This window comes from Phocoena phocoena, chromosome 2 (genome assembly GCF_963924675.1).
Source record: "Phocoena phocoena chromosome 2, mPhoPho1.1, whole genome shotgun sequence".
NCBI lineage: Eukaryota > Metazoa > Chordata > Mammalia > Artiodactyla > Phocoenidae > Phocoena > Phocoena phocoena.
Genome location: NC_089220.1, coordinates 173,201,753 through 173,331,549, shown reverse-complemented (window position 1 = coordinate 173,331,549; position 129,797 = coordinate 173,201,753). Strand labels below are relative to the sequence as shown.

Sequence of the window (129,797 nt, the reverse complement as noted above, 5' to 3'; positions counted from 1 at the left end):
CTTAAGGAATGCAAAATGTTAACAGCATCTCACGGCAGATCTTGGCCCAGAGATGAGCTAATGACTGTGGGGTAGTGAGAAAAATACTTTCATGGTTTAAAAAGAAAAAAGAGAGAGAGAGTTTAAGATTCTTATGTTAGCATTTAAAAAATGACAGACGATGATACAAACATTTCTAAACCCTGTGCTTACCTTCAGACGAAAGACAAATGATTATTTATCTGGAGCTCTGTGGCCTTTTAAATCTCAGAGAGTATTTCATGGTTACAAAGTCCTCTGTTTTTAAAATTCCTTGACTGTGCCCTGGGAGCTAGAGAGGATTATTTCAGCCCAGAATAGTTTTCAGTTGCTATGGAGAGTAACAATGAAGGTGGATAAAAGTGAGAACTTTCTGTCTGGCCGATTTTCAGGAAAACCAAATTAGTGTCGCTAATGAACCTGACTTTTTATATCAATATTGACCAACTGTCTTAGAATTCTGAGAAAAACCTTAGAATTTCTTACAGCCCTTACTTGCCCTTTAAAGGACTGAGCTAGGTCAAAAAAGTTCCCCTTGTAGAATTGAAAGGCTTTTGTGTTAGGTCAAGACATTTTTCCCCCCAGAGGATTCTGTGATAATTGTTTTATCCACATCTCAAACCAACTATTTGTTGAAAAGATAGGCTCATTAGAATTTTATTTTATAAGGTGCAGAGGTTTAAACGATTTCAGGCATTCGTGAATTCATAAATAGATTTTTCAAAGAAAAAGTGTTTGCTGGAGGAATAAAGTTCTTACCTGGGACGTAAGTGGGAAACTTTAAGTAGCTATTTATATTCTGATCCCAGAGCCTGTGGTAGAGGTCATTGCATAAGGCCCTCGGGTCCTGTGAAAAGAGCTCTCACTAAGTTATTGGGGAATAAATGACTGAAAGAACAAATGAAGTGGTGAATTTTATAGGAGGTAAGAGATGTCAAGACCCAAGATTTCAAAGTGGACAGTGTACGTGGAAACAGCACACAGGCTATATAGACACACCAAGTGAACCTGAAGAGTGTAGGAAATGGGGGGAGGCTTGGGTCTGCTGCTAAGATGCTAGCTGAGTGAGGAGGGGAAAGAAATACAGAGAGAAAGAAGGCGACATCATGAGTGTCCTCAGCTGCTCATTGGATATGAAAATTGGGAACAACCGGGTGAGATAATCCTAGGCCCACACTGATAACCCTGTCAGAGATACGGAAGGCTGACACTCCCAAAAAATGGCCGGCTGCTCTGAATTACACAGCACGGAGCCCTCGGGTTTAGCTAAACTGTCAAGGGAAGGGCCTTGGCCTGTTTCTCAGGAGTTCTGTGGGGAGATTACCTGGAGTTAGAGTCCAGAACCAGCGGTCCAACAGAAGAGCGAGGAGGCGGTCAAGCCCTTCCAGCCGTGGATCCAGAGGACGCAGAGAAGCAAAGGGACTGAGGACCAGAGGGCGGCACTGCGAAGCTCGCTGCAGGCTCCCGCCCCTGGTCTGTTGCCCCGCCCCGCCCCCAGCGGGGACCACCTGAGCATCGTTCCTACGCTCCACCCTACCTAAGTCTCGGGCACTTGGTTAGGAGGCAACTAAGGGAAAGCAGCCCAAAACCCACTGAGCAAATTATCCAGTCCTGCCATCACCTGCTACTATTAAGAACCTCCACTTTGCCTTATTTCTGGAACTAAGCCCTTGCTTCCTGGCTCACCTCCAATTAGCAGGTCCCCAAATGGGCCCTCCCTGCCCAAGTCCCACAACATAACCTTCTCGGTTTCGGCAGAACTGGATCTTGATTGGCTGTGACCAGTGGTCCCAGGACAGTGTCCTCTGCTGGGACTTTGGTATCCTTTTCCTGATTCCCTGATGGATGTCCAGGCTGGAAGTCCCGTATTTCCTAGTCTGAGATGCCCTGTGCCTAGAGAGCCCCTCCTCATAGGGTCCCAGCGAGTTATCTCCTGCAGAAATTCTTAAACACCCATCACTAGTCTCAACTGATCCCAGCACCTCCACCAGCCCAGCCACAAGCCAGGAGGCTCCCAACTACGCGAACTTCTCCCCCAGGTCACAGCCTGTATCATTTGCCCCCCAAGGCTTGCTCTCCTCTCACAGTCATACCTAAGTCAGCTAACAACCAGATTCCTCGTCCTGTCCCAGGGTGAGACAGCCATTGAGGTGGGGGGGGGATGGGGTAAGGAGAAGCCTGGAAGGCAGGCTGGAAGGCAGGCAGAGCCCGAGGAAGAAGCAGGAAGCACTTGGCTGAACACGGGGTGTGGCTTCCTTAGCCTGGTGTGGGTGGTAGCCGTAACTCTACATCCCCAGCCTGCCTGCTTCCCCAGCAAGCCTGAAATCGACCTTCCTTAAACACCATTATACTTGCAATCCAAACCGACCTCTAGGGGTAATGAGTTTCAGGTGTGAGCTAACCCACTGTACAAAGGAGGAGCTCATTGACTTCCGATTGACATTTACAAGGATTTAACCCGCATTTGGAACCAGTCTCACCTGATGCAGTATCTCCTGATACACAGACCCTTCTTTTGTGCTAACGCAGAAAGATGTAGTGGATGGGAGGTGGGAGGGAAGCAGGAAGACTGATTAATCCATCCTTCCTTCAGCTCCGATTCTTTGCCTTTTGGGGTGGCCTGAGTTTCAAACTTCTACCTCATGTCAATATAATGTATTTACATGTGTACTCGGCCTTGACCTGGAAAGAATTTAAAGGGGCCCACCAGGTAAAAAGAAATACAAGATGGCAACTGCTTAAGAAGAAACTGAAGCAAGAGTAGAACCATCTTGTATTGTTCAGGGCTGCCATGTACAGTTTTGCAGGTTGCATACTGTACGACTCTAGGGCTCATCATTCACTTCCGTAATCACCACAGATTTATAGATTTATTAAAACACTTTTCCAGCAAATGTTCTGAGGAAAGGAGGCTTTGAGCTTGTGGTAGGACTGCATGCGTTCCTCTTCCTCAGCATCCAGCCTACCCCTGGTGGGGCCATCTCTGGCTGTAAGATGCGGTCCTACAATCTGAGCTACCTCTGGGCCTCACTTCTCCCCACGTCCTCCCTTTATGCTGTCTTCTTCCCTCTTTTCCAAGACTCTAACCTCTCTAAATCATAATTATAATAATGTCTATTAACATTCTGGAGTGTCTTTAATGCCTAGGCACTGGGCTAAGTAACCGTACATGTATTTTCTCATGTAATTTCAACTGAACCTAATGAATTTCTCACTGTACATTTCAGAAATCCCCGGGGTCACACAGCTAGTAGATGCCTCCAGAAATCCAGGCCTGTCCACATCAAACTTGGTGCTCATACCACCAGGCAACTGTCTGTTGCGATGTGATCCCATGTTTTTATTTGTAAGTCCAAGCTTCTTTTTACAATGAAACCTGGGATACACAAAAGAAGCAGGCAAGAGTACATCATAAAGAAAAGAATCCTTTTCCATATACGTCATTACATAGTATCGAGTAGAGTTTAAAAATTTTTTTAATTAAAAAAATTTTTGAATAAAAAATTCATGTGATAGAGATAGATTAGAAAATATAATAATAATCTGCTACATTGTGAGTTTTGCATGCTTACCAAACCCCCTTCAGCCCAAAAGTTCTCAGGAAAAGAATTTTTCAGAAAAAAAGTAGAACTTGAAAATAAATAGATCCTCAGGCTCTCCTTTTCTGTAATACTTAACAGGAATACCCACTAGGCATTTGAAACAATGCTACTCCTTAAACTGTTCTCTCAGAGGAAAAACAGAATATTCAATTAACAAGGCAGCATCTACAGAGTAAATACTAACTTATCTTCTGATTCTACATCACTGTATTTCCAACAATTAGAAAATGTCAACTGTTTTAAATGTAGACATTTAGATTATCTTTGATTTGGAAACTGATAGTAAACATGATTTTTTACAAAACACATTTCATGTGCAACTTTCAAACAACATCTCTTTCTCCTTATGAAAACCATGTATGATTACTAATAGAAAAAAAAAACTGTAGAAAATACCTAAGAGCATAAAAAAAGAGAGGGTGGCCTCTCCACCAGAGATAACAGATGGATTATGTTGTATGAATGGTTTTAAAGCTCACTGTTTGTACTCATTATACAGTGTCGGTCCTGCTGGAAATGGATTTTATTTTATTAGTCATTTCAAAATTTCACCTTTCAGTTTGGTTTTGATGATCCTCATAGCTGGCTTTCCGCATCATTAATTTCCACTCTTTTTATTTCCTGTCTTTCCATAGTTCTTTCTGTAGGAAAGGAGCTTTGAGTGCAGACGTTGCTCGAGGTCCACCCGATATCCATTCCTCCTGCCTTCATTTGCTGGGCGGCAAAGTGCCCAGCTAAAAACTCTCGCTTCTGCAGACTCTTTAGAAGAAGACACATGACACAGCTTGGAGATGACGTGAGTGGCAGGCTGCTGGGGGCATCAGAAAGGCCCTCCTGCCTGAGGTGCAGAAGTGACATCACATGTGGCCCAGGGTGAGGTAAAGAGCAAGAGAACAAGAGCCTCCCCCTTCAAGTTGAAGCAGGAAGACGTAAGAAGGGGAGCCTGGGCCCTAGAAGTATCATCCAGGTCACCCCAGGAGCCCTGGTTGCCTATCCTTGGAGCGTTGGTTGAGTGAAATCCATAAACCCCTATCTGTGAAATCCTTTTTGTCAAATTCTCTGTTGCAAACACTGGTACCCCTTGAGACAACAATGATATGTCTTGCCATCTTTTTCTGCCTCTTGAAATGACATTTGCAGACATGGAGAGAGCTCATGGAAATGGAGAGTTGGAATGAGGAGGCCTGGTGGCCAATGAATTTCCCAGCTACTTCCTGAGTCACTCTGGGTGAATCACTGTGTAAACAGGTATATGAGTCATCCATTTCTGTACCGCAGGTTACCACAAGCTTGGGCTATGAACAGGACACGTTTATTATCCCACAGTTTCTGTGGGTCAGGAGTCCAGGCCTGGCTCACGTGGGTCGTACACTCCCAGCCTGGTTTCATCAGGCTGCAATCCAGGTGGCAGCCAGGGCCGGGGTTTCTTTTGAAGACCGGACTGTAGAGGATCCCCTTTCAAGCTCACGTGGTCCTTGGCAATCTAATGAATTCTAATCACAGGGTGACACCCCCCATTGAACTGGTCAGAAGTAAATTACAGGTTCAGCCCACACTCCAGGGGAGGGGATACCCTAAGGGTGTAGAATACCAAGAGGTGGGGATGACTGGGGCCCATAAGGTATCAAAGGGAGCAGAGTAGAATCACTGTGCTGTACACCTGAAACTAACACAACATTGTAAATCAACTCTACCTCCATTTACAGAGCGAGAAGTGGGAAATGATGTGGGGGAATATGATAATTAACATTCCAGAGGCTGTGGTTTGCATCTGTAGTCTTTTCTGAGGGGGTAGGGAAGATGGAACTTCTGACATCTTTCTTCATCTCCTAATCACTCTCCAACTGGTTTCAAAGTCCTCCTGGAGTTAGCTACAGATATTACCAATCAAAGGCTGTATTTAACATTTCATATTTACTCAGAATCTTGAGTAACAGTCTAAAACACTGGGAATTGTGTTGGTTTTTTTTTTTTTTAATTTAACTTCACATTTGTTTGATCCTAAAATTGAGAACTTATCCTTTGTCATTTGAAAAGGATGTTTCATAAAGTATATAACCATCAAACATATTTTTTTACTCCACACACTAAAAACATTGCAGTTTCTAGAATATTTTTAGCAAAACAGCAGAATCCTTATTGAACACTTTATTCCGCTTTTAAGATTGAGACTTTGGCATTCATTGTCAAATATGTCAAATTATGTGACTTAGGCTGAAATTTCTATCTTTTGAATATCCTTTAACATGACTTTTTAAAAAAATTTCAACTCAAATATTGCCAAGAAAAAGTGATTCAACAACATTTATGTTGATTAAACTAATGCCGTTCAAGAGCATTGCGTACACAAAATTGTTCGGTGCTTATTACTCAATGGATTTTAGTCTCAGCATGAAAAATATCTCATATTTCTAATATTTGTGCAATCTTTAGGCACATGATATAATTTAAAAAGTTATTATTTAAGCATTTATGTACAATGTTATATAGATCATAACTATGTCAGATATATTCATGGCAAAAATATTGACTATAAAGTATTAATAGTAGTTCCCCACTGGTGGTAGGAATATAGGTGATTTTTCTTTCCATTTTCAATATTTTCCAAGGTTTCTATAATAAACATGTATAATTTTGCGCAACAGGGAAAAAAAAGCATCATTTTTAAAAGAGAGGATTTGACTAAATCCATGGTTTTCCTTTTTAAATTATTTGTTTAGGCAGCAAAACTCTTCTTTTAAAAGCAATTCTTAGAAGTAACCACATATGTAAATCTGAGAAGAGTGATGATTGTGTTTTGGAGGTGTTCTTTCTTGTTTCTGGAACTCCACAACATCCAAGGGTTCTTCAGAACACATTTTTAAAACCACTAGACCAGACAGTTTCTAGAATTCCTTAGAGCTGGCTGCAGTGGTAATAGGAGCCTAACAGACCTGGGGGAAAGGCCCCAAGTAGGACTTCTTATGGGATCTCTGAGCCGTCTTCTCTTCATTTTTAAGATGGATATATCATCTGCCCTCAGGGCATTGGGTACGATGGCACATTTATGAGCTCAGTAAATGGACTATTGTCACACTGCAATCATTATCTAAGCCCTATGGTGTAATTCCATGAAAAGTCACTCTCCGGTCCCTCTCTCTGGCTCTTTCTCCAGGCCACTGAATTTCCCCAGGTTCTAGGATTTATGATATTCTCTCAGGCTGAAATGGTCCTTTCTCCCCTCAGCTGATTAACCTAGAGTTAGTTTTAAGACCCAACTCAAATACCACTGCTTTTGAAAAGCCTTCCATGAGTCCCATGTGTGGTAGAATCCCCATCATATGCACCTTGTGGTACTCTTTTCCTACTTGTCCAATGGTGTGTTAATTCACGTTTATCTCTTGTTTATGCCTTAGCTCACCCGTTAATGGGGCACGGGTCTTCATCATTTTTATATTGCTAGCATTACACACTGTATCTGATAAGTAGGAAGGACCCATCAACAGAAAATAGTGGCCACAAGCAGTGAACAGTAATACAGCCTTTTTACTCCACTAGATATAAGATTGTTAGCAGTCGAAAACAGAGAGGAATCTACTGATCAATGTGGTATCAGAGTATGTCTATGACTGAATGGACTTCCTACTGTTATGGACACAGGGCAGGAACTGGCAGTGGAAGATGCCAGCATAGGCAAGATATGAAAGTACAGAAGTGCACTTGAGTCCTGAAGGTGGGCAAAAGTCCCACCCTTTGGAAATACACCTCAAATCTATCCAGCGAGCAATTTTCCCTACAAGGTGTTAAAACGTAAGTCATCGAGGAATGAGAACACACTGTCCAGTTAATCTGTTAAGCTTACCCATCCAATATTGAGGAAAACCATTACTTTTCCAAATGGTTTAAATTTTTCAGTCGCTAATTACTCACAAAGCTACTGAAAGTCTGAGTAGCATACATGTGTGTGAAAAATATGGCTTTTCTTTATCTTCTTCTGTCAACTTCAGTCCGACTCTGAGCCTCCACGTCGACTGGCTGCAGAGAAATTCTATCCTAAGCTGGGGCAGAAGTCCCAGGTCAAACACCCGGGAAACCCTCTAATCAGTGGTACACTCTGGTAATTGATAAGAATCTTCTCATCCCAATTCCTGTGGTCTGCTTTTGTTCACTGCCTCTCCTGTTTCCATTCTGCATCTGGGACTCAGAATCTTTGCTGAGACTGAAGCCTCTCTGTCTCAGTTTGAGGCACTCCTCTGATGTCTTGTCACCCCAAGAGAGCAAATTCTCCCTTCCTTTGCCTTTCTGTCAACAGATTGAACGATGATCCCTACCCGCATTAAGGAGGGCCACCTGCTTAACTCAGCCTACAGATTCAAATGCTGATCTCATCCAGAAACATCTTCACAGACACACCCAGAATGACGTTGAACCGATTATTTGGGTACCCTGCGGCCCCGTCCAGGCATAATATAATAGTAACTACCATTTCGACATCTGATAGTTTATTATTGAAACCCCTCTCCCTATTACGTTAGAACTTCTGGAAACTCAGCTTCTCTTGGGGGCCATGTAGCATTATGTGAACTTCTTTATACTTTAGCGTTTAAGAGAGTGTAAATCTCAATCTATTGAGGGCCTGAATGAAACAAAAAGGCAAAGGAAGGGAGAATTTGCTGTCTCTATGTGACAATCTCTGAGCTGGGCCATTGGTTCTTAGATATCCTGAGGCTTGGCATGGTGGAATACGCTTGGTTGAAGACAGTCCAAGAGAACACAGTGGCTTGGATTCTCTGAAGATCAGCTTCAGGAAAGGCTACCTGATACTGTCTGGCCCCCCCAGACTTGTACTCCTCGCTCCTCTCTGCTGTCTGGCCCCCCCAGACTTGTACTCCTCGCTCCTCTCTGCTGTCTGGCCCCCCCAGACTTGTACTCCTCGCTCCTCTCTGCTGTCTGGCCCCCCCAGACTTGTACTCCTCGCTCCTCTCTGCTGTCTGGCCCCCCCAGACTTGTACTCCTCGCTCCTCTCTGCTGTCTGGCCCCCCCAGACTTGTACTCCTCGCTCCTCTCTGCTGTCTGGCCCCCCCAGACTTGTACTCCTCACTCCTCTCTGCCTGGAAACCCCAGAGGATGGAGATTTTGCTGCTTGTCTAGGAAGAGACGTGGCTTTGTAACATGAGCCAGGAGGAAGAGAAACAAGCCCAGTGCCTCTACGCATCTTGCAGATGAGCTCCGAGGAAAACAGCAGCTTCCCAGGCTCCAGTTGGCCAAGGCCTCTCGGAGGCTGTCCCAGATTCACTGTCGCTTGGCCATGGAGTCCGCATCAGCTGCTCAGGCTGAGGTCCCAAACTGGGTCTGCTTCCTTCATGCTCTGCAAGTTTGGCTTGGGTGTCCTCATTGGGTGGGGAGTGGCCCTGGGGATAGTCAAAGCAGGAGTCCCAGTTCCTGCTTTGTGACACACCCACCGTAGATGCTTGAGACCAGCACAGGTGTATCTGGCCGGGCTGCAGTCCATATGGGGAGGTGGCTCACAGCACAGGTAGGGGGCTGGCGGGGTACGTAGGATATAGAAAAAGACTCCCAACAAAAGCAGTTCTGACGTAATCCATCTCTAGTTACAGCCTACAGACACATGGCAGCAAAGGCCCAGACAGAAGCCTGGACATGCCCAGAGAACATCGCAACTTTTTATTATAAGACCCAAGATCAATAACACAAACACAGAGAGACTGTAGAGGTTTAGCCCATCTTGCAAGCTGTCGTTTCCTGGACAGAGTCAAACCTTGCCAGGTAAAGGGAACGTCATATGCAGAGAAGTAGGTCCCTGGAGACTATCAATCCCACACCCTCCTTTCTTCTTCATTGGTTACATCAAATTCCCCTCCTGTGTCCCCAGTTCAAGAGCCAGGGCCTTTGAGTTTTGGAATTAAGCCCCAGGGTGGCACATGGCAGTGAGCAGAACACATTCCAGGACAAGCTGGAATTCATTTGATAACCTGTCTCTGTGCCTGGCATTTCATAGGTGCTTAATCAGTTTCCCTATTAGAGCCTTATTATTATTATTATTATTTCCTCTAGAGCCAAGTGTTACTCTGATTTCCAGAAAACTTGGGCAAAATAAGAGACAAAATCCTGTTTGAAAGATTTATGGAAATTTTTCTCAAAGAAGCAGACGAAGTTTCTTTCACTCTTTCACTTCTCAAGAGAACAAAGCTGGATTACAGAGTTAAGATGGTCACAAGCACGAGAAGGTTTCCATTTACTTCCTTTTATAAGCTGAGCAAACTCTGACCCAAGGAAACTGACATATCCATGAGGTGAGTCTTTATGGTGATAAACAATTCTCTGTTATCGCCAACAGTGTAGAGAAATGGTTCTTCCCACAAAGATCTAGGGTTCTGCCCAGGACAACATAATGTCTGGCTTTTCCCCTCCTTGAGTTTATGTTCTAAGACTGGATAAGAGGGACAAACTGTCAACTCACACATCTTCATTCATGGTGATTGTGAAGGGAATGTATAAACACTACAGCATTGGGAGAATGTCTTAATCCATTGGGGCTTCTATAACAAGATATATGGTGGTTTATAAACAACAGAAATTTATTTCTCACCATTCTGGAGGCTGGGAAATCCAAGATCAAGGCACCAGCAGATTCAGTGTCTGCTGACAACCTGCTTCCTGGTTCATAGGTGGCCATCTTCTCTCTGTGTCCTCACATAATGGAAGGGGCAGGAAGCTCTGTGGGGTCTCTTTTATTTTATTTTTTAATATTTAGTTATTTACTTATTTATTTATTTTGGCTGCTTTGGGTCTTCGTTGCTGCGCACAGGCTTTCTCTAGTTGAGGCGAGCGGGGGCTGCTCTTCCTTGCGGTGCGCAGGCTTCTCCTTGCGGTGGCTTCTCTTGTTGTGGAGCACGGGCTCTAGGTGCACAGGCTTCAGTAGTTGCAGCACACAGGCTCAGTAGTTGTGGCACACAGGCCCTAGAGCACACGGGCTTCAGTAGTTGTGGCTCGCAGGCTTAGTTGCTCCATGGCATGTGGGATCTTCCTGCACCAGGGATCAAACCTGTGTCCCCCGCATTGGCAGGCGGATTCTTAACCACTGCACTACCAGGGAAGTCCCTGTGGCGCCTCTTTTACAAGGGCACTAATCCCATTCATGGGGGTTCCACCCTCATGACCTAATCACCTCCCAAAGACCTCACCAATACCATCACCTTGGGGATTAGGTCTCACATATGGATTTGGGGGGACACAAACATTCAGACAATAGCAGAGGATATAAGGGAGTTCAGAAAAGAAGTGAAGAAGTGGATTTTAGCACCTACAGTTCCTGATTAAGTAACAGAAAGAATAGAAAAACTGCAGCTTTCGTTAACTCCCATGCTGTTTGGCTATAAGGCTCTGACCTCACGGATTATGGAAGATTTCTAATAGCTTTGGGGAAAATGAAACCTCAAGGTAAAGTGATTCCAGAATAGAGTGCTCATCAAAATCACAGTCTGAGGGCATCAGAATCCCTTGGGATGCTTGTTGAAATGCAGATTCCAGGATTGGACCCAGGTCTACTTAATCAGAATTGCAAGCATGGGCCCAGAGGAATTGGTATTTTGAATAAGCTCTCCATGTGACTCTTATCCCCATCAAAGTTTGAGAACCCCTGCCAAAACTCCAAATCAGGACCAAGCCCAGGCAGTCTGGAACTTCCTTGCCCTTAAAGAAAACAAATTAAGTCAACAGAAAAGAGAACATGGTAGCTTCGTAGGCTTCTTGAAAATGAGGGAACTGTATGTACATGAGCTGTAACCAGACCCATAAGGAGAAAGGTTTTCTCAACCCGCAGAGAGAGTTGAATGAGATCAGTAGTTTTTGCCAAAACCTAATCCTGCAGACCTGCCATGAAGAACTTTAATATTTTAAAGCCCTCACAGCATAGCCAGGATCCCCAACCAATTCAGAAAGCCTTTCCAATGTTAGTGTCACCTTTTGCTGAAAGAAGTTGCCTGTCAGGGGTCCCTTCTAAATGAAAAACATTATTTACAGAACGCTAAAGAAATTCTAATACCAAAATATGTGCTCCTGGTGTGTTGTTGAGAGGTTTGGGCAACGTTTCTAGTAGAAGAAGTCTTCTAAAACATTTTTATGATAACATTTAAAATTCAAAACAATGTTTTAAGGAAATTGTCTTATTTGATAGTTGGAGACAATAAGAAAAACCAGAAATGTGAAGAAACAAATTATAATGTTACTATTTGGGGTCATATCTTCTCTTCGGTAACAAATTAAAAAGTAATTAAAAAAATAAAATGATATTAAGGGTAGCTTTTCTACATCAGAAAATTCACCAACTGCTCTCCCATAACTGTGAGTCATACTACTGTATTCATGTTGTCAAGAATTTTGAACTAATAAGGAATCCTGAATAATTAACCTTCTCAACAGTACTATTTAACATCATTTCTTCATCACCAAATTCATGGGAAGTTCTTACCTGTTTGCTCTGTTCTGTTTTGCTAGTCAAGCCAATGCCTGAGTACCACACCTAGATTCTAGTTTCATGGATCTGGGGTGAAGTTCAGGTGATTACAATGTATAACCAGTGTTGAGACACCCATTTATAGCCAAGGCAATAGGTTTTCCTTAAGTCATTAGAAGATAACTTCTCAGCAATACAGGTGCTTTACATTCCCAATAATACAAAGGTTTCTAAATTCAGATAGGACTCTCCACCTATCTGATTGTTATGGAGACAAGCCAATAATTGTTCTATGCATCCCACAGTTATATGACCTAAGTCTCGGGGGGAGGTGGGTCTCTGAGCCTAATTCTTACCAAGTTTACTGGAGTAACTTAAAACTCCAAATTTGAGTGTCTCGGTAAAAAAGAGTGTTATTTCTGAGGGCCTCTCTAAATGAAGCCAAGTCACACATGCAGCTTTGATTTTGTGGGTTTTAAGGCGAAGAAGTAGTTAGACATGTCGTCAGGTCAAGTGGGCAGAGCCTGACATGACATCAGGATGCTGTGAAAGCAGGTCAAGCAGAGGGAGGACCAAAGAGAAGATGACTTCCTGTCAGTAGCTGAGCCAGTTCCTAAACTCCAGCCCCTGCCCACACGCATCTCACTTTCCTCCCCAATGACAATGAGCTGCTTCTCATCTCAGTGGCTTTGCTCAAGTTCTTCCTCTCTCTGGCATCCATTCCTACCTTCCCTCCTTACCCCTCGAGATACTTTCTATCATCCCGTCAGACTCTGCTCAGTTTCTACTCAGATGCCACCTCTCAGCAGCTGTTCCTGACGCTCAGAGTGGTTCCATAGGGAAGCGAATAAAACTTAAGCTTTGGGGTCCCTCACTCGCATGGGTCCCTTCCTAACCCCTGGGAGGGGCCCCAGAAGTGCTTTCACGTGGTCATGTTTCTTAAATAAAATCTGCAGAAGTAAGACGTTTTAACCATAATTGTTTCAGACTCTCCACTTCAACTACCCTTCTGTCAAACTTCCTCTTGTGTTAGGTCCTGTTAGAGTGACCATGAGAAATTTTGAGAATCAGGGTAACCCCAAATTCCTACTCCATGCCTCTCCCATCTGGGGTTAGCAGACGCAAACTATTATGTATAGAATGGATAAACAACAAGGTCCTACTGTAGAGCACAGGGAACTGTATTCAATATTCTGTGATAAACCGTAATGGAAAAGAATATAAAAAAAGAATGTAGATATATGTATAACTGAATCACTTTGCTGTACAGTAGAAATTAACACATTGTAAATCAACTATATTTCAATTAAAAAAATAATTTAAAAAAGAATCATGGTAAATGGACATTGAATTTGGAATACATGCAGTTTAGGTTTATTGGAATAGTATGTCTACTAATAATATAACTAGTGGTATCAGTATAAGAATGGCATGTCAGTCAGGATTCAGAGAAATAGAACCAGTAGAAAATAGTAACACAGTCAGATTGATGGTACGTAATTGATAGATAGATGATAGATAGATAGATAGAAAGATAGATAGATAGTTAGAGGCAGGAAGATGTATATAGAGAAACTACAAGAAATTGCTTTATGCAATTGTGCCAGACTGGCCCAGCAAGTTTAGAGGGCAGCCCATCAGAAAGGGAAGGTCAGGAGCAAGGTGAAACCTCATGGGCCAAAGCTGTTAGCTACAGCAGTAGTCTCTCCCGCCAAAAAAAAAAAAAAAAAAAGCTTAAGCCCAATTTTAAGACCATTTAACTGATTAAGTCTGGCCCACCCAGAATAATCTCCCTAATTTAAAGTCAGTTGATTAGGGATTTTAATTCCTTCTGCAAAATCCTTTCCCAGAGCTCCTCGATTCATGTTTAATTAACTGAATACCGTAGTTCAGCCTAGTAAAATTGACACACCAAAAAGTCACCTCATAAATAGCTTCTAGTAATATACCTAACCCACTGTACCAAATTATCCAGCCTTGACTGAAAGGTTGAGGACCAGGGTTTACACAGCAATACAAGTGTATTGTAATGTACATGGGACCAAAGTAAGTTGCAATTAGAGGAGAAACAATGAAATACATGAAACCAGAAGCTATAGAAATTCTTTCAATTTCCAGAGTGTAAAAATGTAAGTAGAAATTTCAGTTATCATCAATGCCTAGTCAAAATGGAAGATCTAAGTAACATAGTATATACAATGATAAAAGAACTACACTTATTTTCTTTTTTGATAGGACTGTGATATTGGAGCTTTACCAAATATACGACTTGGAATATGTAACTAGGAAAACATTTTTGGAACATTTCAATGAAACAGCAAATTCTTCCATAGATACTGGCAGACTGCAGATTTGGATGTATAGAAAATATACTTTATTTTGTCATTTTAAAATTTATTTATTAAATAATTAGGAGAAAATGCAAGTAAATTAAAGGTAATATGAAATAAAGCAAAAACCTAGCCACAAAACCGATAGAAATTATTCTGAGATCAGGATAGAAACAGGAACAAGAGAATTTTCAGATAACTCCAAAAGGAAAGAAGAGCTAAATTTCAAATTGAAGTAGGGAAGAGACTCATAGGTTTTATGGCAACTTAGTTAATGAAGGGAATGAAGAAAAGTGAATCATATGAACATATTAGAAAAAGATTTCAATTTTTACTGATTTGACGCAAAATACCAACCTCACCAAAACAATCAAAACATGCCATTAGAAAAACAATATCAACAAACTGATTAGTGAGTATCATCAAATTCAAAGGTATCTGAGATTACTCATCACACAAAAAAGAAAAAAAAACTCAAAATGAGTGCCCTGAAATTTAGCATATGAATATTTAGAAATATTAGAATATGAATATGTATATGAATGAAACTTAATAGAAATGTTCCTACCTTTGACCATAATCCTAAAAATTTATATCATGTTATCAATAGCAAGTTGTATGGTTAAGAGAACCTTTTCTAAACTATCAAAGATTTTGAAAAATTCTGATCTATTGTACTAAAGACTGCATCATCTTTCTTTTCCCTTTATAAAAAAAAATTACAAAACCATTGCCATATAAAGTGGTGTGATGGTTAATTTTATGTGTCACCTTGGCTGGGCCCTGGTGGATTTTTAGTAAAGAAGATTACCCTCCATAGTGTGGATAAGCCTCATCTAATCAGCTGAAGGCCTGAAGAGAACGGAGAGCCAGAAGAATTCTGCTACCAGACTGCCTTTGGATTCAAACTGTAACTCTTCCCTGGGTCTTCAGCCTGCTGACCTCTCCTGTATATTTGGGACTTACCAAGCTCCACAGTTGCATGAGCCAATTCTTTAAATAAATCTATAGAGTATATAGGTAAGTAGATTAAAATATGATAGATGATAGATAGATAGATAGATGGATGATAGATAGATGACAGATAGACACAGATAATTGATGGATAGATGTATAGAACCCTTTGGTTCCACTTCTCTGGAGAACCCTACAAATACAAGGGACAATCAAAAAAAGCATTATAGAAGTATGTCATGGGCTGAATTGTGGCCCCCCCCACAAATTCATATGTTGAAGCCCTAACACATAGAACCTCAGAATGTGACTGTATTCAGAGATAGTGTCTTTAAAGACTCCATTATGTTAAAAATGAGGTTTTGGAAGCTCATATAACTCAACATCAAAAAAACAAACCACCTGATTAAAAAAATGGGCAAAAGGCCTGAATAGACATTTTTCCAAAGAGGAAATACAGATGGCCAACAGGCATATGAAAAGATGTTCAGTGTTGCTTATCATCAGGGAAATGCAAATCAAAACCACAATGAGCTATCACCTCACACCTGTCAGAATGGCCACCATCAAAAAGAACACAAATAACAAACGTTGGAGAGGATGTGGAGAAAAGGGAATCCTTACACACTGTTGTTGGGAATGTAAACTGGTGCAGCCAGTGTGGAAAACAGTATGGAGGTTTCTCAAAAAACTGAAATAGAACTACCATATGACCCAGCAATTCCACTCATGGGTATATATCCCAAAAAAGAGAGAAAACACTAATTCTAAAAGATACCTGCACCCCAATGTTCAAACCAGCATTGTTTACAATTGCCAAGATACAGAAGCAACCTAAGTGTCTGTCAACAGATGAATTCATAAAGAAGATGTGGTATATATACACAATGGAATATTATTCAGCCATAAAAAAGAATGAAATTTTGCCATCTGCAACAACACAGATGGACTTGGAGGGCATTATTCTAAGTAATAAGTCAGACAGAGAAAGAAAAACACTGTATGGTATTACTTACCAGTGGAATCTAAAATATACAACAAACTAGTGAACATAACAAAAAAGAAGCAGACTCACAGATATCAAGAACAAACTAGTGGTTACAGGCTGCGGGGCAATATAAGGGTAGGGGATTAAGAGGTACAAACAGTTAGGTATAAAATAAGCTACAGGGATATACTGTACAACATTGGGAATATAGCCAACATTTTATAACTATAAATGGAGTATAATTTTTAAAAATTGTGAATCACTATATTGAACACCTGTAATTTATATAATAGTGTACATCAAGTATACACCAATAAAAATTTCCCCCCAAATGATCTTTTGTGTCTGGATGTCCACTAGACCGTGCAGTTCTTGTGGACAAGCAATACTTCTCACCCATGTTTGAATCTCCAGGACCTAGCTCAATGCCAGGCATATGTATTAGGTGCTCATGGAATACTTCCTGAACTAATGGGTAAATGTACAAACAGATGGCTGAGTGAACACTGAAAATGGATGAAGCAAGATATTACCAGTGTCTTGAGATATCATCTTTAATTTTAGAGTTCAAGTTACAGACTATTCACATTGTTTTGAGTTCACCTGGGAAAAAAATATCCTTAAGAATCTTCTGGCTGCGGAATTCTGATGAAAACAAGTGCAAAGCCACTGAGGAGAGCACTTAAACATTTAATCCCCAGAAAGAATTTCCAGTTAAAAAACAAAAACAGGGGCTTCCCTGGTGGCGCAGTGCTGAAGAATCCACCTGCCAATGCAGGGGACACACGTTCGAGCCCTGGTCCAGGAAGACCCCACATGCTGCAAAGCAACTAAGCCTGTGCGCCACAACTACTGAGCCTGCGCTCTAGAGCCCGTGAGCCACAACTACTGAGCCCACGTGCCACAACTACTGAAGCCTGCGCACCTAGAGCCCGTGCTCCACAACAAGAGAAGCCACTGCGAGGAGAAGCCCGTGCACCATAACGAAAGAGTAGCCCCCGCTCGCCGCAACTGGAGAAAGCCTAGTGCAGCAATGAAGACCCAACACAGCCAAAAATAAATAAATAAAATAAATAAATTTATTTAAACAGAAACAAAAACAAATCAACTACAACAACCAAAACCAAAAAGAAATGCAAAAAAGCAAACAAAACAAAAACTGCTCTTCTCTGCTTTATAAAACTTCCCCCCCTCCAAAAAAATGCTTATTAATATGTTACTACTTAATTTGGGTATATATATAGATACAGATGACTTATCTATTTGATTGTATGTCTGAGTGGATAATGTGAGGGTGTGAAGCATAAAACTCAGCACCCTGCCGAATACAGTTTCTTGAAAGGATAAGACATTTAAGTCTGAGATATATGTTGTTTGAAGTCCAAAATATTTTCTGCAAAAACGTAGCTCTGAGTTATGATGAAAATGACTTGTGTAAAGAATTTGTAAATCATGCCCACTCATACACTCCTCTTTCACAGTTCTAATTCTCTTCTGTATCTTTCTCTTGTATCTTAAAAGAAAAAAATATGTATATATGAAGACTTTTTTCAGTATAATTAATCACATGTTCCTTTGACACCATAGCCATTGTTTCCACTGGAACTTCCTCTAATGGAATATGTTGTGTTCGTACCAGGAAAATAAAAGCAATTGGTTTTCTATTGTCTGAAGCATGAGAGTTGTTTGTTCTCAGCAAGCTTTCCCACAATTGCCCACCTCTCTCATCCTGTTTCTTTCTATCTGTCACCTATCTAAGGTGGGGTATTGCAAACCTCACCTTACCTCCTACACAGTACACTACTTCTTAGTCCTTTTTGAATTACAGACTCTCTTGAAAATCTAGCTATTTTCTTCCCAGAAAAAAAAAAAAGGCATAAACACAAATAGAGACATTTTGCATACAATTTGGGGGGCCTTCATAGACCCCTTAATGCCATCTAAGGAGTCCTGTTTAGGGACCTCGGGTAAGGAATTTCTGCCCGTGAGCAACCCCTTGGAAAAGGCAAGAATGAGCTGGGAGCGTGGTACCCGTGCAAGATGTGACACCTCCAATGTATTTCACAATGTACGTAAAGCTTTATCTAAGGCAAAACTTTTTAAGCGAAAAGGAATTGTTAAAGTGAGAAAATGATATTAAAGACCTAATTCCCAATAACAGCACCTTTGATTGTTGAATTCTGAAATAAGTCAGTGTTACAGGGGAAAGATGCAGGGAAATTGGCCAAGTCGTTACAGTAAAAAATTCATTTTATGCGCAGTGTTTTAACAATCTTTTTTTTCCCAAACAGATGAAGAGTTTAAAGAATTCCTCTACTAATAATACCATTTATTTCCAGAGTACAGTGAAGTGTAAAGTAAATGGATAAATAAATCTCAGTTAAAAGAAAATTTACACTTACCAAGATCACCAAAATACAAATCCATTAAAAATAGACCTTGTTTTTTTTTTTTTTTTTTTTTTTTTTGCGGTACGCGGGCCTCTCACTGTGTGGCCTCTCCTGTTGCGGAGCACAGGCTCCGGACGCGCAGGCTCAGCGGCCATGGCTCACGGGCCCAGCCGCTCCGCGGCATGAGGGATCCTCCCAGAGCGGGACACGAACCCACGTCCCCTGCATCAGCAGGCGGACTCTCAACCACTGCACCACCAGGGAAGCCCTAGACCTTGTTTTTGATGTGTATTTCACATTATCTAAATACATCCAGTTATGCAAATTTATATTTTTATTTCACATCTTTGCATTCTTGATATACATAAAACAGGACAAAGAACACATTTGCAATATTCAGCCTGGAAAATCCTGCTTGGGGCAGACAAGATTCTCAGCTGCCTTATTCTTTCCGCACATGTAAAAATATACTTCTAAATCATTGGGGTAAAAATCAAGATGGGTATAAGAAAAAAAGTGACTAAATTTTTGTGTCACCCGAGGTTATTTGTACTTGGCTTTTAAAATGGTCATCTAATTACTGAATAACTATTTAATGGGTAACAGTTCTTTGGGAGCTCCTTAAACGATTTCAAGAAGCTTAGCTGGTTGTTTCTGGGGTTCTTGTAATCTGTATGCAGTTGACACTAGCTACACACCAATGCTGTATATTCACCTAAGATCTTTTTAAACATAGTAGTCAATGTTACTATCCCTTTTTTGTGAAAATATCTTGCCAGGCTAGAAAATAAACAGTTATTTTTTCCATGAGGCAAAGGAAAATGACAGACCAGTGTAATACAGCACTAATTTGAAAGGACATAATCACATTGAATGAAAGACTTTACCATTTTAGTTATAATCTTACGAAATTCAAATATACCTAAATCACACCATGATTCTAGATGACTGCGTGTTCATTCTGTTCAATGTTGCCCATGAGATCTTTTGTATCACTAGTTCCCGGACTCGATCCACTATTAAAATAGAGAGTGTTCTCAAAAGTGTCCTCTCGAGGGAAAGGCACACGTCTTTTCTTATAAAAGAAATACGCAGCGAAGCCAGCACCCGTTATAATCAGGAGGACCACTATGACTACCACTCCTGCCACGTTGGAAGATGGTTTGGAAGGGCCCATCTTCCTTGGGTCAGCTGTAAATAAATAAACATGTTAGGAAACGAGTTAAGGGGAGGCAGAGAGTAGAATGCTATGGAAACAATACAACTTTCTTCGTAGGAAAACTAAAATTCACAAATTTTCTTTCCAGTGACATTTGCCAAACAGAATGCAGGACATGAAAACAGAAGTCCACGTGGTACAGAAGATTATTTTACATGTTAAGATGACTACACAGTTGCAAGAATATTTCATGTTATCTACGTAGCCCTGAACTGGTGTAATATTTTATTTTATTTATTTTGTGTGTGTGTTCATGTGACCCTTATTTTATTTCATAATGGCCCCAAAGCCCAAGAGTAGTGATGGTGGCAACTCCAATATGCCTAAGAGAAGCCATAAAGTGCTTCCTTTAAGTGAAAAGGTAAAAGTTCTCAACGTAATAAGGAAAGAAAAGAAGTTTGCTGAGGTTGCTGAGATCTACAGTGGGAATGAATCTTCCATCTACGAAATTGTGAAACAGCAAGAAAGTTGTGCTAGTTTTACAGTTGCGCCTCAAACTGCAAAAGTTACAACCACGGTGCAATCTTTTAAATTTTTAAAATATTTACACCTGTTTCAAAATAATTCGGAGAAAAAAGAAAGTGAGTGGTGGAAATTCGAACACATGAGTATTAGTTCACAGACAGCACTTATGAAGTTAATAAGGGGGCTTTAGGCAAGCTATAAATCTCACTTTGAGTTGTTTTAGCAGCAAACAACATGAGTGAAAGAGGATCAGTTCTTTATTCAAGCTGTCCATAAAATTAAAATTTAAAACATTGCTTAAAAAAGAAAAGAAAAGGAAAAAAATCACAGGGATTTCTAAGAGAAATTTCCTCAGTGGGTTCTCACAGGGCAACCCTTGGTAACAGAGCAATCAATGTCCTCAGTAAGATCTATGATAAAAACACCCACCTGACGCCAAGGCCTGCTCTCCCAGGGCATCCTTTAAGGAAGGTCGATGTCATAATGACAAAGGCTAGTATAGCTCAAGAAATTCGACTGAGAGTGCGGGGCGGATAGGAAGGGATTATTGTGGTTTTTAAAACAAACAAATTTGATTGATATATTACTAATATGGAAATTAAAATTTCAAAATGGTCTTACCTTTTGTTGTAATTAATGTATGAGTAGGCTCAGCATCAACAACTGTTTGTAAAATAAGAAAATAATTAAATACTTATTAAAAACCCATAATAATTGCATGTAGATAGTGAGCATTATTTGGTTTACAAATACATCAAATCATCCATGTTGGATTGATGGTGATATATGATACAGATAGACAATAAATAGATGATAGATAGGTAGATAGATAGATAGATGGATGATTGACTGGTAGATAAAATCTGCATATTTATACAGATTGATCTATCTATCCATCCTATAACAGCATCCTATAGCTGCATGATGAGTTTGAATACATTGGAAGATCTGAAAATATGATCTCCCCGGTTGCATTTGAGCCACTGATACTCACCCTCAAAATATACCCAATCTACCCATAAATAATGTATCCTAGGCTAGCAGTTTTGAAAATGGCTCACTGAAGCATAAGGTACTACAAGGCATTTGAATGAAAAATAAAATAAGATTCCAACATTGCACCAAAGGGTGTGGTATCTTAGAACAGAGCTTTCAAAGAATGAAGAACTACGCGATTCTAAAATAAAATAAAAATCTACTGGGGATGGAGTGTTAATTTATCCAACTCATTTATTTAAATCTCTTATCTAATTTATAATTTTGTCTCTTGGGAAAGATATTACATGAAGTAGAATAGCATAAAACATTATGGAAGTCCAGAGAGTATCACAGCATGGGCATATAATATTATTAATTCCCCCAGCCCCTGCCCTGACATGGTCTGTCATTCAGTCTCCGAAGGAAACTTAATTGGTGTTACATGATTTATTCCTTAATAAATTCTCATTCCTCCTCACCGTCCACTTTGGTTTGGCCAGGGTAAGTATTTCACCCCTTCTTCTCGCACGCCATAGGCCTGGCTCTCCAAACTGTTCACAACTTCGCAAATCCATATGCATGGATATCCCATTATAAATGTATTGATATACCAAAATCATTACGTCAGTTAAGCAGAAAGAGAGCGTTTTGTGCTTACTCAGAACTGCAGACAGCAACTGATCACCACGGCAGATTGGAATTTCTCACTTATAAAGAGGGAGATGGACTTCCCTGGTGGCGCAGTGGTTGAGAGTCCACCTGCCAATGCAGGGGACACGGGTTCGTGCCCCGGTCCGGGAAGATCCCACATGCCGCAGAGCAGCTGGGCCCGTGAGCCACGGCCGCTGAGCCTGCGCGTCCGGAGCCTGTGCTCCGCAACGGGAGAGGCCACAACAGTGAGAGGCCCGCGTACCACAAAAAAAAAAAAAAAAAAAAACAACCAGGGAGAGGTTTCAAGGAACCTGTAATCACATTATATTGATAATCGCACACCTGATATCAATATTTGAAAGAGATGGGAGCCTGGAAACACACATACCATAGGACAGATTCTAACTTACATTTCGGCCTTTTACAAATGTATCCTTTGTAGGAAGAACAGTGAATATTACTCCAAAATCCAGAAGATGCATATAAAGCGACACAATCATTTCTTTCACCAGACGGATCTCCTGTCTTCCAGTTGACAAAGGAGAGTGGGTTGTTGTTTATCCATAGCCACATTCCTGATTATCAGAGAAAGCCAATAAAAATAGAAGTTAAAAATAACTTGCCTTAAAATAAATTCAACTTATTCGTGTAAAATTTCTAAGCATGTTATTTTATACTGCAATCAACAGCTGTTTACAACCAAACTTTTCACAGGCAAGATAATAGTAACTAGTTGTTACAGGGAAACTGAGAATGTGTTTCTCACGTAGTTTTAGTTGAAAATTTATTCCTAATTAGTAGAAATATGTAAACTTAACCTCCCCTAATTGTTTTTTTCCTGGCAAAAGATAGAAAATATTTTTTAAAACTTCTTTAACTTAGCTACAGTAGATATTCTTTAATTAGCAACTTTCAAGATAGCCTAATATGTGAGTCATTTAAATTTTCACTTCTTACCTCAAATGGAAATATGAGTTTGAATTTTCAAACTCTTCACAAATTAATCATTACTTAAGGCAAGACTTTCTAGGACTGAAAACTCGTTTTACCTACAGCATTCTGAAATGTTTGTGATTCAATGATCATGCTGTAAAAATTACCGTCAACATTTCTATACAATCCTATCCAAAAGTTGGCTTTGCTTTGAAGTGGCTCAACTCGATATGACAGGAAACTCGATTCAGCAGCACTTTCAATGGTAACCAGAGAGGAACCTGCAGAGTACAAAAGAATAAATATGATGGCAGTATATTTAAGTAGTTGAAAATATTTTTATAATGATAGTATTGATATTAAGAGCAATACAAAATCATCCCACTATCTCCACTTAAGGAGAAGAATTTCAAAGAGTGGCCATTTGGCTTCTAAGACTTTGTTTCCATTCTGAAAATATTATTTTTTTAAGCATCATTTGTGTACAAGCACTTAACGACTCACTGCAGGATATACAACGATGAGTAGGACATAGAATGTTTAAGAAGGTTATGGTTCAGTGGGTAGTAATGAGTTGAGAGTATAAAAAAATGTATTAGGAGAATATTTGTTTTAGGGGAAGCAACTAAAAGGGAGCATGGAGGAGACAGAATTTAAGATACTAGGGAGCATAATATTTCAAGTAGAAAGGATAGAAAATAATTCCGGGAAGAGGAAGAATAAGAGAAAAGATGAAGAGAAAGGGAAGCATAGAGCTTCTTCATGAACAGATATAGCTCACAGATGCATGGAATTCTCCATATTTGGTTTTTAATAACAGGATTTGAAACAGATAGGTAGGTAGGTAGGTAGGTAGACAGATAGATAGATAAGGCAATTATTGGGGTAAATGAATAGTGTTAATAGATAGTTCAGTTTGGCTGGATGAATCTGGTCAATGGGTGAAAAAAGACTTGGGCTAGGTCTCACTGCAGACGGTAGGAGACTGGTATTTAGGGTAATGTGGTGATTACAAAACACAGTTTTTTTCAGGCAGCAGAATGATGCAATGCACTCTAGGAGTATTAATCCAGCTGTTATGTATAGGACTGCACAAAAAGGAGAGAGGAAACAGGAAGACTGCTTAGATGACTATGGCATTGACAACCCAGTCAAAGATTGATTCAGAGCCAGCACTGTATTTTATAGTTAAATTACAGAATTTTAAATAATAACAACTTAAAATATAATTTAAGCAGTTTATGCCAGACATTTTGCTTTGCACTTTATAAGCATGATGTCACTAAAATTTTACAACAATCTTATTACATTAGTAGTACTTTTACTCCATTTTACAGATAAGGAACCTAAAGTCCAGAGGGTAAGTAATTTACCAAGATCCTAATGACAGAGGAGGGCAAAGTCATGGCATGATCCAGGCATCTGGACCTTGAGGACCTATACTTAACCATATGCTTGCACCCCATGTTACTGGGTCGTGGATTATTCTCTTGATGACTGTTTTCATTGCATAATTTCATAATCCATTATTAAACATATTTCATAGACAATAGCCATTTCAATATATTTGTGACATATTTTGATGAATGCAAATCATTCATTAACAGGAAAATATAGTTATCTAAAGTTGAAAATGAAGTTTCTACACATTCACTGCAAGATTTTTTTAAAAAAATACTCAGCAACATGAAAGAAAAACATTTTTTTAATTAAGATAAAGCAGGTTTCAAGTGACATCATAAGGACTGGCAGAGTAAGTACCCCTGAAACTCCTCTCCTCTACAAAAGCAATAAGAACACTAACAAATTTGTCAAAATCAACTTTTTCAGAACCCTGAAAGTTAACCAGCAGCTTGTAACAATCCAGGAAGCATTTATTCAAGAAAATGCTTGACTCTCAGTAAGAAAAGTAAGCTACATGGTGTTTTAACTTGTCCTAATCCCATAGCTTTATCCCTAGCTCTGCGACTGCGTTAAAAACCAACGGCCTCAAAATCACAGTGAAAACCAGAAGCCAGGAAGACACTGGGAAAGTCAGAATGGGACTGGGGTTCTTTCTAAGTCACCTTCTCAAAGAATTTCCATTATTTGATCTCTCTGACATTTCCCTGGAAAACCTCACTTGCCTTGATTTGACCTGACTCAGAGCTCATCCAATGTAAACAGCCTTTTCCTTGAGGGTATTTGTCAAAAACTAACAGTGGCAAGTACCTAATATCACAGCTGCCTGAAGCAGTGTGGGAAACAATTTTAGGTTAACAACAAGGTAACCAAAAAACTAAAAGGAAAAACTATGGAGTAAAATGTCCATAGGGAGCTTTAAGAAGCATTGACCTATTCCTGGGAGCCTAGAAGGCCACAGACACACACTGGGGTGTGTACACGCCCAGGACTATGTGCATGCCCATGAAAGATCTGAAAAGTCCCTACACTCTCACCTCTGGCTGACCCTGAGGGTCTGCACAAGCAGGAAGTGAAGGCTAAGGCAGAGTTTTTAACTGCCTATATGAGTGTTGAAAGCATGTCTTCAGACCAAGCCCTTCAGTAAAACCTGGGGAACTTTCTGGTTCTAGGCACTAAGGAAATACGTTCCCAATCATTAGCTGACCACTAAACTAAGTAGGCAAGAGACTTCAGTAACCGCACTTGAAAAAGAATACAAAACTTTACAGAATTCATGAGGGAAAGTTACTAAACAAGCAAATAACAACAAACAGCAACAAAAACAAACCTTGTGGAGTGGAAATAAATTTATTTCCAGAGTTAAATATTCATTTTTCAACAAAAAATTATAAGAAATGCAAAGAAACACGGAAGTATGACCCATACCAGCAAAAGAAGCAGTCAATACAAACTGTTCCTGAAACAGCCACACCTCTGACTTACTGGACAAAGACTTTTTAAATCAGCTGTTTTAAAGATGCTTAAAGAACTAGAGGAAAAACTGTCTAAAGAACTAAAAGAAAGTATGAGACAATTGCTCACCAAATAGAGACTATTAATAAAAAGGTAGAAGTTGTTTTTTAAGAAATAAAATTCTGGAGTTAAAAAGTATAATAATTGAAAGGAAAACTTCACTGGAGAGGCCTAACAGTGAGTTTGACTAAGCAAAAGCAATAATCAACAAACTTGAGATTATCCAGTCTGAATTAATGAGGGAAAAAAAGAAGAAAAATTTACAGAGTCTCAAAGATATTTGGAACATCACCAGTCAAATCAAGATACACATAATGGGAGTCCTAGGAGAGGAATGAGATAAAGAGGCAGAAAGAATACTTGAAGAAATAATGGCCAATAGCTTCCCAATGTTGATGAAAAACATTAATGTAAACATGCGGGAAGCTCAACAACATCCAAGTAAGATAATCTCAAGAAGCTCCACATCATAATCAAACTATCCAAAGATAGAGAATCTTAAAAGTAATAAGAGAGAAGTGATTCATCATGTCCAAGAGATTCTCAATATAATTAACACTTCTTTCTCATCAGAAACCCCAGAGACCAGAAGGCAGTAGGATGACATATTCAAAAGGCTGAAAGAAAATGACTGTTGACCAACAATTTTCTGTCCAGCAAAACTGTCCTTCAAAAATAAAGGAAAAGTTGACATTCTTTTTTATTTTTAACATCTTTATTGGGGTATAAATGCTTTACAATGTTGTGTTCGTTTCTGCTGTACAACAAAGTGAATCAGCCATATGTATACATATATCCCCATATCCCCTCTCTCTTGAGCCTCCCTCCCACCTTCCCTATCCCATTCCTCTAGGTCATCACAAAGCACTGAGCTGATCATCCTGTGCTATGCAGCAGCTTCCCACTAGCCTTCCATTTTACATTTGTTAGTGTATATATGTCAACGCTACTCTCTCACTTCATTCCTGCTTCCCCTCCCCCCCATTCCCTCAAGTCCATTCTCTACATCTGCATCTTAATTCCTGCCCTGCCACTAGGTTCATCAGCACTGCTTTTTAAAATTCCATATATATGTGTTAGCATACGGTATTTGTTTTTCTCCTTCTGACTTACTTCACTCTGTAGGACAGATTCTAGGTCCATCCAACTCACTACAAATAACTCAATTTCGTTCCTTTTTATGGCTGAGTAATATTCCATTGTATATATGTGCCACATCTTCTTTAAAGACATTCTTAGATAAACAAAAATGGAGAGAATTTGTCACTAGCAGATCTACTCTACAAGAAATACTAAAGAAAATCCTTCAGGCCAAAATAAAAAGATAGTTGACAACAACTTAAATCCACATGAAGAAATAAAGACCACCAGTAAAGGAAACTACATAGGTAAAAACAAAAGACAGTACGAATTTATTTCTTGTTTGTACTTTTGTTTAATCTTATATGATTTAAGGACAACTGCATAAAACAATAATTATAAATCTGTGCTGATGGGCATACAATGTATAAAGATGTATTTCTATGATAATAATAACACAAAGGACTGTAGAGGGAAAGGGGCTATATAAGAGCAAAATTTTGTACTCTATTGAAATTAAATTTATATTGATTTGAACTAGATTGTTGCATATTAAGATGTTATTTATCATCCCCAGGGCAACCACTAAGAAAATAACTAAACAACACATAGTAAAAAATATAACAAGGAAATTAAAATGGTACACTAGAGATTATCTATTTAATGTTAAAGAGGGTAGAAATGGATAAACAGAGGAACCAAAATACATAAGACAAATATAAAATAAATTAAAGGGCAGATATAAATCCTACCTTATCAGTAATTACATTAAATGTAAATGGATTAAGTACTCCAATCAAAAGACAGAGATTGGCAAAATGAATAAAAAATAAAAATAAATTTTAAAATAATACAACTATATTTTATCTACAAAACACACATTTGAGATTCAAAAACATAAACATGTTAAAAGTAAAAGCATGGAAAAAGATATTCCATGCAAATAGTAAATAAAGAAGAGCTGGAGTGGCTATACTGATACTAGACAAAAGACTTTTAGACAAAAATTGTTACTAGAGACAAATAAGGATGTTTTATAATGATCAAAGTTTTAATTCATCAAGAAGATATGACAAATATAGACACATATGCACCGGACAATAAAGTCTCGAAATACATGAAGCAAAAACTGACAAAGTAGACTTCTCCTGACTCAGAATTTAAAGTAAAAACTCATAGGGAGTTTTTAAACTCCCTGTGGCAACATATAAGTCTCCTGAAATTCCCTTCTCCCACATACACACCAGTGAACACCTACACATAGAGCAATTCTATCAGTAAAATCCAGAAACTCAGTGACTCCTACATATAGGGCAACTGAGAAAACACAAACATCTAAATGAGTAGGAAAGGCTGAGACACACTCTCTTCATAAACCCCACCCATGGCACAGTGCCGTATAATCAGGAGGGAGCCCCTAATTGCCAGCTTCTCCCTGAATAGAGAAGGGTTTCAACCATACATCTAGCACCCCAAATTTTTAGGCTCCTGTTCCTCTATTTGAAGGAATAGGCCCCCCAAATGCCTAACTCTGGAAGCTAACGGGGTTTGCAGCCACGAGACCCATAGGACCACAGAAAATAAAGCAGTAGTTGTTAATGGGCATCAAACACTTGCCATGGCTATTCTCCTAGGGCTCAGCTAAGAGGGAACAGATAAAAATGCCCATCCCTCAGTCTTTCCCTAGAAGGAGACTGACTGTATACTTTACAACCTGCTGCCTGGGGGGTCCAGCTGCTAATTTGCATTCAGCAAGGGGCTAGCTGTGATCCTCCTGGGGGAGCTGGTGGGCCCTTCTGCCACCTTCTTTCTCCAACTTGCTACAATGATAAAGTCAGGTCACCAACAGGTCTCTGGAAGGAGCTTAGACACACACCTGGCTTATATACTTTCCCGGGTGCCTGAGGGTCCAGATTCTAATCAGTCTGCTTTTATGTGCTAACTGTGATCCTCTCCTTTGGGATATCATCAGGTATTGGCACACCCTCAACCACTGGGAGCCACTAAAAACAAAGACAACAGCTTGTATAACCATAGAGTTTTGAGTGACAAACAGGAACTTGGGCTGGATTGACTGATGAGGTTCATCTCCCACACAAGACCACTCTCAAGACTGGGAGAGGTGTCTCTTTTATCTAATGTGCAGAAACCAACACAGAGAGTCAAGGAAAATAAAGCAAAAGCAAAATATCTTCCAAGCAAAAGAACAAAATACATCTCCAAACTGATATTAATAAAACAGAGACAAGTAATTTACCCAATAGAGAGTTCAGAATAACAGCTATAAAGATACTCAGTGAGGTCAGGAAAGTAATGCATGAGCAAAGTAAGAATTTCAACAAAGAGAGAGAAAATATTAAAACGTACCAAAGAGAAATCACAAAGCTGAAGAACACAATAACTTAAATGAAAAGTTCAGTAGAGGTGTTCAACAGCAGACTAGAAAACTGGAAGAAAGAAACAGTAAACTCAAAGAAAGGGCAGTCAAATATATCCTGAAGCAAAAAGAAAAAAAGAATCAAGAAGAGTCAAGCTAGCTTAAAGGACTTATGAGACAACAGCAAGAGGATCAATCTACACATTACAGGAATTCAAGGAGAAGAGAGAGATGGGGGCAGAAAGCTTATTCAAAGAACTAATGGCTGATAATTTCCCTAACCTTGGGGAAAGAAACAGACATCTAGATCCAGGAAGCATACATAAGGAGTACCAAATATAATGAATATAAAGAGACAAACACTGAGACACATTATATTAAATTGTCAAAAATTAAAGACAAAGAGAGATTCTTAAAAACAGCAAAAGAAAAGCAACTTGTTACATAAAAGGGAACCCTTGTAAGACAAAACAAATTTTTCAGGAGAAACTTTGCAGGCTGGAAGGGAGTGAGAAGATATATTTAAAGTGCTTAGAGATAAAAGCTTCCAGCCAAGAATACTCTACCTAGCAAAGCTGTCATTCAGAATTAAATGAGAGATAAAGAGTTTTCAAGACAAACAAAAGCTGAAAGAGTTCATCACCAATAGACCAGACTTATAAGAAATGTCAAGGGGAATTCTTCAAGCTAAAATGAAAGGACACTAATTAGTAATATGAAAATGTTTGAAAATATAAAACTCAACAGTAAAGGTAAATGTATAGGAAAATCCAGAATATTCTGATACTATAATGGTGGTAAGTAAATCACCTATAACTGTTGTATAAAGGTTAAAAGACAAAAGTATTAAAAATAACTATAGGGCTTCCCTGGTGGCACAGTGGTTGAGAATCTGCCTGCTAATGCAGGGGACACAGGTTCTGAGAGGATCCCACATGCCGCGGAGCAACTAGGCCCGTGAACCACAACTACTGAGCCTGCGTGTCTGGAGCCTGTGCTCTGCAACAAGAGAGGCTGCAATAGTGAGAGGCCCATGCACAGCAATAAAGAGCGGCCCCCGCTCGCCACAACTAGAGAAAGCCCTCGCACAGAAACAAAGACCCAACACAGCAAAAATTAATTAATTAATTAATAAACTTCTACCCCCAACATCTTAAAAAAAAATAACTATAAATACAATAATTTGTTAATGTATACACAATATAAAAAGATGTAAATTGTGACATCAAAAATATAAAAGGTCGGGGGAATGTAAAAATACAGACTGTTTGCATACATTCAAAGTTAAGTTGTTATCAGCTTTAAATACACTGTTATAACTCTAAGATGTTTCATGTAATCTTCACAATAACCACACAATAAAACCTATAGTAGATACACAAAATAAAAGGAAAAGAATCTAAGTAATACTACTGAGAAATCATCAAATCACAAAGCAAGTGAGCAGAGAGGAAGAAAGGAACAAAAGAAGGTCAGGACAGACAGAAAACAATTAACAAAATGGCAATATTAAGTGCATACCTACAAATAATTACTATAAATATAAATGGACTAAATTCTCCTATCGAAAAACATAGAGTGGCTTAATAGATTAAAAAAAAAACCCAAAAAAACACAAGACAACTATATGCTACAAGAAACTCATTCTACCTTTAGGACATACATATGCTTAAAATGAAGGGATTAAAAAAAATTATTCCATGCAAATGGTGTTGAGAAAACTGGACACCCACATTCAATAGAATACAACTGGTCCACTCTCTAACACTATACAGAAAAATCAACTCAAAATGATTAAAGACTTGAATGTAAAACCTGAAATCATAAAAATCCTAAAAGAAAACACAGGCAATAAACTCCTCGACATTAATCTTTTTGTATTTGACACTAACAGCAAAGGGAAAAAAAGCAAAAATAAACAAAGGGGACTACATCAACCTAAAAAGGTTCTGCATAGCAAAGGAAACCATTAGCAAAATGAAAATGCAACCTCCTGAATGGGAGAAATTTTCTGCAAACCACATGTCTTAATAGAGGTTTAATATCTAAAATATACAAGGAACTTATACAACTCAATAGCAAAAAAATAACCCAATTCAAAAATTGAGCAAAGGACCTGAACAGATTTTTTTTTTCCAAAGGAGACTTACAAACGGCTAAGAAGTACAGGAAAAGGTGCTCAACATCACTAATCATCAGGGAAATGCAAATCAAAACCGCAATGAGATATCACCTCACACTTGTTTAGGCTAGCTATTATTAAAAAGATAAGAGATAACAAATGATGCAGAGGATGAAGAGAAAAGGGAACCCTGCTAGTGTGAATGTAAATTGGTACAGTCCTTTTGGAAAACAGTGTGGAGGTTCCTCAAAAAATTAAAAATAGGACTACCATATGATCCAGCAATCCCACTTCTTGGTATATATCCAAAGGAAATGAAACCACTATCTCGAAAAGATAGCTGCACCCCATGTTCATTGCAGCATTATTTATTATAGCCAAGACATGGAAACAACCTAAGTGTCCATCAACAGATGAATGATTAAGAAAATGTAGTATGTATATACAATGGAATATTATTCAGCCTTTAAAAAGAGGGAAATTCTGCCGTTTGCAACAGCATTGATTAACCTAGAGGGCATTATTCTAAGGAAATGAGCCAGACAGAGACAGACAAGTACTACATGATATTACTTACAGGTGGAATTTAAAAGTCAAACTCACAGAAACAGAGGGCAGAATAGTGGTTGTCAGGGGGTTGGGGGGTGGGAGACATAAAGAGATGCTGGTAAAAGGGTACAAACTTTCAGTTATATGATAAATAAGGTCTTAGGAACTAATGTATAATATAGTGACTACAGTTGATAATACTGTATGGTATCACTGAAATTTGCTAAGAGATTAGAACTTAAGTGTTCCCACCACACACACACACAAAAAGGTAAATATGTGACGTGATGGTCATGTTAACTTGACGGTTAGGAATCCTTTCCCAACAAATATGTGTATCAAATCATCATCTCTTACACTTTAAATGTATTACAATTTTATGTCAGCTACACCTCAATACAACTGAAGAAAAAAACTAAACATAAAAGTAAGAAGAAGTGAAAACTCCAGACTGACTTTTGAATGAACCTGAAGGAAATGAGCATGTAACCCCTGCTCGTCACTGTCGAATGAAGAGCCCTGACTTAGGGCATAATCAGAATTTAGCCACAAAGTAATTCAGTAAAGTATTCAGTGGGATTTAATTAAGTAGATTTTTTAATGCACCCTGAAAAGTTCGCTTTATTTGACATTTTTATTTCAGGAGGGAAATTGTTCATCTATGTCATGTCACTTGAGTTTTGTTTCGTATTTATTCACAAAGATAATCGGATCTAAATGCTTTTCTATTCATGGGAAAGCAAAATGGTTCCTGGGCACTTGTGAAGCCTGAGCTGATCAGTGATAAAAGATGAACGCAACACTGAATAATAATCCTAACAATTTAGAATATTAGGGCAGAAAGACTTGTTCAGCGAGTCACTGCTTTCTGCCAAATTCTTTCACCTTTTGAGGCTACAACGTTAGAAATTATATTTGGAGGGCATAATGTTGACCTTTCTGTTACAATATAAATTATTAAGACAAAGAAACAGGTAATTTTACTTTCCCTAGGTTTTTAATATACAGTGTTACTAGTATCCTGGTACTCTAAATAGATGATTGTGGGATTTTCTGACGGTAAATGTGGCACTTACCCATTCGAAGACATTCCAGAGAAGCTTGGCCCCAGTTCCTTGTATATGAAGACTCGATATAGTAGCAGTGACCATGGAAAGGAATCCACGCTGTGTGCTCTGACTCGGGGCATCTACCAGGCAGCTGTGGAGGTTCAGTGGCAGGGATTTCTGTTAATAAAAAGACATTTCAAATAAAGTAAGACCTGAAGTTTCTTTAGTACATAGAATAATATATCAGCCATTAAGGAAATTTTCATCGCCTATCATTATTTTTTTTTAAGCTCTAATGGTAATCATTTGGATATGCCATTTCTATTATTGAGTATTCTTTTTACTTTATCATTTTTTTTCATATAAAATGTATTTCCACAGAAGGTCCTATGGTATAACGGTGGTCAATCACATTCATAATTAAGCATGAGGACCTATAGATACCTACAAAGACGTTAATAAGTTCCCCTAAAAGGTCAACCATAAATAATTTGCAAAGGTAGTCTTCCTTCTAGACATTTTCCCTTTTCTAGGATCCTAGCCCTTATAAAACCTTCTTAGCTATGACTGACATTGATGGTATAGGTAGAATTCTAGGACTTTACCACTGTCCGACTCTATAACTGTATTCTAGGGCTGTGTCACTGCAACATCACTGACTCTGATGAACCTACACATATTCTGATAAAATTATTTTGATATAGCTGTGCTGTCAACATCAAAAGTAAACATCATTTCCTGAGGACTCTGACATCACAGCTTCAGAGGCCTATCCCAATAATAAAAATTCAGAAATGTATAAAGAGGAAATAAACTCTAGCAATGAAGACAAATTTCTCTCTCTGTTATTTTGATCTCTATATATTTGTTTATTGCCAGGTCAGTCTTTGGTTACGTGAAGGAATATGTTTTATCTTATCCTTAAGCCACCCCCAAACATGTGACTGTTTAAGAATATCGTCGGTGGTTTGTATTAGCTTATTGAGAAAATTTCAAACCCCTTGATTGTTTTCGTGGATTCAATTACCGTCTGATCTTTTGCAGAGAAAATAAAAACTTTCATTGCAACGTGCTGTCTTCCAATAGCCGTCAAGATCCATATAAACACACGCTGACTTCAGTCTGGGCTCATCGCTGGCCCAATTAGTGTATCTCACCCTCCATTTATCGGTCCAAACATATTCATTATTGGTCTGCAAGAACAAAAACAACTATTAACATGGAGCCTGGCTTCATTTAGAAAATACCAAAAGAACCCAGCAAGGAGTAAAGAGTATATTTAAGACTGTGATTTGACAAAGAATCTTCAACATTTGGGAATTAAAAGGACATTATAAATTTTTTCTACCAAATCAAATTCAGGAAATGCAGACTTTTTAAAGAAAAAACTACTTCTTAAAGCTCCCCATGAAGGCATCGTTGGAAGCTATTCTGAAAAACACAGACTTAAAAACCTATGTCTTATTCTAGAAAACTCTCTTTATTTGCAGGCCCTCAGTGCAAAAGAGGGGTTTTACCTTTGGAACAAATAAAACACGTATTATATTATCGTTGAAATGATAATAAAAACTAAGTCATTTTCCTTGCACTCATGGACCCGAGAGAAACACTTTTCTAATCTTCTTACTGTTTGGCTGTTGAAACAGGGCCAACGACAAAGGACTTATGCAAGGTGGCACGGCTGGATAAGAGAGGAGCCTAGGCCTCTTACCTTCCAGTTAGGTGGTCTTTCAACCAAAATGAATCTGATGGCATCTTTTAAAGATAATTGCTTTATTCAATTTGCATACTTCTTATTAAATTTATTTGGGCAAATTTATGGTCACATACAAATTAATTGACAAAAAGACTACTTATCCATAATGTTCTTTTGACAGTCTAAAAGAAATTTTACAGGTAAAACCTCACAACAGATGCTGTATAACTTTAATCGGAGATAAGTGAATTTTTCAACCATTCAAACAGCTGTCCCCTTTTTAACTGCATTATTTAATTCACCAAAGCAATTACCAAAGATTTAAGGACAAAATCAAAAGCATGCATAATCTCGAGTTAGAATTTTGTAGTATTCTACCATATTTAATCAAATAACGCTGGCATAATCATTAACTCCATAGATGTAATAAATACAACAGTATTGTTTTAGCTATAAATGTTGAGATAATGGAAAGCTATTTAATCTTTCTAACAATAAATAAAAGCCTATTTTAAACTCGTAAGAGAATTGGGACCATATTTGTGAGAAGAAAATATATGAATTATCAAGAGAATTAGTTACTAAAAATAGATTCAACATAGAAGTAAAAATGCCGTGCTTAAGATTAAACACAGAAATCATTGTGTAACTACTTACTTTTAAATGTTTACTAACCTACTTGGGAAATACTCATTGCAAGAAGTGTAAATGTTGGCCTCTGCATCATATGGTGGAAGAAGCTCTACAAAGTCTGGCACCAGTCTCCTTTCCAGCTATACCCCCTTGTCTCCTTTTACTTCTTCTTGGTACTCCTTCCTTATGAGCCACCATCCTAGACCACATCTGTAAAGTTTGACTTTCTCAGAGAAGCCCTGTTGGTCCTCTCCCCTTGCACAAATGATCGCTTTTCTCTCCTCTCCCAGCACTTTGTATATACCTCTCTTTGACACTGTATTATATCTCTTGATTACTTGTTGACATCTCTATTTACTGTACTAGGAAGTTTGCTGATTGACTAGTTAGATGGATGTATGGATGGATGGAGGATAGATGGATCCCCTGGCATCAGAGAAGACTCATTTTAGGAAAGTTTTGGCAACTCCCACACCACTCTTAGTTCTGTGTCTCAGCCCTCACTCTACACCATCTTTTGCCAACCTTCCTTCTCTGTTATGGAATACAGGGAATTGACTGCAATGAAATCTGTCACACACGGATGGAAGCTGCACAGCTTCAGGACAGATAGCAACTCCAGAATGGCTTTCCACAAAAAATAAGGAATATCCTCATCGCCCAGGAACTACGCCCCTGACGCTTTCTTAATTCCTATGGCATAGTTGTAATCATGACACTAGAAAGAAATAAGTTAATAAATAAAACTGTTTAGGTGCAGAACTTAATTTTCATACTCAAAATATACAGTAACACTGTATATTAAAAACCTAAGGAAAGTAAAAATAATACTTATCAGTTAGGTAAGTCTTAGTTCGATTTCTGACATAACATCACTAACTTGCTAGATCCTTGCACTGGGTCCTAGAGAGATTGGGTCTTGCACATGTCAGTATCATTTCCAAAGCCCAGCAGGTTTTTACACACAACAAGTATTCAACAGAATGAACAGAAGAGAATCATATTCAATCACAATTTATCAATCATGTCAAGTCGCACATGTTTCCAGCATCTTACCAAGTTACTGTTCAGGGCGATCCACACAGGTTCATTCAGTGTTTGCATCTGCATCCATGCAAATGCGTTACTATAGGGATCTAGAATGCTAGCAATCAGGGAAGTGTGAAGCTTGCAATAATCATCTGCTTCATGCCACTGCAGCTTTAATTTCATGAGTGAATAGCTACTTTCGCCATATTTAATAAAGCCATCTGTTGGAATTGTTGTTGGAGAACTAGGCAAGGAAGGGTCTGGAATAAAAAATTATTTCCATTAATATTAAACATTACCTGAGCGCCATCAGTACATGACTTCTATACCTCACACATCCTAAAAAGAATCTGAACAGCACAATTCAAACTGTCAGGTGTTAAACATATTTTCATGAGCCGTTTCACACCAGAACACAAAGTTCTATTTTTTAATCAGTATGCCTGATTGAATTAAGTCATTTCCAAATGCTATTTAGAATATTAAGGTAAATGCACGATCAAGTTTCTAAACTATAAAACCAAAAAGACTTGCAAATACTATGAGATCTAGTATCTGGATGAAAGACACGCCACAGTTTAATCTCATAAATTAAAGAACATCTATCATCCTGTCGACACGAATCTTTTTTTTTTTCCATCTTGGTCAAATTTTAAGGTCAAGAACAGTCTTCCTCTCCTTCCCTCCCCCCACCCGACTCTGTTCCATTCCACCCATGAATTTGCATCTATTTGTATCTGTTTGACTTCATCTGTGAATCATGTACCTTCAAGAAATTGGTTTATGGTCTGGAATGAAGCCATATAACAGTTTCCACTTCATTTAACCTTGATCTCAGGATCAAGCTTTAATCTTATGATGATTTCCCATGTGAGCCCCATATCTTATCCAAACTGAAGCCTTTGCAAGCTGGTGTCACTCTGGCTTTCTGATCTTTCCTCCTCAATCTCTCAGCATGCGTTTCTAATAACTGCTCTAGACCCACCCATACTTTGGGCCACTTACTGTCAAGACCCCAAAAAATCTTGTTTCTGGGCGCCTTAGCTGATGCCTTAGGGCAGAACAGAGGTCAGCGGATGACACCCAGAGGTTGAAATCTGGCCTGTTGTCTGTTTTTGTAGCCCATGAGTTTTTAAACGGTTGGGGAAAAAAAAACAATGAAAAAGATTTTGTGACATGTAAACAATACATGAAATTCAAATTTGTGTCCGTAAAGTTTCCCTGGAACTCGGCCACGCTCATTTGTTTACATACTGTCTATGATTGTGTGCGATCACAGCAGAGTTGAGTCATTGCAACAAAAACTTCATGGTCTACAAAGCCTGCAATGTTTATAATCTGTCTCTTACAGAAAAAGGCTGCCAACCCCTAGTCTAGGGTTCTAGATGTCCCTGCCTACTGATGTTGTCTTGGCCAATTCTCCAACCTGTTCCACTGCATACCAACCCAACCCACCATGTGCCTTGTTCTGTCACTCCAAGAATGCCAAACTTTCTTTTGAAGAATCTGGTAAGGCAACAATTTTAATTCAGCAAGGAGGGCAGCCTCCCCTTTCTTCTGCTGTTGCTGCCACCGTGTGTTGATAGAATAGCATTAAACCAAGAGACCCAGCCCCGGATCCTTACTTGTTACAGCCAGTAGGAAGTAAACAGTCTCATCGTTTCCCAGCTTGGAGAGAGCTGGGTTTGTCTTAACAACATGGGAAAAGTTTTGGACTGCTAAAAGTGCCCAATGAAGCTTGAGATAAAGCTTTAAGAAGCTTCACCAAAGGCTATACGCAGCCAGGAAATTAGCTCATTTATCCAATTAGCTTGTTTATTAAAACACTCATGGAAAAAATGATAAGGAAAAAACTAAATCACTGAGAGGTTACTTTCAGGTGGTTAGATTATGGGTAATTTTTTCTCTTTATGCTTTTCTAAAATTTCATCAAGGGATTGTTCTTAAGTGTTTTATATTCATATGTATTCATTCACGTTTTTATTTAGGTATCTTTATATATTTACATGAATTCATATATATTCATTCATACGTACTCATATATATGAATAAAAGCAACACTGTTTTACTTTTTATTTATTTAATTTTATTCTTTTGGCCACGCTGCACAGATGGCGGGATCTTAATTCCCCAACCAGGGATCAAACCCAGGCCCCAGCAGTGAAAGCCCTGAGTCCTAAACACTGGACCACCAGGGACTTCCTGAAAACAACACTGCTTTAAAAAAATACTGAACACACATTCTTTGTTGAAATTTTAGAAAATATAGAAAAGCATAAAAATGAGAAAAAATTACTTAGAATCTAACCACATCAATATTTTAGTGTTTCCTCGTAATTGTTATATATATAGAGAGATATAGATGTATAGACATATTATATATAATATAAATGCAAATATACATACATAGAGAGAGAGCATTAGAAAGAGAGTTTTTGATAAATGAAGAAAAATACAATAGTACAGTGAAGGAACTAAAGGTCTTAATCCCACGATGCAAACATATCCACTATTCCTATTTTGATGCATTTCCATCGCCTTCTTGTTCTTTTTTTTTAAGGGGGTTCAAAGTGTTTTTTGCATCATCAGTAGTCTACAAAATTTCATATTCTGCCTTTTTCACTTAACACTGTCGACCTTTCCTGAAACCTACGTCATTAAAAATTGTCAAAATATCTTTTGTTGGCAGCAAATATTCTATCCCTTGTGTTTACAGGAAGAAGAAAAAGAAGATTTTATACAAGTTTAGGAATCATCGTTCCCTCCTGGAAGGGGACTCCCCTCTTTCCCCAAAGTGTGGAAGCACAGATGCATTACCAGTGGCCTAAGATTCTGGTGCTCGAAGGGTGTAGCAGAGAGAGAAAAGCGGCATGGCCTGGACCTTCTTTTGGATCAACAGGAGGTTAGAATTCCTGCAGGACTTTGCAATCATCTGAAAATATCTTCAGTGATTTTCAGTCATTGTCAGAAATTGATATCAGTTCCCTGATTCCCCAGAAAGTATAGAAAAATTTGTTAGATCCGGGAGATCAAGTAGCTTCTAATTCAAGCTCCTCTGAGAGCTCTGCTCAGGGTGACAGCAACCCACCTCAACTTCAACCCTCATCTCTCATCTTTTATTTTCTGAACCTCTTCTTATCTAGCCAGATGTTTCTATTCTAATTTCACTCGAAACTAAAATGCACAAGACCATAATCTTGATTCTCGGTCGATATCCACATATCTGTTTTATTTTCCTTGCACCATAGTTAGGCTTCCTAAGATGAAAAAAGGACCACAAATAAGACATCTACATTTTTAGGGACACAGAATATATAACAAGTAATGAGGCATATAGGGTGTTTTGGGGCAATGGTTCTCAAATTACACAAATTGAAGTGAGGTATCCCTACTCTGACATTTTTTTCTTTTAAGGTAGAGGTAAGCAAGCATCCCAAATTTCTAACAAAATTAGAAAAAGTTTCAACCTCTAGTTTAACCTGTGCAAACTTTCTGGTAATGGATGAGGGGGCACATTCATGAATAAATTACGGAAAATATCCTTTTTGTCTGTCACAGCCATCCATGGATGAAAGTGAGAATCAAATAAACATGTTGATGGGGACTTCCCTGGCGGTCCAGTGATTAAGACTCCGTGTTTCCACTGCAGGGGGGGCAGGTTCGATCCTTCGTCGGGGAACTAATATTCCACATGCCACACGGCACGGCCAAAAAAAAATTTTTTTAATTATTTAATTAAAAAAGTTTTTTAAAAACAACGTGTTGATGTGCAAGGGAAGGGTCACTTTTTAAAAACAAAACTTAATTTTTTTAGAGCAGTTTAAGGCACACAGCAAAATTGAGAAGAATGTCACTTTTTAAAAAGTATGGAAAAACCCCACCTCTTCCAGCCCAGCGTGGTCCGGTAGGACTTACCGGGAGGTGTACGGCATATATAACCTCGCTTACTGTCACAGGTGTCATCCATCCATTTTCCTGCGTCCCTTGACTTCCCTCCGATAATAAGAACACAGTCAGCCTGTATATTCATGGAGAAGAAAAAAAAAAGCCAAATGTGGATGGATAATTATTTAAACCAATTCATTAATAAGTAAAAGAAAAAAATCCTTTATCCCGAACCTCCAAATTTAAGGAGAGCCCTAATTCATCTACAGCATGTTTAATTCATCCCTACTTTCCATGGTACTGGCCAACTTCCATGCAGATCCCTCACTGAACCCTTGCTATTTTAACTGAAAATTAAGCAGAGTTGGATAAACTTTGGAGCTGGTTCTGAGAAACGCTGCTGTCAGAAATCTCATTAATTCCCTGAAAGCTACCACAGCTTTCACCAGGGCCAGAGACATCTTCTCAGCCTCCAGCCTCATTATCCCATGAGCCTCAACTATCAGGAACCCCTAACGTACATTTCAAAGATTCTCTGCTCATTCCCATACCCCTTCTTAGCTATTCTTATCTTTCATTATCCTGGCTCAGCATCTCTGCTCTAAACCAGGAAACCTACACAGAACAAGCATGTTTCCACTACACAACTCACGTGAACATTTCTCTCCCACTCCCTTTATCAAACTACATTTAATCCTCTTGATTTTATAAGTCCTGAAATTGTAACAACACAATATATGTGTTTTGATTCCAGTTTTGTGGAATACAAACTTTATATTTTTACACACGCTAAGAAAAAAATCTAGGAATAAAACCAACAAAACAGTGTTGTTGTTTTTTTCCTGGAAGGTGAGTTTACAGATTTTGTTTGTTTCTGTTGTTTCTCCTTTTCATTATGTTCTAAAAACAAAAAACTTGTGCAACATTGAATTTTTTTTAATGAAATTTACCACTCATCCAGGAAATCTTTCTAAGCAAACCCTATCTCACTCCAGTCTACTTTTCAGCCCTCATTTATGTAATAAGGATTGAAAGAATTTCTCCCCCGAAAGTCACTTACCCACAACCAGAATATATCTACCCTACACATAGCTACCACATTAATTATCATCAAGATGCCATCTTGATGAGATCGTTTTTCTGCTCAAACCTTTTTTTTTTTTTTTTTTGCTGCCTATCTGACAAAGTCCAAACTCTTTCTTAGGGCATCTAAATTTCTCTGAATTCTGCTTTCCATGTTCTAAAGTTGATGCCTATTTCTTTTCTGCATGACACTCCTACTATATTTAAAGCTCTTTACTTCCACCCAAACCCATCTTGTGCCTTTTTCTTAAAGACTTTATTCACCTTTCCCACTTAACACAACCTTCCCCAGCCTCTTGCCATGACTCCCTAATCATGATGTTTTAAACTTCTTGGGAAGAAGACCCACATTCTTCTTCACATGCCTTCTTTCCATCAAATGAAGAGCCCCACAGATACGTGCTGCCTGATTCGATCACTACATCCCATGGTGAGTTTCTTTCCTCCTAACTATCACGCTTTATAGCTGATCTTCTCATTACACACTTTCATTTTGTTCCTCTCGTCTTTCTTGTAGAAGACTTGGGGTCTAGCTTAGGTGGAAGCTTCTTCAAGGTAGAATAAAATCTTATGTGCCTTCATGGATCCCACAATGCCTAGTGTGGTGTTTAACACTGCTTAGTCGGCTTCAATGATATAAGATAAAAAACAGTGAAATAAAGAAGCAATTGTCATGTACCACAATATTCATTGAAGCTCTATTTACAACAGCCAGGACGTGGAAGCAACTGAAGTGTCCATCGACAGATGAATGGATAAAGAAGATGAGGCACATATATACAATGGAATATTACTCAGCCATAAAAAGAAACGAAATTGAGTTATTTGTAGTGAGGTGGATGGACCTAGAGTCTGTCATACAGAGTGAAGTTAAGTCAGAAAGAGAAAAACAAATACCCTATGCTAACACATATATATGGAATCTAAAAAAAAAAAATGGTCATGAAGAACCTAGGGGCAGGACAGGAATAAAGACAGACATAGAGAATGGACTTGAGGATATTGGGAGGGGGAAGGGTAAGCTGGGACGAAGTGAGAGAATGGCACTGACATATATACACTACCAAATGTAAAACAGATAGCTAGTGGGAAACAGCCGCACAGCACAGGGAGATCAGCTCGGTGCTTTGTGACCACCTAGAGGGGTGGGATAGGGAGGGTGGGAGGGAGACGCAAGAGGGAGGAGATATGGGGATATACGTATGCGTATAGCTGATTCACTTTGTTATACAGTGGCAACTAACACAACAATGTAAAGCAATTATACTCCAATAAGGATGTTAAAATATAAATTTAAAAAATTAAAAATTTTTTTAGAAAAAGAAGCAATTGTCTGTCTCTTAGGTTAATGCACTTGGCACTTAGCAGCGTGTTTGACACTTAATTAGCACTCTGCAAACAGTAGCTCCATCACGACGATGACGACGAGGATAACTTTAGAAGCAGTAGGAGCTTGCAGAACTACACCCCAAATACTACGACAGTTTCAAGAGTTTAGGGGTAGCTGATGCAAAGAACATTGCTAACTCTGGGTTCAAGCGTACGTGCTGACGACAGCCTGGGCCCATACTGGAGCTGGCTTTCCCTATTCCTCGCTACCATCACCGTCTATGTCCTCCCACCCCCAACCCAAAGATGAAGAGTTCTTAACTGAATGTATAACCCTCCCTTCAAGGCTGGCTCAGTCCGAAACAGTTAAAATGTGCAAGCATGAATCGGATCCAGGAGTACTCTGGCAGAATTTTTCACAGAAGATTAACCACTAATACGTCGACCTGAAGCAAACCGACAGTGTATGGAGAGGTGACGGAAAGCGATATTTACATCTTCAAAAGAAAGACTACTCCTTCTCCCACCAGGGTAACCTTTCCCCCAGTTTGTGTAATGCACTCCTCGGCCATCCGTCCAAAGGAACGTGTGCTCTGAATTGACATCGTTCAGCCCAGTCCAGGCGTGAAAAGTGGAGTTTTTCATATGATACGTAAGGAATGCTGAAAGAAAGTTTCACAAGATCATTGTGAACTTTGAGGGGAAAGACTCCAATATCAAAAATACTCAGAATACATGAATTTATAAATACCGAGCATGTGATTAATGTCTTTATTATCATTTAAAAGCACTTACCATGAAAACAAACACATTCTGACCTGAGCAGCATGTTATCACGTCAACTTTGGACTTTGTTTCTCATAAGAAAAGTCTAGGTATTATCTGGGTCACTGCAGATAGCTGTATAGGTTGTGCCCTACCCAAGGACCCTGGGGTGCTGGGGCCGGGGAGGCTGAAATCCACCCTACGCCCCACCCTCCATTTTGTACACCCAGATCTGGGTTATGGCTGCCTACCATCCTGCACTAAGAGGTACATTTTTCTAATTCACGCACGGTCATCCTGTACTAGTTAGCACGTGTCCTGTTTCTATAAATAAGATAACCTGATTATACTGGGTTGGCCAAAAAGTTCGCTCAGGTTCTTCTAAAATGGATTAAAGACCTAAATGTAAGGCCAGACACTATCAAACTCTTAGAGGAAAACATAGGCAGAACACTCTATGACATACATCATAGCAAGATCCTTTTTGACCCACCTCCTAGAGAAATGGAAATAAAACCAAAAATAAACAAATGGGACCTAATGAAACTTCAAAGCTTTTGCACAGCAAAGGAAACCATAAACAAGACCAAAAGACAACCCTCAGAATGGGAGAAAATATTTGCAAATGAAGCAACTGACAAAGGATTAATCTCCAAAATTTACAAGCCACTCATGCAGCTCAATAACAAAAAAACAAACAACCCAATCCAAAAATGGGCAGAAGACCTAAATAGACATTTCTCCAAAGAAGATATACAGACTGCCAACAAACACATGAAAGGATGCTCAACATCACTAATCATTAGAGAAATGCAAATCAAAACTACCATGAGATATAATCTCACACCGGTCAGAATGGCCATCATCAAAAAATCTAGAAACAATAAATGCTGGAGAGGGTGTGGAGAAAAGGGAACCCTCTTGCACTGTTGGTGGGAATGTAAATTGATACAGTCACTATGGAGAACAGTATGGAGGTCCCTTAAAAAACTACAAATAGAACTACCATATGACCCAGCAATCCCACTACTGGGCATATACCCTGAGAAAACCATAATTCAAAAAGAGTCATGTACCAAAATGTTCATTGCAGCTCTATTTACAATAGCCAGGATATGGAAGCAACCTAAGTGCCCATCATCGGATGAATGGATAAAGAAGATGTGGCACATATATACAATGGAATATTACTTAGCCATAAAAAGAAATGAAATTGAGATATTTGTAGTGAGGTGGATGGACCTAGAGTCTGTCATACAGAGTGAAGTAAGTCAGAAAGAGAAAAACAAATACCATATGCTAACACATATATATGGAATCTAAAAAAAAAAAAAAAAGGTCATGAAGAACCCAGGGGCAAGACAGGAATAAAGACGCAGACCTACCAGAGAATGGACTTGAGGATATGGGGAGGGGGAAGGGTGAGGTGGGACGAAGTGAGAGAGTGGCTTGGACATATATACACTACCAAACGTAAAGTAGATGGCTAGTGGGAAACAGCCGCATAGCACAGGGAGATCAGCTCGGTGCTTTGTGACCACCTAGAGGGTGGGAGAGGGAGGGTGGGAGGGAGGGAGATGCAAGAGGGAAGAGATATGGGAACATATGTATAACTGATTTACTTTGTTATAAAGCAGAAACTAACACACCATTGTAAAGCAATTATACTGCAATAAAGATGTTTTTTTAAAAAAAAAGGCATGGAGATTAGAAAAAAAAAGGATGTTATGGAAAAACCCGAACGAACTTTTTGGCCAACATAATAATAACTAGGGGCCAAAGAGAACTCTTAACCTTAAAAAGTTCTGAAAATAAAAACTATTTGTCAAAACGAAAAAGCATTAGGCTGTCAAATGATCACCACCTTGGACTGACAAACCAAAAGAGCTACCCAAATGGAACTCCTCCAGGACAGCCAGTCCCTAAGCGGTCAGCAGCCATCCACATCCACTGCGCATGCTTGGACCCAGGGGGCATCCTGGTGCTAAGTGCTCACATCACTGGGAGAGAAATTCAGAGAAAGCAGGACAAATATGGCCTCTTGCTTCTTTATCAATTCTGTGGCAGACAGGATTGTGGCAAATATCCAGAAACTCTAAAAGGCTTAAATGTACATGTTCCCCATTCCTTCTCCAGCAGCCCATCCCCATGCCTGCCACACCATGGCAGCCGCCTTCTGAGGCCAGCAACCTCACCTGCCAGGAGCTGTGGACACCAAGGACACTAGATGGGACCGAGTGAATGAGCACGGACTCTACGGGACAATTTCCAAACTCTGCTTAAACACGACTCCTGAATGCAAATAGGAAACCAAATGACTAAGCACTTGGGTTACTAATAGAAAATGTAAAATAGAAAGAAGGCCACAGATATTATCTGTTTATTCATGAACAAACAGTTCCACGGAAGGGTCATTGCTACATGCTTACTCTTCGGCAGAGTAATAGACACCACTACACTGCTCAGAGATTTGCTTATTTCTCAATTAACTCAAAGTAAAAAAAAAAGAAAGAAAAGAAATTTCTTATAATATTTTTCAGAAAGAAAAGAGCATGGGTAGATATTTACTTTGGTTTTTTTTTATTTCCTAAATAAGATCATAACTCTTGCCTTATCCCCAACTTGAAATGAAATGTGGAAAAGCTCTACCTGCCAATATTTCAACACTGACTTGTTTTCTGCCAAGAACCACAAAAAGAATTCAACAGCGTGTGCCTGTGTTGCCAGGAATAATGTTAGTTTATCTGAAAATTGTTCCCTTCTGCACATCTCTATGACCCAGGTTCTAATTTTGTTATGGCAAGAATCAGCTCTTTGTGGTTAAGAGAGGGAATCAGTTATTGTGCTTCTCTGCTGGGCAGCTAAGCCCAGAATGTGGTAGACCAGTTAGAGAAATGTGAGTATTATATCCCTGAATTTTTTTTATTGTGTGCTATGGTTTGACACTTTTCTTTCAGTGTCTGGCAAGCTGCTGAACTTGTCAAAGGTTCTCAGTGAAAGCCTGGTTGATTTACTGAAGAATGTGTTCCAAGAAAGCACATGGTAGCATTTATGGAGTGAAATTAACACTTAGGAGAGCGCCACACAGCGTTCCAAGGTCTCTCTTCTTTCTTATCTTTTTTGAGGTATATCATTTTTTCCCAATAAATGATTTTGGAAGTCAAAGAACCTCAGAACCAAAAGGGAACTTAGAAATCATCCAGTCTACATTTTTCCCCAACGACATCGCCTAAATTCCTACACACAACAAATATGTATTGGGCATCTTCCATGCTACATACCAGTCAACATATGTAACTCTGCAGCACCCATTTCAGTACCTTCCAACAAAAGCATTTTCACAGCCCTTTAAAAGAACTCACGAAGCATCCCATCCAATTAGTTCTAACTGTTAGAATAACCTAATTTTGAGCCTACATTTGTTTCCCTGTAACTGCCACTCATGGGTTCTAAGTCTTCCTTCTTTAGTGGGACGATCCTTCAAAGTTCACATCCTCTTTTCCAGGCTGTTGAAACCTAGTGTCTTTCAAACCGTCCTCACTGGCTGCTGGCTGTGGTTTCCAAACCTTCATCAGTTTAGCTGCTGTCATCTGAAAGGCCCGCAGTTGGTCAACATCATTTTTAAAGTAACTAATTTAACCTAATGTCTACTTCCAGTACGGTGGCCCCAAAAAGACCATGTGAAAGGGGTCAAGTACCTTTCTCTTGACCACAATATAATGAATTTTACAATCTGCTGTATGTAAGTGGTGTGTTTCTTCATCCTGTCCTTCAAAGCTCTGGCTTATCCTTATGTTTTATCAAATTTATTTTCTCAATTTGTTCAAAGTTCATATTGAAAAATTAGTTTTATTGCATTATAAATTCTATATCAAGTGACTAGAAGAGCAGTAAATGGAAAATGAGCAATTTCTAATTTTATTCCTGGAACTACTCTTCTTCTTTGACTCTTTGGTGAAAAAACTGGTTTGGCAGAAACAGATGGAATTGAAGCTGGAAGACCCAGTTTGATTCCCAGTCCTACCCCTTGCCCTGTAAGCTCCCTGATCTAAGGCTCCCTGAGCACATTTCCTCATTCACAAGGGACTAATGATTCCTGCTTCATAGACCTGTTAGGAAAATGGAAAGGCAACTTACATGTAAAACACTCAGCATAAGGCCTACAGCTAATAAAATAGCTCCCAACATGTGCTTGTTTTCCCTTCCTAGTCTTTACTCTGGAACACCAAAAATTCATTTACTATAAGCAACATTCTACCGTTTTAGGGGGAAAAGTTACATATTTATGTGCATCACTGACTGTAAAATGGCCCACACACCTTGCTCTTTTTCATTGTGTATGGACACCAGATTTCCTCCAAATCCTATGCAAGCTTTTCGTGCCTCTTGCCAATTTTTTCTTTCTTCTTCAACAAATCCAAAGATTTTGAAACACTCGGATGGAAGGAGAAAAAAATCATAGGGATTAGATAAAGATAACAATATTTGCTCTACAGAAATCAAAATGATCCATGAAGATTAGAGCTAAATATACATTTGCTCACAACCAAATAGAAATGCAAAAAAATTGTTAGTTTTAGGGCTTCCGTGGTGGCGCAGTGGTTGGGAGTCCGCCTGCCGATGCAGGGGAGATGGGTTGGTGCCCTGGTCCGGGAGGATCCCACATGCCGTGGAGCGGCTGGGCCCGTGAGCCATGGCCGCTGAGCCTGAGTGTCCGGAGCCTGTGCTCCACAACGGGAGAGGCCACAACAGTGAGAGGCCTGCGTACCGCAAAAAAAAAAAATAAAATAAAATAAAGGAAAAAAAATTGTTAGTTTTAGGGGCTTCCCTGGTGGCGCAGTGGTTGAGAGTCCGCCTGCCGATGCAGGGGACGTGGGTTCGTGCCCCGGTCCGGGAAGATCCCACATGCTACGGAGCGGCTGGGCCCGTAAGCCATGGCCGCTGGGCCTGCGCATCCGGAGCCTGTGCTCCGCAGTGGGAGAGGCCACAGAAGTGAGAGGCCCGCATAATGCAAAAAAAAAAAAAAAATTGTTAGTTTTATTACCCATCAGCTTTCTTTGCAAAGTTTTTTCTCGGGACAAAGGGCATGACTATTTGGGTAATACCGTCAAGTCTACTATCAATTCCCACAGAGAATTTAACATGGAATTTCCACATATTCTTGCCTAAAATTTTTAAAGTGATGAGGCAAGCAAACATTAACTTGCAGCTGAAAGATTTGCATTGCTACTCTCCACACTAGTCAGTGACGTGACTACAACTAAGTTTTCTTAGTACCTTGTAATTATAAAAATTCCAACCTTCCTTACAACCTCCTGGGACCGAGGGTGTGGCAGGGAGAGCCGTGGCATTGATACTACTATTATGGCGTTGACAAATGAAGGCATTTGGAAAACCACAGTTAATATCATTCCAGAACCCTGACAAAGAACAGAACAGTTAAGTTAGATTTACATGCTTAAAAACACTGTTTTTTAAAAAAACTTTTTTAAAAACACTTTTTTACAAAAACCACCTTTGTATTGAAGTACAGTTGATTTACAATGTTGTGTTAGTTTTGGGTGTAAAGCACAGTGACTCAGTTATATATATCAAATTCTTTTCCATTATAGGTTATTACAAGATATTGAATACAGTTTTCTGTGCCATACAGTACGTCCTTGTGGTTTATCTATTTTATATATAGGAGTTAAAAACACTTTTTAAAATGTGTTTCATTTATAATAGCCAAGACATGGAAGCAACCTAAATGTCCATCAAAAGAGGAATGGATAAAGGAGTTGTGGTACATGTATACAATGGAATATTGCTCAGCCATGAAAAAGAATAAAATAATGCCATTTGCAGCAACCTGGATGGACCTAGAGACTGTCATACTGAGTAAAATAAGTCCGGAAGAGAAAGAGAAATATCATATGATACTGCTTATATGCAGAATCTAAAAAAAAAAATGATACAAACGAACTTATTTACAAAACAGAAACGGACTCACACACTTAGAAAATGAACTTATGGTTACCGGGGGGGATAGTTAGGGAGTTTGGTATTGACATGTATACCCTACTATATTTAAAATAAATAACCAACAAGGAAAAAAAAGATAATAAAAAGCTTACCCCCCAAAAAATAAATAAATTTTTAAAATGTGTTTATATTTTATAAGGATTCTTAAAAATGGTTTATACTACAAACATCATTTTTACACAAGAGATAAGAAAGATCTATGTGATACCCTTTTGCGCTTTCACTTAAACCAATAATAGTTCAACTTTATAGAGAGTTTACTATGAGCAAAGCACATACTAGATGTTGCAGGTTATTATCTAAATAGCCAGTAATTGCTAATAATAATAATCTAATAAACTTTATATACGAAGCATTTGCTTAGTGTTTTAGATGTATTATCTCACTCTTCTCGACAACTGATACATTCTGTTATTATTCCCATTTTACAGATAAAGACATAGAGATAAAGGAGATAGATAAACATTCTGGATACTTTCCTCATTCAGAACATGAAGACATGTTTCATAAAATGAGAAGTGAGAAGATTGTGTCATTTAATTAGAGTAAACGTTATGCATCCATTCTCTTTACAAATTGAACAGTTATGTTGCTAAAATTAGAATTCTCCTTGATTCTCTCTCCTTTTCTTGTCTGATTTAAGCACACAACTTGCTACTTTTAGCCTAAAGATGTAGCAAATGACACGTCATACCACAAGGCAGATTCAAGAAGATTGTGATCTTGTCTACCTGAATTTGAATACATGGTGACACAGTTTTCATCATCATTTGCAAAATTGGGTTCCCCTGTGGCCCAAGCCACATAATCCACTTTGCTTCCATCCATCCAACTGGAAAAGAAAATTCAGCCGGTTAGCAAAAATCCAATCAGAAGAGTTGGCTACAGCCTAGCGGTGGGAACAGGCAAGTCAATCAAGATGAAGACAGCACAGCATCTGAAGCAAAGAGAAGAGTTTTCTAGAGAGAGCAGCAGGAAACCCCTACAGGTCATGGGTGCTGCCCCGGGGAACTGAGGTCTCCTGTAGTAACTGGATGCCTGGCTCGTCTGCTTTCTTTTCCCTCCCTGGAAGAAGTACTTTTATTCTTGATGTGAGAGAAGAAACGGAGATCCCAGTTACCCTGGAAGTGCACCAGAAGTAAACATCCTCCCATAGGACTTCTTAGGCACGAGTCCCACAAAACAAAACCACCCACAGACAGATGGAGAATACAGAGTTTCTCACTGGGCCTCTTCTCTGATTTTCATGTTTACTCTGGTTTCCCCTAAGGTAGGTGAGCCAATACTCGTTTTCATAAATTACGGAAATTCGGGGGCCGTTTGTTAGCTGGAAGGAGACTAGGAGATCACCGAATTCGACCCTCTCATTTGGAGGATGGTTAAAATGGATGCTTGTCCAAAGGAGCACCACACATTTCTGATCTTTAAAAATAATGAGAGTGAGTTTGGGTCTTTCTTGCCAAAAATGGCAACAGCAGTCACGTGGAACATATGTGGTTAATACCCCTATGCAGGAGCCAGGAAGACAAACTTGCTCTTCAAACTTAGAAGAACGTGGGTACAGATGAACAAGGAAAGAAACCCCCCAAAATGTACTAATTTCCTCCCTCCTGCAGCTTCTGCTGGTCCCTGAACCTAATGAAAAACAGTATAGTCATTCCTTTGAAGGGAAAGCATTTCAGTCAGTTGAAAGAATACTTCAAAGCAGTGCTCCGAAAGCAGGAAGAGAGGCAACACGAAAGGCCCCTTTGGTTTTAGGCACCAAGGACAGTCCAAATGGGAATAAATTTTCAAATAATTTCAATATTCATATCTGTATATCTTCCTAGCAGACGATTAACTAACAGTTGATGACCTCCTGAAACAAAGAGAGGTGACATTTTGCAAGATTCAAGCAGAGTCTGAGTTGTTTGAGATTTATAATGCTGAAATATTTAACAGGATTTTTAAAAATTGGTTTTTGTTTTTAAGGTGCTTTGTAGGTTGAGAGCCCAGCAGGATTTTTTTTTACATTTATTCAGCAGAACCAAAATCTGAAAATCACTTTGTGTTGCTCATCAGATCACTGTCCTAAGTAAAGTTGTTTTATTTTGATTTACTTACGTAAACTTTTTATCCAAGCTGATCAATAGACCAATAAAATATGCTGGCTGTGCATCATTCCTGTTGACCTAGAACATGGAAGTTTACATACAGTTTAATCTGTACTTAGATGATAAGCAAATTCTTAAATAAAACCTACAGATTAACGAGGCAGGCTGTTTGGGGACTTTTCCAAGGAGGCATTCAGACAGAAACTTTGTTGTATATTCAATGGTTTTCATAGAAGTGGAAAAGTATGCACATTATATAACAACCTGCATTTATATAGCAAATACCTTAAGACATTCTCTGTAACATCAGATGTCATTAGTAATTAGACACTATTAAAGACGTTCTTTAAAACAAAGTAGCCATTTGGGATTATGTGTCTAAGGAAAGACTTCTCCACCCACATATATACTGGTGCAATATTAGGAAATATCCTGAGAATTTCAAACCATGGTATATCTACGAAGATGGAGATAAGTCATGCTACACTCCAATACCTTTGTGATCAAATGAATTTTTATTGTTGAACTTATTTTTTTCCTTCTCTCCCTCTTACCTCCTTTCTGGAAAACAATAAAGATGCCATGAAGATTTTTAAAGAGAAAGATCAAGCCAAGGACGCTTGGAAAAAAACCAATTATACCTTCACTGTTAGCTGACAATTTCGGCACAACCAATAAAGACTTTTATATGAATAATCAAGCTGTACTATCTATTAACCAAGAATCTGGTTAAGACATAAATTATAATCAACTTGCACTAAACACAAAGGGTCCAGGATTGATATATAACAACTAGTTAAGAATGATAATCTTTGAAAATCAAATTAGTGAACTCAAAGCCATCAAGTCTGGATTCTCCCAAAGCCCAGGCTAAACACTGTTTCTGGGTTCTCTGATTCTCCACTGAATACTCCAGCAATCAGGTCATTCACTTCTGCGATGGCTAACACCCAGCATCCCTGCCCTGACACTCACATCTTTACCCCTGACCTTAGGAGGTTCAAATTCAGCACTTAATTGGAAATTGCACCACGGGGTAGCAATCGTAGACATTGTCCTTGCTTAGCACATGTCACTGTTCCATTCTGAAATTAATCATATGCTTACATATTTCCATAGAAACTTCTTTTCGCTTTCACTTCGGATAGAAACAAGATCACCAAAATTCCTCTTGCAAAATTCTCGTGCCTTGTCCATGGTTTCCTTCTCTTTGCTAAAGTAATACTGGTAGTCTTTGTAAATAGCCCACCCATCGTCAGTGATTGGTGGATCTGAAAAATCAGTGAAGAAAAGGTGATGAATTTTATTTAGACAAATTCAAGAATCTGGTATGTATGCCACACAAAAGTGAAAAGAGCAGAGTAGCGCTATCAGAGGTATCTGCAGCTCTGAGAGCTCAGAAGGAGAAGGAAGTTGATGCCAATACAGACTGAATCACCTAAATCCAAATATCTACTTTCCACTAACTCTGTAAAAACTAGTTACTTTTCTTCTCAGCTAAGTTCCATGGATCATTATTGGGTAAAAGAACTCCCAATGTTACATTCATCAATAGGAGATGGAAAGATTGACGTACACGCACCCATGATGTTTTAGGTTCAAAGAGTGGAAAGTGTGAGAAAGCAACTTTCATCTTGATCTAACAAAGAACTTGTAAAAGATGGACTTGGGTGCTTCGATGTGTAATTGAAGAACCAAGGAATTCAGGTACCAGGAGGGTTCCGAAGGCTTTTTCCCAACTATGGAATTCTATGGTTCTGTGCTATAGTAGGCTGAGTAAAAGCCCCAAAGATGCCCAGGTCTTAATCTCTGGAATCTGTGACTGTTATACAGGAAAACGTACTTTGTAGACATGATTAAGTTAAGAACCTTCAGATGGAGAGATTACCCTAAATTATCTGGTTGGGCCCTAAATGTAAATCATCAGTATCCTTACAGAGGGAGATGTGAGTACAGAAGAAGGTGGTGATGTGACAAACGAAGGAAGATGCTACACTGCTGGTTTTGAAGATAAAGGGAGGGGCCGTGAACCAACAAATGCAAGGAATGCCGCTCTAGCAGCTTGTGACAAGGAAGTAGATTCACCCTTAGAGGCTCTGGAGGGAGCATGGTCCTGCCTATCCCTTGATTTCAGCCCAGGGAAACTGAGTTCACATCTCTGACCTCCAGAACTGTAAGGGAATAAATGTGTGTAGCTTTAAGCCACCAAGCTTGTGGTAGTTTGTTACAGCAGCCATAGGAAACTAATACATGAGGGCCTTGGATTTGATTCATGAAAGCTGAGAAGTGATATTAACATGCCTTACGTTTGTGCATGGAAGTATCAGTCTGGAGGAGTAGAGCCAAACTTTCATGAGATTCGCAAAGATATTAAGAACCCCTTCTCTCCACCTTCCTAGGGTAAGGTTTTTGGTTTGTTTGTCTGTTTTGGTTTTGGTTTGTTTTTTTTTTTCCATTGAGAAAGGAAAGAGGAAAAAAATGAATCTATTTTCTATTTCTATCAATATAGAAATCAGGAAAAAAGGAAACACCTACTGTCTTGAGGAGCTGGGGTTGGCTCAGGCTTTGGCGTTTGTCCTGGAAAACAAAAGAAAATTAGATATAAACAGTGCTTGAACTTGTGCTATTACATATCCTTCTTGTTTCACTATTTTCACGGGTCAATATAGCTAAAAACTTAACTGCTCTCTCTTTCTCTTCCTCCCTCCCAATCTTCAATTCTCCTATCAGTTGTGGGGGAGAAGAATAAAGAGAAACAGAATTAGGAGTTAAGAGTTATTCAGACCAGGTCCAACAATACCACCAGAAATTGGAAGACAGTTTTTTAGGCCCCAAAAGTAACATCATAAAAAAGAAAGAAAAGAACGTGAGTTTTGGAATCAGAAAGTCTAAGTTCAAATCCCAGTTTGGGGGTTAAATGTCTTACCCTTAACTTTCTCAACTGCAAAAAGGAGTTAGTCACACACGTAAAGAGATGGGGTAAAATGTGAGTTACTTGTGTTTAGAAAGTGCTCAACAGATGTTCGTTTTGCAGTGGTGCATCTTATAACGAGCTGTGAAAGTACTTAAATTTTCATTATTTGAAACCATTAAATACGAACTATTTATTTACAAAATATAGTTTCTTCAAAAAACTTATTCTTGGGGCTCCCCTGGTAGCACAGTGATTAAGAATCCACCTGCCAATGCAGGGGACACGGGTTCGATCCCACATGCCGCGGAGCAACTAAGCCTGTGTGCCACAACTACTGAGCCTGTGAGCCACAACTACTGAGGCCACACAACACAGCTACTGAAGCCTGTGCACCTAGAGCCCGTGCTCCGCAGCAAGAGAAGCCCTTGCTCGCTGCAGCTAGAGAAAGCTCGCCTGCAGCAACGAAGACCCAACGCAGCCAAAAATAAATTAAAAAGAAAAGAAAACTTATTCTTACTAAATGTTTGTTTTATGAAACATTACATGAAATATTTTTCTTTCCAAGTAGTTGCTAATACTTGGACTTTGCTGGAATCCAATAAAAGGACTCAAGTTACTTAGCTTTTGGTTTAATGAATTTAACATCTGTAAGAACAGAGCTACTAATAATACAAAAGGAAATTAGTCTTTGGTAGCTAAGAGACTTTTAAAGAAAAACTGGCCACTATTTATTCTTCCATTCTGAAAACATTGGGAACACTCCTATAAGCCAGAGTAAAGAAAATAAGCAGACAGACAGTAGGAGAGCGACACGGTATCTTTAGCGATGGAGCTGGAACAGTAGCCAAGGATCCCCGACAGCAGGAGGCGACGTGGTTCCATTTATCTGTCCACAGAAGAGGAAGTGATACATATTTTGGTTCAAGGGTGGACCTGTTTATCTGGAAAGAATCTGACTCGGACATGTGGAACTTTCTGAGTCACAAATCATGACGGATAAGTAGGCATTGGTCATTTGCGGCCATCAATAACATGGTGGGTCTTACAGCATCAGGGGCCTCAAAATGGCGCCAGTTCTTTGATTGAACATTTCCTTGAGAAATCCATAAGCAGCATATTCAGACTGAGGGAAACTTTCACCTATTGGATGACTAACGTGGGTCAGAGGGTGGAAACGCCCAAACAGAAACCGCACCCTCATTACTCTGCTTACAGAGTAGAACACCTACCCACTCCCATGCCTATAGGACCTGAGCAAGAACCGCAGCTCGTGGGAATTATTTTGGAGGACGTGACTCTGGTCCAGGACTCCCGGGTGGCCTTTTGATCTTCTGTTCCTTTGGAACATTTATCTGTGCTCAGCGACTTCATTCTTATCCTGTGAAATGATGGCCCCTGCCAATTCCCTTATTTTGTTTGTTTGGTTCCACAGATAAAGGGAAGATACTGGGATCACTGGAGGTTAGTTCTCCAATCTGAGATAAAGGAGAGGACAGATCATCATACCTTTTCGTATCTGGCAAATCCAGTTGTTAAGATGTTCACAGTTAATATCGTTCCAGGACATACCAGGGTCACCTTTCAACTCACCACAGTACTCAACATTTTGATAATTATTAGGTTCTCCATAAGCCCAATTTTCATAGGAAACCTATATTAGAAACATTACATTACAACCATTAGCCATTTTTATCAGCCAATGCCAATCAACCATCCAAACACAAAAGGAAAGATGTTTACATTTCTTAATCGCTTCAGTTTTTTTTCACAATAGGTTTGTTTTGCAAACAAGTTTTATGAACACAGCTGGGAAAGAAATAGCTCTCATTACATGGAAACTTCTGAAGTCAAATAGAGTATGCTATTAAGTATTATAAAATTTCTTTCCCCCTAATTAAATAGAATGGATCCAGGGCCATGAAAGTGGGATTTGTATACAGGAAAAACCTGGCAAAAAGTTCCACTTCTCAGTATTGGGAGTTCCTCAATTTATAACTCATTCTTAAGGGATAATATTTCATTGTGATACTGGAAACTTTCTTTTTACTAGAGGGGTAGGAGAGAGAAATATAAGTAGTTCTCCTTACAAAAGAAAAGACTTATGAAATGTTACTAAGGAAGCTACCAAACGTTGCCAAAGTGAACAGTGGGAATAAATGGAGGGCTGGGATTAGGTCCTCTGCGGAGTTCTCAGAGTGGAATCATAGCCCACAAGGTTTTAGAATAAGCATCATGATCTATTTTCCAGACATCTAAATATAAAATTCATGTTAACAATGGAGCCATCAAGTAATCCACCCTACCGAGCACCTTGAAAAGTTGCTGATGGGTTGGGACAGGAAGTAGAACTGAAAGTATACAAATTCACTTCCTGTGATGATGGCCAGCACGTGCCACAGCCTCTCACTTCCCCGACAAAGCCTAATGGTTTCTAATGGAATATCAAAAGTTGTTTCCACACCTCCTAGTCTACAAGAGGTCATAAAACACTCAATTTTTAAGAAGTCTAGCTACTTGCATACCAACTTGGCACGAGAGAATGAAGACATTATTTTATATCAATTAGGGGAATGAGTTTCCTAATTTTTTTCATCCAGTCCACCATGTTCCACCTTGGGTGAACAGGAGAACTGTCCTGGGACAGGGGCAGAATAATGGTCCTAAAGTAGCATTAATTTTGCATAGAAAAAGGTCTCTAGCTCTCATAATAACCCATCTTACCAAAAATTTGGAGTAAGCCAAAAGGTTAATACCAAAATAAATACATGATAAAGTAAGAAAATGATATGTTAAGTCAAATTACTCACAGGAGATCCATCACTCCAAGTAAAGCCCTCAGAAGGACTTCCATATGTCAGTCCCAACCAAAACAGTTCGTGGTAGCTTCCACTAGCTCTGCAACATACAAGATATAAAGGTAGCTTATGAACCAAGTTTGGTTACCTATGAGTCCTAATCCAATTTGAAAATGACCCCCAAAACATAACTTAGTTAGTACACAGGTAAAGGGATTCAATGACTAAATGTAAGCTTTATGGAACAGTTGTGTATTTTGGTACAACCTGTAAATATCCTGAAAACAAGCTGCTGTTTGAAAGAACTGTAAAGCATTGGAAGGTACTCATTCATTTAACAATATGTACTGAGTGTCTTATACGTTTATAGAGCAATTCATCACAGGATTTATATCTATAAAATTAAAGCATTTAGAAGTGAAACTAAATCAAAAAGTGCCCACGGATTCAGGATATGATATATGTATCCACAGCAGCATAAGGAGCCAACAATTCTGGAAATATGAGAATTTTCTCAACATCATTAACACCCAACGGGTCAAAGAAAGGAGTATTGTATAGAAAAGCTACTTACGTTATTAATCGCCATATTGTTTGCTGTTCCTCCTTATTATTGATACTAGCTAGATCTCCACCCAGAGCTCTACAAAAATCTCGAGATTCAAACCATGTTTTCTTCTCATGTTTTCCTTTTGTAAACAGCTAAAGGTGATACAGATTCAGAATTTATTTTACACTTCATAGCTTATCAAACCAAGAGAAATAATCGACTTTTGATGAGATTTCATTTATAGAAAAGCAAGACATTACAATGGCCCCAATTTGGGGGATGATTTTGTTGAGAAAACCTTAGAAAATGAACTTATTTTATAGCACCTGGAGAAGTCAGATTAAAAGCTTTAGGCGTATGGGTTTGGCATACAGCTTTCTGTAGAAGATAGGATTAATTTGGTTAAGTGTAAGAAGTAGCATTGAGATGGAAGAGAATGAAAAGAAACTTGATATAGAGAAAGTAAACATGAATTTTAAAAATTTAAGGGTAATAACCTCCCTAAGATTGCGCCACAGTTTGTTATCCTGTTTAGCTTAAACAATGAATAACGCAGCAGCCTTCCAACACTTTGTTGTTATGTTCTTAAAACTGCCTTTTCCTTTTTCCTTATGGATGTATATTTTAACAACGATTGCGATTGGAGAACGTGTCACGACTGACACTTATCGGGGAGAGCATCTAAAAAGATGGGATATAAGCTAAACTAAAGCTAAGATTTATAGAATGTAGATAATGTGTCATATTATCCACAGTGATGGTATGGGAAATACCCATCAGGATGCAAACAGTAAAGGAGTTCATTGTATCCACCAACTTTTATAATTTTCATTCATTATTTCTCATGAGACGTGGTGCCCACCATTGCGGGCTCGTAGAAGAAGGGATTTGCTTCCAGTGGACTATGGTTGCCCAGTTGTCATAGAGCAACCCAAGGCAATCTTCATCTTGACCTTACTTGAGTTATCTGGATACAGGTAACTCGAGCAACTTTCCACTGCAGTAATTCTCAAGACTCCTGTGAATATCTCAAGTTGTTAGATGGTGATATAAGATTGTATTTTCTTAAATCAATTTACTAACAGCTGAATTTTATTACTAACTCTCACATCTTAATATGTACAAAGACGGTCTATATGTTTTCAAACAAACCCTACCCCAAGCACCTCTAAAACCATCATTTCTAGGGAAGCGCATATCTGGATTCGTTGAACATCCACCTGGATAACATCTGCTGGAACCCCTGGTTCACTTCCCAGCTCTGGAGAATTCTACTCCTTCTCTCAAAAATTCTGCAGCTCATCTCCATAGCCTGCCACCCTCAGGCGAGTGGCTGTGCATAGGTCGAACCTGGCCTTTGTGCAATAACTCAAAAGTTTCCAGAGGCAGCAAATACCTGATTGGCTTTGCATTAGTCCTCAATCCGTTTGTAAAATCCTCTCCTGTCTTGGCTCAATACGTTCCCTTCTATGTAAATTATGCTTTTAGCTTTGACTGGCTAATCTGGATTGAACGGCTAATGAGTCTCTGTTGCTGCTAAGTAGAAGTTACAAGCTCAACTAGCCCTCGACTCAGAGGAGACTAAACAACCTCATTCTGACACATTAGTAACTCAGGTTCTTCGTCAGCTTTGCCTAACTGTCTTACAAAACATGCCAGGGCCATGTGCCTCAAAGGACTGAACAAAAGAAGTCCAGAGGACTGGCCTTTAGAGAATAATGTCATTAAGTGGTAGATAAGTGCATTGCTGTATTTGGCTAAACCCAACCTTCTCTAGAAAGAATATGATTTACGAGAGAGAAAAAAAACTCAAATGCTTAATTCATTGGGGTATGGGGTATGTTTTTTGTTTGGGTGAACTTGATTGCATAAGGAGAAAATGGATGGTCCAGTCTAGGAATGTATTGGTTGAAGGCAGGATATCAAACTGTCATTTATAGGTCACTGAATGTCCATGTGCCCCTACGGGAAGTCTTTCATCTCTCATCAGGCATGATAAGCCAGGGTTAAATCAGAACAAGGGAGTATTCTCTCTAGAATCCCAGTGTGACATGATCGCAGATTCGTTTATCAGTTCACTTAGCCTAAAGCTTGGGCTCCAAGAACAGAGCCAAAATGGGATGCAACAGGCTAACATGAGGGGGAGCAGAAAATTTCACTAAGATAAAAAGAAGTGCGAGCTCATACTAGGGCAAGCAAGCATGGGAGAGAGGAAAGATGCCAAGAGTGGGAGGTGAGGAAGGCAAAGCAGGTGAAGAAAGGCTGTTGCGAGTTGCGTTTGTGGTATGGGTTATGTTTGCTGGTCTAAAAGCAACTGGTCCTTAGCAAGGAGAGCTCGTTAAAAACAGTGGATGCCCCAGCCCCCTGCCAGATAAATAAAATCAGAATTTCTACAGGTGGAGCCTGGGCATTGGTTTTGTTTCAATTCCTTACGTGATTCTTTAGGCTGAAGCATATCCCAAATTCTTTAAGAGCTTAGCAATTGAGACTTACCTTGAAACACAAGCTTGTTTTACTGGAGGTGCCCCAATCCTCTGGACATTTGGGTTCCGGGGTGGTTGTAGGCTCTGGTGGGCGAGTTACTCCTTCTGCCCAGTGTTTGCACACAAATTTTGCCTTTTCTTCACATCTCAAGACATCCCACAAGCCCCCTGCGACCCCAGTTCTCATGGCAACACACCCGGCTTTCCGTCCTGCAGGTAACAAAGCAGAATTCACTCAACAAGTGATTGTGAAAGCCAGCTATGTTCACGGAAGACCGTTCAAACCTGAGCCTCAAGCTGTGGGATCGAATCTACATGTGACGAGAAAATGTAGAGGAGAGATCCTGCAGCATTTGGCAACTGATTTGTGCTATTTTTGAACCATTATTTACCTTTTATTTGTGTGGCCTGTATCCCCAACTGAATTATAATCTCAAATTTCAGGGTTTTGGTAACATTTTGTATTTCTAATATCTGGCAGGGTGCCCCCCTCAACACAGACATTTAACAGTACAATAGTTTTCGTATGATAAAATTTACCATAATGACAAAAATAATGTTTTGGGTTTCTTTTCCCAAGGAAGTTGGTTTTTTTGAATTTATTTTTTATTTTATATCGCTGTCTAGTTGATTTACAATGTTGTGTTAGTTTCAGGTGTACAGCAAAGTGATTCAGTTATACACGTACATATACCCAAAAATAATGGGGTTTTGATGTTTCTTTCTTTTTTAAAAAAAATTATTTAAGATCTGTTATTTTTCCCCCTGGGGTCCATGTAGATATCTGAAAACAGAAGTTCTTTGGACTTCAAAATGAGACACACCTGAGCTAGAGATTTTAGATCAATTACTCAACTACTATGAACCCATTTCCTCATCTTAAAATGCAAATACTGCTACCTACCTTACAGAGTTGTGATGCACGCCAGCTTTAATGGATAAAAAAGTACATAAAAGACAGTGGGGACTACACTAAGCTTCATGGTTTGAAGCTTTCTGTTTTACCATCATCATTATTTCGAAATAGTAATTAAGATAGAGCTTTGGAAACATTAGGATTCCTTGCTGCTAAGATGAGATAGTCTTTGATTGCTGTCCTTTTAAAGGCAGTAAATGTTTAGAAGTAACTCTCAAAGTTCTGGGGAGGTATATTTTTCCCAAAGTATTTTCTGTAAGATTGCTAATTCCCTATGACTCGGGTTTGATCCATTTTTATTCCCTAAGGATGTTACAGGATTAATCTCTCAGAATGCTACTACTAAATGATCAACACCAGTGAAATGAAGGAGTTTTGCCTGGAGAGTAAGAATTATCACCCTTCAAAAAAACAAAAACATGCACACAGCTCTTAATATACTGCCCTGTTCTTTCAAAATAAACTGAAGTCTTACTATTTTTCAGAATGTTCAATAATTAAACAAAAATCACACTATCCAAATTACTGATCTCTTTTCCTTATTGACAGCTGAGGATACAAATTTTTAAAACTTCTGAAGATTAGGACTTATTAGGCCAAGGAGTTAATTTGTGCCCTTAAGCTATATTATTCCTTCTTTAGCTTTTTATCCAGGCACAATGAAACACTTGCTATAAGGACGCTGAATTTCCTAAGTGCAGTCATACTGAATTATGTCATAGGCTAGACACCAGTGCATAAAGAAAGCAAAGAACCTTTCAGAGTCTACTTCAGAAACTTCTTATTAAAGAAGGCAAATCGGGCTTCCCTGGTGGCGCAGTGGTTGAGAGTCCGCCTGCCGATGCAGGGGACACGGGTTCGTGGCCCGGTCCGGGAAAATCCCACATGCCGCGGAGCGGCTGGGCCCGTGAGCCATGGCCACTGAGCCTGCGCGTCCAGAGCCTGTGCTCCGCAACGGGAGAGGCCACAACAGTGAGAGGCCCGCGTACCGCAAAAAAAAAAACGAAAAGAAGGCAAATCAAAATTTATAGGGGGGGGGGTGATCTTAGTGCAAACAGCCTGGATTTGGAAATTACAAAGATTAGTCTAAATCCGTGCTTATAAATTTTTCAAGTTCCAGTTTCCACCTCTTTACAATGAGGATACTTAAACTTACCTTGCAGGTTTCCTATAAGGATAAAATTAAATCCAAGGCATATCAAGGGCTAAACGGGGTAGCCCATTCAAGATATTGAAATAATGAGTCCCACATAAGCACTACATCTTGTTCCAGATTTAGCGCAGTCATAATTCCATTCATAGTTACATTGAAAAGCTTTATACCCTTTGAGGACAGTTTTAAGTTCTCAGAAGTAAGTTAACCATTTGGAATCTTTACGACCATTTAGGATTTCATCACTGTTTCATAAATACTTCAAATAGAGCGGTACCAGATAACCTAGCAGTTTTCTCTTAGACCACTGCAAACTAATGGGAACATTTTTAAAAGGAAAAGCAAAAAGAGAATGAAATATGAGATAATAAAATCTAAAAAGCACAATTAATTTACATAAGTCTGTTTGGAAAGGTGCTGTGAAGGAATTACAGGCTTGGCCCGATGGACGTGTAGGGTAAATGGAAACTCAATTCCAAAGTGCTGGGACTTCCCTGGTGGTCCAGTGGTTAAGAATCCACGCTTCCACTGCAGAGGGCAGGGGTTCCATCCCTGCTCTGGGAACTAAGATCCCTCAGGCCACATGGTGTGGCCAAAAAAGAACACAGATTCTTGGTCCGCTCTCCAGACCACCTGAAACAAGACCAAAGCTCTGAACATACCTGGCATATCTGAATTCCAGTGGGTGAACTGAACCCCTTCCGCGATGGTCCACTGAAAAGTTCCTTTGTTTTGTACATCTGAAAGTCCTATCCAAAAATATCTTTCAGGCCTCAATCCAACCAAACTAGTCAGAAAGGCTTGTTCATATCTTAAAAAAAAAAAAAAAAGAACTAAATTTTAGAAAAATGTGAATTTTTCTAATTATCCACATGAAAAGTATCTCAATTGTATGCCTGAGCTATACTTCAGTTGGCAAATCAAACCTATTGTGTTCTATTTACATGTCATTTAAATAATGCAAATTTTCACTAAGGAAATGTGATCTTATGAAGGAAAAATATCATACAGCTGATTGAATAAAATCATTCAAATGTACCCAAACTATTTTTCTCTGTTGCTCACCAGTCCCTCTGCTCCTCCTCAAAGTGAAAGAGAATTCAAAATGCAAAGGAGAAAACTATTGCCTTTTAAAATACATTGTTTGAAAATCAGTCCACTTTTCAAATATTTCAAATGCTCTACACAATTCTTGGTGAAGTAAGTGGAGAGATTGTAACATTATCGAGGACAATACAATTAGAAAACCTGTGTGGATTTTCCACTCAATTTCATTCTCATTTTTCAGCTCTGAAACAAAAGAGAAAATTATCAAGAAATACAGAGAACTAGGGATTCAATCTCTAGAAAGAACTGGGAGCAGAATCACAAATTCCAGCGTTCGCTCTCCTCTGGATCCCATCCTTATATTTGGCGTAATCTGGTAATAATACAATGTAGTTGGTAAGGCAAACAAAATTTGTCTTAATTGATAAAGAGACAATGACGCAGCAACATATGCAAAAAAATATCTCTTTGGAGCAAAAGAAAAGTGATGTCCAGAGTTTCCAGGAACAAAGGGAGCTGTAGATGGCTCCAGCGAGAATAGAGAGGGAAATGGAGAGAAAGCCCCAATAACAAAACATTTGTTTGACCCTAGTCTGAATAATTTCATTCCCTAAACTGAACAAACCAAAAAAATTAAAAAGTAACAACTCAATTTTTCTTAAAGCCCCAAAACCAAATTGAACCACAAAGTTAGTGAGTTCCTGAACACAAGTATCACAGAAAACACATAAGGAGAAGCAAACTTAAAATAGAAAATCTAGGGAAATCTCTATTCCAGTAGACCAAAGACCAACAGTACAGATCAGAACATGCTCCCACAGTACTTAAAAATGTATAGCTCACTTCCAGGTCGTAAGATAAAAATTATCTATGATCTTATTTTCAGAGGTTAGCATTGTATCAGGGTATTACGATGTATCAGACATTTAATTATACATGAAAAAAGAATGTTGAAAAACAAGTTCTTTTATAAAGACTATATAAATTCTATGACATCTTTCACTTTATCAAAGAATTTTTAATATCAATAGCATCCTCTACATTTTATTGGGTCTGCGTTGAAAGGTCAATAAATATAACTTACTGTATTAAATCTCAATGATTTTTACCTATTTACTTCCAATCAAATGGACATTTTTAAAAATTTCTTTTAAGTTTCTTCTGTGCCTGATCCAGTACTTTGCAAAAAGCAGGAGAAAAAGAAAACCTAAAGAAACATGGGACTCTAGATGTTAAAAGTTACATAAAGGGCTTCCCTGGTGGCGCAGTGGTTGAGAGTCCGCCTGCCGATGCAGGGGACACGGGTTCGTGCCCCGGTCCGGGAGGATCCTGCGTGCCGCGGAGCGGCTGGGCCCGTAAGCCATGGCCGCTGAGCCTGCGCGTCCGGAGCCTGTGCTCCGCAACGGGAGAGGCCCGCGTACCGCCAAAAAAAAAAAAAAAAAAAAGTTACATAAAATTCTCTGTGTCCACATCATTTTCTGGACCTAATAATCTAGTAAACCTAGCAAAGCAAAGCAAAACAGAGAATGGAAGACTGGAAAGAATGAATAAAATATTCAGTAAATCTCTCTGCCTTCTTTTTTGTTGGAGGTGGTAGTAAAGATAGAAAGTATGATTTTTGACATGACAAATTTTACTTACTTTTTTTGCTTTAAAAAATTTGAGATCTGCTACATTTTTAAAAAGTTAGATCTCTCATGGAGCTCAATATCAAAAAAACAAACAACCCAATTAAAAAATGGAAAGAAGACCTAAATAGACATTGCACCAAAGAAGACATACAGATGGCCAAGAAGCACATGAAAGGATGCTCAACATCACTAATTATTAGAGAAATGCATATGAAAACTACAATGAGGTATCACCTCACACCAGTCAGAATGGCCATCATCAAAAAATCTACAAACAGTAAATGCTGGAGAGGGTGTGGAGAAAAGGGAACCCTCTTGCACTGTTGGTGGGAATTTAAATTGCTACAGCCACTATGGAGCACAGTATGGAGGTTCCTTAAAAAACTAAACATAGAGCTATCAAATGACCCAGCAATCCCACTACTGGGCATATACCCTGAGAAAACGATAATTCGAAAAGAGACATGTACCACAATGTTCATTGCAGGACTGTTTACAATAGCCAGGACGTGGAAGCACCCTAAACGTCCATGGACAGATGAATGGATAAAGAAGATGTGGCACATATATACAATGGAATATTACTCAGCCATAAAAAGGAACAAAATTTGGTCATTTGTAGAGACGTGGATGGTCCTAGAGTCTGTCATACAGAGTGAAGTAAGCCAGAAAGAGAAAAACAAATATCGTATATTAACGCATATATGTGGAATCTAGAAAAATGGTACAGATGAACCTATCTGTAGGGAAGGAATAGAGATGTAGAGGTAGAGAATGGACATGTGGACACAGCGGGGGGAAGGGGAGGGTGGGACAAATTGGGAGATTAGGTTTGACATAAATACACTACCATGTGTAAAATAGCTAGCTAGTGGGAACCTGCTATATAGCATGGGAGCTCAGCTTGGTGCTCTGTGACGACCTAGATGGGTGGGATGGGGGGTGGGTGGGAGAGAGGTCCAAGAGGGAGGGGATATAGGTATACATATAGCTGATTCACTTCCTTGTACAGCAGAAACTAACACAACATTGTAAAGCAATTATACTCTAAATATAGATCTAAAATAAAATATAGATCTAAAATAAATAAAATAAATATAGATCTAAATATAGATCTAAAATAAAATATAGATCTAAAATAAAGTTAGATCTATAAACAACATTTACCAGAGCATTAGCAAACTGTTCTGAACATTGTTTTATGCTACTAAAAGTAGCAAAATATTTTATTGTGTTTTCAATGAAGAATCCAAATAAAAACGTGAGTTTTAATGCTCCTATATTTACAAACCACACTTCAAGATTCAATGTAATTTACTCAGAAATTTAGAGCACATTGATATGCTGTTTTGGAAATGGTTCATTATTTGATACATTTTTTTAAAAAACATGAAAATAATTGCATACCTGTCTTCTATAGTTGTTAGGTAAGCCTTCTCATTCACACAGGTTTGGTTTGCTTCTGTAAATGTTGAAAGTGTGTGTCCAATCAAATAGCAGTAGAAGCCATGTCTTTTCCAGCCCTGTTGATGTTATGAAGCAGATTATCATGCATATTTATTATATAATATTATTTTAATAATTCCTCTATGATGAAACATAAATTGATAAACAATAGACGTGTATAAAGAACACAAATAAGAATAATTTGACATGCAATGAAAACAATTTATGTGAATAAGGAAAACAGGAGTGCATTGTTCCTCAAATGGCAATTATGATACAAAATGGGGTGAGGGAAGTCATTCTCTCCACTTCTGATGCAACTTCCAACAAAAATGATTTGTGACATGTTTACCCAAGAAACTGAACAAAATGGCTAAGATCTCAGTTTTAGAATAGGTAACCACAGGAAATAATTTGCAGAGTAACAAGCCTAGTCACCTATTGAAGCCAGTAGTAGATGGTGAGTATAAAGCTGTACCATCTGGTCACAGGATAGCACTTATCAAACTTTTGGCAACATGATTTGATGTGCTTCCTCTCCCACACTTCAAACACACAGAAATAAAAGCATGCTAAATAAAAACATAACAATAAACAGAAAATCCATACTAGAGTTTGGGAGAAAGAAGGGGAAATCTCCAGGTATCAAAAATAAATACTAGAAAACTAAAGAGCTGGAATGGAAAATGCACAAGCTGAGACTGTAGTTGCCTGGTTATGTATCAGACCAAGATTAAGGTCCTAGAGTCTAGGGGCTGGGGTATTAATGTCCATACAGATTAGGATATTTGGCCATCAGCCCACCTGAGGCAGGGAGATAGAACTGAAGTCCTTGTGTAAAGATGATACCCACTAAGGGTAACCCCTCTTTGAAAGGAGAGTGAGAAAACTCCACCCACAGAAGGAGGAAATGACAGAGATTCTTGTCACCTGCCTGGGGTTCTGGGTGAAGGAAGAAAAAAAAATTCTTCTGTTTGAAAATAAATACCAAGTCTGTGCCATAGATGGGTGCCAGTCCCAGCTTTACACTCTCCACATTGTATGAGAATCGACAGCCCAAAAAATAAAATGTAAAATGTAGTCTACAGAAGGAGGATCTTGCAGGCACTTTGAGAAGTAAAGTGTAAAACCACATGACAGAAATACTCCCACAATCCAGGTCATGTAAGACTATGACATTTGAGGGTCAGGGTGGGGATAGGATGGGGACAAACTCACAATCAAAAATTATAAACCATGTGAGAAAAATGCCTCATTTTAAGGGAGAGTCAACAGGTTAACATAATAAAACAATCTGGAAAAAAATATAAAAAGAAGCATGTTGAGATGATTTAAGTGACAAAAGAAGAAACAGAATCAATGATGAAAGATCAAAATACTATGAACAAAGAATGAGAGGATTCAAACACACACAAAAAAGAATTTCTAGAAAAGAAAAATATGAAGTTAAAAACTCAATGGCCAGATTAATATAGAAAATATGGTTTCAGAAAGATTAGCAAATTGACTGAATGTAGGAGAGATGAGAATATGAAAAGATGTTTCAAAAATCATATTGATAGAAAATATAAATGATACAATGAGAAGAAGGTTGAAAATCAACCTGAGAGAAGTTTCAGAAGCACTGAATAAAATTAATGACTGGTAATTTTCAAGAATGGAAGGATACAAATCCTCAAAATGAAGAGGCACACTCAATACCAGATGCAACCAATAAAATAAATCCAAAACTGAACACACTGTACTTACAGACAGAGAAAATGAGATCTTAAAATCAATCAGAGAGAAAATACAGAGTATCCACTTTTTAAAAAAAGATTTAGTCTAGTAGGAATTCCAACGGCAAAAATAAAGGCCAGGAGAAAATGAAATAATATGTAAAGTGCTGTCAGAAAACAGCTATCAATCTAGAATTCTAAAATGACCTACATAAGTTACTATGCAGGGTGAAGATGAATTCAAGAGATTTCCAAACAAAGACAGAGAGTTTTCCACTCCCAAATCCCAGGCAAAGAACTTCTAAAAGATTTACTTTGGCAAGAAAGGAAAGACAAGAGGAGCAAGTGGGCTAAAAGTCTACACTGAGCAAAGAAGTCAATAAATGTTAGTAAATCCAGGTCTAACTGCCTGGACAAATAGCAAAGATACCTAATTGGTGGTGGGAAGTTAAAGAATGGAATAGTAATAAGATCTGTAGTTTAGTCAATAATATTGTATCCATGCCAACTACCTGTAGTGATCATGTACTCTGGTTAGAGAAAATGCTGTCATTGGCTGAAGTGGAGTGGAGGATACAGGGGAATTCTCGGTACTCTTTTTTTCAACTTCTTGTGAGTCTAACATTACTTCAAAATTTGAAAAACTTTGAATGTTTGAGTGGAATAATTAACATTCATTTTGTTCACGAGGCAGAGAGAGATATTGGTTAACCTCAAGTCAGGAATGCATGTTAAAAATATAAGGGGGGGCTTCCCTGGTGGTGCAGTGGTTGAGAGTCCGCCTGCTGATGCAGGGGACATGGGTTTGTGCCCCGGGCCGGGAGAGCGGCTGGGCCCGTGAGCCACGGCTGCTGAGCCGGCGCGTCCGGAGCCTGTGCTCTGCAATGGGAGAGGCCACAGCAGTGAGAGGCCCGCGTACCGCAAAAAAAAAAAAAAAAAAAAAAAGCAAGCAGCTGGAGAAAGAGGTTCCAGGGAAATACCATGCAAAAGATAGTTTCTGTGGCAATATTAATATTATTTAAAATTGACTTTATGATAAAAAAGCATTACTATGAATGAAGAAAATAATTACATAGTTGAAGGACTGATTCACCAAGAAGATATAATACAGATCAAAGTACATAAATCAAAACTTGATACAATTACAAGGAGAATATTTTGTCAAGCAGACGAAATATTAGAAATATAGAATATCTGGATAATATAATTGCTAAGTTTTATCTGGTCACCATATATAGACCCCTGAACCCCCAGATCAAAGATCATTCTGTTCAAGCACAGATGGAATATTTATAAAAACTGACTATGAACTAGATAATGAAGAAAATCTCAACAAATAACAACAAAAACTTTATATGAGCACAATGCAGTGAAATTTAAATCAACAGTAGCTCCCAATTATTTAGGAACTAAAACACAAACAAATCCCCATCACTACCAGCAAATTCTACCACTATGAAAACACACACACACACATTTCTAAATAATTCATGGGTCAAAAAAATCTTAATGGAAATAAAAAATATTTATAATTTAATCATATGAAAACACCACATAACAAAACTTGGTGGCTGGTCCATCGTTTCAATTCCACCTTTTATTTCTGTAAGCATTTTAATACACATTCACTTTAATGTCATCTCCATTAATTCCACCATCTAAGCTCCTGGTGGTATGTTTTATAATTTTGGATTTCACACTCATCTGTGGGATTCCCAATCAGTCTGGGAAGGAGGACTTCTGCATAAAGAGGATTTACATTTGCGTCCGTCAGACATCCAGGAATATCAGCAACTTGAGAGCACTTCATGTTAATTTCTTACATCAAGGTTTCCCATACAGGTAGCAATGAATTGAAAACTGAATCCCAGATCTTTATGACAGAAGGCCTGTAGTTTTGAATTCTCAGAAATATGCCTACACCACCAAGTACCCAGGCCCAGACAAAAAAACTATTATCTTCCTTTGTTGACAAGTGGCTTTGTTTTCTAGACTTTCCAGTGATTTGAGGAAATCAGTGCCTAGAGCATGTGTTTTTAAACCGGCTAAATTAATATCTCTGAGTTCTTGTATCTTCTCCTGTTTAGTTAGAAACATAATGTTTATCTTTTAAGATCACTGAAAGCATAATAACCACACTCAACAAACAGCTGGCCAATATTTTCTTCTTCTTATTATTTAACCTAATGATTAAATTGGATTTTATCATTATAGACATGACAGTTCACAGAAAAAATATACACAAAATTTTGATTGTGTAGAAGTAATAAAATTTGAGGATTGGTTTATTACTTATAGAAAATTCCAATAATAGACAATCTCCTGTACCTGCATATGATCAGGTAAAGAATATGTAAGTGTACTGGTAGTGAAACCAGCAGTGAAAGTGTACTTGGCAGGAAACTTGGGTTCTAGCCTTACCTCTGTGTGACTCATACAAAGTTATCACTTCTCTGGGCTGAAATTTCCAGAACACAAAAATTAAAAGGGGGTTTTCAAGCATCACTAAGATCCTTCCGATCTCTCACTGTATGATTTTCTGTGTTTGCTCTATTTTTCTTTATGGTTTAATTGGTCAGTACTCAAGTATGTTTCATGAATGCTGGTGTTTGTTATGATTTGATCACAACTTGACACTCTTGGACAGAAAATCAGCTTCTACTTTATTTTTATCCAAGAGAAGTGAGAAAGGAAAAAAAGAGGAAGATGGGCAACTCAGCGATCAAACAGGAAAATGACAACCATATGCCCTGTATTTTGCTTTTAAAAACAGCTCCACAGAAATCACTTACTTTAACCTCAAAGGAAGATAAGACCTGCGGGGAGGTATTACTAACTGTGGTGCAGGTGAGAATAAAGCACGATAGGACTGCATGGTTTGACTTGGTTTAACTGAGTTACTACCCGGTACTACCAACTAGAGTCTAGACCTCCTGCCTCCCAGATCCTCAGGGATCTACTGAGAAGACTCCCCACCAGAAACAGGCTCACCAGAAATATTATAAATGGAAAAAATGACTAAGGATTGTTTGCTATCTGCAAATTAAGGTTATCCACTGGAAATGTCCTTGATGACGCATAGCGTCATAGACTACCACTACCTGTAAGGTGAAGCAATTGGCCCCTATTAGTAAGTACCTTCACAGACAAAAATAAAGCTATCACATCATATCTGCTGATCTGAAACCACTGCATGCTTTCTGTACTCACTCTCTGGCAGCCTGTTTCCACTTCCACTATTCCTGGAGTTTGGGTTTGTGATTTCATCTTACAGATGTAGCCAAGAGACTGTTCACAGGCCCGATCCGCCCAGTACCCATCCTGCAGAAAGCAAAGGAAAAAAAAAAAAAAAAACTCAATGATCATCAGTTGTTTGGTGCTATTTCCTCATAACTGCACCTCTGAAAAGGGAAATAAAGATTCGAGGTTATTAAGAGAAAAAGGCATCCATGAAAAGGAAAGGTAAATGGACATTTTACCAGGAAACTGCAAATTTGACTTTGGCTACAAAGATATAAAGAGATTGTAGCCCCAGTATGTTTTTTATATCTTTGCTGTCAAGCCACTCTGGAGGGGGATCTAGAGAGAAACGAAAAATGCTCATAAGCCCTTAAGAGATGGTCCCAACAGAAGGTTTACCTCCTCTTCCATCCCTATGGGCAGTTGTTTTCAAGTTAACTGAGTACGTTTAAAGCCACCCAGAAAGAAGGCCCACCCTGAAAACACACCTGAAACCAGTTTTCTGCCCTCCATTCTTCCCATTTCTATTGATGAGGGTCCCCCCGGAGCTAAGGTACCATATTTCACTCTACTTCAAATTCCACCCTTTCTGCCTTCCTTAGAGATTTCACGTTAAAAGACTTCTCTTCTCCTTCCCTTAACTGCTAAGCACCTTGAAAAATGTTTTCCGTACCCACTACAACCTGGCACTCAACTCTTCAGCCGGTGTAATATTTGCAAATTGCAGATTAGGTCTGGCTACTCCCAGGCTAATGCACGTTTTCTCGTGGCCAGTATTTTCCCTACACACCCCTCTACCTCTCACTCCACGCTTTCAGCCATACTGTCTTTTGAGTTCCCTACAAGTAGGATGCTCTCTGGTTTCCCCTTCCCAGGACACACTTCTGCCTATTCTTTCAATAATTAACACATACTCTTTTCTTAAGCTTTCAATTTATCACCATGGTAACAACCACAATGATAAAAACAGTAGCTAATACTTACTGAGCAGGAAGTTTGGGCCAGGCACTGTGCACGTTATACACCTTAACCCATTTAATCCTTACACCCACCATATGAGCTGGGTATGATTATTATTATTATTTTACAAATGACGAAATAAGCCATGCATCAAAACCAAGCCTCTTAACCACCAGCTTCATTCTCTATTAACAAAAGATCACTTGATGATATACTTCAGTCGCTAGAGTGATATTTAAGACATGGAAGCCATTTTTTCATATTTGGCACCTCTTTGTAACCTAAAAAAAAATCTGTAGCTCTCCAAGCACAGACTCTAGGCTGTTGGACCCAGAGTAGATCTAGCTAGGTCTCCATCCACTCAGAGCAACCAGCTAAAAGTAGGACCAGAGCTCTGAATTGATTAATCAAGCCATATAAAAACCTGTGGAGAAAAGGGAACCCTCCTACACCATCGGTGGGAACGTACATTGGTGCAGCCACTATGGAGAACAGTATGGAGGTTCCTCCAAAAAACAAAAATAAAACTACCATATGACCCAGCAATCCCACTCCTAGGCATATACCCAGAGAAAACTATAATTTGATATATGCACCCCAATGTTCATTGCAGCACTATTTACAATGGCCAGGACATGGAACCAACCTAAATGTCCATCGACAGAGGAATGGATAAAAAAGATGTGGCACATATATACAACAGCATATTAGCCATGAAAAAGAACAAAATAATGCCAATTGCAGCAACACGGATGGACCTAGAGATTGTCATACTGAGTGAAGTAAGTCAGACACAGAAAGACAAATATATATCACTTATACGTGGAATCTAACAAACGTGTACAAATAAACTTATCCACAAAACAGAAGCAGAGTCACAGATGTAGAAAACATGGTTATTGGGGGAAAAGGGGGAAGAGATAAATTGGGAGATTGGGATTGACATATACACACTACTATATATAAAATAGATAACTAATAAGGACCTGCTGTATAGCACAGGGAACTCTACTCAATACTCTGCAATGACCTATATGGGAATAGAAGCTAAAAAAGAGCGGATATGTGTGTATGCATAACTGATTCACTTTGCTGTACAGTAGACACTAACACAACACTGAAAATCAACTATACTGCAATAAAAATTTTCAAAAAACAAACTTAGAACCAAGCATAGGAATGATAGGAGCGTTCGTTATTAGTTAATTTCATCTTTGAAATGAAAGTTTCTGTCTGTTGCTTTTCTAGTCCTCTTGAGAACTTGGGTGTGCCAGACAATTGAGAGAGACTCAAAAAACTAAATCTGAATTCTCGTTCAACCTTGATCTATGTCAATTCAGTAGAATAGAAACAATGGAAACAATCGTACTTAATAAGTGGGACAGCAGGAAAATTTCCCTGTGGCTTTTGCTAGATATCAGTAACTAAAGTTGCCTTACTTTGCCTTTCATCACCGCACAGTCTTCCTGCCTATTGTTTTCATGACTTGGTTCTCCACGAAGCCATTTGGTAAATGTTACAGGGGCTCCATCACTCCATTCAAAGTACATTTGAATCTTGATGTCATTTAAGCCAATCCATAACTCATCACTTGGCTCTAAACAGGAAGAAAAACACAGAAGTCATTTACCCAAAGTTTTCTTTCTAAACATCAGAAGGTTATCAGGAAAAGAAGACCCGTTCTTTATCAACAACTCCCTTGATATTATCACTAGCATGAAAGACCATCCTCTTGAGCTTTAAACGGATCTACCTCTGTAGACTGAGATGTCAACTACATTTTATGTTGTCGAATTTTTTTTTTTTTTTTCTGGTGGTACGCAGGCCTCTCACTGTTGTGGCCTCTCCCGTTGTGGAGCACAGACTCCGGACGCGCAGGCTCAGCGGCCATGGCGCATGGGCCCAGCCGCTCCGCGGCATGTGGGATCTTCCCAGACCGGGGCACGAACCCGTGTCCGCTGCATCGCAGGCGGACTCCCAACCACTGCGCCACCAGGGAAGCCCCTACGTTGTCAATTTTAGTTTAAAATGTGTAATGTATTCTTCACATTGTGGATATGACTGTATTCTTTTGTTGTGCTACTGCAAATTCTATCTCCTGGGAGTTGTTAAACAGAAACTGAAGTGGGTCTATCATGATCCTCTATCTTGTGAAGCTGCTTTTTTGTTATAAATAATTTACCATATACCAACCACACTCACGGTGCTGGAAATATGGCAGCTTCTTTATACATAAATCTATTTGACTACTATTAAATCTTATTGAGTGTTTTAAAATAATAAAAATTAAAAACCACTCCTATTTTACTGATGATGTTATCAAGAACATTCTAGGTGTCTCTGTTAAAGTTTAATCACTGTAATAGGAGTGAAAATGATCCATACAGTGAGAAGATATATAAACTGAAGGCTTGGGCTGTCTTCTGGCATTTAGCACTTATTTATTAGTCTATGTATATGAATGAATCTGCCACCATTTTCACTATGAAACACCAGAAAAACCCAGATAGCAAACAAAAGTTAAAATAAAAACAACCAGGTATAGATATAAAAGAGGATCATTCTGTTTTGAAAATTCTATGAAGAGCATTATTGATTTTATCAGTAGTTTTAATTCTAAGAATTCTAAATATTGTTAAGTAAAAACGGGACCAAATAGAAGGCCTGAGGCCTCGTGACTAAAATCATACACGTTTTTCCATATTTTAAAAATTGAAGGAATACACAATTCAATATCTATTTAAGTTTCATGTGTTCTTTAAACAGTTAAATAAAATTACTTGCCAAAAGTTTGTAAAGATGATGCTGTAGTAGAAAATGAGAAATATGCCGCATTGTGTAGGAATTTCCCTAAATGGTTTAGTCTCTTCCTCTTGAAATTGTCACTCAAGTTTGCTTTTGGAGAAGTCCCTGACTGGCCTGGTGCCAGTCCCAGCAGATGTTTCCAGCACCATGAAACATGACTGGCATTGCCAGGATGATCCCTTTTCCTTTCACTTAATCTGGCTGATCATGTTCTTTGGGCAGAAAATACAGGCTCCAAAATGACCTCATGTACCCCTCAAGGTTTTTAGGTTCAAGACCAATGAAAACCTAAACTCCCAAGTCCCACGATTATAATAAAGTATCAAGAGTTTCTGATAAACATTTTTCTCACTAAACTGTTCTCCCCCTGTAGCTTCTGTACGCACAAGCTTGATCCTACAAAAATATATAAGATGTGAGCATAAAGTAGTTAGACGGACTTATCAATCTGTTAGAGAAGCTGTCTTTGTTGATGGAGTCATAACTTATATGTGTAGGTCCCAACTTATCCACTGTATTTCCATGATTAACATGAAAGATATCAACTCAACTAGCTACAAAAAGGTTTTCTAGGCTTCTGACTTAGAAACAAGCATTCTAATTTTATAACTTTCCTTTACCTTTATCAATATGATTTGTATTGTTTTAAATAAATAAATCTTTATCAATAATAAAAAAGAGAAGGTTTCCATAGTGAAAGTTTACTAATTCTCCAGCTGAGTCTAAAAGCAACCTTCGTCATCCAAACTCCTAAAATAACTCTAGCAATAAATATATAAGGTTCTCCTATTCCTAGACCCATATTATCTAAAGTAGAGCAAAATTTGCACGTTAGCCCTACAGCCTCTTAACTAATGTGTTTTCCACCGATTCACTCGCAAACCTTATTCCCTACTCTAAGTATCATGCCATCTCTGTCACGATATTATTCAGATACACTGGTTTTGATTACATTAGTATCGTGTAGTCCAGATGCTCCAGGACAGGTAAATGTAGAATAATCAAGAAATTATTTATGGGCTGTAGCAGAATATCATCATCACCCTGCCGAACTCAGTGAGGCGAGCAAAGGAGAAAGGACTCCGTTCAGCACTGGCGCTGACAGCAGCAGTGCTGGGGATGTTCTACATCTTTTTCTGAGACTACTTTATTCTTCTCATCTATTCGTTCATTGTTTTTCTCTTCTCCCCTACCCCTGCTCCTATCCATTTTCAGGCAGTAAGTGTCAGGAAGCAGTCCCCACCATCGCCACCATCCATTTCCTCTTGTTTTGCTCTCTGGAAACGAAAAGGTCCAGCTATTCTGCTGTAGCATAAGTGGAAGCAGAAAACGATAATCGTTGAATCAGCAAGTACGGCTGAGTGCCCGTCACCCTTACTTCCTTCCTCAGCCTCCTTCTCTTCAGGATAAGCATATTCCCAACTCGCTTTACTCACTTTTTAAATGTTTTTGATAGGGCCAATCTTTTAAAACTTTACAATATTGAGTTACTACATTTTCTCTTCGTCTCTTAGAGTCCTAAAATGGAGACGCAAATTTCTTTAAAAGGTTTAGGCCACCATCTAACCACTCCAATCAAATAAATTCTTTCTTTCCCTGCTCATCATTCTAGCAGCCTTAGCTAGATTAATAAAGAAAATAAAATTCAGAGGATGAGATGGTTCATTTAGAGACCTTTTCTGTGAGCCAAAACACGGGCCTTAAAAGAGAAAATACATCCGTACACACAACTAATTCCAACTAGTGAAATATTGTTCACAGATTTAAGGTAGACTGCTCTGAATCCAGATTATATATAGAAACACAGTATTTTTTTTTGAAACACAGTATTTTTAAAACTATGCATAGGTTGATTCCATATTAAAAAAACTCAAATGTTCTCTTAGTGGTAAAAATTCTTTAAATTACTATATAATTTTAATATTTTAGGCACGACTGATATTTGTTACTAAATTGTTCATTGAATTGTTTACTTGAATTTATTAGATTTAACATGTATGATTAAATTTTCCAAAGATGGGTGGTAAGTCAGGAAGATGAGAATCAAGTGTATTACAGATGAAGCTCTTACCATAGCCCAGCTGCGAGATAATGAAGTCAAATTCCTCGATGCTGTGTATACTTGCTAGGTCACCACCTTCCTTCCTACATGCAATCAAGGCATCTCTTTGGATTTTCTTCTCTTCTCTGTAAATCTTGTAACAGTGACCTGCATACGGCCACCACTGACTTGGACAGTAGGTAGGCACATCACTTTCTAGAAAAAAAAAAAAAAAAGAGTTTGGAAAACATTTAAAAGGAGTTTTTTTTTTATTGTTTAAACATTTTTTTAATTTAACAATATTTTCTATCATTCTCTACAGGAAACAGTTCATAGTCATAGGCAAATATAGGTAATATTTATTTTTCCATTTTTTGGCACAGGTATTCACAAAAGATAGACGAGATTGTGTTTGCTTTTAGACTAAAGATGATACGGAAGTCATCTTTCATTTTAAAATAAAGCCAAATGAGAAATCTGTTCTTATTTTCAACTGTACCTACAACAAGGCCACAGTAAGATACAACAGATTGTCTCATTTCGCCTGCATTTTATCATCGGCAGACCTGTCCTAAGCATGTTCTATAAATACTGGAAGCACAAGAGTTTTGTCATATAACGTATTCATTCCTCAAAAGATTTCAAGTTACCTCTATTCTACGGACATTAGGAAGCCATCCATTCCTCAGAGGATGGGCACAACTCACAAGGCAGGCAGGAGAAAGACGTGCTGACACAGGCCTAGAATGGGTGGGGGCGGGGGGGGGGCACCAAGGAGCTTCTGAAACCATGGCAGTGTGAGCCGGCCACCTGTGCCTTTGAACTAACCCACTGCCGTGCACTTGCTCCCAAAAGATGACACATAACTGCAGAAATCACAGGGACTTCGATTCCAAAGTCTTTCAGGCAAAATCTGAATCTGCCACAAGCTGTGTGATGTTGGGTCTGTCACATCACATGAACCTAACTATCCATGTATGTAAAATATTGTAAATAATATGAATACTAGTACTAATATTAAACTACCCATCCTCACTGTGTTCTGCACTTGAGATAATACGACTATAAATTACAAATACAACAACAATGTTTAATCAAACCAGTAACGGTGACCAAGGTCCTAATTATTGCTACTAGTAGTCAGGGTCAAATTTCATGACCTTGATTCTACATTACAAACATGACAGTAATGAGCTAGGGAAAGTGACAGTAACAACGTTCGAAGGCAAGAGACTTGCTTCATTCATCCTCATATAGGCCCTGAAATGGCACAGGGCCTGGCACAGAATAAGTGTCATGAATTGTTGGTCAAGAAAAAGAACTGAAGCTAGATTTACTATACAACAGCTTATTATGCCCACTTTATGGATACTATTTCAAACAGCAATTGAGCAATATATCTTGCGTAAAGAGGGACTATATTGCCAAATGAATGTCAATTTCTATATTTAAGTTTGATACTAAATGTTCTCAAATGTGCTGCCTTAGTACAGGGCACCTTTGTTATCCGTTTCATGTATCAGTTCCATAGTCTCTCAAAGTCTGGGAATGTCTGCATCACCTTTGTATAAGCTCGAGATTCTGTGTACAGTCATTCAAGTAAATAGGCAGTCCTGAGATCCAAACACTGTATTATTATAACAGAAAAGTGCATATTTTTAGAAAATCTATTCCTTCTATACAGTTCCAGTGGTGACCAAAAAAAAAGAAAAGTTAGTATCACTCTGGAGCCCTCTTGTGGGATATTTTAATTTTGCTGCTCAAGAAGTTGAAAATGATGCCAGCACATGCTGAGGGCTTCAAAAACTAAACAGATGCACTTTAAAAATATTTCAAAACATGGAAACAACCAATGTAGAGGCGTCCCCTGGGGCAGCCACAAAAAATGGCTTATTCCTGTACAGCAACACTGTCTGACTGAAATATAACATAATCCACAAATGGGAGCCACGTATGGAATTATACATTTGCCAGTTGCCATGTTAAATACAAGTCTCAAGAGAGACAGGTAACCTTCATTATAATAATACATCATATTTAACCCAATATATCCAAAATATTATCATATCAAGATGTAATCAATTAAAAAATAATGAGATCGTTCACTTTTGTTTTTCATGCTATGTCTTGTGAGTCCAGCGTGTATTTTACACTCACAGCAAATCTCTGTTGGAACCAGCCGCATTTCATGTGCTCAGGGGTCACGTGGTTAGTGGCTACTGAACTGGACAGTGCAGCTCTAGCAACCTAGGGATCATGGACGAACAGGGTGGCATTGCAAAGACAAACAGGGGACGAGGTGGAACCCTTGCCCAAGAAAGTCACCAATAATGTACGCTTCATAATCCTAACTCTGATATGCTTTTCCAAGCTCTGGTTTATTTGAGTTTATAGATAAGGTAGAATGATTAATCCAGGAAGTATAGAGAAATTCAAAAACCAATGGGAAGTGAAAGTTAGCAAGTGAAGCAAGTAAGGCATGTAACCGAGCAGGACCCTAGGGGGCCTTCCTGGGACAGATCCCCTCCCCCATATCCTCTGCTGTAGCTCCTCTCTGAAGTACCCAGATAATAGTATCTGATGGACATTTCCTGAGTTGTTTTACAGATGCTAAAACCACCACCAAATGGAAGAAATTAACTACTTGATGATCAGGAGGGTGTTGGCACCTAAGGATCGATAACATCAACCCCTGGGACACTGCCATGTTCCCTCACCATCAACCAATCACAGAATTTTGCACAAGCTGATCACATACCCTGCAACCCACCTCCCTCGCCTGGACTTTACAAATGTTTTCCTGAAACCCACAGGGGAGTTCAGTGTTTTGAGTACTAGCTGCCCTGGGCTCCTTGCTTGGCACCTGCAATAAACCCTTCAATTTCCTTCACCACAACCCGGTGTCAGTAGATCTGGCTTTACTGAACGCAGACCAGCAGACCCAAGTTTGGTTCCAGTAACAGGCATAGCAGAGAAATAAGAATAATGGACTGAGTGCTTGACGATATGAACAAACATTCACAGGAAGAACAAGTGTTAGTATTTCCACTTCATAGATAGGAAACTAAAACCGGGGGGTTAAGGAACAAGGCCAAGTTACAGAATTCTACCTCCTCACCTCAGACAGGATAAAACCACCATTCTCCTCACCCCCTAAGTGGTAATTCCAAACCTTCTGAAGGAGAATTATATGAGCTCTTCCAAGAGGGAAGGATTATATCAGTACCACTTGTCGTATGGGAGGAATAGAGGAGATGAAATACAAAAATGACTGAGGTCTCCCTGAGGCGTGCCCACAGCCATAAGGGTGACCCTGTAAAGTATAATCAAACCCAATAATGGGACCCTCATCTATATCCATTGGAGAACTCCGCCATATTTGTATCCATTAAAATGGCAAACACACCCACTCTTTGACCTGGCAATTCCACTTCTAGGAATAATCACACACATCAAATGACAGATGTATAAAGTTACTCACTGTGGGATTGTTTGTAATAATAAAAACTTGGAAGTAAACTAAAGTTCCATTAACAGGGGACTGGTTAAAAAAAAAATATGGTCTCTCCCTGCAATGGCTAACGTACAGCCATAAAAATGAACACAGAAGCTACCTATGTACTGTATGGAATGATGCCCCAAATTGCTATTAAGTGAAAAAAGTAGAGCAAAATGTATCATATGCTGTCATTTGTATAAAACAGACAAAAAGAATTACAAACATATTTGTTCATATATTCATAGAATAACTAGGTAAGGCTATACACCCAGACACGGTTATTCAGAGAGGAACTGCAAATCTGAAGTAAGAACTGGAAGAAATTATTATTATTTATCATGTTGTACCATAGACTTTCTAGCCATGTCAATCATATTTTAAAATAAATGAAATTGCTTTTAAAAGTCAAGGAGCAAAAGAAGTGAAGAATGCCACGCTGTCAGATTTCCCAAGAAGAACATATATATATACACACACATAAATGACCATGAAGTATTAAGTGTCTCTCCAAAAACAGGTGATGGTGAAAAAAATGTATCAATAGTTAGTTTGCTTTTTGTCAATTTGAAGAAAAAAATGCATTCTGGGCTTAGTAGCTTAATTCTTCTATAAAATTATAATAGAGCGCATAATTGCATTTTTTCCCGCTGGTCTAGCCTATATATAAAATTCAGTGACTACTTCTGGGATGTTTTATTCCATTTTGGTGAAGACTTCAGTGTATATGTTAAACTAAGTAACACTGGCGCCCAGATACGCCATTAAATAGTGAGGACATAATAAAAACATTCCTTTCAGATACTGATTTCCTAGCTTGGATTCCAGTTTTGTCACATGTGCGAGTTTTTTTATATCCTCTGAATATCTTTTTCCTCATCTAAAATGTGTGAATAATAATACCTACCTCACAGGGCAGCTGTGAAGATAAAATTTTTATTAATGCTGTGTCAAAGGCTTTGCTCATGCCCAAACACTCCAGCACACTCAGGAAAGGTTAGCAACCGCCAAAAAGACATTCTGTAGGAATATCATTAAGTTGATACCATAAACGATCAACAAAACCTGTCAGTGCCTACAGTTAGGACTAGACTGTAATCTGATCTTTAAATTATAATATTTTATACACTTCAGATCAGATAGATCACTTACCTGAGGGGATAACGAAAGAATTCAAAGTTGTGTTGCCCTTTTTACAAATATAGCCTAGCTTCTGAACACATTGCAGATTTTCCCATTTAGCACTTTTCCCGGGATTTAGTGACACACAGCTTTTTCCTGGTTCCGCTGATGGACTTCCTTTGGGGAAAAGAAAAAATAAAAGTGGGACTATTATAGGAATTACAAGTAAATAGACCCCCCAGAGCCTCGTGCGTTTATCCTTGGCATTTAATGGATCCCCACCCTTTCTGTTACACATTCACAAATAAATATTTAGTGCCTGCAGAGCAAAAGACATGTTGGGTGTCTATTTGTTTTCTCATTGTTGGATCATTCCAATACCTGAAATGTTGATTATATAAGTCTACTTCTTTGAAATAAAATTTTCCCCACAATATCAAACAATAAAGCTAAACCTTAAACCCTGAACAATCTTCACACTGGGTTATTTTACGTATGATAGGGGGGTAAATAACAAAAGAATACACCATGTTCCAAATCAGCCATATTCAACATTGTCGATACCTCCCCAGAAGCCTAAGTCAGGCTAACTGTGGACCAGCCAGAGAATTTCTGGACATGGGAAAACCTTCTCCAGTTAGAAAGAAGAGGCAGGAAAGAAGGCAATGCGAGGAGAAAGAGAAGGAAAGAGATGCTAGAAGCAGCAATGTGCCATAGTAAACGCTGATAAAGTACTCCCAGAGCTCAGACTCTCTCTCAAGATTTTCAACTCAGCCTATTGAAGAATACTTTTAGCAGCTAACCTCTCATCTCACTGCTTACTGGAAATGGATTAAAGAACCAGGTCAGGTCAACATTCTTAATGCAACTGATACATGCATAGATGCCCACATTTCTCATGCTTTTCCACCACTTTAATAAATGATTTGGAAACCAGTGCTCTAAAATCTTGCTCCATCTCACAAGAGAAGACAGGGTAATGAGTCACATTTTGTCAATGATTCTTCTTTGTGACCTCTGACATGTTGAAACCTGGACCTGGACCACACTTTCCCTTCCCGAAAGATGGGAATCACATCACCTGCTCCATAAAGGCTTTGTCAAAAATTTTTGTTAGTTGCTTGAACACAAAGAAAAAATTGTTAGTGATAAGGATAAAGATGTTTTTTAAATGTGTTGATAGTATGACCAAAATTCCAGTATAACTGAACTAACATAAGGTACCAGTACTAGAAAGAAACTTTCGGAAACAATAATGTATTTTACAGCTAACGGTTATTATTTAATATATGAGCTGGTAAATCATAGTAATACAGTTATTTATCAATAGAACACAAGACCTACTTTAATAAATCAACTCTTTGTCTTTAAATGGTTACTATAGTTATATATTTGAATTCACACTTCTATACCTTTTGTGTAAACTATCCTCACTTCAAATGTAGATGTATTTTAATAGGTGCTTTACTTGTTAAGTACTCAGTTGAAGGCTGATTGAACAACTTATACAATAACAACTTCTAATGTTCCACAAGGTTTCTAATTTTCATTTGAAGAAACTCTCATATTATTTCAGAAGGTGGTTTAATTTTGCGCCTACTTCTCAGGAATTGGTTTAATCAGGAAGGACATTTCTTTTCCTTTCTCATTAATATTCCAATTTTATTCCTCACTTTCACAGAATCTAGACCCCTCAATTTTCTCACTGAACTCTCAGAACGCAAGTGGTTAAATATTACAATAATCATCACTTAAAACTGCGTAATAAATAAAATGATCTGCCTACAATAATTAAGCAGCAAAGAATAAACTCTAATCCCCCAACAAGTGATTATTATTGTCTAATGATCTGACTAAGCCAACTGGCATTCTCCAATTTAGTGTGACTGAGTCAGTAAGCAGACATATCCAATTCTCACTCATAAATAGCACCTCTTATATTCCCTTGCAGCAGTGTTTACTTACCATATTCCAGAGGAAAGCAGAGCTGACAGCCCTGTAAACATCATGCATTGAAGGAGTCCATTGAAAGTCAAATTTCATAGTAAAATCTAATCAGTTTAAACTGACGTATGTGCTCTAAAAATTCCCTCTCATGTTTTAGCATATTCCGAATATTATCTACCTATTTCAAAGTTTTCAATACCATAAGTCGGTAACATGGAAAATGTGGAGAGTTTAATTTTCTAAGCCAAATGCAAAAAGCGTTCGATGGCTTTAAAAAAAGAAGTCTGACCATATGAAGAAAAACCACACCAGTATTTTCCATAGCAGAACTGGTAAATGAAAATGTGACCCGTCCTTTCCCACACCTACGGGAGACATCACTAATCCTTACTTGCACACTTTCCTAATAGATCAAGATTAGTACAGGATGGGGTCTGGGTTGGGAGTGGAGAATCACACTCAGTAGAGCGCCTTAGGCAGCCACTAACAATGGTTGGTGCTGGTGAATGAGATGAAGACGTTTTGTCATCATCGGTCTTTTTGTTTTCTCCGAATAATTTCTGTATATGTGAAACATCTTTATCATCTAGTCTCCTTTTATGTTCTGTTACCTCTACGTTACAACAATATAGAAATAATTAGCTCAGAGTATTTTCTGTCCTCCAAAAAATGGGAAAGCCGTTGAAGGCTTGATCATCCCCTGTGTTTTTCTACAACTAAACTACAAACTGTCAACAAAACTGCTCATGAATGATTATGCTAGTATGGAATATTACAATCTGTGGCTGGTACTATTTTTAATCCAACTCTAGTCGATTAAAAATAGGAGAAAATGGCTTCAACGTAGACCTTCAGATCATTATAACGATGACAGAAATACTGCAAATATCTCATGGCTCAAGATAATGAGAAATTCTCCAGCCTGAAACAACTGAAATTTCTTAAATTCATAGCGTGTGTGAAGATTTAAATAAATATGTACAAAATCTTTGAATATACTATGTAGCATTATATATTATATATATATCATAAATATAAAATCAAATTTTTGAATATAATACCTAGCAAATCAAGGATGCTCTGCGAATATATACTTTAACAGAGTCCTCTATTGACCTGTGTGATTATCCTTCCAGACAAGACAAGTCCTTATCCCAGAAAGCTGGAATAACCTTATGGTGTTAGAGTATTCAAATCTAGTTGGCAGGTTTCAGAGCAAGGTGAGAAATAAACTGTACTTGATGAAATCTCCCAGTTCCTCTCTTTGAGATCTACATGTGAGCTGATGAAGGTCTCCATGGTACCTAGCTAAATTAAATGCAATTGAATGCAACCAGCTTAACGCCACCAAGTTAATCAGATGAGCTTAACCCTACCTGGTAACCAGTTCAAGTATCGGAACGGACTGCCCCCACTCCACTGCCATCCACTGTTGAAACTCAGACTGTTCAGTCCAATCCAGAGTCCGGAAGTCAAGGAACTGGTTAACCCTTTATGACAAAAGCAAAACAAAAACAAAACTGACATTCGGAAAAGATGGTGAAATCAAACTCAGAATTAGGTACTTGAACCAAAATGTACTAGAGAGAAGTAACGAAGATCATGCCAAGCATGTCTCCTTTGATCCTCTCATCAGCGGGAAGCAAGTACAACCATTACCTCCACGGGCATGTAAAGAAACAGAGGTGAGAACACAGATAAGCCAGCAACGGTCTCGCTGAGGGTCTAACCCAGGTGTGACCAGGCTTCAGCCCCCAGCATCTTGATGACTTCTATAGGATCATGTGAATGTGCTTCTAATTTGGAGAAGACTCTCTTTGACTATCGTCAAACAAAAACATGTTTACTTCATTTTAGAGTAAAACTAAGATTTCTTTTGTACCGAAGTCACCGTTGTCTATCGTGAAAAAGTTTACCACACACTTCAATCTATTTCACTCTCCTAAGTTACTACCCGACCTCATATTTTAGAACTTACGCTCAGAATTTTACTCGATGACATTTTAAAACATCCATTTTTTTCCTCATTAAGACGATGATTAAAAACTAAGTGCTTGTGCTACTATGAATAACACTTAGGCAGCTAATACATCATAATTACAATGTTTCAAAGTCTGTGCTAGGCCTGAGATACAATAAAAAAACAAAACAGAAGCAACATGGACCTCAGTCCGCCCAGGTTAAACAACTCTAATGTGTTATTACCTGTAACTTTTTTTTTTTTTTTTTTTTTTTTTTGCGGTTTGCGGGCCTCTCACTGTTGCGGCCTCTCCCGTTGCGGAGCACAGGCTCCGGACACGCAGGCTCAGCGGCCATGGCTCACGGGCCCAGCCGCTCCGCGGCAATGTGGGATCTTCCCGGACCGGGGCACGAACCCGCGTCCCCTGCATCGGCAGGCGGACTCTCCACCACTGCACCACCAGGGAAGCCCTACCTGTAACTTTTAAAAAACCATGGATTTGCTGTTCTCTCTATATTCTTTTTAGTTGATTTAAAAGAATTAATGGAAAGGAAAACTATCCTTTGTCTTAAATAAAATACCAACCTGAAGTGTCTATAAACATAAAGGGTAATCATAAATGGACCACTTTATATTTACTGTTCTCTAGAGGATATATTCCCCAGTCAAATTTTTCAATGGTGAGAAGAACCACTTACTGTATTCGGGGCACTGTTTTCGCTTGTTTTCAATCCTCACAAACTCTTATTAGGTACTGCCATCTCCATTGTACAGATTAGGAATTTGACACCCAAAGAGTTTAGATGTCATGTGCAGAGTTGAAATTTAAACCTAGGTTCTTTTTGGGATTTAATTCCCTGACCAGGGACCACATCCACGCCCCTGCATTGGAAGCACGGACTCTTAACCACTGGACCGCCAGGGAAGTCCCTAAACCTGGGTTCTTATGACATAAAATCCCAGACCCTTTAGTTCTGATGCAACCAACTAAGCTATCCAAATTCACCGACATTTTCCCCAATTTTTCATTAGCTGATATATACACACATTCATGTCACAAAATCAAATGAAAGGGGATTACAGTGACTTGATGCCCCAGAATCATACCTCACATTTTTTGCTCCCCAATCCCATAAAAGCACAGATCACATTCTTGGAGAAACGTGACCGGAATGCTGTCAGCTTATTCAGCATCTGGCAGAAAGGCACTGACAAAGGGAGAAGCCGCTTGAGGATACTGACTAGGTTGATATTGATTAGGTAGGTTGATGCTTAATGAACTGAACTGAATCCAATACTGGAGTTATTTACTGAAAAGTAAACCCTATTGCATAATTTCTTTAAAGTAATAAAAATGGGATGAAAGTAACTACTAGCATGTAAAAAGTCAGTGAAAATTAATTCAGATTCACTTATCTTTATCAAGTGTTGTAGAAAAAAAAAAGTCTGAGTTAGTACAGCTCTTGCCCTTAGGTACTTTATACACTTTGAGAGGTATCTCGTCCAGGGCCTTCATTTTACAGATGAAGAAACTGAGGACAGAGAGGTTAAGAAACTTGTGGAGAGTGAAACAGAGGATGAGTAAATTAGGACTTGCACCCAGGGTTCACTTTGGTGTTTCCAGTGAATTCAACCCTTGCTTAAATTAAATTTGCCTGTGAGTTACTATTACTGATATAATACATTTTCCAGATAAGTTTAGATGTTAGAGCACCTTTAAATAAAGAACCATGAACTAAAAAGATATTTCTGATAAATGTCATCCCTCCCCAAACAATAGTTCATGGCAGAACTCACTCTGGTTTACCTGTGAAGACTCAGCATTTGGTTCTCCAAAGTTGGAATTTAACCAAAAAATAAAATACTTATTACAAGCTATGTCAAGGAAATGACATTATCAAAAGGGAAAATCTTAATATTTCTCTAGTCTTAAATCTCTGCAATGAGCACCATCGACTATGACTGCATTCATTACAAAGAAAATACTGATAATGAAGTGATAGAAATTCATTCATAGTAAATCAATTTTATAGTTATTCATCTCATTGATGGTTTCCCTTTAGTTCGTTAATTATTTTACATAGTTATTAAAACTCTTTTGAGTACTAAACTATTACTTATGTCTCTTTAGGGTAAATTAAAGAAACCAACAAAAACGGCCATCTCACCTCATTCATGTAAATAGATAACTTATAAGGTGTCAGGAGGAGATGCCTGTCTACTAGTCTGTACCTTAGAAATGTCATTCTAGGATCAGTGTCATGTTGATACTATATTTTATGTTAATAATTATTTTATTAAATACCACTGAACATTGATTTTTTCATAAATTATTTTTCTTATTGACATATAGTTGACATACAATATTACATTAGTTTCAGGTATACAACATAGCGATCTGACATTGCATACATTATGAAATGGTCACCGCAATAAGTCTAGTAACCATCTGTGCCCATACAAAGTTATTACAATATAATTGACCATATTCCTTATGCTGTGTATTACATCCCCATGACGTTGTTATATAACTGGAAGGTTGTACCTCTTAATCCTCTAACTATTTCACCTACTCCCCACCTGCCCTCCCTTATGGCAGCCACCCATTTGTTCTCTGTATCTATGCATCTGTTTTCATTTTGTTTTGTTTTCTAGATTCCATACATAAGTGAGATCAAGAGGTATTCATCTGTCTCTGACTTACTTCACTTAGCATAATACCTTCTAGACTCACCCATGTTGTCACAAATGGCAAAATTTCATTTTTTATGGTTGGATAATATTCCACTGTATGTATGTATACATACCACATCTTCCTTATCCATTTGTCTATCAATGGACACTTAACGTTGTATCCATATCTTGGCTATTGTAAATAACGCTGCAGTGAACACTGGAATGCATATGTCTTTTTGAATTCGTGTTTTTGGTTTTTTTCCAGGTAAATAATCAGAAGTAAAATCGCTGGACGCCATGGTAGTTCTATTTTTAGTTTTTTGAGGCCCGTCCATACGGTTCCCCACAGTGCCTGCACCAGTTCACATCCCCACTGACAGCACATGAGGGTTCCCTTTTCTCCACATCTTTGCCAACACTTGCCTTTTGTTGTCTTTTTGATAATAGCCAATCTAACTGGTGTGAAGTGGTATCTCACAGTGGCTGTGATTTGCATTTCCCTGATGATTAATGATGTTGAGCATCTTTTCACGTGTATGTTTTCTTTGAGAAAATGTCTCTTCAAGTTGTTTTGGTTTTTCTCGGGCTTTGGGGGTCTATTTTTGATGTTGGGTTGTATGAGTTCCTCGTATATGTTGGATATAGCTATTCCCCAAAATATTCTGGTATGTTTTAAAACTTATAATAAAATACGCATATCTAAATTTTCAAAGCTATAACTTTTTGAACAGAACTGTAGGAATAAATAAATTAGATTTTGCCTGAGACTGCTTAATTAAATTACTATGTTTGGCATGATGAGAAAAGATGATCACTCTTTAAGGAAATTATCCTTGAGACTCTCCTTATCTACTCTAGGTACTCCTAGGCTTGTTTTGAAGAATTAAATTAAGTAATTACTTCTTAAACCAGGGCCTAATACACAGTATATGCTCAATAAATGTAAGCTATCGCTATTATTAATATTATTATTATCATTATTACTCCATGTTGAATTCGGGTTGGCAAAAAGTGTGATTTACAAACAAATTTCAAGCTTTGTGTTAAATATATCACTTAAAGCTGATGAGTGTCATCCACAATTTTTTCTCTAAAGTGTTTTTAATTTTCTAAAGAAGATGACCAAATTTACATTTCTTTTTTTTTTTCTTGCGGTACGCGGGCCTCTCACTGTTGCAGCCTCTCCCATTGTGGAGCACAGGCTCCGGACGCGCAGGCTCAACGGCCATGGCTCACGGGCCCAGCCGCTCCGTGGCATGTGGGATCCTCCCAGACCGGGGCACGAACCCGGGTCCCCGGCATCGGCAGATGGACTCTCAACCACTGCACCACCAGGGAAGCCCCCCAATTTTTTTTAGTATTATTACACAAAGCATCAATTCCACATGCTAAACTTTTTAATGTTTAATTTTCCTGCATGTATCGTCTGAAACAGTTTATACCTACTTTTGAACTTAGTTGTAATAGAAGACGTATTACTGTCCAATAGTACACTGTACTGTTCTTTTCTATACTGTGGTCCAACTTGTTCTCCACCCAGCACCATACGGAAACTGGCAAAAACAATCAAAGTAACCAGCCAATTTCACTTCCTATATCTTATTTCAGTTCTATAAATCCTAGTCCTATGCAGACATAGTTATAAATCTGATTCAGGAACTGAGGATTCAATAGGGTGTCCCAACATTTTTGAGGGTAGAAGAGATGATGAAATGACTCTGGGTGATATAAGAATTGGCCGCTGGGCAGAAGCCGTTAACCCAGCAGATAATGTGAAATCAGATTGCCAGTTTAGAATAAACTTACTGGAGCAAGGAGCTGCTGACATCTAAATTAAAGGTTCCCTTTAGTGCTTTGGGGGCCACCAGATCCTTGCTTATTTTTAAGTGAGACCCTGTCAGAGCGTAATGGAAAGACAGCGTTGAATTCCAATTCAGTTATTTTCTGAACGGGCGGCATTACGCAAAATTCCTACCTTCTCCCTCCTAATCTGTTATCTATAAAGTGGGGACAATATTACTCATTTACAAGGTTGGTGTCGGCTTTAGAAATAAAGCTCAGTGTCTGACACACAACAGCTGTTTAATAAATAACAGCTAATTTGATCTCAGAGTCATAAGAGGCTTATACCTTTTAGAAAAATGAAATTTACTACTCAAAATTCTCACATAAAAGAAATCATATTTTAAAAGCGTAACTATGTGTGGTTTTTAAAAAATGTTAGCGCCCTATTTTCCAGAATGGAGTAGATGTCAATCCCTCACTCACCCCAGGATTTTCTAGTCTTCCCCAATATACGCTGATAAATCCCAAATGTCATGAATATCTTCCCTCTAGAAAACAAAAGTCTGGTTTATTTTTTAAATTCCCCATCAGACTTTTTTTGTCCCCTAATGCATGGCATTTTTGACTTAAAGAAAAGCAGGAAATACTACAAATCTCATTCGAGAAGTCATTCCTACCCGGATTTCAGTTAAAATTTGCTGACTGAAATTCCGGAGGCTTGGATAAGATTCAAATAAGTATCTGAGGTGAACTCAGCCTCCCAATCTCTTAGGGCTTGTTTGCGCTCCTGGGGACACAGTAATAGTCCTTGCTGATTAGAGAAGCATTTCCTGCAGCCAGAAGGCTGACAGCGGGGCCAGGAATGAGGAAGTGAGTGGCCCAGAGATGCTGTCCTGCTCATAGAGCCTCTTTCCCCTAGCAACTGGGGAAGAGTTCAAAAGTAACCTGTGCTCTGTCCCTTGGCTTCCAAAAAGCCAGAAAACAAGCAAAACTCAGAAGAGTCAAGATAACACAACCCGCAAACGGATTCCTTAAAAAAAAAAAGCCAAGTGAAACCATTTCAACTCTGAGGTTTCTCTAACCCGTGCAAGCCAGCACAAATCACACCGGGAATTCTCTCTCTTCCTTAATCACCTACATAAATTTTGTCTTCTCTCTGTCTCTGTTTTCCTCTTTTTCTCCTTATTTTCACACATGGTTGCAAATATTGGTCCCTCTGTACTTTGCCCCAATACTGCATACAAAGACCCCAAGGACCAACACAAAACAGAATCACTGAGCAGACAGAGGCGTAATCCCATCTCTGAGCTCACGAATGCCCATAGTGAGGTCGCATTGCTTTTCTATTGTCAATCTCTTTAATGATGGCCGAAAGAAAATGGTGGCTTGCAGCCTATACTGAAAGCAGAAAAATTTTAAATGTTATACTTGGTACAAGAAAGATTTCATTACAGTGGAGCTAGTACTCATGATTTAGTCCTCGGAAATGGACTAGAAAAGTCTTTCTTACCCAAGAATGCTTTATGTATTTCACAAGGTGGTGCTAAAAAAAATTCATGGTACATTTTTTTCTGCCCCAAATAGAATGCAATCAACATCTTCAAATTCAATTAAAAAATAATAACTTATAGGAGAAGTGTGTTCGAATTGATGGAGAGGATCACCCGCAAAGAGCTGGAGAAAGGGAATCCTAGGTGATGAGACAAGGCTGGGGACAGCTCTGTCCCTTGTAACAGTTCACACACACTCTCCCACTGCAGCGCAGCAGCCTCAGGTAATCGCCCCCAAGGTCTCCCAGCTTCACAGAGCCGGGGCCCAGGGGGCCAGGCTCCTGAGTCTGTGCTCCTTACTCCTGAGCTCTGCTGCCTGCTATCCAGGCGGATGCAATCTGTAGGCTTTGCTGATACAGCAGGTACCGTACCCAGTGCTTTGCCAAGTGGGGTCCCCATCCACTTGCCCTAGAATCACCTGGAAATTTGATAACATGCAGATTCCAGGACCCCACATCATACCTACTGATCTACAGTCTCTGGGGTTTGCACCCAGGCAGCTTCACTTTAACAAAGTACCCTGGTGACTGATAAGGAGCTTCACACTTAAGAACCACTGTCTTCTCGCCATAAACTGACCACTGGTGCAAACGTGAGGCTGAATTTCTAAATAATGTTTTTTCTTGTGCTGCATCCTCACTTGTCAGTCAGCAAACATCCCTTGAGACTGTCTTCCCGGAAGGTTCTGTGTGAATCTCTTTAGGGGTTGGGAGGACATACATATTCACAAGACATTCCTCACTTTCAGCCATCTGCCTCTCAAATCCATTCTCTACACAGCCTTCAATTTGCTTATAATTTGTATTTATTTGCTTGTTTTCTTGTCTATGTGTTTTCCCCATTGGACTTTAAGCTCCACGTGGACAGGACTTGGCAGGCTTTGGTCACTGCTGTGTCCCCAGGAGCTAGCATAATGCCTCACACAGAGAAATCACCCATCTTGTAGAATGAATGAATGAATAAAAAACGAATGTATTTATAGTCTTGTAGGGGAAGTGGGACATATGCAAGTAACCACTGTAAAAGTGGTAAACAAATAAGAGAAAGGCAGATGGAAATAGAGAAGACTGCGTTTCCACTGTATAAAATGTGGGGAATTCCAGGTACAAGAAAGGCCATGGGGACAGATGTGGAGGTGAGAAAGTATGAGACATAGACGAGGAAACCAAAAGTTTTCTCTTGTCAAGACTGCAAAATGCACAAGGGGAACAGCAGTCAGTGGACAGGTGACAGCCCCTGAATGTCAGGCAAAGGTGTGTTGTTAATTATTTGATAGGAAATGAGAAGCCACTAAGAGTTTTTGAACATGGTGGTCACTGGATCCGAGATACTTTCAGCTAGTAAGCAGGGTCAGGGTGAACGGGAGGGAGGGGATTAGAGCAGGGAGTCGAGGATGCTCTATCTCCCACACTCGTTTCTGGTCCTGACCTCTCCGCTCCTCAAGTGTGGATTGCAGAAGCTAAAACAGACCCTCTCATCTCAAGCAAACGTTAGCCCTTTTCATCTTCACAACCTCATAAGAACAAATGCTAAAAAAACAAACATTGTAGAAAGAGTATCAATAAGACCTGAGAACCATTAGAGTCTGGGAATTTGAAAGACAAGAGGCAAAAGGACGGCTCTTCACTTGTCCCTGTTTGTGGTGGCAGCTCTTCAGTTTATCATGTTAAATTCTCCCACGCTAATGGAAAACCAATGACTTCAAGCTAGACCTAGAATATTTGACCAGTATGGCACCCGTGTCTTGTGTCCAAGAACGGCATCGCTAACTGATTGTAGCATCTTCTACTCTGAGCCCAAATAAATCCTCCAAATCATTCTCAGCACAAGTTCTAGACACGGACACAACGGATAGAAGAAAGTTGGCTCATGAGTTGAAACCTATCCGCCATCCCAGGTGTCTTTTTCAGGGTGCACATTTGTCAAACCCTCTGCACCATCTGCTTAGGACTGACTCTATCATGATGTCTAGAATTATTCGTGTTGTACGCTTTTAAGTTAAACTATACGGAAATAAAGTAATCATGATTTCACAACTTTGTTTTCTTTTCACATCTTTACCTGTCAGGTATGTCTGCTCATGTATCTCTGTGATGCTCAAGAGTTCGGCATTCTGTTGCTGGCAGCTCTTCCTCGCCTGGTGCCAAGTTAAAGCCGATTTGGAATTTATCTGGTAGGAAATGCTGGTCAACGGATCTTTATTCCACAAGCTTTCACTGCCCTCGACTGTAAAAGAAGTCAAAAGGAATTGACTACACTACGCATGGAAAGAATTTTCAGTGAACAATATCTTTTAAACAATCTTGGTAGCATTATTGCCTAAAGCATTATCTTTTCCTTTTTTTCTTTCTTTTAATCAGTTTTAAAGTGACTATGAGATTTTCTTTACTCCTGAAATGAAGAGGGGGAGTTTTCAAAGATCGACCACATTCCATCTCCTTCATGTGCCTCCAGAAAGACAGGGACTCACCATCTCTATTTTTCCATTAGGACATTTGAGATCAGATGAGTTGGGAAGTGAGACAAATACACAGACTAAGAATAGAGATGCCAGCCCAACTTCCTTAATCTAGAAAAATAATAAAGGGAGAAGAGAAAATAAATATGTCTTCTCTCAGCAATGGATATTTCACCTGTACATTCTAGTTTGGTCTTTTTAGACCAAAGACACAGGCGTTAGAGGGGAAGGTCATAGATTCCACAGACAGACTGACCAGGACCTGCCTCCAGACTCTGTCACTCACTGGTGAGTCGACCTTAGTAAATTGTTAACCACCTCTGGAGTCTCATGTTCTTATCTCTAGCACGTATTAAACATACACGTATGAAACATGGCAATAGCTGATTGTTAGCTTTTCTTCGCTCAGAGTAAGACACTTTTTAATTCAAAAATTTTTTAAATTTTTCCCTTATTTTTTCCTTTGCTATTTTATGATTCCCAATATACTCTATAAACGTGGCTAAAGTCTATGAAAGGCCAATAGTATAGATGGATAAATATTATTGATTGGGGGCTTCCCTGGTGGCGCAGTGGTTGAGAGTCCGCCTGCCGATGCAGGGGACACGGGTTCATGCCCTGGTCCAGGAAGATCCCACATGCCGCGGAGCGGCTAGGCCCGTGAACCATGGCCGCTGAGCCTGCGCGTCCGGAGCCTGTGCTCCGCAATGGGAGAGGCCACAACAGTGAGAGACCCGCATAACGCAAAAAAAAAAAAAAAAAAAAAAAAAAAATATTATTGATTGCATTTTACACATAAGATGTTGGAGAAATGAGTCAACAGATGAAATATTTTTGTGTGCTTCATGATATAAAAACTTCTCTTTTGTCTTTTTAATAATGTAAAATTCTACTTACAAGTCATGTGAAGTCATAATCCTTTCATTTATTTATAAGGAAAAGATTACGTAAACTCTCAAATTTTCTGAGGAGTATTCAACTTGCTAACAAATTGGACAGTTGTCCATGTGTACAGAGCCTACACCATATATATGCATACAGCCAACATTATACATACACATATAGCCCACACTTTATATATGCATGTAATTGTGATTCTTTGTATCTGACAAGGAAGTGACCTTTTTCATATACTTACCACACACTATGATATGAAATTTGTGGTTCATGAAACACCAAAGAGGAAGAAAAATATATCAACATTTCATTTGGGCAACAGCATAGACATTTCTAAGATGTTTTAACTATAAAATTATTATATATTCACATAAAAATATATTTGAATTAGTAATGTTAAATTTAAATTACCACAGTCTGAGGTCTTACTAGTTTAATGTGCAAATGGATTCTTCGCCCTGTAAGTGAGATCACTCAGATGAGACTGGTTTGAGGTTTACTTGAGGTCGGAGCTATTTTAAATAAATATTTTTAGAAATTTGGAGGTTTTGCTTGTGTGGTAGAAAGTGTGAGATATAAAAGAAGGAGGGGATGATTTTGTCATCCAGAAATGAAGGAAAGGGCCACAAAGGACCAAAGAAAGAAATGCAATTTGATGTTTCTCTTCATTTAAAGAAAGGGTATTTTGCATTTTCAATCAAGGGATTAAGACCTATTTCTCAATGCATGCATAGGTTTTTTGACTCTATATCTCCCCAAATGGTTCAAATTCCCACAGTAAACCAGCACAACTGACTCTGAAAGCTAAAATTGCAAGCTGTGGGGAATTGAGAGAAAGGAGTCTTTTCCTTTTCCTGTTCTCCTGATACTTGAAAATAAACGTCTAAATAGAAGGAAAACATTACAATAAACACTACAGAGGGCAATGAAGAGCATGTACTGAGTGTCACTAGGTCAACAGCTGGGACCTCGTCTTCCTGTATTGAATCTGCTAGTTTAAGGCTAACATAAAATAAGATGTTCTTTTGAAAAAAACACACAAAGCAAAGACAATGAAAGAGTTTGGGAAAATGCAAAGCCCTTCAAGAAAGGCATGGACTGTATAAAATGTGCTTTAAAATTGTAATGCATGTTGAAATCAAAAGTGTTTTAAATTTCCAGTTATTTTACCTTTACAATTAACTAGGCCAAATATATAATTTGCTTTGGAAGACATAAATTGGAATCAATGAGACTAAAAGCTTATTCTAGAGCCTACCCAGTTTATCTCTAAAGCACATGTCTAGCCAAGGTGTTGTTTTTTTTTTATGATTAGTGGCTGGCCATTTGTCCTCCATTTAATGAGTCATTAAATCATACATGCAGCCAACAACATCCCTGTCAACACCATGTAAGTGCAGGATGTTATAGCTGGACCCGTGAGATCTGTAGCCCCAAGACACTCCATGATAACGGATTTAGAAAATACCATTCCTACAAAGTCCAGAGGAAGATGTTTCTCAATCACTGAAAAACAAGCCTTGCTTTATCTTATGAGGAAAATGTTCAGTTTTGTTTTCAGACAAAAAGCCTTCTAATATAGAGATCAGACATCAGTCAACCTTTCATGGGAATCAAACCTTTAAAAGTTGTTATAAAACAGAAATGCATTTACCTCACCCAAGAATGGGAGAGCGGTTCCACCATGAACACAGGAAGACTGAGTTTTTGTGAGTATTCACCCAGAACTGAGGGACTGGACCCAGAGGGGAATTACAATAAGCTATGGGGCTGAGAAATCAAATTAGTTTTTAGTAAGATGTTTAGGGATTAAAAATCAAAAGAGATAAATAAGCACAATTCTTGGAATTCTGTCTTTAACTTGACAAACTAAGATATGTTTGTAAATTGGACTGTTTTTTACAATAACGCTTGGAATACCGCGATGGTATGTGGATGTGTGATCCTGAAAGTTTAGTGGGGTACGCGGCACTATTGCAACGCAGGTGGTCTCACCGTCAGCCCAGACTGTATCTGAGGCTCTGACCCAGCGCCCGCCCCTTGGCAGGACAGCAGGAAACAGGAGCTCTGATCCACAGAGTTTGAAGTAGCAAGAGGTTGGGGGTAAGAAGTTCAGGGGGAAGGAAAGGAAGGCCGATGCTGGCAGCAGGAGGAGGGTGTGGGTGATGGAGAGAGGGAAGCCAAGAACACTTCCTCCTCTGTCTTCTTCAGCCCCATCCCTGCCTTCCAACACGAATGCCCTCATCCACCCCACCCAAAACCTGCTGCCCTGCTTCTTTATAAATTCTAGAGCATGGAAAGGACACCAAGAATTTTTATGGCCCCCTCACTTCAATACGATGCAATGCCACTTATTCTGCATCATCGCAATAAGACTTACATTTTCATTTTAAAACCCCTCCAAGCATAGACATAACTGACTTCCATTGAAGCTATGTTAAATTAAATAATAGTCTTCTTAAACTTAATTTAAGAAAAGTAGCGTTACTATCATTTTCTCAGTGAGGAACCCCTTTTCATTACATTGACACAAAATTCAGGAGCCGCTCACATCTCTCTCTCTCTCTCTCTCTCTCTCTCTCTCTGTCCATCAAAACCAAGGCTGTGGCATTGCTTAAATTCTGTTTTTGATGTATAGTTTAATAAAGGTAAACCATTGGGGGGGGGGTTGGAAAATGGGATGCCCACCTGTGGCATTAAGTATATATTGCAACATATACAGTATAATTTGCCCTGAAGTCTTAGAAAATAACTGACAGTAACAGTGGAATTTGAGGAGAAGTAGTAGTTAGTGAAAATAAAGGGGTCATTTGAGGCAGCCTAGGGCTGAGAGTCAGAAGATCTGTGCTCTTGTCTTTAGCCAATATGGATCACTCCCTCCATTATAAAATGGGACAATGACTTCTGTAGAGGGTTGTGGTGGGGTATGATGAGAGAGGAAATGAGAAGTCACTTGGAGGAAGAAATGTTCTCGATAAACACAAAGTCTGATCACTAGGTTGCATACTAAACGTGGCAAAATTGTCTTGATGATAAAGTTACTTACATTTCAATGGACAATATCCAAATAGCCTATCCACGTCATAATCTGTTGTGGTTCCACACCAGAGCCATCCGTCCGATCGCCCAGCAGTTGTGCAATCCGCATACCACTTGTTTTCAAACTTGAATGGAAATGCACAGGTTGCCCCATTGGCATTGCCCAGGAGTGTGTACATGGCTAGAAGAGACACGTTGACTTGTACTTAGAATGGATGTGAATCTCCTGAACGATTACTTTCCAATCACAAGGTTACTGCAAGGATTGGTCTTACGCTTCTGATCACAGCTCTTACACTAACACAGGGAATTCCTTTGTATTTCCCTTCTCTTGCAACTCCTGTCTTTTGCTGGATACGTGTGTCCTCGGGAAAAACTCTAGCACCACTTCTATGCTGCTGTCTTTTGCAATAAGATTTTCCTCTTTGCTCTCTTGAGCCAAAAACAGTCAGCTCTACTGACAACAACTTTGACTTCTGCATTTCCTCCAAACAGGGAAAAGGCCATCCTTCCCCTCGGTTGGAATCAGAGAATTACTGAATCTCTAGATTGAAAAATAACCTTATAGCTGTGTAACCCAAACACACAGTCAAAACTTCAATCCCCTCCAACCACTCCTGTCCAGCCAGACTCCGCTTGAGTCCCTCAACAACGGCTACGAGAAAGGGTAGGAACTTTAGCATAAATCTCCAATTCACATCATGGAAAGAAATCACTTAAAACCCTTAGATACTATCTATAATCAGTATTTGTCTTTTTTTAAAAAATGAGTCCAAAGAGATCAAAATGTGAAACTCTAGGTTCACCTAGAAAGGAAAGTTGAAACAAATATAGAATTGTGGACTTCCCTGGTGGCGCAGTGGTTAAGAACCCGCCTGCCAATGCAGGAGACATGGATTCGAGCACTAATCTGGGAAGATCCCACATGCTGCGGAACAACTAAGCCCGTGCACCACAACTACTGAAGCCCGCGCACCTAGAGCCCGTGCTCCGCAACAAGGGAAGCCACCACAATGAGAAGCCTGTGCACCGCAACAGGCAAGAGCAGCCCCTGCTCGACGCAACTAGAGAAAGCCCGCATGCAGCAATGAATACCCAACGCGGCCCAAATAAATACATTAATTTAAAAAAAAATAGAGAGAATCGTTATGGATCACGGTTTGGCGTAAGTCAAAAGGAAGCTCATATCTCCATTGACAACCAAACCACTCAAGTAGCTAAATGCTCCAGTATGTTCAGTCTACCTTTGTAGGGATGCTTCTTTGGGTGATAATAATCCTCTATATTGAAATATTCAGTCTCTTGTGACAAGTTTATACTCAGAATTTTTTCTGGGTAGGAATACTCTTTTCCTAATTAAGTTTCATAGATTCTATGACTTTAAAAAGTTCTTTAAAAAAGACATCTTGAAAGTCATTAAGATAATATAACATTTGTAAAACACATAGCACAGCATCTAACATATGTAAAGAGCACAACAAAAAAAAGCTACTTACCTCCTTTCCTTTTCCTTTGCTCGTACTTATTTTGTCCACCTTAAAAGCTAGGTTTATTCTGGTTCCCTCAAAATGACTCTTTTGCCAATTGCCTAGCTGTTAGTAACTTTAAAATGTGATTCTAGCTTTTGTTGCACTAAGTTACAGGACTAATTTTCCGAATCATAGATTGTATAAAGAACATGCTGGATTTGTAATAATTACACCATTGTTCCTTCATATGAAGAAAACGTGATAAGACCACCTAGGGCTAGTGGTACTGTTCATTCAGCTAGCCAAGGAATTCTCCGTGCTCAGTTTACAGATGTCAGTCAGAAATGGCTTTTTAAGGACTAACTTGATTTATTAAACGAAGCACTGATGAGGCCAACTTGACTGACAAATCCCGTCACTGCACTCAGTTGACTCTTCCTCTTGAGGGCCACACTTCCAGACAATCCTCAGATCCGTCCAAGTCTACAAAGTCTGAGTCGATCACTCAAAATTAAATCCTTGGCCTCAGACAGTTTTCTTCCCCAAGTTTTCTTCAGAGAGACAAAGACTCTGCACACATCCTCTCTGCATTGTCTTTACTTCTAGTGCATATTCCAATGAACCGATGGCAAGATCACTCTGAAGGGCTAGATCTTCTAGCAGGAATATCTTTTAAGTATTGGGAGAGACGTAGGGAGTATGCAAAGTGTGGTCAATGGACCATCTGCATCCAGCCACACAGTGTTGATAAAAATAATTCAATAGATCCCTAGGCCCTTCCCCCAATATGCTAATTTGGAATCTAGGTTGGGGGGGGGACCTTGGGATCTGTATTTTAAACAAGCTCTCCAGATGGCTATTAAGCATCTTAAAGTTTGAGAACCGCTATCCTAAATCCTATGCATGTTTTTCTCAAAGCAAACAGAAGACCGGAAAATAGGGGCAGGGGGTGGAGAGAGGACTACAGAACTTCAGCGATATCTTTTAAAATAAAATGAGAACTCTGATCTCTTAACACCAAACTTTCTTGTGTTGGATTCCTCAATTAGAACTATTGCCCCACCTGTGGAATTTGACTCAGTCAAGTTTGGTTCACTCTTGTCCTGCCCTATCATTTTCTGACAAGTTTCTCCTGAAATGCTGTGCTACTTAGGTTGCCTCTTAGGTAATTTCTAAACCTACATTATGTTCAGTAAAAGCCTTGGGATAACTTCTTTCTGAGCCCTCCTTCGCACTCTTCTTCAGTTCCTACTCTCTTCTTCTCTTTATAGAACATAGAAGGAAAATGGAAAGCTGTCAAATCATCACCTTGCAAAGAGCTGAACTCCGATGATCTGCGTACCTGCCGTAAGCTAAGTTCAACCAACCTTTGCAGCCTCAGTAACATAGTAATTTTGCAAACAGCTTAATCTCTTGCCCCAAGAGGCAGGCTCTTTCTCTGACCTTGAGGTCGTTCTAGATCACACTTCACAGAAATCAAGTGTCCAAACCTGGAAAGTGGTTACAACATCATCTGACTCAAGAAGCCTTTGTAAAGGGCTTCAAGTTCTTTTTTTGTTTTTTGTTTTATCTTTTTTCTGTGCAGCCACTAGAGGACGAAATTTGGCCAAGATGAGAGAAGACTAGATACTCTGATTTTATTTAACCTTCAAGAGTTGAAGGAACCAACTACATATACAATTATTTCCTGCCCCACGGGTGCTACCACTTTCTAAAACAGCAGACTAAAGACGCTGAAGGTTAGTTTATAAGCTAATTCCTTAGCTTTTCTAATTTGCTGACTATTACATAATGTCTCTAAATACCCATAAGGTAACAAATAAATTAGAAACATTTAGAAACCAAAATTGTCACGATTTCATTTTACACAGTCTGAAATGGTAAAGAACGTTGTTCCACAGATCATTTGTTCAGAGGTAATGTAAACCAAAGGAAAAGAAACATTTCGTTAAACTCTTATCACGACAATCATACAGTGTAAAATGGAAGACACTGGGTCAAAGATTACAGTGAAAAGTAATTTTTAAAAACGGTAACCCACTATTAAAAAAGAATCTTAGCAAAAGTTACAAGAAATGTCTTCTCATTAATCACAAATGGCTAAAGTATCATTTAGGACTTTGTACCACATTTACTCATTCACAGAACACAGAATAGTTCCAAACACAAAAGTAATCAATTAATACTCTTCTAGTACAGACTAAACAAGAATATGCTTATTTCCTTGAATTCGTTTCCAACTAAGAGGATGAGAAAGACTTGACAGAGAGGAAAAAAAAAAAAATTCCAAGCTTCTTACCTTCATAACCTCTAGAGCATAAATCATCTGTGGTTCCATAAACTTTCCATCTGCTCCATAAACCTGATCCCTTATAAAGCATAATGTTCTTTTCTTGTCTATTGCCATAGTTAAAAAATAAATCTTCTCCCTTGATTCCCAAAAGCGTGTCATTTTTGCACTCCCATCTCTGAAGTTCACTCTTGGAGTCACAGGCATACAGAGTGATGGCAACCCAGTCGGTTTTTGATGGCACCCCTAAGCATAACTTAAAGGCAACACTCATGATCTGCGATTCAGACACCCATCGGAATTTCTGCGCTTCGCTGTCTTGGTTGCAAACTGCAGTTTGAACTGCACTGGGAGTTAATGCTTCCACGCAGCGCCTGTGATCTTCATTGTATATTAAAAATTGCCTAGTGTCTGTCAAAAAAAGAAAGAAAGAAAGAAAGGATGCTTAAGTGGACACATAGGACAAAGACAATATTTTAGGTCAAAAGTTCTCAATGTTTCCATTTCCCGAAAGACCTGTGATCACAGGAAAAGGGTTGAAATTGACTCAGCCTGGGCCAGCTCTGCTCCCTCCGTGGGTCCCTGAAGCTGGAGAGAGACCGGGTTGAGGGGCCTCTTGGGAACATGTGGCTGGAAATCTTCAAGATGTCCTAGTTCAGACAAGGAACCTTATGAAAAGACTTAAATGCCTTAAAAGCACACAAACTGTAGTGGAGTAAACACAAAAGGTAGGTAACGGAGGAAGAAATAATACTCATCTGAGAAAAGCAAATTTGGGGATGAATACAATAATTTATAAAATTAAACACTTGTGTATCCTGGAATGGAATTTTGAAGTCCTACTATCCCCTACCCTTTTTGAGATAGATGAAACCTATACCCAGTGATTCTAACTATAACATTAGTAAGGTTTTTCGTATTTAAAAAAACAATTTTGGGCTTCCCTGGTGGCGCAGTGGTCGAGAGTCCGCCTGCCGATGCAGGGGACACGGGTTCGTGCCCCGGTCCGGGAGGATCCCACATGCCACGGAGCGGCTGGGCCCGTTGGCCACGGCCGCTGGGCCTGCGTGTCCAGAGCCTGTGCTCCGCAACGGGAGGGGCCGCAACAGTGAGGGGCCCGCTTACCGCAAAAAAAAAAAAAATAATAATGTCCAGCCAATTTGTGAGCTAAGTGTCTTCTGGGAAGCCCAGAGGTCTGGGCAACGAGAGAAGTTTTTTTGTTTTCTTTCTCATCCAACAATAGGTAACTTGGACACCTAGTGTCTTTCATTTCATTGGCACATTCAACCTAACCTCTGCATAACAAAAAGATACAAAAATGCGTTTGATAGTGTTATAATTTGTGAAGTCTGCAGTAAAGGTTGAATAAATGTAGGTTTTATGTCATTTAAGGTAGTACTTATGACAGTAACTTTATAAATAACAGTTTTTTTATACTTGTAATTTGGGGCTAGTACTTTAAATAAGTATGTATAGATAATTTATGCTTACAATACATAGCTGCTAGCTGGCAAAACTCAACTTCCTCTTGACAAAAAGAAAAAAAAGATCTGGTAAGCATATTTTTGTCCTTTAAATCAAAATTGATTTCATGTTTCATCATGTAAAGTTTTTTTCTTTTTTGTCTATTTTTTTAATAGACAAATGAGAGGAACTGACTCTTTTTGCAGCACAAATATAAATTAAACACTTTTTGTGAAGTTTAACTAAATTCTTTCTACTTAAGAGGTTCTTTCAAAATGAGCTGGGACAGTATCACAGATGTCTGAGTGTCTGGCTGAGTGAGCTTGGTATGTTTTTTACACTTGATTTCAACTTCAATTTATTTTTTTAATTGATTTTATGGAAGTATAAATTGATTTACAATGTCGTGCTACCTTCTTCTGTACAGCAAAGTGACTCCGTTATACATATATATATATACATTCTTTTTCATATTCTTCTCCATTATGGTTTATCCCAGGATATTGAATATAGTTCCCTGTGCTATCCAGTAGGACCTTGCTGTTTATCCACCCTATATACAATAGTTTGCATCTGCTAATCGCGATTTCAATCAGGTCATCCCAGTGAAATTATCAAAGTAATCACAGTGCCACTAAGAGAGGCCTTTGCTTCCACAAGCCAAATTCTATCTACTGTCCTCAGCACCCCGTGGGGTTGGCTCCACTTACACTCGGAGATCAGTCTTGGACTATCAACGTCAAGGTCATAATGGATCTTTGCCTGAAAAGATTATGTTCTCTGGCTGCATCTGCTCTTGTCCACACTTGTTAGAGACCTCTTGCCTCTGTCTTGCCTGGGTTCCTAATTCAGTGCTACTTTGAACCTCTGCCTAGATTCGTTGGCTGGGTTCCTCATGTCTGCTGGCATCTTCGGGATTGACGCCTGTCAACAGAACACGCGGTGCCGACCAAGCTCCTCCCATCTAACTGAAGGCCTTCCCAAGCTTGATCTTTGTGAGGCAAAATGAGTAACTCTGTGGGTTGGTAATAAAATTAAAATGTTAATAATATTTTGTTTTGTTCACAGTAAAACCCAGGAAATAAGAAGGTAAAATGTTCTTTAGAAACAGTTATAGGATAGATTACCATACACAAATGTAAATCTGCTAATCTAAAAAGGTACTGAACTCTGACAATGTTACCACAGATATCTGTAGACTCAGCTATATTGCCCTTTACATTTCATTTGTGTTGGCTATTCCACCTGTTATTTTCCTATCTAGACTCACCTTCCACATTTCACAGTTTTTCTCAGTACCATCCCAACAATAAACCTCTCTTCCACCTCCTACTTCAGCCATTTGATTTTACTGCTGAGTGGCCAACACTTAGTAACTGTCTAAGTTCAGTCAACCAACCAGTTGACAACCAACCATTTAAGGTAAGGTGCTTGGAAGTCATATTGCATGAATAGTGTTCCTCTTTCAGAATTTTTATACTTACCTGACTTTTATTTCATGTACTTAATTTTTGTCTGTAGTTCCATCTTAATTTCACTCTAAATATGATGGTATTTAATGAGCAAACATCCAATATTCTCTTTTTCATTAATGGCACCATCATCCACCTAGATCCATAAGCCAAAAACCTAGGAGTCGTCTAGATTTCCAGCTTTCCTTCACTTTCTAGGACAACAGTAGAATCTGTTGGCTCTACCCCAACACATACCATGATGGTTCCTTTTATGTGTCAAATTGGCTAAGACATAGAATGCAAATATTTGGTCAAATACCAGTCTGGATATTGCTGTGAAGGTTGTTTTGGGAGGTTTTTTGTTTTGTGTTCTTGTTCTAGATAAGGTTAACATTTAAAGCAGTAGACTTTTAGTAAAGCAGATTACAGTCCATACTGTAGGTGGGCCTCATCCAATCAGTTGAAGGCCTTCAGAGAAAACACACTGAGGTCCCCTCCAGAAGAGGAAATTCTATCTCTAGATTGTCTTTGGACCTGAACTGCAGTATCAACTCTTTCTTGAGTTACCAGCCTGCCAGCCTCCACCACTGCCCAAGGCAATTCCTTAAAATAAATCTCTCCAAAAAGATATTGACAGATAGATGACAGATAGATAGACAGATAGATAATAGACAGATAGATGACAGATAGATAATAGGTAGATAGATGATGGGTAGAGAGAGACACACACAGAGATACACACACACACACACACACACTCACACACACACCCTACTGGTTCTGTTTCTCTGGAGAAACTTGACTAATACAAATACCCTAATCCATTCTTTTCTCTTCACCTCCACTGCCACACCCCAGACTAAGCCACCATGTTCTTCCTCTGATCTTCCTCACTTTGAAACTGGAATCATCAGAGATAATGCCTGATCTCCCAGTTTCCTGATTGAGATGGGCTTAACATGTCACCTGACTCCAAATTGTAAACCCTACCTAATGTCATAGAATGTTTCTACTTAGCCATATAAAAGAGTCAGATTTCTCTCTGTTTTGCAATCTCTTTAGCAGATTGATGGTGCATATCACAGTCGGCTTGAATAGTTATTCAATAATAAAATTATTTTCTTTTTCTTCTACTTTCAGGGAGAGGTTTTCTAGGTTGGAGGAGATTTTGCTTTTTACCATATCTCTTCCCACATTTAAACCCTTCAAGAGGACCACTGCACACATGGGAAAAAAACCCTCCAGTCTCCATGTCACAGCTTACTAGATGGGGCTCGATCCAGCCCTGCTGACCCTCTGCTCTCACCTCCTCCCACCCTTGTTCTCACTCACCACCTGCCAGCCACAAAGCCTTTCTGCTCCTCAAGAACTTTAAGCTCATTTTCACTGTAGAGACTTTGTATTTCAAGTTCCCTCTTCTTGAAATACTCCTTAAGGTTCCAACTCAAGTGCCAAATCCTTAGTGAGCTAACAATCCAAATTTTACTAGTTTATTCTCTATATACTATTCATAACCATCTTAAAATATATATTTTTAAAATTTTGTTTACTTGTGTTTTGTCTGTGCCCCTACTGGAATGTAAATTCACTGAGTAGAAAGACTTATCGTTCCAATCCAGTACTGTATTCTCTCTTTTTGGAGCATAATAGCCCCTCAACAAATATTAGTTGAATGAATAAAAGAAGAGTCATTAAATCTGAAGCATCTCCTGACTGTAAACCCAGTTACATTCTTTTATTTAATAGTTGATTAATGATGATGGCTCTATTTCATAAGACTTTTTCCCTTGAAATTCTATTTTTACCAAAGAGTGATTTATAAATGTTTATACCTATAAAAGGAGTACTTGGGGACTTCCCTGGTGCCGCAACTAAGGAGCTGGAGAGGCACAACTAAGGAGCCCGCAAGCCATAACTAAGGAGCCCGACGCAACGAAATAAATAATTTTTTTTTTTAAAAAAAGGAGTACTTGGAAATGAAAAGCTTCTATTTCAATACAAACTTATCTCTTCTTGCTTCCTTTATTTATCTTTGACATTAGGAAGCAGTGCAAGTTTGATATTGCCTTTGCTAGACAATACAAGGAAATGTAAAATCATTGCTTCATGATCCTGCATTCATACGTTATTCTTCTCCTCAACTAGTCAACGTGTAAGTCTCGCTTTTATCACTGTCTCTGTGCAATGTCTCTGAGTTAAAATGTCATACTTCTTCCTCTGAAAGTGATTCAAGACCTTGACCAAAAGACAGCTTTCGGCATTCTTGTCACTCTTAACCAGACCAATGTTTCATTTGGATAAGCATTTAATTTTTGTTTTCTATACTCATTATGTTTTTGTAACAGAAATCTTGCAAAGCTGAACAAATGATAACAGATGATACTTACACATCAGAAATGTATTTACAGAATTGAAGAGACCCGTCACCCATCTTAACTCAATCTTACTAACCTCACATTTATTTTTCAACAAAGAGGCGCTGGGCACCATGCTAGCGACGGTGCAAAGACAAACCAGACACAAATTCCCTGCCACGAGGAGCCCACACTTCAAGGGGAGAAATATCAAAGGTCAAAATACATTTAGGAAAGAAACAAGAAGTTTCCACACCATGCCTCAGGTTAAAAATGGCTGAAACCTAGATATCCAGTATCACAGGTACACATTTTCTTTTCAGCACATTTTAACCATTTTAAAATGCTAACATTGAGCAAGTCATTACATTTCCAAACTTACTGGCAAAGAAAGTTACGTTACTAAGGGTGACAAGTTAGAGACAAAACTATTATATGCTGTACTTCCTTATATATGTTTAGGCTTTCCCCACCATCAATACATAAAATGCTGACATGAAAGCATAAAAGCTAATAACTTCTGGAAGACAGAGAAGCTGGATAAGAGGAAAATAAGTGGGTATTCTGTAGCAGATGCTACCAGAACCATTTCTTCCTGCCTTTTGCCATTTCAGTGAGCGCCAGCCCCAGGCCCCAGTGGCATCACCACATCTCTGGGCCGGGGGGCACTTTCTGGCCATCAGAGAATGCTTCACACACTGCGAAGACCAGCAGGGTCAGAGAACGAACTCCTCCTAGGAGTAGCCCTTTGCCAGTGACCAATGGCTACAGACGAATAAACAGCCCCAATCTTTGCACCGTGGGTAGGATGATTCTGAGGCGCACATCCTACATTGTCACCCAGGGCACCTAGCGAGGCTGAGCTACAGCTGTCCACAGGGGCCATGGCTCCTGGACCCACCATGGACCAGCGGCCTTTATTCTGGTCTCATGTCCGCACCCTTCAGCTAGTCTTTCCCAGGACTGGCTCCCAAATAAACTACTTCACTCAAATCATTGTCGGAGGTCACCACCTTGAGCCACCCAAACTAAGAATCTATCTATTAACCCCTATAAGTGAATGTACACCCACAGATGTGTCTCCAAAGAACTGAAAGTAAGTTAATAAATAAATATTTATTTTTATAAATTTATAATAAGTTAAAAATAAATATAAATAATAAATTTATAAATAATATAAGTTATAAATAATATAAGTTAAAAGTTAAACTTTTAAATAATATAAGTTAATATAATATAAGTTAAAAATAAATATTTATTATGAACCTAGTATATGCAAAAAAAAAAGCGACAACAAATGCTGGGGGCAGGGGAAAAAACTAAGGATCACACTATTAGGTTTAGTGATGTTGAACAAAAGGATAAAGGAAAAATTGAGAATGATTTTATTTACCACTTCAATCCTTCATTCATTCATCAAATCTCCAGAGAACCTACTAATTTAAGTCCCTGCATTTGGCTGTCTGGGGAGGTCCAAGTATGAATCCAATATGGGTTGTGACCTCAAGGAAAGAATAGGGGCTGGGAAAAGGAACTCTGCCAACTTCCTGCCTCCCCTCCTAAAGACAGGAATATCTACACCCTCCCTGGGTTCGTTCACTCCCATCTCAGTAGCTCTCCCTCAGCCTGCTGATCCCTTTACCTGTGTCCTGGATTCCATCCCCTCCTGAGGCTCTACTCACTATCCTTCCCTTTCTCCCCTATATCCTCAACCTCAAAATGCCAGCCTCTCCCCCAATTTCAAGACAAACAAACAAAACCTGTAGGTAAGACGTTGACTCTACACAGCTTTTTCTTCTTCCACTCAACCACACTAATTAATCTTTATGTATCATGTTCACCTGATTGTGACATAATCAGAGCTGTACTGCTCACTGGCTGTGTGACCTTGGTCAAGTCCCCCCTCCCACAAAGAATGAGGAGGAAAGCACAGGACCTGCTAGTTGTTGTGAGAATTAAATGAGATCATCTAAATAAAGCACTGAGAACAGTTCCTGACACAGAAACTGCTTGATACATGTAAGTGTATTCTTATCACTAACTTGGGAAAATCAGTCTTAAAGGCAATGTGAAATGGTCCAGAACAGGATGAAACCGGAGAAACAGAGAACCTTTGCAGCAGCCCAAAGAGAAGGACAGAAGGACAGAGACAATGGAGACCCCCAGAGTTTCCAGGTGATGTGGTGGAGAGAGGTATATTCTTCCGGGTCAGCAAACTTGCAGGCAAATGCTTGTTCCGCCGTTCACTAGCTGTGTTGCCTTAGTTAGTCATTCTAGCCTCAACTCCAGATCTGTAAAATGAGTGTAGTGACGCTCTCTGATAGAGTTGCTTTGAATTTTCTAAATGAGCTCATTTAAGCAAAGCACCCAGCGTACCATTTTGCAGAAAGTAAACCTTCAAATGTTAGTGTCCTCTTTCCCATCTCCAAGTGAAAAGTCTAAACAATTGATACAAAGAGAGGGACTAAGTAAGTCCTTCTTTGACAGACTGTTGTTTTGAAGCACGTTTATGTCTTTCCTGATGGACACACTCCAGCTGGTAAATTACAGCTACTTCTTAGCCTCAGAGCCAAAAGACCATGGTCAAGAATTAGCTCTGGTCCTTAATGGCTAGCTGACTTCCAAGCCTCAGTTTCCTCGTGTAGTAAAATGTGGACTGTACCACCCACCCAACCCATCTCACTGGGATCTGATTAAGGATCTGATTAAGGAACTGAAAGCAATTACTTAAAGTGATTAAAGATCTGAAAGGGCTGTGACCTTATCTTGGTCTGTAATTAGAAGGACCTGTCCAACAGTGCTTACTTCTCTGTCAGTTTCAATTCCTTTTGAAAGGGCACTTGCCTTCCTAGCTCCTTTTACTTTCACTTTTATTCTACCTGATTTCCACTAGTTCCCTCTATGGACCAATGTAACCATATGGTATTTGCATTCAATAATGCTTGATGGTTGCCAAGAGGCAAGAGGACACTGCCGTTCTCACATCGACATCAGTTTCCCTCTCTCTGCCATGCAGGTAACAAACCACTTCAGAAGCTACTTTCCTGTGCAACTCCCCTTGTGATCTCTGATCTCCTGGTTCTCCCTTAGCTGCTCAAGATTCAGTCTCAGACCGGGTTTCAGGATCAGTGTCATCACAGTAATCTCCAGGCCCCTTTGAAGACAAGGGTCTTTGTCTTAACTGAGGTTGAGTGTATTTGATTCTTTTTTTTTTTGACAGGTTACCTTCTGTATTTTCTTTTTTTAAAACTTATTGAAGTCTAGTTGATTTACAATGTTGTGCTAATTTCTGCTGTACAGCAAAGTGACCCAGTTATACATATATATATATATTCCTTTTCATATTCTTTTCCATCATGGTTTATCACAGGATATTGAATATAGTTCCCTGTGCTAGACAGTAGGACCTTGCTGTTTATCCATTCTATATATAATAGTTTGCATCTGCTAATCCCAAACTCCCAATCCATCCCTCCCCCACCCCCCTGTCCCTTGGCCACCACAAGTCTGTTCTCTCTGTCTGTGAGTCTGTTTCTGTTTCATAGATAAGTTCATTTGTGTATATTTTAGATTCCACATTTAAGTGATATCATATGGTATTTGTCTTTCTCTTTCTGGCTTCTTTCAAGTGTATTTGAATCTTTAAAGCTCACATTTAACCAGGGGTGACTCTTCCTACCTAGAAATTAGGTCCAACACCCTCAGAAGGCACTGAAATGTCACTCAACAGAGCAACTGTCTTCTTGCCTATATCTGGAATATCCTACATCCACAGATCTTCATCTCTGAATTATAGAAAAATCAGAGGTTATTTGGGACAACAACATGAAAAATAGACAACTATACGAGCAATTGAAAAAAGAAAGATGACAAAAATTTGGTTTTGGTCAACAGTGTCTGAAAGTATGTCTTAAATCTGGTATCCAAAACAAGTCATATGTATGAAGGAAGAAATGAGAGACTAGAAATGAAGAAAAGTTAGAAAGAAAGAAAGAAAGGAAGGAAGAAAGAAAGAAAGAAAGAAAGAAGGAAAGAAAGAAGAAAGAAAGAAGGAAAGAAAGAAAGAAAGAAGGAAAGAAAGGAAGGAAGGAAGAAAGAAAGAAAGAAAGAGAGAGAAAGAAAGAAGAAAGAGACAGAAAGAAAGAAAGGAAGGAAGGAAGGAAGGAAGAAAGAAAGAAAGGAAGGAAGAAAGAAAGAAAGAAAGAAGAGAGAAAGAGAGAAAGAAGAAAGAGAGAAAGAAGGAAAGAAAGAAAGAAGAAAGAAAGAGAAAGAAGAGAGAGACAGAAAGAAGAAAGAGAGAGATAGAGACAGAAAGAAAGAAAAAGAAAGGAAGGAAGGAAGGGAGAAAGACAAGAAGAAAAGTAGAAATATTATAAGGAAAATTTTATGAAAAATGAAAACTAGTAAGGGAATAGGCAGTGGGCAACTGTTCCCTGAAGATGTCCAAGATTGGTATGAAACCAGTCATCTGTGGAGCAAAAACGCATTGCTTCTGTTGGATAGAAAGAACACTGCCCTGGGAGTCAGCAGGCCTGAGCATTCAGCAGGTTGTGCCACTAACCAGTGAGACCCTGGGAAGATCACTTAACCTGTCAGGACCTCAGTCTTCTTACCAATAAACGAGGAGGTTGGATGCAGCACAGCAGTGGGCTAGAGGTCACATTCACTCTCTTCTGAGAACCAACTGTTAAGTTTACCACCACTGCACTGCCTGTGAGCCAAACCGCCCCAATTTCAAGCTAAACGTCTGTGCCTGAGCAACCCTCACCGCATCTCTACCACGATTCTACCCCCACTGAGGTCTAGACGTTGGCACAAGAACTGGATGCAGTTCTTCCCGCTAAAGAGATCACGCTCTCTCTGCTACGCTTGGCCACCCGGCCCCGTCCAGGCACAACAAGGGGTCTCGTGATGTTGATGACGCGGGATGTTCTCAGGAAAGTGGGAGAAAGAAACCACAGGAAGCAGGGAGATCTTTTTTGGGGGGTTGTATAAATGGGAAGGGAGTCCAGGGGAGGGGGTACGGAGAGTCTGTATATTCTTTATTCTACCGCTAAGCAGGTGCTCTGCTTTTATCCAGAAACCTCCGTTCATGTGCCACTTGGGCCAAGAAAAGGTCAAATAAGAATTAAAGGCTCTCAAGTTAATAACACATTTTCTGGAAAGAGCTCCCTTATACATGTTTTTGTTTTTGTTTTGCTTGTATTCTTTAAGTAAAGATCCTTCAGCTCTCTCCTGCTTCTCCCATAGTTGTGTCTATGAAGAGGAAGACATTCATCAGAGCAAAAGGCATCCTGCTGTCTCCAGGAGGGAAAACTGCCTAAACAAAGTGAGAAAGCCTCTTTGCCCCCAAAACATTAAGAGCAAATTTAAAGAAACTTAGGGAATTCCCTGGCGGTCCAGTGGTTAGGACTCTGCACTCTCACTGCCGAAGGCCCTGGTTCAATCCCTGGTCTGGGAACTAAGATCCCACAAGCCACGCCGTGTGGCTAAAAAAAAAGAAGAAGAAGAAGAAAAAAAGAAATTTAGGGGCTCTATCTGTGGTATCTGTGCTGCCCAGTATGGTAGCTATTAGCCCCAAGGGTCTATTGTACACTTGAAACGAAGCCAGTCTGAATTGAGATGCCCTGTAAGTATAAGATGCACATTGGATGTTGAAATTTTAATTTTAAAAAAATGAATGTAAAAATATCCCAGTAAATTTTATATTGATGAATGTTGACTAATAATATTTTAGATACATTGGGTTAAATAAAACAGTCATAAAATCAATGTTTCTTTTTACTTTTTTTTTTTTTTTTTTTTTTTTTTGCGGTACGCGGCCCTCTCACTGTCGTGGCCTCTCCCGTTGCGGAGCACAGGCTCCAGACGCGCAGGCTCAGCGGCCATGGCTCACAGGCCCAGCTGCTCCACGGCATGTGGGATCTTCCCGGACCGGGGCACGAACCCGCGTCCCCTGCATCGGCAGGCGGACTCCCAACCACTGCGCCACCAGGGAAGCCCTCTTTTTACTTTTTTAAAGGTGGCTGCATAACGTGGCTGACGATGTACCTATTGGACGGTGCTGGGTTAGGGTCCAGGTCTCATCCAGTGTCTGTCTGAAGACCTTTAGTGACAGGGAACTTACCCCTAAGCAGAACATTCTATTTGAGACAGCGCAACCGTTAGAAGATTTTCACTGCTCTTAGTTTTCACCTTTGGGGTCACGAAGAATGTATTAATCCTCCTGCACAAGACTGTTTTTCAAGATGAAGACAGGGGTGATGTGGAGCTCACCTGCCCTGCTGTCACACTCCTCAGTGTCTGAGGGATGCGCTCTGCAGCCAGGACTCAGGTAAAATGTGTCCTCAGGCTCCAGGACTCTTTCCTCGGCATTGTTTTTTTGGGAAACTTCTCCTTTAAATGCTAACTCTACTGCTTGTATTGAACAATTGATTGCTATCATGGGAATAAAAAGAAGTCACTACTATTGACAGATGACACTTAGGACGCAACTACTCTGGGTCATATTATGTTCTAAATATTTTACACAGTTCAACTCATTGAATCATTGCCACAACTGATAAGGCAAGTAATACAATGCTCCTTACCTGACACACACAAAAATTGAAGCACAAAGCAATTAAGCAGCTTCCCGGCAGGGGCCAGGTGCAAACCATACTGCCTTTGCTTGTGTTTCTATAATCCCCACTGCTTCGGGCTCATGGTGAGTTAACGCTTTCTGTGATGGAACACTCTCCCTGGGAGGCTTCCTGGTGGTGGGGAGTTTCCGCCTCCTCCGTGGCCTCTACTCACACCCGCGTCCAACTCAACAGGGCATGGAGCGCCCTTTCGCACAGGCTGGGCGCAGACGGCGTTTGCTGATTTGAGAGGAATGAAGGGGGATCGGGGAGCCAGCATTTCAAAGTTGAAATCCCGTTTATCCCACGTAAAAAGAGACCTGGAAATAAAAATTCCTACAGGCACTCTCATTCCAAGGGTAAAGCAGGTTGAGACTGAAATAGAAGAGAGAGTATTTCTTTTATTTCTCCATAAAAGAAATAGAAGAGAGAGACTCCATAATGTCTTTGGGCTTCTGAAAAGCTCTGAATCTATGCCTCACGAGTAATCATCAGTCTCCAGGAAAAAAAAAAAAAAGGGGGTGAGGGTAGACAGGAATAAATCAGTTTGAACAACTTAGAACAGAGATAAGGATCAAGGTGGAACATAGATAAGGATGAACTCTCTGGCAGTAAAAGCTAGATCAAACAGTTCGTCCACTACTGAGTGAAGTAAGTCAGAGAAAGACAAATATCAAATGATATCGCTTATATATGGAATCTAAAAACAGGGTACAAATGAACTTATCTACAAAACAGAAATAGAGTTACAGATGTAGAAAACAAAAGTATGGTTACCAGGGGGTAAAGGGGGGGAGGGATAAATTGGGAGGCTGGGACTGACGTAAGCACACTGCTGTATATAGGACAGATAATTAATAAGGACCTACTGTACAGCACAGGGAACTCTACATAATACTCTGTAATGGCCTGTATGGGAAAAGAATCTAAAAAAGAGTGGATACATGTAGATGTAAAACTGATTCACTTTGCTGTACACCTGAAACTAACACACCGTTGTAAATCAACTATAATCCAATGAAGAAAAAATGTAACAGCTCATTCACAGAAAAAAAGATGAGTTCTAAAACTCCCATGGAATCTTCGGGCGGGGGGACGATCTGCGATCCATCCTTAGACCTACCATGAAGAGAGACACCAGTGCCGCCTTCCTTTTGGCCAAAAACACTCAGAAGTTGTTGGTGGGGGTTAGATAGAAACTGAAAACTAGAATCGGCCAACCACAGAGGAAATCGCTCTAAGAATAAAGCGGGGAGAGGCAACGGCAGATGAGAGAAGAGGTAAGAGGAAGATGGGGCTCTGTGGCGCTCAGGTCAGGCGGCCCCTCTGCCCTGCCAAGCGGCCGCCTCCTCCGGGTGCCCCGCTTCCAGGCCTGGGGACCAGGCGGAGGTTTGCCACAGAGCTGGTGGTGCGGAGCCCTGTTTTCTCTTCCCCGCAGGTGTGGAAGAAATCCCTCAACCCTGACCCAGAGGGGAGGGGGTACCCCAGGCTCCAAGTCAGAAAGCTTCCAGGTCAGAGCCCACTTACCCAGGAGCTGCACGGCAACCGGAAGGAGAGAAAGGAAAGCCAGGAGCGCGGACAGCTTCATGGCCCAGGGTTGATCCTCTTCTTGCAGGGATGGAGAGGAGAGAGCCGGGAGAACCAAGACAGTGAGGGCGCCGGCTCGCCCTGCCCCTCCCCCCCTCTCTGCAGAACCAGCTGAAAAGACGCTTGGAGGCAGGGCCCACTTTTAAAGGGCTTCTGAAATTAGGGAAAACCTCCAATAAGGAGATATCCTGTCACATGAGGGCGGTTGGAAAAACAGGAATTCAAAGTTACAACTTTGCTTTGTAAGCTAACTTCTGAGAAGAGCAGACACAGGGGAAGGGGAGAGAGGGCCACGTGGGGGGAGAGCGATGAGGAAGATGGGGGAGGCGAGAGGGGGCCGGTGAGAAATGAGCAGCCGGGCCGGCCTGCAGGGCAGTGGGAAGTGAAACTGCTCTGGGCCTCCTGGTCCTGCTCGGAGGATGGGGCCATGGGGAGGGCAAGCTGGAGGCCACTACATGGCCTGGAAAAGTCAGGTTTCCTCTGGGAAGCCACTGAATCAGGGGACCCTCGGCAGACAAATCCCACCGGAACATGGTAGAGAGGGTAGGCACTAAGAAAAAGGACAGTTTTCTGGGGGAAACATACTCTTAAGAGCTGAAACGGACCCACCTCGTTCTCCATATTCAGTGCTTAGAGCCTCCTTTTTCCTTAGAAATCTTCAAAAGAAACTTCACGTGGAGCTTTGTTCCTTTTGGCTAGAAGAAAAGTGAAATAGAGACTAAGCCTAGGAAAGAATCTCAGTCATAACAGGAGGGAGAAACTTCTAGAAGTCTTTTCCTAGAAATTTCTCTAGAGAGCCAGAGAAAAGTGACAGGATTTGCAGTAAAGCCTCGCTGCCCATCCTTGACCATAGTGATCTTCTTCAGGTTCACTAGGGTCCTCTTGCTGGCAGAAAACCTGCTCATTTGGTCAAAAAGATGTATATTCATTACAAGATAGGCAGAATACTTTCTTTTAAAAAAATGGAAACAGGTATTTCATTAAGCACCATATTAACCCTAAACATCTATTTTGTTATTTTTTCAGAAGTAAAATATGAATTAAGAACATTTTGAAGCAGATATTAGTAATTAGATAGCCAACCCACAACTGGCGTGTGGGAAATGTTAGCCAGTCAAAAAGAAGCTACTGGAAACATTGTATTCTTTGAAATTTTAAATGAATAGTTTGTCTTCAAGCGGAAAGCTCACACAAAGATTCACACCTCTGTGATAATGTTATACACTTTGCTTCCTAATAAAAAATGTGACATTGTTCTCTTACTGAACTTTTTTTTTAGCATTCTAAATTTAAGATTATTCTGACAGGATGGAAAAGATGGTAAAAATGTAGGGCACAAGAAAAATGTTTCATTTTTGTTAAGCTAACTCTTCACTGACATAAAAAAGTTGGTTACAAAACAGAGCAGATGAAACAAAATGTTGTTTTCTAAAACAGTGCTTCACTGATTTATCATGAGAAAAAACATATTTTAAATGAGGCATTCATGGTTTTTAAATGTAAATCAATTCTATAAATTAAAAAAATTTGGCCTAATTTGGATTTCTTTTAATTTCAGAAGCAAATAAAACTTAACTGAATTCTCCCTACACTCACATTCAAGGTTTTTTAAATTACACAAGTGTGTCATATGGCCAACCAGGATCAGTGGTAGAATCTGTGACTTTGAAACAAAAGGAGGCCAATTGTCCCACAAAGAATTTACCCCATAACACTGACCTTACTGAAACAAAGATTTAACAGGCTAAAAGAAAAAGAAATCCAACTCTTGGGGGAGTGAAGGTGGAACTGGAAGCTATAGAAATCCGTCATTCTACCTCAACAGCTACTGAATTGGCAGAAAGCGTCTGGAGGAACTATTTTGGAACTCTAGACTCTAGTGGAAACCTGGGAGCGTCTGGTGGAGAGCTTGGTGGAGAGGCTGCTAAACATCAGTGGGTTTCAACCTCTCCCCTGTGGTAGTGGCTACCATCCTCCAGTCCCCCATCTTTGTGGCAGGTAACAGTGAGGGTGGCAGACTGTTTGGTGCAGCTTGCCAGAACCAGGACAGACCATCAGGAACTTGTCCTCCAAATATCAGAGTTGTGTGTTCTGAAGGCTGACTGAGCTCTTCATTGCTTTCACCAATTCTGTTCAACATAGTACTGAAAGTTCCAGCCAGAGCAATTAAGCAAGAAAAAATAAAAAAATAAAAGCATCCAAGAAGATGTGGCACATATATACAATGGAATATTACTCAGCCATGAAAAGAAACGAAATTGAGTTATTTGTAGTGAGGTGAATGGACCTAGAGTCTGTCATACAGAGTGAAGTAAGTCAGAAAGAGAAAAACAAATACCGTATGCTAACACATATATATGGAGTCTAAAAAAGAAAATGGTTCTAAAGAACCTAGGCGCAGGACAGGAATAAAGACGCAGATGTCGGGAATGGACTTAAGGATGCAGGGAAGGGGAAGGGTAAGCTGAGACGAAGTGAGAGAGTGGCATGGACATATATACACTACCAAATGTAAAATAGATAGCTAGTGGGAAACAGCCGCATAGCACAGGGAGATCAGCTCGGTGCTTTGTGACCACCTAGAGGGGTGGGATAGGGTGGGTGGAAGGGAAAGCAAGAAAGAGGGGATATAGGGATATGCGTATGCATATAACTGATTCACGTTGTTATACAGCAGAAACTAACACACCATTGTAGAGCAATTATACTCCAATAAAGATGTTAAAAATAAAACAATAAAAATAAAAGCATCCAAATTGGAAAGAAAGGAGAAAAAGTATCGCTCTTCACAGATGGCATTATTTTATATGTGGAAAACCCTAAAGCTTCTCCAAAAAACAAAAACAAAGCTAAAGCTAATAACCAAATACAACCAAGTTGAAGAATATAAAATCAAAACACAAAAATCAGTTATGTTTCTATACACTATTAATGAAAAATCTGAAAAGGAAATTAAGAAAACAATTCTATTTACAATAGCATCAAAAAGAATAAAGTACTCAGGAATAAATTTCACCAAGGAGACAAAAGACTTATACAATGAAAACTACAAAACATTGCTGAAAGAAATTAAAGAAGACCTAAATAAATGGAAAGCTATCCCATGTTCATAGAATGGTAAACAAAGCACTGTTAAGATGACAATACCACCCTATCTCTTAGAATACTACCCTAAGAGATCTATAGGTTCAATGCAATCTCTATCAAAATCCCAATGATTTTTTTTTGCAGAAATAGAAAAACCCATCTTAAAATTCATAAGAAATCCCATTTAGCCAAAACAGTTTTAAAAAGAACAAAATTGGAGATTTCACACTTCCTGATTTCAAAACTTACTACAAAGCTACAGTAATCAAACAGTGTGGTACTGGCATAAATGAGTCATAATAACTAATAGAATAGAACAGAGAGCCCAGAAATAAACCCTCATATTTGCATTCAATTGATTTTTTTACAAAGGTACCAAGGCCATTCAATGCAGAAAGGATTCAAAATGGATCAAAACCTAAAGTTAAGAGCTAAAATATACAATTTTTATAAGAAAACATTAGGAAAAAAACTTCATGACATTAGATTTGGCAAATGATTTTTTCTTTTTGGACATGACACCAAAAGCAGAGCAACAAAAGAAAAAAGTAGATAAATTAGGCTTCATCAAAATTAAAAACTTGTGTATCAAAGGATACTATCAAAAGAGTGAAAAGCCGACTCACAGAATGAGAGAAAATATTTGCAAATCATACACCTAGTAAGGGATTAAGATCCAGAATATATAAAGAAATACAACTCAACAGCAACAGCAAAGCAACTTATTCTTAAAATGGGCAATGAACTTCAATAGACATTCCTCCAAAGAAAATATACAAGTAGCCAATAAGCGTGTGAACAGATGCTCAATATCATTTGTCATCAGAAAAGTGCAAACAAACCCACAATGGTATAACGTTTCACATCCATTAGGATAGCTATTATCAAAAAACAAAAACAGAAAATAACAAGCATGGATGAAGATGTGGAGAAATTGGAACCCTTGTGTATTGCTGGTGGGAATGTAAAATGGTATAGCCACTGTGGAAAACAGTTTGGCAGGTCCTTAAAAAGTTAAATGCGGAATTGCCCTATGATCCAGCAATTCCACTTCTAGGTATATACACAAAACAATTAAAACCACAGACTCAAACAAATATTTGTACACCAATGTTTATTGCACCATTATTCATAGTAGCCAAAAGGTAAAAGCAATACAAGTGGCTATCAGTAGATGAATGAATAGACAAATGTGGTATATATATACAATGGAATATTATTCAGCCATAAAAAGGAATTCTGATATGTGCTACAGCATGTACAATCTTGAAGTAATACAGAAACAAGAGGACAAATATTGCATGATTCCACTTCTATGATGAATGTAGAATAGGCAAATTCACAGAGACAGGAAAAATAGAGGTTACTGGGGACTGGTGTGGGAGGGGAGAATGAGTGCTATTGTTTAATGGGTTCAGAGGTTCTCTTTGGGATGATGAAAATTTCTGAAAATAGTGGTGATAGTTGCATAACATTGTGAATATACTTGCAACCACTGAATTGTACATGAAAAATGATAAATTTTATGTTATGTATATTTTACCATATTAAAATGAAATCCAACCCTTAGCATCCTCTTTATACCCTTCTACTAAGTTTTGGTTCTGGTTTTTGGTTTGCTATTGATGACAGTGGTTGTTTTCAACTAGTACTTCCTTCAAGCTAAAGAAGGATTTCTAGAAAATAAAGGAAATCCTCATGTTTTCTAATTGGTAAGACAATTGCTGAACTATTTCATTTCTTCTTAGACTTTCTCTTCACACCCACTCAATTCCATATAAGATGAACTAGTGACTCCTCTCTTCTGAAACAATTTCAAGAAAATTAGCTCCACAAATTATTTGGTAACCTGTTCTACCACTTCTCCTAGCTAAAACTGGTGACTGATGCAGAAGTTTGTTTTGTTTAACCATCTCTATCTTTTAATGGGCAAACGTGCTCAAATGATAACAAGCTAATTTCAACTCAGAAGGAAAAAAGAAGATACAATGATGCAGTTAAGTAAAAACTTTTAAAATGTAAAGACAGAAAACTGGTTTTTTATGTTCTTATTCCTCGATTTTCCAATCCCATCAAAATACATCAAAACACCAATAATGCATTTGCAATTTAACAGAAAATAATTACCTTATAGCAATCAAAAAATCTTTGTATTGGATTATTTATCTAAAATTTGACTTTAATTTGTAATTCTCTTCAGATGGTATATTTAGATTCACTGTAATCTACAGTGTATGCAGACTATTTGAAGAGCCTGTGAGTTTTATAGTTTTGCAATCAATGTTTTGTTTTGTTTGGCATGGCATACGTCTTTATTATATATTGGGTGGGCCAAAAAGCCTTCAGTTTTTTAAGTAAAAATAAAAGACACATTTTTCATTTTCACCATGAACTTTATTGAACAATGTATTCACCCTTTTGTTCCACTACTTTCTGCCATTTTTCAGGCAACTTCATAATTCCATCTTCCCAAAACTTTTTGAGCAAAGAACTTTTCCAGGTGCCTTTTACAGTCTTCCAGGGAATTGAAATTTTTTCCACTAAGAGAATTTTGTAAAGACTGAAATAAGTGGAAATCTGAAGGCGCGATGTGTGGTGAATACAGAAGATGAATAATAACTTCCCAGCCAAAGTGTAATAGTTTTTGCCTGGTCATCAAAGACACATGCAGTCTTGCGTTATCCTGATGGAAGATTATGCGTTTTCTCTTGACTAATTCTGGATGCTTTTCGTCGAGTGCCATTTTCAGTTGGTCTAATTGGGAGCCATACTTGTTGGAAATAATGTTTGGTTTTCTGGAAGGAGCTCATAATAGATAACTCCCTTCCAATCCCACCATATACACAACATCACCTTCATTGGATGAAGACTGGCCTTTGGTGTGGTTGGTGGTGATTCATTTCGCTTGCCCCACGATCTCCTCTGTTCCACATTGTTGTACAGTATCCACTTTTCACTGTCCATCACAATTTGTTTTAAAAACAGAACATTTTCATTACATTTAAGTAGAGAATCGCATGTGGAAATATGGTCAAGAAGGTATTTTTCACTTAACTTCTGTGGAATCCAAACATCAAATCAATTCACGGAACCAAGCTGGTGCAAATGAACTTCAATGCTTGATTTGGATATTTTGAGTATGTCAGCTATCTCCCACGTGGTATAACGTTGACCGTTCTCAATTATTCTTTCAATTGATCGCTATCAACTTCAACTGGTCAACCCGATAGTGGAGCATCATCCAGCGAGAAGTCTCCAGCACAAAACTTCACAAACCACTTTTGACATGTTCTATCAGTCACAGCACCTTCTCCATACACTGCACAAATATTTTTGTGCGTTTCATTTGTGTTACCTTTCTTGAAATAATGAAGCATAATATTCCAAAAACGTTGCTTCTTTTCTTCCATCTTCAATATTAAAATGGCTACACAAAAATTTACCAATTTTGATAAGTCTTCTTTTTTTAATTGGAGAATAATTGCTTTACAATGGTGTGTTAGTTTCTGCTTTATAACAAAGTGAATCAGTTATATATATATATATATATATATATATATATATATATATATATATAACTCCCTCCCACCCTCCCTATCCTACCCCTCCAGGCGAGCACAAAGCACCGAGCTGATCTCCCTGTGCTATGTGGCTGCTTCCCACTAGCTATCTACCTTACCTTTGGTACTGTATATATGTCCATGCCTCTCTCTCGCTTTGTCACAGCTCACCCTTCCCCCTCCCCATATCCGCAAGTCCATTCTCTAGTAGGTCTGTGTCTCTATTCCTGTCTTATCCCTAGGTTCTTCATGACATTATTTTTTCTTAAATTCCAGATATATGTCTTAGCATACGGTATTTGTCTTTCTCTTTCTGACTTACTTCACTCTGTATGACAGACTCTAGGTCTATCCACATCATTACAAATAGCTCAATTTCGTTTCTTTTTATGGCTGAGTAATATTCCATTGTATATATGTGCCACATCTTCTTTATCCATTCATCCGATGATGGACACTTAGGTTGCTTCCATCTCCGGGCTGTTGTAAATAGAGCTGCAATGAACATTTTGGTACATGAATCTTTTTGAATTATGGTTTTCTCAGGGTATATGCCCAGTAGTGGGATTGCTGGGTCATATGGTAGTTCTATTTGTAGTTTTTTAAGGAACCTCCATACTCTTCTCCGCAGTGGCTGTATCAATTTACATTCCCACCAACAGTGCAAGAGGGTTCCCTTTTCTCCATACCCTATCCAGCATTTATTGTTTCTAGACTTTTTGATGATGGCCATTCTGACTGGTGTGAGATGATATCATTGTAGTTTTGATTTCCATTTCTCTAATGATTAACTATGTTGAGCATTCTTTCATGTGTTTATTGGCAATCTGTATATCTTCTTTGGAGAAATGTCTATTTAGGTCTTCTGCCCATTTTTGGATTGGGTTGTTTGTTTTTTTGTTATTAAGCTGCATGAGCTGCTTATAAATTTTGGAGAGTAAACCTTTGTCAGTTGGTTCATTTGCAAATATTTTCTCCCATTCTGAGGGTTGTCTTTTGGTCTTGTTTATGGTTTCCTTTGCTGTGCAAAAGCTTTGAAGTTTCATTAGGTCCCATTTGTTTATTTTTGTTTTTATTTCCATTTCTCTAGGAGGTGGGTCAAAAAGGATCTTGCTGTGATTTATGTCATATAGTGTTGTGCCTATGTTTTCCTCTAAGAGTTTGATAGTTTCTGGCATTACATTTAGGTCTTTAATCCATTTTGAGCTTATTTTTGTGTATGGTGTTAGGGAGTGATCTAATCTCATACTTTTACATGTACCTGTCCAGTTTTCCCAGCACCACTTATTGAAGACGCTGTCCTTTCTCCACTGTACACTCCTGCCTCCTTTATCAAATATAAGGTGACCATATGTGCATGGGTTTATCTCTGGTCTTCCTATCCTGTTCCACTGATCTATATTTGTTTTTGTGCCAGTACCATACTGTCTTGATTACTGTAGCTTTGTAGTATAGTCTGAAATCAAGGAGCCTGATTCCTCCAGCTCCGTTTTTCGTTCTCAAGATTGCTTTGGATATTCGGGGTCTTTTGTGTTTCCATACAAATCGTGAAATTTTTTGTTCTACTTCTGTGAAAAATGCCAGTGGTAGTTTGATAGGGATTGCATTGAATCTATAGATTGCTTTGGGTAGTAGAGTCATTTTCACAATGTTGATTCTCCAATCCAAGAACATGGTATATCTCTCCAGCTATTTGTATCATCTTTAATTCCTTTCATCAGTGTCTTATAATTTTCTGCATACAGGTCTTTTGTCTCCTTAGGTAGGTTTATTCCTAGATATTTTATTCTTTTTGTTGCAATGGTAAATGGGAGTGTTTTCTTGATTTCACTTTCAGATTTTTCATCATCAGTGTATAGGAATGCCAGAGATTTCTGTGCATTAATTTTGTATCCTGCTACTTTACCAAATTCATTGATTAGCTCTAGTAGTTTTCTGGTAGCATCTTTAGGATTCTCTATGTATAGTATCATGTCATCTGCAAACAGTGACAGCTTTACTTCTTCTTGTCTGATTTGGATTCCTTTTATTTCCTTTTCTTCTCTGATTGCTGTGGCTAAAACTTCCAAAACTATGTTGAATAAGAGTGGTGAGAGCGGGCAACCTTGTCTTGTTCCTGATCTTAGTGGAAATGCTTTCAGTTTTTCACCATTGAGGACGATGTTGGCTGTGGGTTTGTCATATATGGCCTATATTATGTTGAGGAAAGTTCCCTCTATGCCTACTTTCTGCAGGGTTTTTATCATAAATGGGTGTTGAATTTTGTCAAAAGCTTTCTCTGCATCTATTGAGATGATCATATGGTTTTTCTCCTTCAATTTGTTAGTATGGTGTATCACTTTGATTGATTTACATATATTGAAGAATCCTTGCATTCCTGGAATAAACCCCACTTGATCATGGTGTATGATCCGTTTAATGTGCTGTTGGATTCTGTTTGCTAGTATTTGTTGAGGATTTTTGCATCTATGTTCATCAATGATATTGGCCTGTAGTTTTCTTTCTTTGTGACATCCTTGTCTGGTTTTGGTATCAGGGTGATGGTGGCCTCGTACAATGAGTTTCGGAGTGTTCCTCCCTCTGCTATATTTTGGAAGAGTTTGAGAAGGATAGGTGTTAGCTCTTCTCTAAATGTTTGATAGAATTTGCCTGTGAAGCCATTTAGTCCTGGGCTTTAGTTTGTTGGAAGATTTTTAATCACAGTTTCAATTTCAGTGCTTCTGATTGGTCTGTTCATATTTTCTATTTCTTCCTGATTCAGTCTTGGCAGGTTGTGCATTTCTAAGAATTTGTCCATTTCTTCCAGGTTGTCCATTTTATTGGCATAGAGTTGCTTGTAGTAATCTCTCATGATCTTTTGTATTTCTGCAGTGTCAGTTGTTACTTCTTTTTCATTTCTAATTCTATGATTTGAGTCTTCTCCCTTTTTTTCTTGATCAGTCTGGCTAATGGTTTATCAATTTTGTTTATCTTCTCAAAGAACCAGCTTTTAGTTTTATTGATCTTTGTTATTGTTTCCTTCATTTCTTTTTCATTTATTTCTGATCTGATTTTTATGATTTCTTTCCTTCTGCTAACTTTGGGTTTTTTTTTGTTCTTCCTTCTCTAATTGCTTTAGGTGCAAGGTTAGGTTGTTTATTCAAGATGTTTCTTGTTTATTAAGGTAGGATTGTATTGCTATAAACTTCCCCCTTAGAACTGCTTTTGCTGCACCCCATAGGTTTTGAGTTGTCATGTCTCCATTGTCATTTGTTTCTAGGTGTTTTTATATTTCCTCTTTGATTTCTTCAGCGATCACTTCGTTATTAAGTAGTGTACTGTTTGGCCTCCATGTGTTTGTATTTTTTACAGATCTTTTCCTGTAAATGATATCTAGTCTCATAGTGTTGTGGTCAGAAAAGATACTTGATAGAATTTCAATTTCCTTAAATTTACCAAGGCTTGATTTGTGACCCAAGATATGATCAATTCTGGAGAATGTTCCATGAGCACTTGAGAAAAATGTGTATTCTGTTGTTTTTGGATGGAATGTCCTATAAATATCAATTAAGTCCATCTTGTTTAATGTATCATTTAAAGCTTGTGTTTCCTTATTTATTTTCATTTTGGATGATCTGTCCATTGGTGAAAGTGGGGTGTTAAAGTCCCCTACTACGAATGTGTTACTGTCAATTTCCCCTTTTACGCCTGTTAGTATTTGCCTTATGTATTGAGGTGCTCCTATGTTGGGTGCATAAATATTTACAATTGTTACATCTTCTTCTTGGATTGATCCCTTGATCATTATGTAGTGTCCCTCTTTGTCTCTTGTAATAGTCTTTATTTTAAAGTCTATATTGTCTGATATGAGAATTGCTACTCCAGCTTTCTTTTGGTTTCCATTTGCATGGAATATCTTTTTCCATCCCCTTACTGTCAGTCTGTATGTGTCTCAAGGTCTGAAGTGGGTCTCTTGTAGACAGCAAAGACATGGGTCTTGTTTTTGTATCCATTTTGCCAATCTGTGTCTTTTGGTGGGAGCATTTAGTCCATTTACATTTAAGGTAATTATCGATATGTATGTTCCTATTCCCATTTTCTTAATTGTTTTGGGTTCTTTATTGTAGGTCTTTCCCTTCTCTTGTGTTTCTTGCCTAGAGAAGTTCCTTTAGCATTTGTTGTAAAGCTGGTTTGGTGGTGCTGAACTCTCTCAGCTTTTGCTTGTCTGTAAAGGTTTTAATTTCTTCATCAAATCTGAATGAGATCCTTGCTGGGTAGAGTAATCTTGGTTGCAGGTTTTTCTCCTCCATCACTTTAAATATGTCCTGCCAGTCCCTTCTGGCTTGCAGAGTTTCTGCTGAAAGATCAGCTGTTAACCTTATGGGGATTCCCTTGTGTGTTCTTTGTTGTTTTTCCCTTGCTGCTTTTAATATGATTTCTTTGTATTTAATTTTTGACAGTTTGATTAATATGTGTCTTGGTGTATTTCTCCTTGGATTTATCCTTTATGGGACTCTCTGTGGTTCCTGGACTTGATTAACTATTTCCTTTCCCATATTAGGGAAGTTTTCAACTATAATCCCTTCAAATATTCTCTCAGTCCCTTTCTTTTTCTCTTCTTCTTCTGGAACCCCGATAATTCGAATGTTGGTGCATTTAATGTTGTCCCAGAGGTCTCTGAGACTGTCCTAGTTCTTTTCATTCTTTTTTCTTTATTCTGCTCTGCAGTAGTTATTTCCACTACTTTATCTTCCAGGTCACTTATCCGTTCTTCTGCCTCAGTTATTCTGCTATTGATCCCATCTAGAGTATTTTTAATTTCATTTATTGTGTTGTTCATCATTGCTTGTTTCATCTTTAGTTCTTCTAGGTCCTTGTTAAATGTTTCTTGCATTTTGTCTACTCTATGTCCAAGTTTTGGATCGTCTTTACAATCATTATTCTGAATTCTTTTTTAGGTAGACTGCCTATTTCCACTTCATTTGTTAGGTCTGGTGGGTTTTTATCTTGCTCCTTCATCTGCGGCGTGTTTTTCTGTCTTCTCATTTTGTTTATCTTACTGTTTGGGATCTCCTTTTTGCAGGCTGCAGGTTCGTAGTTCCTGTTGTTTTTGGTGTCTGTCCTCAGTGCTAAGGTTGGTTCAGTGGGTTGTGTAGGCTTCCTGGTGGAGGGGACTAGTGCCTGTGTTCTGGTGGATGAGGCTGGATCTTGTCTTTCTGGTGGGCAGGTCCACGTCTGGTGGTGTGTTTTGGGGTGTCTGTGGACTTATCGTGATTTTAGGCAGCCTCTCTGCTAATGGGTGGGGTTGTGTTCCTGTCTTGCTAGTTGTTTAGCATAGGGTGTCCAGCACTCTAGCTTGCTGGTCGTTGAGTGAAGCTGGATGCTGGTGTTGAGATGGAGATCTCTGGGAGATTTTCGCCATTTGATATTATGTGGAGCCGGGAGGTGTCTTGTGGACCAGTGTCCTGAAGTTGGCTCTCCCATCTCAGAGGCACAGCACTGACTCCTGGCTGCAGCACCAAGAGCCTTTCATCCACACGGCTCCTTAATTTGGGATGATTCGTTGTCTATTCAGGTAATCCACAGATGCAGGTACATCAAGTTGATTGTGGAGCTTTAATCCGCTGCTCCTGAGGCTGCTGGGAGAGATTTCCCTTTCTCTTCTTTGTTCGCACAGCTTCCGGGGCTCAGCTTTGCATTTGGCCCTGCCTCTGCGTGTAGGTCGCCTGAGGGCATCTGTTCTTGGCTCAGACAGGACGGGGTTAAAGGAGCCGCTGATTCGGGGGCTCTGGCTCACTCAGGCCGGGGGGGAGGGAGGGGCACGGAGTGCGGGGCGGGCCTGCGTGGCAGAGGCCGGCGTGGCGTTGCACCAGCCTGAGGCGTGCCGTGTGTTCTCCCGGGTAAGTTGTCTCTGGATCCCGGGACCCTGGCAGTGGCGGGCTGCACAGGCTCCCCGGAAGGGGGTGTGTGGATAGTGACCTGTGCTCGCACACAGGCTTTTTGGGGGCGGCAGCAGCGGCCTTAGCGTCTCCTGCCCGTCTCTGGGGTCCGCGCTTTTAGCCGCGGCTCGCGCCCGTCTCTGGAGCTCCTTTAAGCAGCACTCTGAATCCCCTCTCCTCGCGCACCAGGAAACAAAGAGGGAAGAAAAAGTCTCTTGCCTCTTCGGCAGGTCCAGACTTTTCCCCGGACTCCCTCCCGGCCAGCCGTGGCGCACTAGCCCCCGTCAGGCTGTGTTCACGCCGCCAACCCCAGTCCTGTCCCTGCGCTCCGACCGAAGCCCGAGCCTCAGCTCCCAGCCCCGCCCGCCCCGGCGGGGGAGCAGACAAGCCTCTCGGGCTGGTGAGTGCCGGTCGGCACCGATCCTCTGTGCGGGAATCTCCCCGCTTTGCCCTCCGCACCCCTGTGACTGCGCTCTCCTCCGCGGCCCCGAAGCTCCCCCCTCCGCCACCCGCAGTCTCCGCCCGCAAAGGGGCTCCTAGTGTGTGGAAACTTTTCCTCCTTCATGGCTCCCTCTCACTGGTGCAGGTCCCATCCCTATTCTTTTGTCTCTGTTTATTTTTTTCTTTTGCCCTACCCAGGTAACGTGGGGGGTTTCTTGCCTTTTGGGAGGTCTGAGGTCTTCTGCCAGCGTTCAGCAGGTGTTCTGTAGGAGTTGTTCCACGTGTAGATGTATTTCTGGTGTATCTGTGAGGAGGAAGGTGATCTCCGCGTCTTACTCTTCCGCCATCTTCCCGGAAGCCCATAAGTCTTTTTTAAAATGCACGCTAAGAAAATTGTTTCCAATGAAGTTAAAGACAACTAAGTGCTACCAGAGCCATCCTACAGAAAAAACAGAACGAACATTTTGGTCCACGCAATACTTATTTAACATTACAAAAAAATTTAAGTATAAGATTATGTGACCCATTTAACATTTGAAAAACATTTAAGAATAAGACAAAAAATGTACTTTTATGATCTAAAAATGACCCAAATTTTATAGATGGAAATCAAGACCAATAATCGTAGGCATCTTCTTCAGAATTACACCAAATATGTAACACTACCTATAATTTTAGCTATTTAGAAGGTAATATTTTTTGTTTATGCATTAAAATAGTCTGGAAAATCTATTCCCTCAGGTATCTACATCTTTAAAAAGAAAAATAAAGAAATGCATTGTAGAGAAAGAAGGCTTTTCTGAAAATCCATTAATATTCCAATTTCAATGCAAGGAAAGTTATGCAAGGATCATTCTGACAAATTAAGATTTGTAAATGTGTAAGTGCAAATTTTCACAGCAAATAGTACTTGAGTAATTATACCTAAAACATATAAAATCATTTTTATATATTTACGACTACACTACTTTTTTTAAACATCTTTATTGAAGTATAATTGCTTTACATTGTTGTGTTAGTTTCTGCTGTATAACAAAGTGACTCAGCTATACATATACATATATCCCCATATCCCCTCCCTCTTGCGTCTCCCTCCCACCCTCCCTATCCCACCCCTCTAGGTGGTCACGAAGCACCGAGCTGATCTCCCTGTGCTATGCGGCTGTTTCCCACTAGCTATCTATTTTACATTTGACTACTTTTTAAAAGAAGACTATTTTTTTAGAGCAGTTTTAGGTTTACAATAAAATTGAGATGAAGTTACAAGACTTCCCATCTCCTCCCCTGCTTCCACACATGATAGCCTCCCTC

General features: G+C 39.1%; 1 protein-coding gene across 1 annotated transcript; it reads right to left on the bottom strand.

The window, feature by feature from the left end:
• Positions 1-19,006: 19,006 nt before the first annotated feature.
• Positions 19,007-115,481, bottom strand: MRC1 (mannose receptor C-type 1). The gene is made up of 30 exons (XM_065872619.1): positions 115,421-115,481; positions 102,011-102,412; positions 98,250-98,423; positions 93,910-94,074; positions 85,254-85,367; positions 81,961-82,107; positions 77,343-77,528; positions 73,906-74,063; positions 71,477-71,587; positions 66,510-66,625; positions 63,087-63,235; positions 60,366-60,565; positions 57,897-58,024; positions 57,335-57,422; positions 56,034-56,178; positions 54,149-54,190; positions 52,721-52,884; positions 51,624-51,691; positions 50,252-50,352; positions 48,774-48,916; positions 47,816-47,930; positions 43,227-43,393; positions 40,350-40,452; positions 36,462-36,694; positions 34,104-34,269; positions 33,104-33,253; positions 23,151-23,264; positions 22,461-22,625; positions 21,043-21,084; positions 19,007-19,928 (listed from the first exon to the last, which is right to left on the bottom strand). The coding sequence occupies exons 1-30, from the start codon at positions 115,479-115,481 to the stop codon at positions 19,678-19,680; spliced, it is 4,368 nt and encodes a 1,455-aa protein (XP_065728691.1). The 3' UTR covers positions 19,007-19,677.
• Between the last annotated feature and the right edge of the window lie 14,316 nt (positions 115,482-129,797).

What these genes read in the sequence shown, in the direction of transcription:
- MRC1 (XM_065872619.1), bottom strand. Translation starts at nt 115,481, where the DNA reads ATGAAGCTGTCCGCGCTCCTGGCTTTCCTTTCTCTCCTTCCGGTTGCC. An exon ending in ATACTTGAACTGGTTACCAG is followed by an intron (nt 82,108 to 85,253) that starts GTAGGGTTAAGC and finishes TTTTCCCCAAAG; the next exon opens with GAAGTCCATCAGCGGAACCA. An exon ending in TATCTCGCAGCTGGGCTATG is followed by an intron (nt 74,064 to 77,342) that starts GTAAGAGCTTCA and finishes CTTCCTGTTTAG; the next exon opens with AGCCAAGTGATGAGTTATGG.